Source organism: Pollicipes pollicipes, unplaced genomic scaffold (assembly GCF_011947565.3).
Source record: "Pollicipes pollicipes isolate AB1234 unplaced genomic scaffold, Ppol_2.1 Scaffold_2555;HRSCAF=2994_pilon_pilon_pilon, whole genome shotgun sequence".
Taxonomy (NCBI): domain Eukaryota; kingdom Metazoa; phylum Arthropoda; class Thecostraca; order Pollicipedomorpha; family Pollicipedidae; genus Pollicipes; species Pollicipes pollicipes.
In genome coordinates, this window is record NW_023596136.1 from 16,314,540 (window position 1) to 16,422,199 (window position 107,660).

Here is a 107,660-nt window from a genome sequence, read left to right on the forward strand (position 1 = left end):
TCCTATTGCAAGAGCCTGGGACGGCGGGTCACGTCACAGAGTTGTGAGCGTGGTAGTCGACAGTTCGTCTCTCGCATCACGCTCTGTGCCGTGAGCGTGGTAGTCGACAGTTCGTCTCTCGCATCACGCTCTGTGCCGTGACTGTGGTAGTCGACAGTTCGTCTCTCGCATCACGCTCTGTGCCGTGACTGTGGCAGACGATAGTGCGTCTCTCGCATCACGCTCTGTGCCGTGAGCGTGGTAGTCGACAGTTCGTCTCTCGCATCACGCTCTGTGCCGTGACTGTGGCAGACGACAGTTTGTCTCTCGCATCACGCCCTGTGCCGTGAGCGTGGTAGACGACAGTTCGTCTCTAGCATGACGCTGGGTGCTTTGAGCGTAGCAGACGCCAGTTCGTCTCTCGCATCACGCTCTGTGCCGTGAGTGTGGCAGACGACAGTGCGTCTCTCGCATCACGCTCTGTGCTGTGACTGTGGCAGACGACAGTTCGTCTCTCGTATCACGCTCTGTGTCGTGGGCGTGGTAGTCGACGGTTCGTCTCGCGCATCACGCTCTGTGCCGTGACTGTGGCAGACGACAGTTTGTCCCGCGCATCACGCCCTGTGCCGTGAGCGTGGTAGACGACAGTTCGTATCCCGCATGACGCTGGGTGCTTTGAGCGTAGCAGACGCCAGTTCGTCTTTCACATCACGCTCTGTGCCGTGAGTGTGGCAGACGACAGTGCGTCTCTCGCATCACGCTCTGTGCTGTGACTGTGGCAGACGCCAGTTCGTCTCTCGCATCACGCTCTGTGCCGTGAGCGTGGCAGACAGTGCATCTCTCGCACCTCGCTCTGTGCCGTAAGCGTGGCAGACGACAGTGCGTCTCGCGCATCACGCTCTGTGCCTTGAGCGTGGCAGACGACAGTGCGTCTTGCGCATCACGCTCTGTGCCGTGAGCGTGGCGAACGACAGTCCGTCTTTCTCATCACGCTGTGTCGGTCTGGTGCGTTAGATGTGCAGCTTTGCGGATCAGCTGTCATCTTGTGAATACCACGCTTTTGTGACAGCACTCCGTTGTTCTCTGGATAAGAAGCGCCTTCTCCCAAGTCTTTGCAGTCTTTCGTTACATGTAGGCGTGGTAAGCAGGTGCGCATTGGCTCAATGAAGGGCTGAATAACTCCATAATGAAATGTGTCTAGCGATTTCTAGTAGATATTGTGAGAGGGGAACACGAGGTAGCTTTGTAAACTGCGCTAATTGCTGCCCATTTGCTTTTTTCGTGGGCTAGGTATGAGGCAGTATATACCGGGTTTTGTATCATATTTGTTCCGTGTGCGGAATTACTTGGGATCAAAACTATTTTGTGAACGGTCATGTTGGCACAGCCGTTTAGCACCAAAAGCTGATTGATGCAGATTGCTCTGCATTTGCATGATCTTTCGTCGCCTCATGGTAGTTACGGGTGGGGGACCGGAGGGATTTTGAGCAGATTCTTCCCAGTCAACGCCACGGCTGGAGATCCCTTAGGGGCGCGAGGATGGGTCCGGATCGTCGGGCCTCTCAAAACTCAAGATATGAGTGGATGTGTGGGTCCAAAGTAGGTGGGTCCGGCGGTTCAAGCGTCTATGGAGTGCTTCTTGGTTCGCGCAACGCAAATAAAATATAACTGTACTGGATAATAGACGTCAAAAGGAAACCCTTCCCCAGCATGGAGGCTCCGACAGTAACACATTACTCCCCTTGGATGCTCGGTAAGTGCCATCTGGAAAACCTGGTGCCCCTCGGGACGTTTACTGGGTCATTTGTGACTTCCAGGAGCACTGGTGATTTAGAGGCCCTTCTAGCTACGTAGGGCCCTCTGGATTTTAAAGTCCCACCAGGACATCAATGGGACCTCGTACTACCCAGCAGGCCTGGCCGCTTAGGGATGGCATTGACTGCTCGGGGCCCCTGTGTGCATAGTGCACATCGTACCGGTCATGGGTCGTTGCAGTTGTTCAGGGCCGTTCAGGCAATGAGGGCCCCTTTGGTCATTTAGGTTCCCTGGCCGTTGGCGTTTCTTTCCCTCTGATTGCCTAGGGCTGCACTTGCCGCCCAGGGCCACTCCGGTCACCAATGAGCATTTTTAATTGTTCACAGGTCGTTCAAATCACGTAAGCGCTCGCCTGGCTATTGCGCTGTCAGCGGCCCACGGGCCTCTGGCACTGGCCGGTCAGCGCTCGTCTGCTGGTCGGAGGCCAGAAACACTTGGCTGTGGCATCGCAACTGTCTGGACACTTCGGGTTTTGTTAGTTGCTCAGGGCTCTCTTAAACGCTCAGAGGCCCTCCTATCGACCAAAAGTCTTTCTAGCAGCTTGTGGGCCAATGGGCAAAGGCAGGGTGGCAAAGGGGAAACATGTTCCTTAGGTCTACAGAGGTCTAATTGGAGCCCCATTTTACGTTCGTAGGGCTCGTAGAGCCCTAGGGGTTGGCCGGAGGATGTTTTTAAGAACCCTGGCCCCCCAAGAAGCACGGACCCTGCGTGGGCGGAGCCCTCGAATGTTAGTCAAAGAGCCTCTTGCTATTGATCGCCGCTTGCCGGCACAGGAGCAGCATGCTGCCGGGTGAATTATTGGTCCTAATAGCTCAGATCAAAGGTCAAATTTTCCTGAAAACTGAACGTTTTGAACTTGACAAGCCCTTATGTATGCGGCCATGCTCAGTCGCGACATGATGGCAAAACACGCGCAAGGAATGCCCTAGAGGATATCGATATTCTGGGCGCGATTACCTAACTGCTGGAGAGGTATCTTCCGGAAACCTTAGGCGGGTCGCGTGCCAAGCTGATCGTTAATTGGAAACGCTGGATGTAATGCCAGTCTGCTGGCCTCGGACCCCAAGCGCACCCAGAAGACCCGCCTCATCGCGGACCCAGGGTCAGGTCAGCTGAGACTACAGCCGCGCCTTCTGGCCAGAGCCTTATCCATCGTGCTGAAATTCAAAGGCCGACGCACACATCGTGTGACAAATTCACAACATGATATGCACTGAGGACTGGGTGATAACAGTTTCAATCATGGGACACGAAACCACTGAGTGCCTGGTCAAACAGCGGCACCAGGCTACACATCCCAACAACCGAACCAGGGCGTGAGTGGTATTAGGTGCAACACTCTTGATCTGGCCCACGCTAGAGTCGCTGTAACCTGCGGCCAAATGTCCCACCCGTTGAAAGCCTGACCCAATGCGGCTCATCACTGGCCCTCAGCAATGGATAACTAAAATCTGAAGGTGTGAACACACGACTTTCGATCCGTCGTTCTGGACATAAAGTTAGATTATCATATAACATGGGCTGATTTACTACCCCCAGAAACCTGTAATTGGAGTTATATCCAATTGTGCTAGCAACGGATTGGTAATATCCTCGCGCCAAACGAGCCTCGCGCCTCGCGCTCTTGGGGACTCAAAATAACTTTTCCCACCCCGTTATAAATGTGTCACACACCTGCAGTGCTATCCTGAGATTGATTCGGTACAGGATGACGTCAATGAAGCTTACTGAGGCTTTATTAGTTCACCATGTGGCATAGCATTTAGTGGATGCCTTCGTAACATTCATCAGCAGAACTGCAGGCAGCAGCGAAAACAAGCACAAAAACGTAAAGATAGGCCTTCGATGACGTCACGCCTGTGCCTGGCGCCCCACCTTTCGAAACGACACCATGGCTATGTGACGTAAATATCCCAGGTCACATGCCTCAATTTTCAGTGCCTTAATTATGGTTGGGGCAACTCTTACCGACTACCAGGGCCATTTCCAGACGGATGTCTTCATCAGGTATAATGTGAGATGCAGTGGTGGCGGGGCAGGAGCCCGAACCTGTGACCAACAGGTCCATAACCGAGAGCCCTGACCTCTTTACCAGGTATTATGTGAGATGCAGTGGTGGCGGGGCAGGGGCCCGAACCCGTGACCAATAGGTCCAGAACCGAGGGCCCTGACCACCTTGCCATCACCGCATCAATCTTCCGTACCGATCTGGTAGGGTTTCCCAAGAGCTATCTAATACCGTTTCCCGCGGTGTTGTAGCGCGCTTAGTTCTTCAGATAGCATTAGCGGCCTGGTGAGGGCTAATTTGATCCCTATGGTCTGGTTTGATCAGAAGAAGGTCGCAGTCACGGCTTTTCAGTCAACCGTGGCACAGTTTGATGCCTCTGTCGTTTCCTCCGTGACTCTAGTTTGTTCTAGCAGTCTAGCAGCTTCCAAGGCCTCCCCCCAGGCTGAAGGTGAAACAGCTCCCTAAGGACGCGAGTTAAAGGTGTGTACTCTGTTCTTGCCAGATGGATTGGTGCAGTTTTCGTTAGTTACAGGAGGCGAGCACTAGAACCTTCCGTAGAGCAGCATGTTTCCCTGCGAAAAACAAGGCCTTGAGCCGAGAGGCTCCACTTTTCAGAGCGGATGATACCCGCGTCCGCAAGCAATGTTTCACGCGAGAGCTGGAGCGCGAAGTAAAAACCGCCGCTTCTCAGACAGCATCCATTTCAGCTAATGCCTTTGCAGTAGAGCACGACCGGCGAAAAGTGCGTGCCGGGTGGAAAAACGCTACATCTAGCCGCTGCATTCACGTGCAGTTCCGTTGGACAAGTGTGCTGCCTTCAGATCAAACAAGCCATAAAATACAGCAATGCGGTAATTGCGTTGGCATCGGTAGAAACCGTATCGTGCTCGTCGTGGCACGACCGTGGCTTTATCGGCGATGATTAAGAACGCCAGGCACCCATTAAGTATCCATTCAGTAGGTACCTGGTTTCTTTATGCAAGGTGTCGAATCTTTTGCTACTTGAGAAGTGTTCTCGATTAGATTGAAGTTGCAAGCACTTACGCTCGTTAAAAATGGCGCGCGTTAGTCACTTAACACGCGCTCGGGCGGGGAGTCAAATTCGCCTCCCCCCGAAGGTTTTTCCAGAATGGTTTCCGAACGGCGCGGTGTAGCCGCGCCCAATTTTGAATAGCTGTCGAAATTTGAATAGCGGATCGTGTGGCATAACAAATTTAGCTTTACCTTGTAAGGTCGCTGACCTATGGCAGGTCAAAGTCAGACTGTGGTTTCAGCGAAGCCAATTTCTAGGGAATTCTTCAATCTGATCCAACAGCGGGGTGTTAGGCGAAGACATACATATCTGAGAGGCTTTCTTAGGCAACACCACAGTTGAATGAACAAATTAAATTGGCCTAAGGTCAGGTATAAAGGTCACACCAAGGTCAAAACCAACCTGTTTTATTACTATAGGGTTTGCTGTATGGGATAGTTTCTAGTACTCATTTCAAATATATTGATAGCCGGAACCCCATTATGCATCTTCCATGGACTTCTTAGAGGTCAGAATAGGTCATTGACCTAAAATGACCTAGGTCAACATTTTGTTTTGGGAACATACTGTCTAGCGTAATCTTTGTCGCTTACTCAAACGTAAAACTCCAAGCAATCTTGTATGATTTTGGTCACCTTGACCTTCAAAAGGTCAAACAAGGTCACTGATCTTAAATGAGAATCTGACCTTTTGCTTAGAAACGGCTATGTACGTTCCTGGGGGCACTTTGGACACCAACCTGGAACTTGACCTTGCTTAACCTATTTTGACCCGAAGATCATGAGCCAATAATTTGAAACTTTGACCTAAGTGAGCTCATGTATACGTCAACACACCCTGTAAATTTGGTGTCTCTAACTCTCTTAGTTCCCGAGATCTTAGCGGGAAAATTGTTCTCCCCTCCCGAGCCAGGGATATCTAGCCGGCCACCCGGGCGCATGTTAATGGTCACTGAGGTATGACATCACTCAATCATCTAACATCCTTCAGAAAAACCACAAAAATTATATAGCACCTTAAGAAATGGTGCTGCGTTCCCCAAAGCTGTCTTATTTGTTCTCCAAGAAACATATGCATATAGACAAATGAATAGCCAATCTTGTGACTGAAGAAAGTGAATAAGATGTGCATTCTGTAGTCAGAAAATTACAGCGGGTCAAAATCAGGTCATGGCTGTCACCGGACGCAATTGCAAGCTGATGCGACAATGACGAGGATTGTATTACAGGCAACAAGACAGTTGGTGTCGGGATTGCAACCAATTTCAATGGTGGGCCGTGTCGTATATTGCCACACGTAAAACTTTCGCCTCCAAGCTCCGCCATCAACCTGCAACTTCACAATCGCTTGGCAGGGATGGCATGGTGGTAGTTAGGGTCGTGTTGAATAAGAACTGTCATGGAGTTGCAGAAATCTCTTCGTGGTGGCTGCACAGATGTTCTCGTAAAGTAGTCAGGAATAACAACGAAATAACCAGTATATGTGAGCTTAGCATGGTGTGCATATTTATACCAAGGGAAGGTATCAGGCAGGTATACAGAGTTTCTCAGGTGGGCCAAACGGCTAATTTTCTCCGAATTTTCCTACAAATTTGAACACAATTCATGTTTCATTGCCCGGTGCCTAGTGAAAACTCAGATGCTGGGTACATTTCCGAAAGCTCCGATGGTCTGGATAGCTTTGTTGGTAAGAGCACTCGCCTGTGGCATGGTGACATGACGAACCCACCGGTGGCCAGGTGGGTTCGAGTCAGTTAGGGCGCTCGCCATTTGCCCTTCACTGGAATGACCTGCGAAAGGGGGAAGTGATCGCGGTGAAGAAAAGGTGACGTCAAAGGCAAGACATGCCGGAGGATCGGATGGGCGGGGGGATGGCGGAGGGGCTCACACAAGCGCAATTCACGGATTGAATTCCCATTGGCTGGTCCAGTGCAGCCTGGCTAGTCCAGATTCAATCCGCCCGCCAATTCCCGTTTTCCTCGATTTTTTAATCCAACCCGTTCCGGTCCGCATTACCAGAAAAATGCATGAAATGAATCCATGACAATGTACTTCCATCTGAAGTACATAAAAACAATTACAGCACATTTGGTTCATCTGTGTATCTAGAATTTAAGAAACTTGCTGATTTCCATTGGAGAAGTGTGCACTAAGGTGCCATAAGCCAGTGGATGCTACGATGCTCAACGCAGCTTGTCTGTCAGGAATGCAGTGCTGCGTGGAAATCAGAACAAACGGGGTTCGTCATAGCATTTATCACATCACAGTTATTTTGGCCAATAATTCACAATAAGCACAACATCAAAGGGGCTAAAATCCCTTCTGGATTAGATAATCCGGAGGCATAAACGCATGAACTAACACTGCCCAACTCCAGGTTAGGTGCAACATACCTACACATGCTACTACACAGTTTCAGCGTCACCCAGTTCACAAGTGCAGGACTGACGCTCATCCAGTACACCTCCTGATTTTTTTTTCTCACCAGATTACCGGCTGAGTTAGCACTAAGATGCACGTGTGCAACCGTCCACTGCCTGCGGTACGTGATCTTTTATTCAGGGGAATGAAACAGTCGCGTCATTTTTGAATCCTATTCCTAAAATGGCAGATGCCAACAAATCGTTCTAGTAATTCCGAATGAGCAAAATCCAAGTCGATGCGTTCATGCGTTTTGTTCCCTAGAGCACTCTTCCGCTCAAAAGTATACCAAACGCGATGTGACCTGATTTCTTATCTGATGCCTGCTTCAACATCCTCACATGTGTAACGTTCTCTTAAAGTCAGCATCGGGGATGAGGGGCTTAGGCACTCCGAAAGCATACCAAGGGACACCCCTGGAGGAGCATCTTCGTTTGTGTTGACCTTTTTCCTCGTAGTTTGACCTCATTTTGATCCGAGCTATTTCGCGCTATGAATAAGTAAGTGCTGGTAGGGATTCTGGCGTACAGTAAATTGGTCAGTGACCTGCATGTTGTGGACATTCTCCTTGAGCCACGTTTAAGGTGTCTTAACGATAACAAATTCATAGCCGTAAATTCGCTTTCGTAGCAATATCAGTGCTACAATTCGCTGTAGTTCACCAGTGCGTGTATTCTAGATTCATTATTCCCGGCTGCTCAGCAGAAATACCCTCCCGTTGCACCATCATTCTTCGTACCTCTGCAAGAAAATAGTCACAGGGGAACACCGAGTTACCGTAGAATAACGTTTATTTGGGAATTATTACCTGAACAGCACGTTTGTTTGCAAATGGTTTCCATCCTGTCACATAAGACGCACCAGACGAACTTTTTGTTCTCCATGCAAGCTCTGCTCAGTATTGGCTAGTCGCCGTGCTACTTAATGCATCATTCAGGATATTACTTTATCTCGAGGCATATAAAACATGAATCCAACCTCTCTTCGATTATCAGTGATAGGGCATCTACAAGATAACACGGATTGCTACGAATTACAGGATAGCATGTGTTTTCCTAAAGCGAACGCAGGGACGTCTTCATATCCGTTGGGGTGTGCGAAAAACATTTTGATGACGTCAAACGCCAAAACAATGCGAAAACGTCGGGTACTTTGTTGAACTGAGGCTATTCTGTATTGAAGTAAGACCTCGAATGAACATCAAGGCGTTCTCCCAGGGGGAAAGCCCGAGTTCCCGCACACGCATCAAGGCTGCTGCGGCACCAAAACAGGAACAACTAGGGCTGTTTAAAACTACGGGTAACAAAGACCGAGACAAATACTCCACCTTTCAAAGAACATACCACCGAGCCTCCGGCTGGTCGGGCAACGTAACAACGTCCAGAAACTTAATGCCGCGAAACACTTGCTCACTGGGACGTACGGTCGCGGACCCACGCCGAGCGACCCTGCCGTCGGGTTCGCACGGCTCAGAGGCGAAACACAGCCCAGTCTGGGCGACAGGTCACAGCGGAGCAGAGGCAGGACGCCAGCGTGAGGGGCAGAGGGGCCAAGAGGGAGGGAAGGGGTCACGTCCCCTGGCTCGGGGCGCGACCCGATCCGCTGGCGGCCGTGACACCGGGTCAGGTGACGGTCAGAGCAGGCCTGGCGCGGCCGCCCGCGACGCGGCTGGTGGCTGCAGTGGGGCTGCTATCGAGGCGAGGCGAGCGCGGGCGGCGGCGAGCTGGCGGCGCAGGCCGTCAGCCGAGGCGGTCACAGCCGGCGGCTCGCCAGCTGACGGGCACGCCGGGCCGGTCGGCTCAGCGGGGTCTCCAGCTGGCCGGCCGGCCGGCCCCGGACAGCTCATAGGCGTACATAGTCAGCAGCTGGGCCCGCGAGCAGCATCAGTCCAGGAAGCCAGTCTTCACCAACTTGTCGAGGAAAAACTTGACGTCGCCAAGCTCGGAGTCCTTGATGCCGAGCGACTTCAGCATGCCCATGTCGCCGTTCTCAACGGCCATGAACACGGATCGTAGGTGCTCCACATCGTTAAACATCAAGTCCAGAGCCTTTCCGAAGTCTTCAATGGTCTGAGACTCTGAAATAGGAGGAACGTCTCAGCGACAAATAAAAACAGAACGGCGCTGTACAAGGGGTGACAACTAAAGTGATGAGCCTACACAACAGCCCCATATGTAAGACGAGAAGACGAGCAAGAACGTGCCCTGCCTGTTCTGGGCTCTTACAGAACCATGAGAGTATATCGGCCACTTTGGGGCAAAAATACATTACCGCTTGACCTGCATACAAAGTGGGACATTTCAGTCTGAAAATGCCGGTCGCTAACATAATACGCTCGTAGAACTGACTGGCAAAAATCTCACGGCTCTGAACCCGCTCTTGCTTTGTACACCAATCCGCCCCGACTTAAACCTCCGAACGTCGTTCAAATAAGTGTCTGCTGCGTGTGCGCTGGCCTGGCGAGTGCGGTGCAGTCCGCCACCGAGCCAGCGTGGACGGCCGGCCATCTGCCGCCTGCGCTAGCCTGGCGAGCGCGGTGCAGTCCGCCACGGAGCCGGCGTGGACGGCCGGCCATCTACCGCCTGCGCTAGCCTGGTGAGCGCGGTGCAGTCCGCCACCGAGCCAGCGTGGACGGCCGGCCATCTGCCGCCGCACATTCACGTCACGCTCATCACTCTCACATCCTCTATGTGCGCCCGCTCTCAGCCCAGCTCATCCCCATGATTGGCCGATGGGCCGCCGCCGCGTCCTGCGACCCGGGCGGCGCAATCGGCTCACGTGCGCCACTCGGCAGGTTGCGCGGCGACGCCAATCCCGGCGTCCATGCTGAACGGCACTCGATCCGGCGGCGGTCGCGGGAGGGGGGGGGGGGGGGGCGACCAACTGCCGGGGAGCGGACCGACTGTCAGGAGAGCGGACCGACTGTCAGGGGGAGCAGACCGACTGTTGGGGAGCTGACCGGCTGCCGAGGGGAGCACAACGGCTGTCGGGGAGCAGAGCGGCTGTGGAAGGAAGCGAAGCCGCTGCCCACTCATCGGGCCGGGGCGCAGTGTCGGTGCTCCGTGCTGCTGACGTCACAGACGATCACGAAAGTCGGCCAAGATGTGGGCCAGGCACACCGGGGTATTGTCAGCGGTGCTTGTTAAGGGCCCCATGTACTGGAGGGTCCTAGCGCGAGTGATGTATTAAAATTCTAAGAAGCTGGTCGTTGCTCTCAAATGGCAATGACTGTGTCCATACCATGCGCCAGGGCATAAGTACATCTGTGCCAACTGGTGAAACCCGGACGACCAATCCTCACAATAATGCCTGGCTTACGCGCATTTTGATCCCTCTTCCGCACTGATCTTCCACCGGCATGTGCGACATCGTCACGTTTCTATTGGGTCGGGTTAAGTTGGTAAAGTTTGACTCGTTCCTCTGAAGCCGGTTGGTGTAATGAAGTAATTTTTCCACACGAAAACGTGAAAACCGTGATAAGTGCCTATATTTGGTAGATTTGCTGGTGCTTTGCATTGTGCGGCAGGTTTCATTTAATGTGTCCTGCCACATGTGTATCTGATAGAGTTTTTCACCGATACAGGAAACATTTTGCCAGCCGTGAAATTGCCCTGTAGTGGTGAAAATCACTGCATGGGTCCGTTACTTTTTAGCCAGCCATTTGAAGTTTAGAGTTATCGATGGTTTCATGAAATTCCATTTGTCTTTATCCGAGCTTTGCATGCAGTTGTGGTGCTCAGGGCTCTGTTTTACTTGTTAGTGAAACCAAAATTGCCGATTTCTGCTCTATAGGTCGGCATCCATGTCAGAACACAAACTGGCGGCAAACATCCACGGGTTTGTTCCCAGCTTTACAACTTTCTGGTCACGAAAGGCGCCTTATTCCTGGCACGCCTCAACGAAGTCATCGTATAACCGTGCTCGTGGCAACAAACAAATATTAGCCTGCCTCACTGCGATCGATCCAATCGCTCAGCAGCATAGCCGTAATTGCCACGAGTCTCTATGGGCAACAGGCTTGTTGGATGGCGCATTGTCGTTGGGTATTGAGTTAGTGGATTCGATAATGAATTATCGTGTCTGTCATTACAGCCTGGTGCTACAAAAGAAAGTGGTGTTACGGGATTCGGTGACAAGAAGACTACCTGTGTGTTTAGGACAAGGCTTCTTCATATGTGTAAGCTCTATTCGTTCAAACATCTGATTTGGACGTCAAACCTCGCGTCCTGGCCCAAGAGCACCTGTAAAGTTACTGCGGGCCTGAAACCTGCCAGACGTTATGACCTCAGTCAGCCGACAGTCGTTGGGCGCTACCTGGTCCGCGCGGTGGTCGGTTGTCCGGGACAGAGTGGCACCATCGAGCCTCTTCAAAACTTTACGGGATTAGAAGCTGCCCTTCAGCTGGCGCTTACGCCATCTGACGTTAGCAGCAGCGGCGGTCGGCCGCCAAGACGCGCCGCCCCGGGGACACTCCTGCCGGGTATAGGCTGGCGGCGGCTGTCACGCCTGCCTGGGACGCCATGCCACGGCTCAGTTCGCTGAGACGGTCTTCGACGCTTCAATTCGCCGTCATTTCCCGACGGATGGGCCAGGTGTCGCCTCGCCGGCCTCTCGCCGTTTCCCCCGGGACGCCACCGCGACACCACGTCCGCGACCTCCGCCAGGCGCCGAGTGAAGTATTCGACCAGAGGCAGAGTTGACGGAGTGAGCTCTCCCATACGCGACAGGGTGGCCTGTGGTATCCAAGACCAAACGAGCTGTTTCATCTGTACCGGTGACCTGCCTCAGCAGCGACACCTGGGGCAAAGTGATCCGTTTCACTAGATGCGGAGTGAGCTATGTCGACCAAGGCAGAGCGAGCTGTTTCATCCGAGACAGAGACGTTGTTCTTTCGAGACAGGGGCACTGCTCAGTTGTGCATTAGAGACAATTATTTGTCTCATCCGAGATGGAAGCAGCCGTCTCACCCTAGGCAGGATGAGTTGATTCATCCGGGACAGAGTGAGCTAGCTGTCTTGCTCAAGACACAGTGAGCTCTTCAACCCGGGACAGAATAAGCTGCCTCACGCGAGTCACGTGAGCGTGAGCCGTCTCACCCGAGACAGAGAAAGCTGCAGCCCTTAAGACAAAGGCTTATCTCACGCTTTCAGATCGCTTATGATATGCTTCATGAAGACTCAAAGGAGCAAGCTACATCTTTTGGACGCATACGGTCAGATACCTGTGTACGCTGACATCACGCGGTACGAAGCCTAATGTGGGTTTCGTCTCTTCATTTTGGCTAAACATAGCTCAGAGCTTCCGTGGACGCAAGGTAGGCATGGTCATTACTCGTCAACCTGGCTTTTTAAGCTTGCAATCAAACAACATTGCCAATGAGTCGGCCATACGTAATCTGGTTGCAGTTGGTCCTTAGGCGTAAGAGTATGTAAATATACATTGAACGCTTTACTTACTTAGCCGTCCCGCCAGAGACGGTGCGAAACCTCATAACCAGCACAGTGCGCCGCTCCACCTGACATGAACAGACTCGCGTGTTACAATGTGTCCGCTCGACTGACTAAATGCTCTCTCTCTCTCTCTCTCTCTCTCTCTCTCTCTCTCCTCTCTTCTCTCTCTCTTCTCTTCTCTCTCTCTCTCTCTCTCTCTCTCTGCTCTCTCTCTTCTCTTCATCTCTCTCTCTCTCTCTCTCTCTCTCTCTCTCTCTCTCTCTCTCTCTCTCTCTCTCTCTCTCTCTCCTCTCTCCTCTCTCTCTCTATCTTCTCTCTCTCTCTCCTCTCTCTCTCTCTCTCTCCTCTCTCTCTCTCTCTCTCTCTCTCTTCTCTCTCTCTCTCTCTCTCTCTCTCTCTCTCCTCTTCTCTCTTCTCTCTCTCTCTCTCTCTCTCTCTCTCTCTTCCTCTCTCTCTCTCTCCTCTCTCTCTCTTCTCTCTCTCTCTCTCTCCTCTCTCTCTCTCTCTCTCTCCTCTCTCTCTCTCTCTCTCTCTCTCTCTCTCTCTCTCTCTCTCTCTCTCTCTCTCTCTCTCTCTCTCTCTCTCTCTCTCTCTCTCTCTCTCTCTCTCTCTCTCTCTCTCTCTCTCTCTCTCTCTCTCTCTCTCTCTCTCTCTCTCTCCCCTCCGTCTCTCTCCCCTCTTTCCCCCTCTCTCTTTCTCGCGTCAGTTAAACGTGCTGAATTAAAGTCGCCATCACAAGCCGTGTTTTCAGTGAAACCCAATGCAGGCATTTGGGCACTTCTGTTAGTTATGACTGACATGAGACCAGACATCGCATAACATTAAAACAGCGTCGTCATTGAGAACACGATATGTTTTTCACACACGTAAGTTAAAGAGCCACCTTGCGACGAAGTAAAGCACTTCAAGTTGATCAGCGCGTTCGCTATATTGGGAATTCTGACACGGCTAGGTCGCAGCGACTCTCACGTCGTCAAGCCGTTCTATGATACAGTTTGCCTTGGGAAGTATGCTAATCGAAAAGCAAAGTTGTGCGGTCTAGAGCAGTCTTTTGCGCTTCAAAGCATACCAACAGTTGTAAGTGAGCTTTTTCATCATATTTCAGGCTTGCCTCAACATCTTTGAATCTGGAGCATTCCATTCAATGTTCACACAACGCTTTGGCAAGCTATTTCTGTTGGCGTTGCGAACTGTTCGTCGGCCCTTTCTAAGGATCTCAGGATGTCTGGCACACACCCCTGCGCACTGCAAAATGTTCTACAAGTACAGGCTTCGAATTCACGACTTCCGATGAGTAGACCAAGATGTTGCCCCATACAATATGTAGAACGAATGGCTAGCTGTGCCTCAGGTTTGTCTCTGGTATCTTTGTGCAATTGTCTTACTGCGGGTGACCCATTGGGCTGATATCTGCGCCAGCCTGATGATATGGTTTGCATCATGTGCTACGTGCACAGCTTCCTTCACCTTTTGCATTTCACCACTAGGCTTCCAGCGGAGGATTCCAAGGGCAGCCCAACGTCACCACGACCAACCCCGAACCTCGGCCGAATCGCGCGGAATCGATGGGAAATAAGGTGGCTGCGAATTCGGGTAAGCGTGTGAGTGGGCCGCCAGGTTAGCCGGCGTGGCTTAGTCAGAATGTACCTGCGTTCGGAATATACCTCGGTTGTTTGCACGATTTGCACATTGCACGACAGAGAACCGAAGCGAAAGACAGTGGTGGTTACGTATATTTTTCTTTAGATTGCTCTGCACTGATGGATCTACTAGGTTTCTGTCACATAAAACCGCTCGGGTAGTCTTTGCGTTGGACTTCTCAGTGAGATAGCACATTTCGGCTGTGTCACCGGCACTGATTTCTGTGCGATGCTGCAAAATAGCGGTTAGAATCTTAAGCTACAAGATCGGATTTGTGGACTGACGCTCGTTGCAGCCGAACACTTTGGAGCTTTTGAACACACATGACTGTGCACCAAACCTCACAAGGTTCTTATCAGTACCGAGAAGCACGTGAGCACTTGACGACGGCCGGAGAAGTAGCCGATCAAAGCGTCTGTTAACGAGAGCAGCAAGCACGATTATTACAGCCTGGGTCACTATGTCAATCGTACGCTGGCGTTTTGGTCCAAGCATTCCGCAGCCTACGGATTCTTACCTTGGAGCTCTCCGCTGATGTGGATGGTTGTCGCACTATCGACCGCTGCTGAGCTCCAGGGTTCTCACCTGACAGAGCTACTGCCACAGCCTCCACGCCCCCCAGCGGCAGGAGTGTGTCGCGTGCTTTCGAGCCGAACAATTTCTCCAGGTAGTTCGGCCCGTGACTCGCCAGCAGTGACTTGAGGAAGCTGGCCGTCTCCTCTACCGGTGGTCGCCGCGCTGCAGCAAAGGACCAGCCTGTCACCCCAAAGTCACTGTTGCACGCCACTGCAACAACGCCGATTGCTGGCGGGTGTGTCGTCACATTACGGCGGCGGCTGACAGAGAGTACAGCGGGGTGCGCGTAGTTCGTCATGCATCGGTGCCCACTGCCGCATACCAGCGCTGAAGGCGGTAGCTCGGACGTGGGTGCGCCCCGTGTTCCCACGGGCGTCGGCTTCTGCACTTTTGCAGTGCATCGCGATGCAGACCTTCCTAATACGTATATTGAGTTTCAGAGCTAGAACCTTGGAAAGTCATGACGACGTAGCAAGTACAGGGATGATCAAGGGAAATAAGTATAGAGCTGACAGAAGAGAGTAGTTTGCCAGAAATGAAAACGCCATGGCCTGAGTGAATAGCTCGTGACGCACTTTCTCAGTCCCATCACAAGACTTTGGATCAAATGAAGTTTGTATGCATCGATGTGCCAACCCGTTGTAAGTAAATGGCCTTGCACACGTTGATGGTAAGCATTCGAAGAAATGAATGAGCTGCAGCGCGACCACTGAAAGACTTATGCTTAATATGAATTCGGTTGCAACGCATGAAGAGAGGGGACGGTTAAATTATCAGAAAAGCCGATATCGGCTCACCTTTTGGTAAAGGCGGAACCAAGGTGTACATTTCAGTGGTGAAAATAGAAGACAAGTTTGCCGTTGGTATGATTAGCAGTCCCAGTACAGCTATGCGCCGTAAATGAAACATGCACTCATGCGGGGTATACGAACAGGAGTCATATGCGTATCTTGTTTTCGAACGGGGGGGGCCTTCTCTGGCGCCAACGTGCTTGAAGGGGGAGTTCACCTTTGAGGCATGTTTCAAAAAAACATTCTCTAGTAAAACCTCATGACCAGTTTATCTAACAAAAGCACTGCGTGGCGTCCATGCAGTACCGTCAATACACAAAAATGATATCAATTTCAGTTATTTTCGAATTATCAAATTAGTCCCGATTACCCAATCAGCGCTTTGTATCAAAACCAGTTTCCCTGCTTTCGCGACCACTGTCGTCATGACAACCCCCGTGGCACATCCACCGGTGCGAACAAAAGAATGTTTGTGATTGACCCAGCGGGCGGCAAGGGCCTGTTACCTAGAAGCGCATCGTTTAACATTGGAACCAGTGCATAACTCTGGACCATGTGATGCTTCCATTCCAAAAGCCAAAGCGCGATTCGAAAAGAACCAGGGGAAAATAGCTTCATTTTGTCTTAACATTAGTTCAAGCTTTCGAAGCATTTATAACACTAATACTTTGACGAATTGGTGCGTTGCAAACATCCAAGAGCACAAACATTGGAAAGCAAGACAAATGAAAGGTGTCAATCTCAGGGTGGTAAGCAGGGAGTCCAATAAGATTTTTCTCGCAGGAGCGGCTACTTGAAATCAAATTTTCAGCTATACAGAACGTTTTCGAGAAGGCTGGTGCTTCTGATCAAATCGTGCGCGTCTCATCTAGCAATAAGGGGAATGTGCAAAAAGGTGGCATGCTCCCTTCAAGGAGGTCGCAGCAGTCAGCATGGAAGTCATGCAGTAAAACTTATGACGACATGGCCAGCGACCCCGTGCCGCAGTCAAGAAGGTGGGGTCACGGGATGGACGCCCTCGCTACAAAAATCAGGATGTATACATAATTTCTATGAATAAATATGAACTATCATGTATCAGCGTTGTCCAGGACAAAATTAGCCTTGAAATGTAATGTAAAAAAATGTAGCCTTTCTTGCAAAAAAGTGAAATATTCCCCAAGCATCTGCATCAACAAAGATATCCCCCACGCTTCCAGGCATGGTGCTGAATGGCAGGCGTCACCAAGCACATTGTCGTAGGTGTTCCTTAACCTCGGACGTGGCTTGTGAGAAATATGGAATATGGATACAATGGATAATATGGATACAAAAAATAGATAGATTACTTCATTAATAAACAAATCTTAATTAATCAATGAAATCCCGAATTTTGAAAGAACCAGAACCTGCACTGAAGCACTTTAAGCTGAGGGAATACAACGGTCATGAGTTTGGGGGAGGCCGGGAAAAGGAGCAAGTCCCAATACTATCCGACGGCACACAGGGATTCTCGGCCGATACCGGCGCACTAAGCTGGTTGCCCAGTGGCAGTATTTTAGTTATGCTTGCTCTCTTCCCCTCCTGTTTGCAAAACCCTTCACACATCCTTGTCTGGACCCTATTAAGATATTTTTACTTATCCCGTTTTTTGCGATGAGTAATGTGTAGACGATGGCCGAACGGGTGTGGCGAGCAACTCACCCGGCCCTCTGATCAAAACGGGTGCGGCGAGCAACTCACCCGGCCCTCTGATCAAAACGGGTGTGGCGAGCAACTCACCTGGCCCTCTGATCAAAACGGGTGTGGCGAGCAACTCACCCGGCCCTCTGATCAAAACGAAAATGCATCTTCTGTGTAGGACGTTGTCGAGCAAATGCACATACAAACTCTCGAACTCTGCAAACCGTCAGATTCATCGCCGATCCTACGGTGACGTCCGTTCCGACTGGCCTTAATTTAGCCGGGTTGCTGGGGACAAAGACGTGGTGCAGTACCTGAGCCGGGTTGCTGATGGAAGAGACGTGGAAGTACCTTAGCCCGGCTCCTGATGGGAGAGACGTGGAGCAGTACCTGAGCCGGGCTCCTGATGGAAGAGACGTGGAGCAGTACCTGAGCCGAGCTGGGGATAGAGAAAGGTGGAGCAGTACCCGAGCCGGGCAGCTGATGGAGGGGGCGTGGAGCGGTACCTGAGCCTGGCTCCTGATGGAAGAGACGTGGAGCAGTACTTGAGCTGGGCTTCTGACGGGAGAGACGTGTAGCAGCACCTGAGCCGGGCTGATGAAAGAGACGTGGAGCAGGACTCGAGCCTAGCTCCTGATGAAAATGGCGTGGAGCAGGACCTGGGCCGGGCTTTTCAAGGAAGGGGCGTGGAGCATAACCTGAGCCGGGCTGCTGACGGTGCGAGGCCGGTATCGGTTGGCGCGGTCGGCACGGGGCACGGACCTCGTCAGCCAGCGCCATGAGGGCAAGGCTGTGAAGAGCGTCGCTGCACGCAGAGCCAGCAGCGATCTCATCCAGACCGGAGCACCCATGCGCTTCACCGATCGCAGGCTCTGCCACCGTGTCAGGCTCAGTCCTCTTCCCGTCAGCACGGCTTCTTGTGCCGTACTGTCGAGAGCGTGCCGCTGCTTTGACTTCCACTTGGAGAGCCCCGCCCGTGCACTACATACCGCCGCGTGGGCTGGTCGTGAGTGTCCCTGGCCACACAAGGTGATCGTTTTCGGCGGATCGAGCCGGCGGCCGATGGCGACGAGCGAGACAGCCGCGAATCGGCCCGTCTCTGGAGTAACTTCACAGCTCTGTCCAGATCTCCTGACCTCCGGGGCCCAGGTGACCGCTGTGAGCGTAGTCCCAGCTCCTGACAATGGACTCGGTGTTCGTTGATGTCTGTCGTGGGACGTGCTCGGACCTCGCGGAGTGGCAGATGGGTTGCCGCCATCGCTTCTGCACGAGCATGCTGGCGTTGGGGACCGTTGGTTTGGGGATTCCCAACAACCGAAAATTACTTATGCACCCGTGCTCGCCATCGCTCGCGCCACCCATGAAAACCTTGTGGTGGGTGAGACGGTGTCTGAGTGGAGGCGTGGAGCAGGACCTGACCGCGTTCCGTAACGTATGTGTGAAAAACGTCACAGGCCGCCGAGCACATGCCACTTTAATGTGATTGCGAGCGTAGTTTGTTCAGTGCATTTGCGAGGAACATTATTCACATATATAAGTCAGCAGTAATAGCCTTATCCCTCGAAGAAAAACCAGGATAATGGAGATATAGGCACTATATCTTCATTCTCCTGATCCCGGCATCAAGCCGGCCCTGGTCCTGCTTGATGCCTGGACTTTGGGAAACACATGGTTGACTAGGGCTGGGTTGTATAGGAACCCGGCCCAGGTCCCGCTCCACGTCTCCCCCATCAGCAGCCTGGTTCAGGTACTGCTCCACGTCTCTCCTGTCCGCAGCCCGGCTCAGGTACTGCTCCACGTCTCTTCCATCCGGAGCCCGGCCCAGGTACTGCTCCACGTCTGTCCCATCAGGAGCCCGGCCCAGGTACTGCTCCACGTCTATTTCATCCGGAGCCCGGTCCAGGTCCCGCTCCACGTCTCTTCCATCCGGAGCCCGGCCCAGGTCCTGCTCCACGTCTCTTCCATCCGGAGCCCGGCCCAGGTCCTGCTCCACGTCTATTTCATCCGGAGCCCGGTCCAGGTCCCGCTCCACGTCTCTTCCACCAGCAGCCCGGCTCAGGTACTGTTCCACGTCTCTTCCTTCCGGGGCCCGGCTCAGGTACTGCTCTACGTCTCTTCCATCTGGAGCCCGGGCCAGGTCCTGCTCCACGTCTCTCCCATCAGCAGCCCGGGCCAGGTCCTGCTCCACGTCTCCTTCATCAGCAGCCCGGCTCAGGTACTATATCTCCATTCTTCTGGTTTTCTTCGAGGAATAAGGCTAATACTTGTATACGAGGAATAAGTCCGTCCTGGCGGCTTAGTTGGTTAGAGCGCTTGCCTTCCGATCCACCCACCCGTGGCGGGGTGGGTTTGAGTCGCTTTAGGGCGCTCGCTATTTGCCCTTGACAGGTATGGCCTGCGGCCGGTGGCAGCGGTCGCGTTAAAGGTCAGTTGACGTCAGAGGGCAGGACGGACCGTGCCGAGCATTGCGGCACGTTAAGCTTTCGCCACCAAATTCTGCCGTTGACATGGGATTGCGCGATCGGATGGTAGGGGTCAGGGCTCACACAACAAGCACTGCTTAGCGTGAGCTCTGATCCCGGAAATCCATCCATTCAAAATGTTCGGATCAAATCTTGAAAAAAAATACTCCTGTCTTGTGCATGATTGGGAGCGTTTTTCAGCTCCGTGTTTATGCGATGATTGACATTTATCAGTTTTTCTATTCTCCGATATATTTGCAACTACGACTGTAGTGATGCCATGAAACATACTTCCAGAACTAACCAGTGCAAGAGTCGTATGCTCATTGGCGACTGTAAAATGTAGTTTGAGCTGTGTCGTGCCTGATCGGTTCGGGATTAAATGACACTCGAACTGTAAGAACGGTAATCAAGCGTGTGTTTTCAGCGTCCAAACAGCTGTTCGACTGTTTGGCTCAGTCGGCTTAACGCTATATGAAGCCCCAGCGGAATGGCTACTGAGCTCACCGGGAAGCCATTGCCCTAGATCCCGCGCTCGCTCATCCCGCCGAGCAGATTCGTCAAAAAGGTGCGGTCAGGATTGTTTGATGCCAGGATTGGGAACAAGGTGAGGAGCAACGGCCAATCCGTTGACCGACATCAACCCTGGTTTCACGAGCTGCACCGGTCTCATCGATTGGTGACAAGAGTTGAAAGGTGACACAAGGCGACAAGAGACTGTGACAAGAGTTGCCACCATGCGTCACTGGGCGTGACATAGCTGTAGACTGCAGGCGACGCGCTGCTTCCGCACCCATTGTAAAGAGGTCGTAGTGCGAAGAGTGCAGCTTGTCACGCATGCGACTTCTGTAAAGGTGGGGCGGGGTGGGAACATGCGCGTCTTCGAGCCTAAGCAGGATTTCGTTTCATAATGATTTGATGTCATTCTCAGGCGCACGCAATGTTATCTTTTGTCCTTATTAATGTTACTGACGTTGTGTTGCCCGAATCTTTTTGATGTCACCTTTAGCCTAGGTGTGAGAGGCCTTCTGAACTGTAAATGCTTTTAAACTGGACGACTGCTTCATTTTCAATACGTTCGCCCTCAGGAAAGAGTCGGTTGGAGTTTATGTGGGCACACCACGACTGCTAGGCCGGCCTGCGGAGACCACCTAGTCGTTCATTTAGTTTACGCAAGGTTGGCTCAAAACTAGCTCAGCTGCTTTTCTAGCAGACCTTGTCTACCCATTTAGGTAGATCGCCAGCCGGCTTTTTTACACCTGGCTTCGTTTTAGGAAGACTGAGACATGTACCAGTGAGTAGGCTTTTGATTCGCATTTGTTACAGGGGCAGAGCAAACCGATGCTGAGGCGCGTGGCTCTCCCCCAGCCACTTTCAACCGTTTATTCACGTTAGCCTGCTGGAATTCGTTTCAGCGCCGATAGGACGAATATGCTGGCCTCAGCAAACGGAAAACTGTATTTGTTATTTCGTTTACCACTCCGCTCTGAAGATATGGAAATGCGAGTAGGTATCTTAAAATCTGTGCTGAAAGTGTGGAGACGCAGTCTGATTATTCATGATTAGGCCACACAAGTTATCTCCGGTCACACAGCATACAAAAAGCCTGAAAGTGATCTTTGAAAAATTGGAACAGATCTTTATGCTTAAGACTTTGACTTTAAAATAGGATACGCCATCATCCAAATTTATGCTAAGGATTTCATTAAAGCATTGTGGAAATTTGCAGTGACGAAACACGCAATAATATCATCTTTTTTGAGCGGCAGTTTTTTCACGACCCAGGCACGTGTTGCTCTACGGCCATTTGATCTTGCTGCAACAACTGCCTGGGGCATTCATCCATCACTGTGCCGACGGCCAAGCGGTGCTAAAGCGGAACCGCACCCGCCTTTATGTCCAAACCTCGCCACAGGGTGGTTAAATAAGAGTGGCAGTAAAAGCATGTGGCCCGGTTCCACACATCACCGGTACAGCTCGGCCGGGACCCTTTTGTCGGAGCCGGGGTGGCAACCACTGCTATTTTGATTTAATAAAGCTACATTGGCCTGCATCAGTATGCTAGCTGCACAGGTACGATACCCTTCTGAAATATTTCTATCAATTCAGAGTGAAGTTGGCAATGAAGTCCAGCTGGTAAGATTGCACTTCTGCTGCCCTGAGTACCAGTGACGTCACGGGACCGTTCATAGGTCGATTGTTTCCGGTAGCACATCGCGTCACGCATCTCTCAAATACCCCATCTGCTATTCATTTCCATAAGGAAGCAGCCGTCGTTACTGGACCGCTGTAATCTATTCAGAAATGTATCTACACAGTGGATCACAGGAACACCGGCTGGGCGTGAGCGTTTCCACCCGAGGACGGCGTAACCGCGGACCAAGCTTGCGTTTGGTGATCGAGAGTTCGGACTGCTTTCTTGAAAGACCTTTGCCCTGAACATTCACCGTGTGCCGCGAGTAATGTACATCGCATAAGGGGCGGAAGGGGTAAGGCACTTGTTAGCGCAGGAAAATAGAAGGGCCAGTTGATACTGATGATGCTCATTGTTATGGTATTACCAGCCATACAAGCTTCCTAACAAAGCGCGTTTTGTTTTCGTTTTCGTTTCGCAGCCTCCCTTGTGCTGGACGCGTGGCCTCCCGCGTGTTGGTCACGCGGAAGCCCGATTGAGCGGCACACTACCACTGTGTTATGATTTAGAATATGAGCGTCACTTCATATACTTTCGTGTGAGCCTGAGACTCCCCAGTGCCGATTTGACGTCCTCCCCCTTCCGATGCTCCACTGAGCCCCCTCATTGCATGTGAGCAGAGAATATTGGACTGAAGAAAAACACAATATATCTTAACCATTGGTACACTAGGTACCAATGTACATCAATCTTAACATATTGATCACTCTGTGTAACATAGTTTTCTCTATGTGTGTTACGCCTTCTTGACATGTTAGGCCAGTCCGCAAGTGTCTGGCAAGCTTTTCTTACGATAACGTCTAACGTGGGATCTGACGGCAATATGCGGTGGAGCCTTCTCAAGTAGAGGGTGCACGTTGACCCATGTTTCCCTTAACAGTGGCAAGTGTATCTGTCGCCTAATCGTGATTCGTGGTGTTCAGCTTCCAATGCAATGACAAAACACGATTGGCGACCGCAGCACTCAGTGCCACAGCATAGGTAGTAATTTGTAGCATGAATCATGAGTGTCATATCCATAAAGTCAGAGCCAGCAGCAGATCCAGGGAGGGACAATGGCACGAATCCATGCCCCGAAGAGTCTCATGGGTTGCCTTTGGAGAATCCATGCCCTGAATAGGTCCATACCCAGCTGAACAGAAGTAGCGTATTCACCCGAATTGAAATAAATATTGGGCGTCTTTGTATCCCAAGGCGTCAAAGAACAGTCGCAAGCAAGGCGTACCCACGAGCGTACAAACATAATTAACCGCTAATTGAGATGGTAGTGATTGGGGTGATTTAAGGCTCATTACTCTGGCCAGAAGCTGCGGGTCAATCCGATTGCTAAGGAGCCTTCCACGTTGCCCTTGATCTATTTGCATTTTCTCCTGATGGTCCGACCCTGCTGTCGGGACCATATGTGCTAGCACGCTGAGGCACTCTTGTCCAGGGGTCAAAAAGTGTCTACTCGCCCACGAGCTTGGGAGACTCGTATGAGCGCGTGCCCATTCTGAAAATTAAATGAAACGCTTCAACCTTTTAAAGTTCTAACATATGCTTTCACGAAATGTTGATTGCGTTGAAATTGCACACATAACAGCACTGAAAGAGGAAAATATGTGTCACCGTCCTAGAACTCTCAGCACTGCGGTGCGAGGAGAGTTTGTTGACACTTTGTAGGCACATTCCACGGTCCCCTAATCTAATTAAGGGTTCTTTTAGTTCAGTTTTCGGTACGCTCGCCTTTCTTATTGTGCTTTGTCCCGAGCATAAAAAGTGGCCGCTTGCTGAAGACGTAAACACATCATAGCGCCCCTATATCAGGTCATGTAACCGCCAGACTGAGTTATCACTTCAGCTTGGCTTATTGCCAGAGTCAAACAAGCAGTCAGGTTAATAAAAAGGCTGAAACTATAATTTCAATGAAAAAATAGGGTGTATCGTCGTTATGGTAATTAAAAACTAATGGCGTCCTTATCATCTTTGCGCATATCTTTGTTCTAGTCAGAGTGGCGTGGTTTATCTTTAACTGCACCATTACGGCACTGAACGTTGTCAGTCATCTAGGCTGTATTCGCAGCGTACCAAGAATGTTATATTATATGTGACATCACGTAGAAGTTTGCCGGACGTATCCGCAGCGCAACTCGTTTCCTGTTTACATCTCCGTAGCTGTCGCGACAAAAAAAACACGCAAAAAAGCATGCAAAACACCATGTTTTCGTTTGCGGGTATTATGAGTACTCCTTATAATGGAAACTGCAAGTTATGCTCCTTGTCACGCCTAACACATCTTTTTATCGCTCGTAGTCTGCCCTGGACACACCAATTAACTTCTCTATGTTTTAATATGTTACGCCATCTCTATCTACTTCCGATCGGGTCGGCGAAAAAAAATTCGCGTGTCCGGCAAAGATTCCACGTGACGTCGGGTTGAATTTTCGTCGTCCGGGTCGCTGCGGAGACCAAACGGCGCAAAATCTTAGAAATATGACGTCATGATTTACGTCGACGGCATGGATTCTTTGCTGTCCAAATCGCTGCGAATATACCCTGGGTTTGTGTGCCGGTATGTGCTTCCCAGAGGGCTAGTGCAGAGCAGTTAAGTATTGGTAAATTTGAATATAGCATTGTGAGGGTGTACTTCGCCAGAGGTTAGTTGTCTACTTCATATCGAGGCGCATTGGTATGTGAACACGAGGAGTGCGAGTTAAATGGCAGGGATCAAAATCTTAAAAGCGTTACGAAGGCTTAGCATGTCGGTCTGCTTGTTCGGCGGAGAAAAAATACGGTTTTGCCGTTGGAGGCCAGTTCAAGTATTCTCAGATCAGGCAAATCAATTTTGCATAGATGTATGCCTAACAATACGTGTGGTGTGTGTGTGGCTGTGAACGGGGTATGCAGCTGAATATGTATAATGCTGAACATCTGTTCTTTCGTTATGTGAAGATGTTCACTTCGCCGCAATGCACGCCTGATAGAATGTCAACATTGGGCTTCAGTTTGGGACAGCATCATTGTGAAATTCTTGCATTTTATGTTTGAAAAAGGCACTGAAAATAAGACGGATTTAACAATAAGTTGCTGGGAAAGCACCTGAGCAAAATTTCATATCGGGATTAATGCAGGCAACTCTTCAGGATAAACACGGTATACGAAGACAAAGTTTTCGAAGGTAAGTAAAATTTCCAATTTTAAAGTACACCCGTCTGACAGGCAGTGCCACAAATGAAGCAAGAGAGCGCTGCTTCTGTGAGGCAAGATCCAGGCTAGGTGGTACACCCCATTGACATCTTCGCCAATTGCCATGCTTTGTCAGTTTGGAAAAGTTGATACCAGAAACCTAGAGCTGTTTCAAATAACTGTGACTTTCAGCATGTGCCTGATATGCTCAAATGTGAGTGTTTCAAATGTCTTGAAAGTGAAATGAAGGTGCCAATTTCACGAGTACTTTTGTGTCCAAGCTATGGGAAATTTTGCGGATGTGCTGTTACGGCATTATCTGCTAAAATGCCGGGACACTCTTGATCGATTAAGCCCTGCAGGGATTCTTCCCACCCGCTCGAAACACTCTATAAGCTTTCGCCGGGGCCTGATATGTTAACCTTCCAAGGTGCTGTCGGTTCCTCAGAGGTCCTTAACATTGGTATCGGGTTCTTTCCATTTACTCGAACGGCCCGGCGCTGTTGCTGGGGGCCATAAGCCAGCGTATTAAGGCCTTAGATGCTCAGGGGCCCCCTGCATTGATCTCTAGGAGTATTTCCTCTTGATCTTAATTGCAGAGGACCCTTCACTCTCATAGGAGCCCGCTCTGTTAACCTGTTCGAGCACTCTTGATCGCACAGGAGGCCCAGAATAATAGTCTTGGGCACTTTATATTTGCTCAGGGGAGCCTTAGCTGTTTCCGGGGGTCCTATACGTCCATCTGCCAAGGCAATCTCAATCACTCAAGGCCATTAATTCATGTACAATGGTTTTGGGCTGTTCCCGTTTGCTTAAATGGCACTGCGTTCTGCCTGGGGCCTTATATGTTAATCTGCCGGAGTACTCTCGATCCATATTGGTTTTGGCCCATCACATTGGTCTTGGGTCCTTCTCATCTGGTCGGAGAACCCTACGCTTTTGACGAGAGGCTCTTTGTTGGCTTGCCGCGGCATCCTCGGTCGCTTGATCGCTCAGTTGCCGCCGCAAACAATGTTTAAATTCCCATTTTATCGGAGCCTACGCCGCCTAATTGGCCTAAGCCATTGACGGGGGTCAAAATATTAATCGGCCGGGGCGCTCTTCATGGCTCTGGGGCCCTCCACATTGGCTGTAAGCTCTTCGATTAGTTCAGAAGGATCTTGCTCTGTTGCCGAGAGCCCTACATGTACTTGTGAGCACCAGGGCGCTTCGCCTGCTCACGTGTACAGGCCTGGCTAAATTACTTCATGTACATAAATCCGAGTTGTACAAGATGACGATTTTCCTTGGCACCTTAGCCTGAGAGCAGCATTCGTATATGCACTGAATATAATTTTACGCGCCGTCGACGTCCTATTTGTAATTTCGTCGGTTATTGCATTTATGACACTTAGCACGCTTGTGCATTTTGTTCGTAACAAATTTTGAATGGTGGTATATTGCATACACTTCCACAACAGACAAAGCAAAAGCTCTGCATTAGTTTGCCATCAGTTATTAGCTGATCACATCGACTAGACGGCTACCCGCTGGAAACCGGCTAGCCATCAATAACGTTGGAATTAAATGTCGTGCTTGATTTTGATAGTAATTAGCAGCCACATTTAGTCCATCTTGCCACATAGTTTCCGGAATACTTAGCCCTCAAAATGACAGGATCTACCATGATCCGGAGAAAATGAGCGCTCTTCATGTATGTACATACGTGACACGCTCGGTCTTCTAGGGCTGGACACAAAAGGATAGGCTAGATAGATGTAAAAAATAACATGCCTAGAATCTCAAAATTTAATGGTCGGAGCATGACGATTTTTGGGGAACCAAACTCCAGGGTAGCTGCAGTGCTGCGTGCTCCTCCCCCCCCCCCCTCTGAAGGGAATCCTGGACTGCAACTGGCCATGGCTGTCGTATGAAACAACACGGGCATCACCAACCAAAGAAAATGGAGTTTGTCACATAAAAGGACGTCGTAACATTGTAAATGAGAGAGAGAGAGAGAGAGAGAGAGAGAGAGAGAGAGAGAGAGAGAGAGAGAGAAGAGAGAGAGAGAGAGAGAGAGAGAGAGAGAGAGAGAGAGAGAGAGAGAGAGAGAGAGAGAGAGAGAGAGGAGAGAGAGAGAGAGAGAGAGAGAGAGAGAGAGAGAGAGAGAGAGAGAGAGAGAGAGAGAGAGAGAGAGAGAGAGAGAGAGAGAGAGAGAGAGAGAGAGAGAGAGCGAGAGAGAGAGAGAGAGAGAGAGAGAGAGAGAGAGAGAGAGAGAGAGAGAGAGAGAGGAGAGAGAGCGAGAGAGAGGGAGAGAAGAGAGAGAGAGAGAAGAGAGAGAAGAGAGAGAGAGAGAGAGAGAGAAGAGAGAGAGAGAGAGAAAGAGAGAGAGAGAGAGAGAGAGAGAGAGAGAGAGGAAGAGAGAGAGAGAGAGAGAGAGAGAGGATAGAGAGAGGAGCGAGAGAGAGAGAAGAGAGAGAGAGAGAGAGAGAGAGAGAGAGAAGAGAGAGAGAGAGAGAGAGAGAGAGAGAGAGAGGAGAAGAGAGAGAGAGAGAGAGAGAGAGAGAGAGAGAGAAGAGAGAGAGAGAGAGAGAGAGAAGAAGAGAGAGAAGAGAGAGAGGAGAGAGAAGAGAGAGAGAGAGAGAGAGAGAGAGAGAGAGAGAGAGAGAGAGATAGAGAGAGAGAGAGAGAGAGAGAGACTACTCACCGGCGGTGCACAGTCGGTTGTCCTCGTCATAGTTGTCGGGACAATCAGGCGCGCCGTCACACAGATACGCTATAGAAATGCACACCTCGCCTCCCGGGCAAAGGAATGGCTCCGTAGGACGGCACCGGCGACCTGCAACAACCGCACGGCCTCAGTCAGAGGCCAGCGACCGCGACGCAGCTGCCACAGCGGCCCGCAGCAGCTGCAGTGAACGGACGGCAGCAGTAAATGACATGGCAACAAACAATAAGCCTAGAACGAGGAAAGAAAAGGCAATGCTTTTAAGACGTAACGTACCGACAGCACCAACTCGCACAATGCTTTTCGCGTCTATGTCACATACTCATGTATGCGTGGCTGCTGAAGCGATGCGCGTAGATTTAGTGGCGGCGCGCCGGCCTCGGCCACTGAATGGTTAGACGTCACTGTGGACTGGGGTCTGACAAAAACTTAATCATACTTCCCTGACGAGAATGCTCCGCCAAGACCGCCTGAATGGATGCTAATGTCTTTCATTTGACTCCTCTTCTTCAGGTCTCTAGTTGAACCACCAGGTTCCGATGATAACTGGTGAATATCTGAATCGCAAACAATTCATTGAACTACCAGGATCCGATAACAAGAGAATATCTGAATCGCAAACAAGAACGAAGTGATTACGTTCTTCTGTAGCAAAACACAGAATGCCTCAGCTCACCCAGTGACCGTGGATGACAAATACAATTCCCTGAAGCAACGCGACTCACCGCGGACTAATGTCTACACTTCAGCCCGGTTTGGTTTGCTTCGGGTATGCAACCACCACGGCGAATCGCAGCAATTGCCTCTAGATCTCTTTGACAGTTATCAAGCCATTTTTCTAATTATGACACCATCAGCGCCACGGAATCCGGCTCAACTGTTGCTATCAGCGAACAATAAGGGAATTGTTGGTGGTAACGCATTTCGAACTAAGTTCTGGCCGTCCTGGGACTTAACGTAAGTAATGACAATTGCTGAGTACTAAATATAACATGCATTGTTGCTCTGGAGCTTCCCGTAAGTCAGGAATATTGTCGGATCTCAAATATTAGCCACATAACGAAGTGTCGTGTCACGTATTCAGCTGCGCATCGGGGTCCGTGAACCATGCCACCTGCCTTTTTTTCCACCGTGCACCCTTTGCATTAAGACTTTAATAGTTTCGCCGCTGATTGGAAGGGCGAGGCATTGACGGCGGTACCTTAAAGCATGACATACACATTGGCAGGAAATAGACGCTCGACTCCGGCAGCTGTCAGCAGACCTGCTGGAATATTTCGCAGCGACCGCTGGGCTTTCACGACAGCTCATTCACTTCGTGCATCACATTTGCTAACGAAGGACAAACACGGTGTACGTCATAGGATTTGTCTGTATGTGATTTGCAGTGACACCTTGCTCTCTACATGCGATAGGTCGCACTTCGGCGGCATTTCCTCCCTGTGTGCCGGCACCTATACAACGCCCGTGTATACAGCGCTAGTAATCTAATGAAGACGAGGGCGTGTGGACTAATTAGCTTAACGTCGCCTGAGGCTGAGAAAGGACGTGTTATGTCTGTAGACTGAGCAGTAGCGTCGTTTGCTTCTACATGTGGACGTGTCACGAGCGTGGGCTTAACAGAAGCACAGTCTACTGCTGTCCGTGGACGTGGAACTCCTGTAAACCGAGCGGTAGCATCGCGTGCCGCCGAATGAGGACGCAATACGCCCGTGGACTAAACAGAAATGTCGTCTGCTGCCGCTTGTCCACCTCCCACACATGTGAACCGAACAGCGGTACCGCCTGCTGGCGCGTGTGCACTTGCCACGTTCGCGGACCGAGCGGCATCGGCCGCAGAGTGCCGGCGCCTGTTGGGCTGCGAAGCGGACGCCGCCGCAGCGCTGGGTCGCCCAGGTGAAATCAATAGGCCCCAGTTGAGGGGATGGGCTGGACAAGTACTCCGTGGCTCCAGCCGGTGTTTCCGGGGCCGGCTCGTCGCCTTTGTCCAGGCGAGCGGTGGAAGCGGCGCGGTGTGCCCGTCACGAGGGGAGGGCAGGGAGGGCGACGACGGTGGAGACCCGCTAATGGAGGGAGCCCCGAGCAGAGCTGCACACGGAACGTCCGCGACACACTAACACACTGGGCAGCCGGGCGTCACTCGTTCCTCTGCCCACCAAGCCCTAAGGCACGTGGGCAAAGAGCGAATCCTGGGCTAAGGAAGCGCAGACAACGTCTCTGAACTGTTGGCACACAGTGGCTTGAGCACAGTACTATAAGTTTCTCCTTTAACCACGCAGCATCCTGTAGGCATCTAATAGCCCTTTTCGCGCTAGCTCTAGTTCAAAATTGTACAATGCTCCTGCCCAATAGACAGGAACATCATTCGGTGTTAAATATGACACGCGAAAACTGGTATGAATGTGTGTAAAGTTCATCGTTTGTTACCCCGTCTGAAAAACTGTAAATTTGGCTGGGGAAGTGGGTACTGTCATTATGTAACTACTCCCTACTCTGCTGCCACACATTTTGTCCCATAGGACCAAGACATAAACTACCTCAAAGGTGGAATGGCAACTAAGTACTTGATGAGGAAACAAAATACTTTCGGAAGAAAACATACTGGCTTTTTGATAAGCCTATGGTAGCGTTATGCGTATTACTGCCATTCATTCCAGTCCTCCCCCACTCTGATATTCTCGCGCATTCTCGCATATCAAATAAGATCACCGTCTGGTCCCCTCTAATAATGCTAGAGTGCAAAGCGCTATTATGTTTCGTCAAACTAGTCATCGAACTAGCACGAAATTCGAACCAGACCCTTCAATGCAGCCAGTCCTGCAAAGACGTACAAACCCTGTGGTGGTACGACGGCGTTCACCTGTTTGTACACCCTGCCATTTATAACCTGGAGTTTTACCCGACCAGTTTGTTTGTTTCAAATTGATACGATTTTTCACCAGCGTGCTGTTTTGTTAGAGGGAGTGACCCACATTTGTATGGGGTTTTAAGTTAATAAAGTCATCCTGAATATCATTCGGTGCAATTCACAGCTCTGCCTTCTTTAGACCTAGGCCGCTCTAGTTTCCGAGGTGCACGCAATTATGTGATAACTATTTCGGGTAAATCATTTTAAGGTCACCCAAGCATCCATCACGCCATAATGACGTCATTGAAATCCTGTCATTCCATTGGCAATTAGGCGCTCAAGGCCAATACAAAAATATAATTGACAGTTTGTCGTTGATATCTGACGTTCGTGAGCAGAATTTCCAAATATAACGGCGTTCATTTAGCTCTTAATCAATGATGTGCATGATACGATGACGCAATCAACTAATGACGTATTGAAGAACATACTTAGCAAACGGAGAAATTGTGTCGTATTTAGAGCAACCATTTTCACTCACAATCATACCAATAAATAGTTACTCACCACCATACTCACAAATAGTTACCAATATAAATAAGTAAGCTTAGTTCATGGTATCTGATGTTTGCTTTAATATCTTCAAATGCGGAACATTCTCTTTAAGTTGAGGACGTGCAGCACAAGAGATATTCTTCACTCGGGAATCCGTATACCCGTCCTCACAGAAAAGAAGGGACTTTCAATAAGACTACGCTGGAGAACAGACTGGGGCACTGAGCGCGGAACAGAACAGAACGACTGAGTAACAGAGCATACACAAATCACCCTCGGTCTTTCAGAGATCAGGCCTGCGGTTTCATGGAAGGATTGAGGTGAGTTATAAGTATCACGGATGGAAAAAAATGTTGGGCTATCATCCTCGCCTGGTGTGTCAGTATGTACACGACGTTTCGGCCAGTTTCCTCTCCGGCCGTCGTCGGGTAATGTGGGGTCCTGAATATGGCTGGATGATGTTTTGGCTTCGAGCCATATGTGCATTACATGTCCGATTCCCTTCATGAAGTTGCTGGTATTCATATCAGTGCCTCATAATTGCGAGATTAGTCCTGTACCAGCTGAGCTACCCGGAAGGAACAATCTTTCAGCTAGAATTTGATGTCATTTATGTAGTTTTATTTTATGTGTTTATATTTATGTCTTCTACGACATTTTAGTTGGCCTAACTGGTAGTAGAATTGTGCTGTGACTGGAAGCTCAGGTAGCGACCCGTTGCTGTTGCGTTCCGTTACACCGATGTCCCGAACCTGCTGGTGATTCCCTCGAATTGTCCATCTAGGGACGGTAGGCTGTTGTTTTCACGTTCCATAGTGAAATGGATAGATGGTCGCAGGTTGATGTGGTCGAGGGATTTCTTCGCATTTTCCTTGTGTTGGCCAGTAGATAAAGGTGTCGTTGACGTAGCGCAGGCATACTGAGGGTTTCAGTGGTAGACTTTCCATCGCAATGTCTCCGAAATGTCCCATGGAAATATTAGCTATCACCGATGACAGAGATGGTTGTTCTTGGTAGCAAAGGTGAAAAAATTATCCAGGTACGACAATGACTCCCTGTTCTCTCTCGATTTGTTTTGCAGTCTCTGCTAGGGGCTAGAACGACCAGGTGGTTTATTCGCGCGTTTGAGGTCGCGAAGTTGAGTCTTTTACTTAATATGTCTTCCTCACGTGGTTATAACTGTTTATCACTCAGATTTGCGATCACCTTCATTGGTTGTGGCATGGGGTTGGTAATTATGTTGCCATTGTTGAGCTTTTCTATCTTCTGGGTGTAGGGCTTCTTCACACTTGAAATTTTGACTGTGTAAGCTTTTTTTACCTTCAATGTGCGGTTGATATATTTTTCCGCTGTTACTAGTGATCTCATTTGTGACTTGATCTTTGCGACTGTTGACGTGTCCAGAGTTATCTTGTTCGAACGATATAAGCCTTTGCGCTCCCTTAGCAAAGCGCGACTCGTTCCCCTTTCTATCAGTCAGGCCAGCTTGGTCTGAATAGGGCCTTTCGCTTGCAGTCCTATTGTAATGATGTTCATTCTGTTCGGTCCCAATGAGGTCCATTCTCCTAATCTTTCCGAATAATATTAGCTTCTAACCAGTGTTTAAGCGCGGGTTGCGTCATTTTCCAAGACGAAACTCTAGTGACCCATCCGGTCACCAGCCTTCAGTTATCGGCACCGGTGACCCACCCGGCCACCAGCTTTCAGTTATCAACACTGGTGACCCGTCCTGTTACCGCCTCCACTTACCGACACTCTGATGACCCGTCCGGCCACCAGCCTTCCGTTATGAACACTCCGGTGACGTGTCCGGTCACCAGCCTTCCGTTATGAACACTCTGATGACCCGTCCGGTTACCAGCCTTCCGTTATGAACACTCCGGTGACGCGTCCGGTCACCAGCCTTTAGTTATGGGCGTAGCTGTCGATAAGGTCGCGCAAGTTTAGCACCTGGTGTATACATGGGTTCAAACTGGCAGTGGACACGGAACAACTGCCAATGACTGTCGTCCAGATGTACCGGGTCACGCCCCTTGCGCGTCTTGAACCGGCATCGATAAATTATAAACGAGACCTATTTTCGGTGATCATGTCAGATCGTTTAGCTAATCATTTTCTGTCAGCAAACCCCATTATAGCCTTTTCAATACCTTTGTAAAGCCACATCGTCTTGAAATAGGAAGTGATTTTGACGCGGCCAAATTATTTTGGAATCATCCCACTTTTTTGACACCGGGACCCAAAATACGGTGACCGAAATTCGGGTAGGAGTCATGTTTCGGTGGTAGCTTAGGCCAACCTTGTTGACCCGACCCCCCACCCATTTCAAAAGGTGTCATCCCTGCTGGGGAGAGTCCAGTGCCTCCAAACATAACTGCACGTGGAGTAGCCGCGCTACGCCGTCACAAGTTGGAGTGGTCGTTCAGCGACTGAAGTTGCTGGACGTCGCTTGAATCAGGCAGACTTTATTTGCATAAATCGGGAGGACGGCATTCACTTCAGACCTACATGGAAGGTTGTTCAGATCTGCATCTTGAATTATGAACACATAAATGCATTTCGTTCAGCATCGCTGCCTTTCAGAATTCAGCACTTAGGCATTACCATATCAATGGCCTCAAGCGGTTATATCGGAGAAGTGTCATAAAATGCGTGCCAGAAACGACTCAGCCTTCATTGCTAACTATAGCGTAAGGTCTAAAGTAAATAGCAACACTAGAGCAAAAACGTACCATGGCTAGAACAAACACGACGTAAGTCACATATACTTCAATGAAAGGTATGTAAGGATCACATCTGATGTAAAACTAAAACCATCGCAATTTTTTTACGTTTCCTGTGGAGAGGCCCACATCGGATATCGGATCGAATCGAATCATATGTGATGCCTTATCTCCCGGGATGTTGTGCAGGGAGGTGGGGTGACGCGATTGGCGTTGTGGATAATTAACTTTCTAGGTTGATGACCATCTTTCCACGTACCATTACATGCTTGTTTGCTATACAGGACCAAACATTATGTCAACTCGTCCGTATTCCGCCGGCCGTCCGTTCGTCCCTCGTCCGTTCGCCCGTCCGTGTCCGTTCGACAGGTCGTCCGTCCATCCGCCCGTCCGTGTCTGTCCGTCCATCGGTCGTCCATCCGCCCGTCCGTGTACGTCCAGCCGGCCATCTGTCCATCCGCCCGTCCGTGTCTGTACGTCCGTCGGTCGTTCGTTCGCCCGTCCGTGTACGTCCAGCCGGCCATTCGTCCATCCGCACGTCCGTGCCCGTCCGTCCGTCGTCCGTTCGCCCGTCTTTGTCCGTCTGGCCGGCAGTCCGTTCATTCGTCTATCCGTGTCGGTCCGGCCGCTCGACCTTCCGTCCGTCTGTCCATGTCCGGCCGGCCGCGTCCGCCCGGCCGGCCGTCCGCCTGTCCGCCTACCTGCTGACAGTCGGAAGTATTGATTTCGCCGTGGCCCCGCTGGGACACAGCGGTGCCAGCACGCCAGGTTCCGCGATGACGTTCTCCAGTAATGCTTTGAAAGCCCATGGGAGTGCCAGTTCAAACTATCAGCGCCGGTACGTAATGGCCAGGAGGGCCAAGGCTGTCAAAGCTTTGTTCGCCAGAACGCGCACAGCCTGGGTTAAAGAGAACACGTACGACCTGGGTGCATTGTGAAAAGGACTTCTTTTCTGTCTTGAAATCGAATGAGCGTTTGTGCATGCATACGGAGAAATGCCATGCAAAAATCACATTGGCAAGAATGTGTCGCATGACAATAAGTCATTCTGCACTCCAAAATGCAACACAACCGTGCTTTAATTCAGATTTGAATGCAAAGTGTTATTTTGTATCGTGGGTGTCATAGTAGCTGGAAGATTTTAACTGCTCGCGAAGACAATCGCTGTTTTTCGCATAGCTGGCGCAACTGCCTGTCAGCAGCAAAACTGTTCATGCAATCTGTCGCTACATGGTCCTCTCGCAACATTTCACTGCGACACCTTCTATCGTGTGCGTCTTGCCCAGTGCCCGTAAATTGTCGGGTTTTATGGCGGCCGGAATACCCAATGCTCTTTCTTCGAGTCATTGTCTCGGGCTGTTTCAAGCCTGAGGCTCCTGCCCAGCTTGTCTCTCCTTCGTACTCTGTTTTTAAATTGCTGCCCTTTCTCATGCGTGCCAGTCGCTCACCTTTCAGCGTCAGTGCTCACATGGTTGTCACCATACACAGCCCATCATCGCGTGCATGCTTGCCAGCGGGGCATAAGCGGGGCCAGCCGTGACTGACCCTGCTTCCGGGACGGAGGGCCACAAGATAAGCTTTGGCATATGACACCCCCTTATTCGCTGGGCACGCAGTTCATCAGGATAAAGCTATCGCTCACCTTGCAGAAAAGGTATGCTTACCGTACCATAACGTGCACTTGGGCTTGAAGTTGCGTCGCCCTTGAGTGAGCGGCAGTTCGCGAAACGCAAATATGTAATCAATGACCATGTCGGTCATCAAGTTTTACCAAGTTTGGCAGGGCTGTATATGTGCTGGTGTATCGCATCCAAATTTTTTCTGAATTTTCTATTCAATTCTGCTTGCGATGCTTGATGGGCTATCGATGTTTCACATACCCGAGCACAAAATAGCGCATTGAACACTAAAAACAGTGACAACGTCATGTGAGCCGCCTGCCGTCAGGATTGTCGAGTGTCATCAGCCATTGTCCCCTGTTTACAACGACATAACAATGGCGAGAAATTTAATAATCTTTCTATTTGTTTTGAAAACTTTACGGACTGTCACTTCCCGGTTCATTGAACACCCAATCAGAAGACCTCGACTCGAATCCCAACAGCTGCAAGGAGAGCGCCCGGACTATGACGCGAAGGTGGCTGAAAGTCAGACATCATCCATCCATCCGTCGAGGCCTTCTCAGAATTCCATAACACTTGACGACGGCCGGAGAGTTAACTGGCTGAAACGTTACGTGCACGCTAACACACCTCATGGGGACAATGGTCCGAATAATGATTCAATCCGCGAACACGTTCTATGCCCCAAAACGTCGTACAATGCCAAGGTTGGGATTAACCAAACCATTAACTGCAATAGGCATCGACCTTTTACTGACACTGTTCATACAACTTGACACGCATCGGCCGCGTCAAAATGAAAGGCTTCTTGAAGAGCGTGTCCCACCTTTGGGGCATACGTAAAAAAAACGTACGCTGGTGAAACGTCAGGCTTAGTTGCATCTAACAATAGCATTGCCAAGTGACACAACGGCAACGTTAAGACATCATGGGATTTCAATCTCAGATATTATCAAGTCGGAGTTACGCTGTCAACACTCGGTGATAGCACTACACCTCTTCCCCGCAACCACGACCGCCGCCACCGTGACAACCGCCATGGCATATCCGCTGGTGCAAATAAGAGAACGTCCGTGACTGGCCCAGCGGGCGGCAGGGGCGTGTTTCTAAAAAGTGCATTGGTTGAAGTATGAACGAGTGCGTCACTGGAATATGTGATGCTCCCATTCCTAAAGCCCCAGTGCGCCTCGGAAGAGTTTACGTGAGAAACGCCAAAGCAGAAAAGTAAAAGCCGAAATATAACGTTGCGTTGAATTCCTAGGGTAAAAGCTTCAAGTTTGCATGTCTTTTTGCCTGATAAACATAGTGTTTCAAGCTTTCGCAGCATTTCGTACACAAACATTTTCATAAATTAGTGTGCTGCAAATATCAAAGAGCAAACACGTGGAAAACGCAACGTCGATGAAATGTTTTACTTTCCCAGTGGTGAACATGGAATCAAATCAAGCTTCTCCCGCAGCTACTTCAAACAGAAATCCTGAGGCACTCAGAAGGATTTCGAGAAAACTGGTATTGCTGATCAGATTGCGCGTTTGTACGGTAACAATGCGTCAAAAATACAGAAAGGTTGGATACTCCCTTTAAAGGAAATGGTCCATGTTTCAAGTCATTCAGGCAATCATCCGACATGGTGAAACAAGCCCACTTATATTTATTCGTTTACTTTTGATTGGAAAAGACTACAGTAGACAACTGCCCTGGACAGGCATGACCTGCGGTCGGTGGCAGCGGCTGCGCATGTGCCAGGTGACGTCAGAGGGCAGGACGGACCGTACCGAGCATTGCGGCACGTTAAACTTTCGCCACCAAATTATACCGTTGCCCAGGAGTTCACACAACAGTCAATGCTTAGCGTGAGCTCTGATCCCAGAAATCCATCCATTTAAAAGGTCCGGACAAGTTTTTTTTCAAATTTAGGACACAGTGTCCCTGGTGCCAGGCCCCAAGCGCTGAATGAGCTTCCATATGTGTATAACCGCAATCCCCATTATTTTAGTTAAATTGCGTTTAACTGATTAAGCCTCACTGTGAAAGTGAGATATATTTTTAGTCTCGTTGTTTTATCGAGATCTGTCCCGCAGGACAAGCTACTTCAAATAGAAATTCTGAGCTATTTAGAAGGATTTTGAAGAGAAAAACTGGTATTACTGATCCAATCGTGCGCGTCTGACTTAACAATAAGTTTAGAGTATAAAAAGGTGGCATACTCCCTTTAAACAGAGTAGTAATTGTGCCGTGAAAGTAGCATATGAAAGTTGTGCTTGTGTGGAAAAGTTCGCCTTGCGGTGGGCATGGAGTTAAATGAACGGGCAATGATTGAAAAAGATGATACTGCTTTAGGCAGGCGTCAGGGAGGGGGCTGAACATACTTCCACCCTCCTTAGATAGCCACGGAGAGGTCGGCTATTCTCAATGGGGAGGGACGGGCTAGCCACCCACCTAGCAGATAAGCTCCCAGCCGGCGCGCCGAATTTGTGAAAATTATGAGCCTGCAGCGTCGTGATTTATGGTCTCGGCGGCGCCAGTCGAGTTGCTGAGCGACTTAATATACATATATGCCGGATGAATTTTTCATCTGCTGGAAAGTAAAGTTTGAGGCCAGGACAGCACCGCAGTGCAGCAGTAGAAGGCGAAAACCACAACAGCAGAGCGATGGGAGCTTCAGAAAACAACATTCGCCACAAACCCGAAGAAGAATTGTCAGAAGGTAACTGACGGTGAGGTGGGCGTTCGTGGACGTCCTTTATTCAGGATTTCGTTCTCGTGTGGTGATGGCTGCTTGTCACTCAGCTTTACCTCGCCTTGAGTGAGCGCAGCATGGGCTTGAAGATTGTGTAGCTGTTCTTGAGTAGGAACGCACTTAGAGTATTGTGTACAGGCTTGGTCCTCATATTCCCAAAAAGATAAAGATGGACTGGAAAGTGTGCAGGGAAAAGCAACTAGGATGATAAATGGGATTGGTGACAGAACATAAGGATGGGATTAGGATCTGGGATTTGTATTCACTGAGATATCGTAGACTTAGAGGAGGCCTGATAGAGGTATACAAGATTATGAAAGTACAAGACAAGGTAGATCTACATGGAGCACTGGAAATTAGTCGAGACATAGAGGAAACCAGCTTGATTTAACAAAGATACGAAAAAATTATGAAAAGGCAGATGTCATTTAGTCAAAGAGTAGTGAGCCATTTGAACTGGTTGACAAACGATGTTGTAGGAAGTTTCTCTTTAGCAACATTCAAAACCCGGTTGAACAACTTCTATCAGTTTGAAGATCTCATTTCGGCTAAACTCATGCAGGTCGGGTGGCAAGATTAGTTTCGAGATTGTGTACGGAACCTGAGGCTGGCCAACCTCTATGGGCCACTTTGGCTCTTTGTTAACCAGATGTCTTTATGTCTTTATGTTTGGAGTTCCTCTAGCTTTTCCAGCATGTGACCCTCCGGGTCGGAAGCAGGATCAGTCATTTTTTTTCCTACATCTTTGCAGCTACGCGCCAAACATTATTGATTGAGGTAGCAAGTCATGCATTACTACATGTGGAGATGAGTGATAGAAAAACACGAATTACATGGTAAACATTGATTGCGTCCAAACAATTGTTAACTTCATAAGGTCTTTAGCTATTTCAACACGCGCCCGGGTGGCCGGTTAAATACCACATGCTCAGGTAAGGGTTAATTTCGCCTCCTAAGATCTTAAAAACCAATAGAGATAGAGGCTAAAAACCATAAGGGTGGGTTAACCTATGCATGAAATCGCATGTGTCAGAATTTGAGATTCATAGGTTATGAGCTTCGGGTCAAATAAGCCCGAACAGGGTTAAACTTCAGATTGGGTAATTAAGTGCCCCGAGACATTATGACCGCATCATCAGGCAAAATTTCGCTGGTGTTCATTGTACGTAAGTTGTTCAGTGCATAAGCGAGGAAAATCATTGTCATAGATAAGACAGTAATATTAGCCTTTTTCCTCGGAGAAAAACCAGGAGAATGGAGATGCAGTTGGGTGGATATTTCGCTAATTTGCCTTTATGGAAACAACAGCAGAAGATCCCAAATAGTTCACGCACTTCTGCTATTGTTTCGATAAAGGCATGTTGCCGAAATATCAAGCCAACTTGATCTCCATGCTCCTGGTTTTCTCCGGCGTATAATGGCAATACTACTGTCTTATCGGTGTTCATTTTAGATTATTAGCATTGTTTGACCTGTAGAAGATCATGGTGACTGAAACCCTGCGTGATTCTTTTGATCTTTTGATTTTAAGGAGCGTCGGGGATTACGCTAGGCGATATGATCCCAAAAACAAATGTTGCTCTGGGCGACTTTAGCTCAGAGACCTACTCTGACCTTGAGGAAGTCCATGGAATATATCTGTTGCGGCCATGTCATCAATAAATTCGAAATAAGCATCATAAACTATCTCGTAAGGCCAACTATCCAGGAAAAACTAATGCCGGTTCGGACCTTGGTCTGATTTTTATACCTGGGCCAAGGTCCATGAAACTTGTAATCTTTTAGTTGTTTAGTTGTCTACGAAACTATATCAGGGATGTACGGTTTCGTCTAATACTCTGTTGTTGCATCAGATTGAACGATCGCCTAAAAACCGTTTTCGCTGACAACCACGGTCTGACTTCAATATGCCATAGATCAGTGATCTTGCAACATACATATTATCATATCACACCGCAAGATTCGCTGTTCACTTGCCTACAGCCACGTTAAGTTTGTATGGGCTTCGCAGCGCCTGTTCAAAAATTATTCTGTGAAAGCTATGACAACCCGAGTGCGTATAAAATCTAGCGCAAAGCATGTTAAAAATTGTAACACATGTTACATGGGGCTACCAACGTCAACATACTAATGCATGTGACGAATAATATTGCAAATTGTATACGCAAACACCTACATGATTGTTTGGTTTATCACAAGCGCTTAGAAGTACAATACGGATGGATGTAATGGACCCTTGAGCGTGAGGATATTACATGACCAATGTCATTAGTGGGTCAGGCAATAAAACCTTTTCGACGATTGCGCGGGGGTTTCATTTTAAGCATCAAATTAATAGCTTCCTTCCTGACCGCTCCACGTGTTAAGTAGCATGGATAACGGCACTAAATATCCTCAAAGTTCCGAATCCTTCATCCACGTGCACCTTGAGCGCCATGGGTGCATGTGTACAGCTTTTGTGTGGTCAATTCCTTACACTTATAAAAATGTTCGCGAAATTTGCACAGCGTTGGGTGCCGGCTGTGGGGGAAATAGCTCCATACGCGAGCGCCCGCTTGGACTGATGCCGGCAACCAGTCTGTGGGTCCTAAGGTCACTGCTGCGCCGGCGGCACGCCAGTCACCGGAGGCGGTGATCGATTTCCGATGTAACCCGCGCCCGTCGAGTGGCCATGTCATGGTCTGTTGTCCGTTGCCCGTTGCCGGGTTCGTTGTCCGGGCTCAAAGTCATACGGACGAACGGTTGCTCTGCTGGGGAGACAGGCAACTGGTTTCCCTCATTGCTCATCGTCCACTGACGTAGTCTTTTCGGGAAGTCATAGGGAAAGCCTTTGTCATGCATTGTGAAATGAAAGCTTTATCGATCGCCTATGTTTTCGCATCATTTAAGGAAACGCCAAAAACGTTGTGTCGTCAACAATGGAATGGGTGGTTGGAAATAGGATTTCCTTGCAGGCGGGGACGACATAACATGCGTCCCGATTGCATTGCCAGAGCCTCATTGGTTTGCCTTCATTAGCCGTCGATAATAGGCAGTGAGTTAAAATCACTTTTGAGCTAGGGTGGGGGAGTGAAGAATTTCACCCCAGAAGGACCTTGCAGGAGTGACAACTCAATTCACAACAGCTGGAACTCATGGGTCAGTGAGAGATGCCCGGGCTAACAAAAAAACACATCTTAATTGACTTGCAAGTAATCTCATAAACGTAAACAAATAGTTTTATCTTATCATGGCCTTGATCTTTACACTGACATGCAATACATAAAAAATAATAATCTCGTATTGGGGGATCATTGTCATGCAGCTTAAGAGTATTCCTGTTTTCGAAGAGATGCATATACGCAGTACACTCGTTTGCCAATCTGCAAACCATGGCAACAATGGGCAAAATCTTATTGGGGCAGGCATGAGAGACCACTTCAACAAGTTGGGTTACATGAAAGCGAATATGGGACAAAATGTTTTAATTGAATACCTCGGAGTATCATCCTCTGCCTAATGAGCAAAACTGCTAGGACATTTCAAGGAAGATGGTCAAATCCGGTCATGAATTATGTTTTGAAGTGGGTAAGGTTAGTAGCTAGGTGTCCCAAATGGGAAAAGTACTGTATGCTTGAGGGCAGGTTTATTTCTGCTTCTCCAAAGACTAATTCAGCCTCTTTCGCACGGTTTGGTGGCAGATGGGCCGTTTAGCTCACCAGCAAAATATAATTATGAGTCCAATCAACCAAACTTTAAAAGCAAAATGTGAAATACGTAAGATGGACTCTGCTCCAAAAATATGCGAAAACAGTCTTTAGGAGCAGAATTTCGTCAGCAAACACTTCTGTATTAGCTGCACCAGTTCTGTCCCAAAGCTATGTACGGCAGCGTAATTTAACTTGGTCTGGAGTCGAAACTGGACTGGCCTAGATTTAGCATTATTTAACCATGCTGAGACAAAAACGGCGAAATAACGGTTAAACACGATAAGGTTATTGGTAAACATGCTTTGTTCGCTTTAGATTTTCTCCTTCAGTCGCTATAATTGTTCACTCCTGGGTGTTTATGAAACGTGTTTGAGCGGCTGGTGAACTATTCCAATATATTTATGAAATACTTACGAGGCTGTAGCTGGTAAATTTTGCAAATAAATCGGTTAAGATTTTAGGTCATAAATGGTACCATTAAAAAATCATAAAAAGAAAGGAAAAATGCAGTTATTTCAGCTTCATATTAGACGAAAAAGCAAATGTAGAAAAATAAATACAAAGGCTTGTGGTTTTTCAGTCCAAATTTCTTATCAACTCATTTAAATAACAAATATATAAAAAGAAGCAGCCAGATGGTAATATTTGGCTCTTGGTTTTCATTAAGAAGGTATTTCTTGGATTTTCACTCTTACATTTCGTAAGTGGTGCAATTTAGTAGCTAAATCTCTGAAAAATTGACATGGAGTTGCGTTGTGTGACCAACGAAGTGTGCTATATTTTGTCAACGAGCAAGGCTGATGAATGCGAGCGGCTGGAGCCGCTGGGGCGCCCGGGCTTATAGGCACACAGTGCCCTTATGGGTACACAGTGCCCTTGATCTGTGCGTGCATAGGCAGACGTCCAGGGCTCAGCCGCAAGGCGCGGCTCGTATGCAACTTGTTATTCACCTTTTTGTGTAAATCTAGGTAAGATATCTTCCTACTCTTTTTACTGCTATGATCATCCTTCCATCATGCTGAACCATCGTTGGTGCTATTAACTAATATTATAAAACATTTCACTATGATTCGCCTTCATTTACCTCAAAACCATAAGCAGGTAGGTTGCGGAGGTTCATGTTTGGATGCTGAATGGTGACTCAAACATAATCATTCGCACATTGTTCAAATGTAGGTGAGGCAGGATCTAGCCATAGGTGTCCAAGCTCTGTAGAGCCTTGTTTACGATTGGTGGTTTCAAGTGAGCTAGCACTTCGGTGACATCAAAGTAACAATTGAGAGGAAAACATGGGTTTGGTATGTGTGGTTGGATATTTTCAGGTGGGAGTTAAACATTCACAGAAAATAGGGGAAACAGGAAGAGGAGCGAAAATAACAGGAAAAGGAGCGAAAATTCTGTCTCATAGGATGTTGCTTTACACCCTAAGTCGTCAACTCTAGGACAGCGATATTAACACGCGCTCGGGTTGGGGTCAATTTGCGCCCCCCCCCCCCCCCCCGAAGGTGTTCCGTGATGGTTCCTGAACGGCGCGGCGTAGTCGCGCTAACTTTTGCATAGCCGTGGACAGAGGACTAGTGGAAACATTTAGGCAACGCTTGGTTTAAAATATTTAGGTATACCTTGTAAGGCCGCTGACCTACGGCAGTTCAAAACCAGGCCACGGACTCAGCGAAGTTTATTTCTAGGGAATCGCTCAATCTAATGCAACACCGGAGGTTAGACGGAGCCATACATCTCTGAGATACTTTCTTAGACAACACAACGATTGAATGATCAAACTCAATTGACCTAGAGTCATATACGAAGGTCAGACCAAGGTTAAAGCCAATCTTTTGTATCACTCTTGAGCTTGCTGTATGAAGCAGGCTTGGCGCTCATTTCAAATTTGTTTACGACAGGAACCATTGAATAAATCTTTCATGGACTTCTTAAAGATTGGAATAGGTCACTGACCTAAAATGACCCAAGTCAACACTTCGTCTTTAAGACCATACTGCCTAGTGTAATCTTTGATGGTTCTTCAAATGTAAAACTCTTGCATGATTCTTATATGATTTTAGCACCATAACCTTTATAAGGTCGAATAAGGTCACTGACCTTAAATGAGCATGTGACCTTTTCATTAGAACAGGTATTTAGGTTCTTGGAGCACTTTTCAGCAGAACTCGGAGTTTGACATTGTTTGATCTTATTTGACCCAAAGGCCAGAACCTAGGAACCTAAAAATTTGACTCAAGTGACTTCACGTGCAAGCCAACACATCCTGTGAATTCAGTGTCTCTAGCTCTCTTTGTTCCTGAGATCTCAGCAGGGTCTCATACAAATTGACCCTCGCCCGGGCGAAGGGCCACCTGGCCACCCGGGCTCGTGTTAATCGTGCATCAGCAGGACCATCCGTCATGGACGGACGCCATTCCTGTTCCCGATGCGCACCGAAAGGTCACATTTTGCGTGCGTATACAGCATTCTCAACGCTGCATCCTGCAGCGTTGAGACGAATGTCGGACGAATGTTAACAGCACCATGGGCAACGGTGAGCGCCAACGGTCGTTGTGAACTGCTCGTCATTCGGCGTACTTAAGGCCTAAAATCGGCATGCTCCCGCTATGAAAATGCAATGAAATCGAGCTAATCAACGAGGTAGTATAGCTCGCTTGGGTATCTATCTAGCCAGGCCTGCTCAGCCAGCTTCGTTTGCTCTGTTCCTTTGTCACATGTGAATAATAAAGCATACGTCACATTTTTCCACCGAAGGGCATACCATATATGCGTCAGCACCATGGGTTATGGCCGTCTTGTATCCTTAACATCCTGTCGCACATAAATTGCACCCTGACAACAGGAACTGTGGTCTCATAGTCACTCAACCAATGGATATTACGGCGTCTGGTGTTAAACGGAACGCTACGATTTGCCGGCGTAATTACTGCCTCTCACCATAGCACAATGCTTACCGAGGACGCGTATTGACAGCACTAGCAGACAGCAAGATCGCTATGCGGGGCTAATGCTACCTGCGCGTAAACGTTGCTTTGCGTGAGGTCATTTCAGGCTGGTGCCGTATGGAAGCCACTCATTTGCTTTTCATTCGGTACAACCCATAGCGCCACACTACCTGCCACGGGAGCGCGGCTCGACATAGCGCCACACTACCTGCCACGGGAGCGCGGCTCGACATAGCGCCACACTACCTGCCACGGGAGCGCGGCTCGACATAGCGCCACACTACCTGCCACGGAAGCGCGGCTCGACATAGCGCCGCACTACCTGCCACGGAAGCGCGGCTCGACATAGCGCCACACTACCTGCCACGGGAGCGCGGCTCGACATGGCGGTCGATACACAGCGCCACAGCATGCTCACCGCGGCGTGTGTGAGCCACCCGCCGCACGGCACGCACCAACAACCTGCTCATCGCAGCGTGTGGGAGCCACCCGCTGTACGGTGCCCACCAGCAACCTGTTCACCGCGGCGCTGCTCGCGGCGTTAAAGCTAGCTGTGTTGCTGCGATCAGACGTGTGCCTGGATCTCATGGAGAGATCCAGGATTCCATGAGGTTCCATTTGTATGGGATCCTGGGATATTTTGGGCGCCGCAGGCGTATGTCTGGTTGCAGTGGTCCCGGAAATGAAGCAGCACATGGGGGAGACGATGCACCGCCTTGAAAAACCGATCGGTTACCACTGACGCGTGTTTGGTATTAACAAAGAAATTACGAAATCAACTCAACTCAAGCTACTCAGTCTTGCACGTGAACGGAAACTGCATGACTGGAGTAATCAGTTGATGTGGTCTATCATCCATTCTTTCCTCGACAATGAACACACCACAATCGGTGTCAAAACGATCCGCTAATTCCCCTGCCACGTTCTGCGAACATCTAATCTACATTTCACGTGGAAGGTTGCAGTTCTCCGCAGTTATCAAAAGTCACCTACCCTATTTTGTGGCTGACCCCGACTGGCGCGTGGGACTGTGCTACACCGGAAGTCGTTCGGGCCGGCGCGGTGGACTTGCATGTCAGGCCAGCCGCTGTTGGCTGGAGCAGTGCCGGCGGTGTCCCCGCACGCAAGGTTCGTGATTGACGAGCAACCAATGGGGCCGCTGCTGTCGCACAAACCACCGGCTCCGAGCCACCAACTGACTGCAGGGCTGGCAGGTACGGCTTATTCCTACAGCCGTGTCCAACAAGCGCGCGATGGAAAGGTCAGTTCTGGAGCAGCCCGTGACCACGAGCCAACGTCCAGGTCAGTGCGGACGGTACCGCCGCTGTCCGGGCGGGACACAGCTCCCGCGGAAAATGTCAGCGTCCAGGTCAGTGCGGACGGTACCGCCGCTGTCCGGGCGGGACACAGCTCCCGCGGAAAATGCCAACGCGGATGGCGCATTGGGAACACACCTCACGTGAGGCCGCGCCGAGTGGATCGAGTTCAGACGGAGCGGCCATTTGTAATCGCACCACGCTGGATTCTAATCAGCAACACGAGGCGGTGCTGAAACACCACAGCTGCAAACGCGGCAGGAGCGGAGAGCAAAGCCACGAGTCTTTTGAAGATTGCTCGAAAGATTGCGTTCCTAAATCACTGGCAGTAAATGGGTGCCTTTGGCACAGGCCTATATCACGTACGTCGAACAGTTATAAGTATTAAGTTTTACGCTTTGCACCTTTTTTAGTGTTACCCAAACATGTCATGAACCAGAGACGTCAATGGATGGGGATTTGCGGGCAAGGTAATTTGTGAATTTGGTCGTCACTTTACAAGTGATCGGGCATCTTGAAATCTACTTTTGATTATCCTGTTGTTAAATTAGCTGACAACTGGAAGAACACGAATACAGCGGTGTTAAATGAGAAAAAAAAAACATTAGCAGTCGTTCAATGATTTCATTGTCTGATCGTCTGCGTCTGCGATCACGAATACAGCGGTGTTAAATGAGAAAAAAAAACATTAGCAGTCGTTCAATGATTTCATTGTCCGATCGTCTGCGTTCAGTCTTCATATATTTTCTTAATAGAACGCATATGGAATGCGTATGTAAAATCCGTCCATCGGCGGGATTGACTACTCAACGACTGCTACATGATGTCGCGCGATAAGGTATCTAAGGATGCAATAATGTATTGGCACCCACAGCATGACCGGCCACGGTCTGCACTTATGACTATAAGCTGGAGCAGTGCCGGCGGCACAAGCGCACATAGTGGAGGTGGACGGTCTTGGGAATTAATGCCCTCATGTGACACCAGCGCTAAGCGATTTGAAAGTGGCGAATCGCTGAAACCTTATTGCCTAACAGAGTGGCAATTGGCAACGTCGATGTACGTACTCGACGCGTTCCTTTCCTTGTGTACATCCGCTTCAGACTAACCTTAATACCTAAATGCAGCTGTGTGATACATGAAAGCCATCAAGCACACTTTTCAAATATTGAAACCAGCTTTGCAAGCAGTTGAGATGTGAATTAAAACCAGCTGAAACGTATAATTTACGAGCTGTCTCTTCTAAAATACAGCAACACCGGGAAGAAAGCAGATTCGCTTATGTTATGCTATCATCATCAACTATGCCACGGTACGCGACCCTTACAGATCGAGTGGACCGAGCCGGACGTGCTTGTAGAGCCAGGATAGGCTGTTTTACGTGCTGGATCGGAAGACGATCTGAATAAGGCGTGATCAGCGGTACTGATACCATGAAGGAGTGCCAAAGACGATGTTCGAAATCTCAACAGAGAAGAGGTTATTATTTATTTCTGCGGAGTAAAGTGAGTTGTTTTCCAATGACTAGAGTTCGGCTAGAGTTTACGGCGAGTGAATGGGACCCGAATACTGAAGCTTCATAACTAGTTTTGCATGGTGTTCATTCCAACACTCTGAAATGGTCTGTTAGTTCCCTAGGTCGTGCTGTGTTTCGTCATGCTGTCATTTTAATTTGAGGGATATAACACCCTGGCACGGTATGATTGTTAGAAGTGATCATGATGGGGTCACGACGCAGCTCATGAAATTTACGAACAATACGATCCAGCTAATGGCCCAAAGTATCATCTTTCCTAGCGAGCTGACTCAGCTCGCGGTTAAAACCAAAACGATTGGTTCGTGAACCGACTCACGAATCAGCTAGAGTCAAACACAAGTCTCGCAAGCACGGTGGATGTGAGGTTTATTAAAAAGCATATGCTCATGGTATCCACAAACAAGGCAAGAAATGGTCAAAATATTTCGATTAGCAGCTTCTTCTTGTAGCTATACGGTATATATGTTAATTATGTTCAACGAATTTTATCCGAAGTACGATTGCTTGAAAGCATAAATTAAAGTATGCATATATAGTGACACAATAGCCTGATGGCGGCATGCCTCGAACTTCTTAAGATCACCCAGATGGCGCTCAACGCAAGGTCATTGAGGTCGACTGGCGTAAGGCCATTGACCGAACGTTGGAAACGACCCGATACCAGAGCTAGTTGAATGAATGATATGCTGACATATTTTGGATTACCTGCAACTCATCGTATTAGTTATCCAGTAATCTAAACTAACATCGTGATATTTTTGTGGTTGAAACAGCAGCACCTGACGATCAAGGCTGCCATCAAGACGAGAAGTATGATAGTTGGGAAAATGTGTGGCGTGGAAGTCACCAGTTACTCGCTAGCTAAATGCAGAGGCTCAGCAATGACAAGTCTGCGGTCATCTTTGCGTTGTTTTTGCACCAGTTTGTGCTACACCCTGGTGGATTCCCCAAATACGACGCACACTTTGATTTTCAGCTCCAAAATGAAGCAAAAATTGGTTCACTAAGCCGTAAAAATACCGAGCGAAGATGTATGCATCACCTGGTGCCAAGGATGTGCCAGGGTCATGTTTACAACATCGTGTACCTATTCGACTTTTTGGAATTTTTGCCTACAGGCTGTAGTGGCCCATGCCCTATGCCTGGTACTTTATCAAATAATCACACTGATTACAATACATTGCATGCAATAATGTTCCAAACCGGTTAACCGCATGCATTTTCACATAACACGTTATAGATAACGTCACACTTTGACTGAACAAGCACCCCTAAAACTTCTAGGAGTCGCGATGCTTTTGAGTATCATGATGTTCTCGGGGCTCTGGCATTCCTGATACACCTTTGATCTGGCTTGTGGTCATGGAGCCCATACTTGCTCTCAGAACTCGAAAAAATTGCATAGCACAGCATATTTCCCCTCCTTGCCAGCATGACCTTGTTAAACATACTTACTGGGAGGGAGGGTCCTCACCAGTGACCACGAATGCCCGCCCACTAAACAGAAAAATCCACTCACACCCGAGGTGAAAACTATTTTATCTTATCATCTCTTATCCCAGCACGCCTATGGCCGCCAGGAGCATGCGTCTGTAGGGATAAAATAAAAAAGCGGAAGGAAAAGCGTACAGAGGCGTTCCTGACATGCTAGGCAGGTATCAAACTACGCCACCCGGAATCAAACATAGATCATAACAAATTTTGCGGCGAGCATTTCACCAATAAGTGCTTGTCCTGCAGGTCACGTTCTGCCAGATTCTACTTTGATTCAATTTCATGGGCTCCCACGATTGCCACCAAGATAAAACAGACCGCGAAAAATCCGGCAAATCCGGCCGGAGGACTCACATAAAAGAAAGGAACCAAATCGCTGACATGCTCAAGAGAATATACTGCCAAGGTCCAAGATCGTTTTTTCGTGCTCTGGAAATGCCAAAAAAAAATGCACAACACTTGACGTGGCCAAGCGACTTATAGGATGCAAACACCTTTGGAACACATAGATCTTGGACATTACCAACAAAATCTACCAACATCCAGATTACCCTTTTCGTTGCCGTTGACTCGCCCCTCACATCACAGAAGCACATTTACCAAATGCTGGGTTAGCCTTTTTGCATTAGCTTATGCGTGGCATTTCGCATCGGTACTCTTCGACCTGAGAGAACACATGTGTCCACGGGCCAAAGTGTTTTGTTAATTCATGCGCTGACAGCCATTCGGGCAAAAACCACGACTAGACTTTGAAGAGACTGTTGCTGCCTGCACCAGCTGTTGCGTGAGCTTTGCGACTGCTCAGAGTAGCGTTTGGTGATAACTGGCCTTTGTGGTAAAATGGTGCATTTCTGAGAAAAACAAACTAGATGTTGGCAAGGAAGGTGGTCGTCGATGGCAACTCCTTTCTACAGCTAGACTGAGCTGACTCTTTGGTGCTCTTCTCATAGTCTTGTTCTTCGATGTCACCAGATGATTTTACACCTAAAGTATGGTGTAAAATGGCTCTAAATTTCTATCCATGTTCTGTCATTAAGTAAACGTAAGTAAACGGCATACCGCACTTCGACCGGAATACTTTTTCAAGACCTTGGTCGCTGTTGACATAAATTGCAACAGCCACCTCAATGCTGGAATACTATTCTGTTGCCCCATATGATAAGCTAAATGTTCATTTCTCACTTAATTTTTAATGTGATTGACCTGTGGGTTGGCGATATTAAACCGGCTTTCATGACCCGTACGTTCCATCCTTTTGTGCCTCCGCTATATCAACCATGGCTCGTCAATTCGTGCATTTTTGATATGATCCATTTGGGTATAGTTTGATTTTAGGATGTAACAGCCGGAAAGGACAGTTTTAGAATTGCCGAACCGTTGGTCACGACATAAGTGACCTAAATGCCTCGCGCGTGTTTGTCTGCAGTAAACTGACTACGCTGCGTGGAGTGGTTAGCTTTGTGTTGCACCAGGGCTGGATTAAGGCGTTGTTCCTTTTGGTGCCGTCAGACAAAATATAAATTTTGACCTTGGTTGATACTTGAGTCACAAAATACAAACTCCATAAAAATATTTAACGCGGTTCAGCACCAAGAGATTGACTATGTTAAACTTTGTTAACCCTTGGATAACGACGCTCATGATGTGCACGCTCTTTCCTTGTTTGTCTACGGTAGATCAACTGCACTACGTCAAATAGTGTCCTTTTGCAATCATGGCACGGAAGGACTGCTTTAGCGCGCAGCATTTTCTCTTCAACTGGCCAGCATTCCATTATCTCTGTTTATGGAAGATACTCTATTCACTAATGGTTTGCTCTTGAACTAGGTCTTGCTCGCCAGACAGGTCCCAAGGCAGGCGCCGCTTCCGCATGGCTGCCGTCCCAGTTGTGCCCATGGCCGGTACGTGCCCGCGTGTTGCGGAACAGTGGACGTACCTTCGGACCGTTTGCTGGCGATGCCCGGGACGTGGCCATAGCCGTAGAAGCGCGATATGTCGATGGCGGCGGCCGTCTGACAGAGGGCCAGCCAGAGCAGGCAGAGGAGCCTGCGGCGCGCCATCGGGCCGGACCTCGATGGACGGGCGCGGCGGTGCACACTGCCGGCACCGGTACCGGCACCGGCACCGGCACCGGCGGTCGCGCTCCCACGCCCGGCTCGACCCGCCAATCAGCGGCCGACGTCGCCGCCGCCGCCAATCGACGCCGCCCGCCGCCGGGGTGTGTCCCGTCATTCTTTGTGGCTGGTGGCGGCGCGCCGGCCCACGTACCCACTGCCATCTGCTGGCCACCCTCACTTAGGGTTGCGCCGTTGGTCTGGCTAATTGCCTGACACATGGATAAAGTGCCGGGCATGTACATCGACTTACATTGGTGGAACGTGCGGATCTGTGAAGGGAGTGGTTCACGAATCGAACGGCCGTTAGGAAAGGACAAAACGTTTACACAAAGTATGATCAGCTAAGTCTTGCTAATTGCTGTGGTGAACAAAATGTTGGAAGCATCACAACTTTTGGTCAATCAGTGCATTGCGCCCCATCAACAGCTGGCGACTTTTCCCAGTCAGCGTCAGTTTACCTAAAAATGTTACGCATGAGGTAAATACTGTGGTTACGTGGAGTGCGCTGCTGGCCATACTCTGGTCGCGACCAGGACATGATCTACTTTGACAGAGCCGTCTCGGCATCTCACGTCTACGCTGCAGCCGGTGTACCAAAACTGACCGGTGCTGAGATGTGGGATGACGAGCTGTGGTCAACGTATCCACCACGGCACGTTCCACAAATGACACTTATCTGGACATATGCTGTTAAGTCAAAATTGTTGAGATCTTAAAACGCAAACTGATTTAATTTTCTCGCAAGTTTCTGCGGCATAATTCAGCTCTGGCTACTGGTTCTTGTTTGACCCCTCGACTTGCCCAAACCTGGTATTTTAATTCTTGTTCGTTGTGGAACCAAAAACTGGTGCCAGGAGAGAGATCAAGGGAACCAGGGCGTGTCTGCTGTCAAGTTCGAGCAGACAACAGATGAGTAAGTTTGTGACTTCCTTTCCTTCTTGGCTGCGACCTTCCCGTACAAGTCCCCGTTCCGTCAGGATTGTTCTTTTAACTTGCACGGGCATTGTCTTTGAAGTGTAAAGCATAACAACTGAGCAAACTGTCATAATCCCTGATTTAATCCGCTGTACGCGAAACATGCGTTTTTTTAATGATTTAGTCCCAAGCTCTCTGAATGGATGAATGTCTGGGATCAGAGCTCAGGTTAAGCAGTGATTGTTTTGTGGGCCCGGATCAGAGGTGCTGATTGGAAAAAATCCCAAAGTCTAGACTGGAGATTAGAGGAACAGGGGCAGAAATCTTTGGAACTTTTTGGACCGCCGATATTATTGTCTTGTTGCAAATCGGTATGCATCGCAACTCATTGCAGATACACCTAACCTACCGACGATCATTTTCTTCCTTTGCACTCGATTCGAATGAGGAAATGCAGCAACGTGAGTGTGGACCGAGGTTGTCGGTTGCGGGTGGCAGTTATTTGGTGCAAACATTGTGAATTTTTGGACAGCCGAATTTTGTGTTCGCTTTTTGAACCAACAGATGGTCCATCCTTGGACTTTGGATTCAACTTCGGACAAAAATTTCCAGAAAATAATATCTCTGGCCCGCACGCCTACCATCCGATCATACACGTACGGGACAATGGCTGAAGTTCGTCGACGAGAGTTGAAGAAAGGCGTACCGCAATGGTCGTAGCGGTCTGCCTTGCCCTCTGACATCATCTGGTCTTAAGAGCAGCCGCGCCATAATTTTGCCACTTCTAGAAAGCTGTGAGAGCACAATCATTGGCTGTAGGGCTCAATCATTAACGTCGTGATCGTTCTGGAGTGGTTTATTTCACGAAATTGTCCCGCGAGTGCAGGCAGATGAAGGCAAATGCATGACATGTGCCCAGTTCCTATAAACAGGGCTGGTGCTAGTTCTAAGGCATGTGATCAGGGGGATTTGTCTCTATTCTGCTGAGGGACAATAGTCCGAACAATTACTCACTACGTGGAACTGATAGCTCGTCTCGATCCTTCGATAAAACGCCTGTGATTGGGTTGGGATCCTAACCTTTCCCGTTGCAAATCCTGATAGCTCCGCCCCCCCCCCCCCCCCCTCCCCCGTCTCAAGTCCTGGCTGCTCCCTGACGTGAATGGATGTCAAGATGCGTCCGATTTCTGCATTCTGATCTTTTCTTTGCAGTTCGTATTGCAAGCTGGTCGCAATGGCACGCGGTCGGCGGTGGGCTTGTAAATAGCCAGACGCACGATTGATGCCCATGACGAGTGTGTTGAATACAAGACATTGCACGCAGAGCGGCATGAATATTAAGCTCCGACAAAATGCGTAGGCTCGTGCTTGAATGTCATGAACAACACCCCACCGTCTGAGGCGGAATGCACATGGAACACATTAAAACGGCGAGCTTCGGCGCCAAGGCTTCGCATACCTTCCCGGGCTTTCATTGTGGACCTTTTGAAAAGTAAAGCTTGGATAGTGTCAGATCGCCAATTAGACATTCCTCTATCTCTGCATTGTCTACTTTGCCCGAAGTGTCGATAAATCGCAAATTTATAAAGGTACGTGACACTGTAGGGTGCTTCATTAGAAATCATGGAATGAGCGAGCTGGTTATTGTTTGAGGCAGGGAGAGTCTTAGGGAGAGTCCGTCTGAGTTCTCTCAGAGGTCTGAGGTCTCTCAGGGAGAGTCCGTCTGAGAGTCTTAGGGTCCCCGACGTCAAATGAAAAATGGCGTCAATGGCTCACTTCAACGAAGAGAGCCGTGTTACGGCATCGTGCATCCGGAACTTCCACGTATGTGCGAAATGGACTCGTCAAAGCGATTGTGACGTCTGAGGTTGAGCTGAACAACCAATGAGCGAGCTCTCATAGCTTCCTAACACCGGAGAAAATAATGACGCCGGCCGCAGGTCTTACCTGTCAAGACCAAATACCGAGCACCTAAAGCAGCTCGACCGCACACCACCGCCGACAAGCGGGTAGGCAGGTAGCCGCTCAAACCATCATCTGGCCGACGATGTAACGGTCTGTAAGTTCATGGTGAAGATCTACGCGTTTTTTCAGTTTTGAAAGCTCATTGACTTCGTAGGCCTGGTTGTATAGTGCATCCTGTGATGCTGCTCATCGTGATGTGTCGCACTTGGCGCATGCCAACATGCCCCTTTGGCTAAACATGGGGAACACAAAGTTTGTAAACTGCTAAAAATGGCCAAATGGTGGCGACAACCGGGCCTCTATCTTGGCAACTAAACCTCACAGTGAAACGCAGTCAGCCCATTAAGACTCGGCAAACGATGGGTTATCCTATTGGCGAAAGCGGGGCCAACGCATGCGGCGCGCTCGCGCAAAAAAGTCACGGATGCTGGCCTGGCCTGGATGAGGTTTTGAAGTATTGAAAAACATGCCAAAATGATCGATGAAATGGCTCTGAGAACTTGGCCGCACTGCGACTTTCATTCTTTCGCTAGATGTTTCCCACTATTTTCCGCTGGTTTTCTCTTTGCTTCCTTTACCTTGTAACACTTTGCTCCACATATCTGAACGAGCTCCACCTCATCCATTTGTTGCCCGTCTTCAACCTTAAAGCTTCTTATCCCTGTTGGCGCAGAAGCTGCGGGTGCCAACCCCAGGGAGGCGCCCAGGGGCGGCGCCACCAGGGGGCAGGCGGGCGGACGACTCCTTCTCGAATGCTGAGAGAATCCATTGAAATTTAGGAGGTCCATTCATGCCAACAGAGGGCTGTAGATGACAGTGACAGCACAGTCCACAGAATCAAAAGAAAGGCTTAAGCATACAGGAAACAAATAATAGCTGCCCGTAGGTGGCCGAAGTAGTCATATACAGGCCCCATTGGTCGATAAGCCGCACTGATCAGATTCAAGGGAGGCCCATGCATAGGAGGTCCCATGACAAAGATAGGCCAAGCTGTATACTAATGTAAAGAAGCAGAGAAGACCGACGAGTTCTTATAGTTATAGAATTGGACGTCAGCGAGACTGAACTAGGACATCGAAACCATAGGGCGGCTTGCATGGAAATGTGCGTAAAAGTTCTAACCCACGGATATGTTGCCACGCACATACGCATGCTAAATCCACCGCTGCATTGCATGTGCAAAATGCGTAGACGGTTGTATGCGTTGTGCCAAGGGTTTGCGTTGTGCCAAGGTTATGCGTTTCCTTTTCAGTAAAAGGGGTGGGGGCTTCAGCCCCTCCCCCATCTTGGGCCCCAGCCTCCAACTCTGAGAGGAAATTGGACTAATTCTAGGGAGAAACCAGTTTGTTGACGCATTTTGGGAAAAGTTTCATCGTTTTTCACTCCGCAGCCCAAACGCCCTAGGAATAATGTGCATCGCAATAATCATTTGCGAGTACGCCGTTTGTTAGCCGCATGATTTCTGACTAATTTTCTATCTACTATCGTGGTGAGGATTGATGATCTTGTTCCACCTATCACAAATTTATGGTGCCGCCCCTGGCCCTGGGCGCCCATTTCTCTAGCAGAAACCGCAACGTATCTTGGTCGTGTCTCCAAGAGCAATGAGGTCTCCTGTGTCCGTCAGGGGCCTACGGTGCATCACAGGTAGCCATGTGTTGGTGAGAGGCCCTGAATCGGCCAGGGGCACATTTGCTGAACAGGGACAGGATCGGCACCTTTAATGTCAGAGGGCCTCTTGCACTGGAAGGGCTCGTCTGGCGAGACAATGAAATATGAGAATTGGGATGCAATGGTTCACTATGAAACCATGGAGGGACTCTGTTTCCGCCAAATGCCCGTGTTAGTCAGTACCGAACATTACCAGTTTTAGTAATATATATATATATATATATATATATATATATATATATATATATATACATCGCTCGAGCTCGAGCTTGAGCTTGGTGTATCGGCCGTGCTCGAACATACAATCCCCTCGATAAAACGGCGAGCTGGAAGTGCACTGGCCAGCCCGGCCACGCATTACTATATAGGTATCTCGCGATTTCATGCATCTGTCGGCATCTATGAGACGAGGTGCCACATCTTGGGCATATCGCACCGCCACACGACGGACGTAGCCTATGTCACACACTGGCAGCTGCCCGGCTTCAGACGGTTTGGGGCCGTCAGAAACGGACCGGTTTCGTCGACCTTGGCCTGGCCACGTTCGCGTGACGTCACGTGTTTGCTCCGCAGTCCGCCAGGGCCAGATACCGCGCGCTGTGCGGCGGCGAGCGAGAGCAGCTCGTGTACGTACCACGATGACGGTGCCCGTGTTTTCGGCGCTGTACAGGCGCATTATCGGCTTCTGTGACCCCCGCGTGCCGACCCGACTTCGACCCCTGTGGGAGCACCCTTGCGGTAAGCGCCCGTATTCCGCAGCACCTGTGGCGAGCGTGTGGGATACGCGCTCTAATGGTTCCCCAGCGCCTCAGTGATGGTGTAAGTTTCATAGAAGTATTTCAGGGCATCTAGTTCATGTCGTTACAGTGTTGCTGAGATCTTGGGTATGTTGTTGGGTGCCGTGATGGGTGTCGTGTTGTTGGGTGTCGTGGTGGTTCCGCTGGGTGTCGTGGCAGTGATGCTGGGTTTCGCAACAGCGTCGCTGAGTGTCGTGGCGCTGTTGCTGGTTGGGATGTGACGGTTCCGATGGCTGTCGTGGGAATGTTGCTGGGTGTCTTGGCAGTTGTCGCTGGGCGTCGTGGCGGTTCCGCTGGGTGCTGTGGCAGTGTTGCTGGGTTTGGTGGAAGTGTTGCTCGGTTTGGTGGAAGTGTTGCTAGGTGTCGTGGCAGAGTGGTGGGTGTTGTGGCACCGTGGCTGGGTGTCATGGCAGTGCTGCTGGGTGTCGTGGCACCGTTGGTGGGTGTCGTGGCAGTGTTGCTGGGTGTCGTGGCGGTGCTGCGGGGTGTCGTGGCAACGTGGCTTGGTGTGGTGGCAGTGTTGTTGGGTGTGGCGGCAGTGTTGCTCGGTGGTGTCACTGCGGCGTGGCTGGGTGTCGTGGTGGTGTTGCTGGGTGTCGTGGCAGTGTGGCTGGGTGTCGTGACAGTTCTACTGGGCGTCGGCACCGCGTGCATTATGCAGCCAGTTTTTTTGTGCCGTCCCGCCACATCTGACCTAGATCTTGCAACAGAACCGAGTACGGACTCGATACCAACAGCAGAGACGTGCACGCGCGCTTGGTGCCGCCTCGCGCTACCCAAGTACGCTCTGTCAGTGCGACTGGTCAAGCGCGCCGTACTCGGATTTTGCTTCATTGATGATATATCCCGAACCATGATCAGATCATTATCAAATGCGGAACAGCTGTCAGCTTCAGGCTCAGCTGTAAACCGAGTTTGACTTTTCGCAACTTGGCCTAAGAGTTTGAAGACTGGCTTAAGAAATCAACTTCGAACTACTGAGACGATTGATCTGAAATCGGGTGGCCGGATAAAATGTCGAATGGATCAAAGTGGAATAAAATAGGGCGAACAAAAAATTGAACGACGAAGTGTCCGCAGGGATAAAAGTTGTAACAGAACAAAAGTCGAAAGGGATAAACCATAAACCTGGAAAAAGCAAAGTCTGGGAGTTATAAAATTTGACAGGCACAGCAGTTCAGATGAAAAAAGCCAACCGACAAAAAGAGAACTGGGATAGAAGTCACATTGGAAATAAGTCAACTGGCAAGAAGGGGACAGGGACAGGGGTCAAGATGCAAAGACTCAAAATCTGAAAACTGCATAAAGATTAAGGCCCACAGGAACGGTATTGATGTGGAGTGGTAGGATGGTATTCAGAAAGGTCTGAGGGAATCAAGTCAAGAGACGGTCCGCCAATGGGCAATCTTGCCTCGATTACATTAACATAATTGTGCAGTTAGAGACGTCAGCATGTTAAAAAGATATCTTTGACACGCCTTTCCTAATTTTCTGGTCGATAGATCCAAAGATTATGATCGAATTGCCAAAACGCTCAAGGGAAATTTATTCCAAGAACAGGAAAAGCAAACAAAATGAACAGAGGTGCACCGGAAAGCAGGTTGAACAAACATGGGTCCGATTTCGGTCACGTGAGCAGACCCGTAGTGTCCCACATGGCTAACAATTAACGGCCGTGCGGCGCACTAAATCTCCCAACTTCACGGGGAAAAATAGTTTTTTTAAGATACTTAAGATTTGAAAGCGAAGTACCGGTCGCGTTAGAAATGTAAGGGTAACGCAAGATGGCCTGCAACTTTTGTCTCTGTCTGAATATGGTTAAAGTATCTTCTCTTGGAAAGGAGTTTCGCGCCTTTTTATAACTTAACCCGTGCAGCGGCCAAAATGCATTGAACGCGACGGCTTAAAGCCCCTGTTATATTCAGTTGTTCTATTTAGTCTTGTATTTTGAATAGCCGGCAGTTACTTTTAAAACTGTAATACCTACAACTGGGACCTTGATAAATTCGTTCGATCTGTGAAAAATGGAAGCAATCCTGTCAAGAAGTTTTCCAGACCTTTTCATTAGCGAAAAGATGCTCAGCGTTTTTCCTTTCGGTGCCATTTGACGGAGTTTAATTTTCGCGTGGCGTTTCTTTTATTTTCGTACCGTCAATGGACTTTACAAAAGCCAACGCCGAGTGTTTATCGATCTGCTGTCTCACCTCAACTCTGTTCAAAGCTTGTGGAAAGCAAAATGATATCGTATATTCTACATTTTTCAATTTTTGCTCTAACGAATGCTGCATTTAACGTCTACACTAATCCTGTGCCATGTAAACCATAGAACGTAACAGGAACATGGTTGAGCATCATAAAAGTTTTTAAAGCAGCATTTAGCTGGGTTTTATTTTCGCGATTCACTGCTTTTTTGTACATTTGGCGCTGGACCATAAAACATGAGCGTGCTGTTATCGGTCGCCTCACTCAGTGTGTCCACGCTCTTGGGCATTTCAAACGCAAAAAAAATACCTGATGCTACTCTATTTTTACGAAAACAAGTTATTTAATTACACTCACACGATGACAGTAATAAGCGCAAACAGTGATCAATGCTAAATAGGCATCAATAACCATGCTGCCCTCGTTCCGCGCAAAGATGTCACACCTTTTTAAACCGTGTTGTCAATGCTAAAACTTTTTTCCAACGTGCCGTGAAACATTTCAAAGCGCTATTCACTTCCCAAGTAGAAAGTTCCGCCTGACGTGCTGACGCACCAGGCGCTCCGAACCATAACAGTACTGGTCAGCATTGCGACGCAGGTCAATGTTGTTTTCTCTACTAACTGCGGACTAAAATGGTGACACGGTCTTCCCGTGTTCACGAATTGCTCGCTCATGCAGAGGAAATGTATGTGCATGTATGGTGTGAAATCCATGTCGAAATATACGCTCAAAAAATCCTTCCGGCATGCGTCACACAAGCTGTCAATAGCAGCTGGATCAAATTATCTATCACTGTACATTTTTCTGAGCCCCCCTATCAACTGCATGACTTTGTAGTTGATGCAGGTGATTTTTTGTTTGATCTTTGACCTGGCATAACGGGCTTCATTATTGCCCCAGCAACATAATACGAACTGCGCATACCGATCGCGAGACTTCGTTAGGATCAGTCCATTATTGTTTTCTGCGGGCATATGTCGTTCTTAGTTTGGAAACCTCGACTGGGTACCACCGCGCATCTGGAGGGTTTTGCATGTGAAGATCAGCAAATTTCATAGCAAAGGCGTCATTCAACGCGGCAGCGCGAGCCAAGCCATCCGACACGAGAGTCCGCGCAAAGTTGTACAAGACTGGTGATATGCAGGGCTTCCCGTGACACGTTTGAAAACGACAAGTACCGCATGGGCATGGGCTTGAGGTCGTCACTTAGTTTATGTAAACATTGAGAGTGTTTGGATTTAGACACGGATCTAAGACCACGCGACCTGTTCGCAAACTTTAGCCGTGGTCGTCGGCCCGGGGTTTCTCCGCAGTTGTCGGAAAGCTGCTTCTTTCAGCCGGAGAGCAGCTCGCACCGCACCGTCGAACCAGGATGGCAGTGGGCGCCGGAGCATCACCCTGGGGAAGGGGTCGGCGGTGGCCGACCCACACAGCGTGTGGAAGGTGTCCACTGCTTGGTGAATTCGGACTTTATCCAGTAGTCCTCATGGGATCCGACAGAGACTCCGACTCAGACCCTCAGAGTCAGCGCTCTTATCCATGGGCGCAGTTTACCGATTGACCTCAGGCAGACTGTTAACGTTCAAAGCCCGTGTGGACCCCAGCCTTACCAGCTGTCCCTTCTTGCAGAGGATATGGATAAACCAGACATGGAAATGCAAAGCTCAAGCATGACAGCGTGTGTCCATGTGAATAAGACGGCTACATAGGGCAGCCTATCCCCTAGAGTCAGTCCTAGATAAAATCAAAATACCAGCCCATCTGCAGCCCATGGTAACGTGGGCTCAGTTTGCTCATACAAGTCCATGTGAAGCTTTTCCTTACTAGCTGTCCCTTCTTGTGAAATAACTTGCACAGAACATGACAGAACCCGACGTGGAAGCATGAAGCATTAACAATATGTGTCTTTGTGACCAAGATAGTGGCATGTGGGCAGCACATCTAGGTCACATATAAAGCCCAGATACCATACCCAACTACAGCCCATGTTGATGTTAGCCTAGCTTGCCCATGTAAGGCTCACATGATTCCCAGCCTAGTGACCGCTCTCTTGTTGTGGATTAATGGTCCTTAATATGACAAACCTAACAATGTAACACGGCACTCCGACGTTTCTAAGATACGCGAAAACGCTGTAACATGAGCAGCGCATATTGAATCACGCTGGAGCCCAGATAACAGCCCGCTTTAAGTCCATGCCCACAGATGTTCAGCTGCCCTGCGTGCAGTCCATGTGGGCCCCATTTGGGCTTGCTGGATGAGATGCAAATTAATGCGCATATGATTTGGTGAAGGACAGGGATGTACTCAGTGTTCCTAACCTCCTTGAACGCACACCTTGCCCAGCTCGAATTCATATTGAAGTGAATCTAACTTGCCCACGCGCAGCCCACACTAATGAGATCCAGGCCAGCTGACCTTCGCAGTTGTACATTGCGTGGTAAAGCCTAACCAGGAAAATGCTTTGTCTATGACATGCTTAAACCCAACCAGAACACGGCACCAAAAGTATTCCGCACATAGTCAAGATAGTAGCATATGGTCAGCCCCCCCCCCCCCCCCCCTGAGCCCCAGATGGGCTTAGGCACCAGCCAGCCTGTATCCCATGTTGGCATGTGGCCAGCTTGCCCACAGGCAGCCCGTTTGGATCCGAGTTGTGCTGCTTTCCCTGGTTGCAGGCTAGTTCGAACACGATAAGAAAAATATCCGACTGTTGAGGGCAAAGCACAAAAATTAATGCCCAAGTGTAGAAGATGCCGGCGTATGTGCAGCCCATATGGGTCCCAGATTAAGCCCAAAGACTAGCTCACCTGCAGCCCGTGTGGACATGAGCCCAACTTGCCCACATGCATCGCATATGAACCTTAACCCGTGCTGCTCTCCCTTGTCATATATGCACTCGTACATGATAGGAAAAAATCCAACGTGGGAACACAAAGTAGCAAGCCTAATGTACCAGTGCCAAATATGGTAGCGTGTGGGTAGCGTATCTGGGTCCCAGATGGAGCCCTAATACCAGTCCACCTGCATCCTACATTGACATGAGCCCAGTTTGCCCATGCTCAGACCATATGGATCCTAGTCCAGCCAGCTGTCCCATGTTGTGAAATAATTGCACGCGAATGGTAAAACCGCAAGTCAAGAAAAACAGTTAGTACACACATCATTATTTAAATGGCAACTTAGCTGCGCATGTAACGTAAGGCCAGCCCTTCTCGGTCTCAGATTAAGCCAATACATCAGCACACCTGCAGCACATGTTGACATGAGCCCAGCTTGGCCACACATGGCCCATATGGGTACTACCAAAGCAGTCAGTCCATCGCTGTGAATTATTTTTATTTGACGTTGTAAATTCCGATGGTGCAGTAAAAGGCACGAACATTTGTGATGCATGCCACAATACCGCATGATGTGGGTGTCCCATTTGAGACTCAGAAAATAGCCCACCTGTAACCCATGCTCACGTGAACCCAGTGGCCCTATGTTTAGCCCATGTGGGTCCTATTTGGGGATGTTGGCTAGGTATGGTACGCACCGTCTGCTATTTGTTACAGTTGCGTTTAACGCCAGTCGCGGAAATGCGTGGTCATACCCCTTTTACAGTTAAGTTGCCCCTCATCCATACAAACGGATCAACACTAAACTGTTACTAAAAATATGGCATTGCCTCCCCGCGCCGTCGCACGCAGGGATATCATAGCCACGGGTTTGCTGCAAAAGGCTAGCCCACCAGCCACTGAAGTAGCTGGTAAAATGAGTAGCTTAGTGACGCTGCAATGAACAAAAAAATTGCCATAAAACCCTTACAGAAACCCGAATATCGGCATGATATTCAACACCCTGCATCGTTACTACCTATTAACTGACAAAGTAGAGCCGAGGCACACACGCCTGACAGCGGCAGTGAAAAGGTGCCGTCACTGCGTCGTCTGTTTGCCTACGTTGTCAGGCCATGTCGTCATCTGGGCGCGTGGGGTCCAACTGTGAGCGGCATCGATCTTGCTCACCGAGAGCAGACAGCTCCCGGGAATAACGCCGACGCCGCCCTCCCTTGGGGGATGACTGCGCATTCGCGCGTGATTCGGACAAATTGGCCCGCGCTGTCTCTTTGTCGGACCATGGCAGCGGCGGGGCACCGCGGCCCACACGGCGCGTATTTCCAATTCAGTGTTAGATACCAATAAAGGTAACGGGAACCAACCAGTGTGCCGGTGCTTTGTGACGTCGCTTGTCGAGTCATACCGAGGTATCGGTTGCCCGTTTAGAGATGATGCACAAAAGATGGCGTTTGTTTAGGTGCACAAGCCCGTCGTTAGAGCGCTGCTGTGCTCCGTAATCCCCTCGCAAAATATTATGTCTACGACATGGCAGTTGTCATGTTGGGAGTAACCGTCAGGCTGTTTGGTGGGGAGCTTTTAACGCCCTTCGTTTTTTGTCACTTTGGAGGAAACAAAACCGGCAGTCTGAAAATGCCGGGCCTAAAACAGTTGACACCTTGTGCCGAAGTATCTTGTATCGAACTGACAGGTCAACATGACACCGCAGATTCGACCTAATGTATATAAATTTAGCTTCCCAGTTTGTTATCGGTTCTTACAAGCTTCTTTATCAGTGTAACTGCCTTGCGAGCTCTGAAATATATACCTTAAACACGATAAGGGCTGAATTCAAAGACCGGATCATCCTAGGTACATCCTACAATCACGGAACACCTACTGGCCAGTCGCTGTTTCTGTCGCAAACTCATGTCAAATAAATCAACTGAAGTCTCGGGTGTCCCGGGTCACGTCAACTGAAGCTTCAGATGTTCTGGGTCACGTCAACTGAAGCCTCGGGTGTCCCGGGTCACGTCAGCTGAAGCCATAGATCTCCTGGGTCACGTCAAATCGTCACGATGCAAACGAACGCTGAAAACGGGTCCTGCTTGCATAGCCTGTCCCATGTGCGTGCATTTTGACTTGCTTCTGCAATGTGCTGATCAGCTGTACGATAGGTGCATGATTATGTGCACGGCAGGCTTTAAGAACTCAACTTTTTCTGCACGTCATCCTTGGCTGCTTAAAGACAATCACAACTTTGTCACGAGAGATGTGAGCACTGTGTACGTCACACTATCACCATATTACAAACATTGGCTCACAGCACGTTCGCCGTGCGTTGTAACAGCGCCAATCTGCTGTCTTAAAATCTGCTGTCCCATCCCATCTAAAGAACAAACGTGGCGATGAGCCTCATGGCTGGTTTCTAGCACCGGGTCAGGTATAATTTCGATAGCATTCGGCTGCCCTTGGAAGCGTAGGCATGTGTCTAACTACATTCAATCGGTTCATCTTGGCAGCGTAAGCATGTGTCTGGCTACGCACATTTGGATTGGCCTTGAGAGCGCAGCCATGTGCTTGACTCCACACGTTTGGCTGGCGTTGGGAACGTAGGCACGTGCATGAGCACACACATGATGCAATGCATCGTTGACTGAGGTGAAGCCTGCTTGGTTTGCACAGATATTATGTGGTATGCATGTAGCAGTTCTGACGGGTGTTTGGAGCACAATATGTCAACTGTCACAGCACAATATGAACTGTCAACGCTAGGTGGTGCGTTTAGCTCTAGAGACATCACCATCTAGTCATGACCGCCCAATTTTACTGCAGGTCCCTCCCAGTACCGGGTTCTGAAACCGCCCATGCGCATGCCACTGGGTTCTGGAACCGCCCCTGCGCATGCCATGTCCCTTAAATTTGCACGCAATTCATAGAAAAAAAGAATTCAGAAAAACAGCTAGAAAAATTAAACGCACTACTCCTAAGCAATTCGGAGACACTAGCGAAAACCCAAGCGGCCGTATCAGCCCCTCCCCCTTCCCCCGTAAGGAATAAGGTTAAGTAAACAGATGCATAGCTCATCATTTGCTCGCTGTATTTGCACTTTATCATCTTTCCTGAAGGTGGCCTCTAGATGTAATCTCACTTATCTTTGTGTCTCGGGTAGGTGAAACTTCAAAGTTCGTAACTTTTGCTCAGTTTTGTTAATCAATTGGGCCATATTTCGATTTGATTTGCCCAAAATCGCCCAACTGCCTCTGGAAAGCTGCAGTCGCACACATGATGCAACGAAATCTTAACTTCTTCGTTGGTAATCGTTGCCCATAAAATATTTGGACCAGCATAGTAGGTTACTGTGTTAATTGCAGCATCAGGGTGCAACTATTCTCTAATCACATTTCATTCCATGCCACGGTTATAAGCCAATGACTTCACGATATTGCCAAAAAATAACGGCAAAGGCACACGCATACCATTTTGAATAGCACTGGAAGTCATCTAACTGCTCGCTTTGATCACAGAACAGATACTCTGGAGAAGAGCAGTTGGAAATAACAGAGTCAGACCCGGCTCGGGCCCAAGATTCTCGGAATCATTATCGTAATCAGAATCTTGTGCAGAGAAAGTAAAAGTGCTTGGACTTGGACTCAAAACACAGGCTAGTGTAACGTGTAGGCAATATGATTCTGTAACCGCCACCGTGCCTCTGCAGCTCCGATGCACCGGACGAACTCTACGAGGCAGTGGTAGTGGTCAGTGGTCCCCCTGGTGCGCATGGGCCCGGTCGGCCGCTGGCACACGTAATGCCTATCATACAACCGGCCTCATCCGGCCAAGCGCATCGCTAATTGGAGTGTTCCGAGCTTCACGACATTGGGGACAATTATCCAGCGCTCGGCTCGTCTGAACAAAACAAACATTTCGGATGCCGGGCACACTGATTTGAGGTTAATAGAGTAATGAACTCACAGAAGTCAGCGTGTGTCGGGATAACCACCTCACAGACCACGAATGAATTCTTAATCCACCTATTAGACCCGCCTGTACGCGCTAATCGCATAAGCAATGTGAAAACAGTAGCGGGATGATTAAAGTCTTTAATCTTGTCACGCGCGAAAATGTCTTTTGCTAGCCTGACGGCGTGCGCGCTTCCAAATGAGCCGAAACGGCCGCTCGCTAAACCGCGGCGAAGCCTGCGAGAGGTGCGTCCATCGACATGGAGTCCGTTCAGAGGGCGGACACGGGCGAGCCCCAGCCAATTCACGCGGAGCCTGTTGAAAGTGCGCTCTCGGCTGGACCCCAGCCAACCCGCACTAACAACCTCTGCGTGACGCAATTGTAATTGTGCGGTTGCTTACTGCATCCAACGGATCGGTGTCCAACAGGTTTGGCAACGTTACTCATTCTGGTATTAATGTTGTATAGAACTGAGCGGCGACGCACAGTTGGCGGTAGCCACGTAGGAGCAAAGCCAAGCCTGCGTTGATCGGCAGCAGTGCTGTACTCCCGAAGCACGCGGTGTGCACCAGGGGTGTCGTAACCGAGTCACTTACCTCGCGCCCTCCCCCGCCGCTCCTCCCCCTCCTCGCGCCGATCCCACCTGTGTGACAGCCTCCTGGGAGGCCGAGGCAATTTTTTAAATGTGACTGAGGCATACCGTCGGCAGCGGGAGGCGCCCCAGCAGTCGCCTGGGCGGACGCCCTGCGGCCGCTGGTATCGCTCGCTGCTTACAGGCGCCAGCTGTTGTCGGCAGAAGAGCCGGTCATGCACCGACCGGGTCGCAGCCTTATAGTGGCTGCCTCCTCACTCACCTCACGCACTGCGATCCGACGGCCGAGTCGCCTGGTGGGAGTGTTTGTGGGAGTATTTTTATTAATCATTGGTGGGAGTATTTTGTTTCAAGAGCCCTCAGTACTGGTAATGTATCTCGCCATACAACCAAGAAGTGTTCTGTCGTCAGTTGCACATGCTGCACATGATTAACTGATTCATCACTCTGTTTTTTCCAAACACCTAGAAGGTGTGCACGTCACCGCCGTGTATTAAGCTAAGAATGAACGTGAACAAATTTTATCCTCCAATTTTCCTGTTCTTAAAAGACGAAGAAAATTTGTTCAATGGTGACTGGCTCAATTTAGTACACTTACTAGCTTTCTATGCACATAAGCATCACGTGAATGACCTCAGCACGCATATGATCCACGCCATTCCACGGAGGGCGTCTCACTCGGCGCTCGTGAATGACCTCAGCACACACATGATCCACGCCATTCCACGGAGGGCGTCTCACTCGGCGCTGTCGGATGATTGACAACGAACGCCGATGCATGTCAGGTCGCATCCATCATGGCCGCTGGCTGCAGCGCCGTTGAAAGTACTTGTCATGACGTTTCCCTGGAAAGCCAGGGTGATGCAGCGCGGCATCTAAATGATCCCTTAATCGAGCGATCGGAGAAGGTACGGTCAGTCGTCGGGCAATAGCATCGCTGTTGCCACACGATCCTGCACAGGGATCTCTGGTTAAACCGATCCTCTTCCCTGTGTCAACGGCCTGTGCAAATTCCTCCATCTTCACCACCTACTATCATGCGCCGTTGTGTCCATATCCTGGAGTGTACCACATCTGATGTCATGAGGTTATTCAACTTCGAAGCCTGCATGGAGGAACCCCCTAAATTGTAAAACTCGATAGACACACGGACTGAGACATGTGTGTCTCCACAATTGCTCGCTGTTGCAGCACATTTCAAGAGTAGTCAAAATCACATCCCTCTTCAGTTCGACGTTATAGTCGTAAATGCCCAAATATCGTTTCCCTAATATTCCGTACCTTGTTTTGACACAATTTTCTTTTCGAACGTCCTTTGCCTTCAGTTACACTTCTGCTTCAGCGTTTCAGCATGGAAGACACAGTTTAATGCTGGCAGCCATCCAATGGTAGTTTCGTAACGCTGTGCCGCCACCTGTCTCTCCACTGCAGCGTCCGGCGCTCTTTCGCATCGTGTTTTGCTCAACATCCGACTTCACCTTCTTCGTGAATCAGTTCTCATATGTTGTTGGATTTCATGAAAGATACATCGTTTTTTTAGCGAGCGCTCTCTTGGTTTCAAAGAGTCATCGCGCCAAGCCTGGAAACATCCAAATCCACGACCATAATGGGCATATTGGTGCCGATAGCAGACATGGGTCTATGTCTGGCCGGTTTAAAATCGCTGGCACACTGGCCACCGGTGACCATTTGGGACACGAACTCAGGTGTATCGGTTCATTTCAGTATTGAAACTGACTCGGACTCAAACTCGGACTCAGGTCTGGATCAACGTAAATCAGACCAGAACTCAAGAGCCCTGCAAGGCAGGTGCAATAGCTCGGTCTCAAAATGAGATAGATCGGGACACAACACTGTCTTATTACGCCACGCCACATGCACGCCAGTATTTTCCTTAACTAACACGTGGTCAGGTCGAGGGTTAATTCTACCCCTGAAGATTTGTCCAAAATAACTTTCGAACTGCACGGCGCAGCAGCACTAAACTTGGTATATGTTTGGTAGGTAAAATGACAGCTGATCTTGTGGTGTATAAGTCAGATGTACTTGTAAGGTGGCTGACCTATGGCAGGTCGAAGCCATTGATGTCAGCACAGGCCATTCCTGGGGAATCGTTCAGTATGATGCAACAGCAGAGTTTTAGACGAAGTAATACAACTTTGAGATCTTCTTTTTGGCAATCAGGCTTCTTACTTCTGACTAAAACTAATTTTATCGACCTTGGACGTGTATAAGTTAGGGTAAGTCAGAGGTAAGGTTCAAAACCTTATCGCGTTATTACTGAAAAACTGTTTATGAAGTAGTTTTGATTCTCATTTGGAATTGCTGGATCACAAAGAGGTCAGACGTTTTCTTATTTTGACTCCAAGAGGGCCAGGGCGAAGGGAAGGTCACCGACCTAAAATATCCTCGATGGACTCGGGTTTCAGGGACATGGAGCCTATGGTAGTATTGAGCGCTGATTGTAACTTAAAATATCGTCACGATGCCGAATGGTTTTGTTAATTTTCATTTTTTGAAGGCTTCCTTAGTTCACCGACCTAATTTGAACACGAGACAAATTTTGCTTATCAGTGATAGGTAGATTGACGTTGGCTGCGTAACGAGATTTTTAACGAGGGAGGTCACTTCGGACAAGCACTTTAGACAGGGGGGGGGTACTCGAAATTGAGCATTTTTACCCTATTTTACCCAAGAACCAACGCTCACAATTTGATAAGTTGAGTTCAGAGATACGAATATTTGCGGTCACTTCGGACAGGCACTTCGGACAGGGGGAGAGGGGGGAGGGGGGTCTCGAGGCTGAGCATTTGGTTTACCTTATTTGACACAAAATTCAAAGCTCACCATTTGATGAGTTCGCACAAAGACCTATCTATCCTATAGGTGTTGTGTCTGTAGCTTTCTTAGTTTTTGAGCTATCAGCGAGTCAAAATGTCCCCTCCACCCGCGCGTGGAGCATTTAAACAGCCACCTGGGCACTTGCAGTTGAATGCCACTTCGCGCAGACGTGATGTGGCGATAGCGAACAGGATGTATACCTTGCATATCAGGTTAAGGTGCTGGTCTGGTATGTTTTGTTTCGATCTTAATTACGAAGCTCATCCTCACATAATGTAAGATGTTTAACCAGTACACACTTGGATGACGAAAGACTCCGACTTGGTGGTAAAGTTCGGCGGCAAACTACTGTAAATTTTTACGCAACGGTTAATGCCAACGATGTTTTGCACTGAAAAATATTGGTGACGACCACGACAACATATAACTCTAATGGACCGGTCAAGCTTCACTACCACACCGTCAAACAGAGGGGCTGGCCATCAATCACTCCACCCCTCTGACCTGGCTGCTGCCGAGGGCACGCGACTGTTTCGCAAGGCAGCTTCGTACTGCGGTACAGTCTAATGCTCCAGGATGGTCCTCTGAGAATGAGGCGCGATGGAGTGCGAGCAACCTCCGGAAATGTCCCCAGTTTTGCATTTCACACTGAAGTATACCAAAGCGTGATATCCGAAGGACGCAGGAAAAACAAATATAAGCCGTCAGTATTGCGGGGCTTGGGCGTAAATGACTAAGTTGACGCGCGCTTAAAATCCAGTGACCAACTAACTAGAGGGGTGATGTGATGTTGTGTGTGTGATGGATCTGAGACTTGAATCGTGCTTTGGGTAATGTGACCACACGTCGAGTATAATCGATGGATGTATGCGATGACAAATATTTGTTTATAATTTGCAAAACAAAGTGCAGAGGAGCACTTTTCTGTTCCTCTGAAAAATAAAAAACAGAGGAACATTTTTATGCAGAGGCGGCTCCAGGATTGTGAGTAAGGGAGCCACATCATCTGGAGCAGGAAGACCTTAAATGGCGTGAAACGCCCTTTATCATTCACTTCTGTGCTGTAAATAGCAAATAAAAACAACTGTGCATCAGAGGTTAATCTAGGAAAAACGGAAGGGGTGGTTGCATTATGCGGTGAGCGTAGTAAGCACCTGCGAGCCGTCCGCTGACGGCGGCGGTCATTAGCCGGGCTCCAACCACGCCGTCCAGCTACCACCTCTCAGTACAACTGGATGCGCTTATGACGCATTTCCATAAGTGCTATGCCTACACATCATAGAGCACATTTATATTTAGAACACATTTATATTTACAGCGTAAAACTGCATTGTGGCCTAGAGTTATATGCACAGCTCATGTACCTTCCCTTTGTACCTGCCCAACAGCACCACAGCATCCTGGGTACCAGAATCCGCCTAATTATGGCTTACACCCGATTTAATAATAACAAAGCAAAACTCCATCTATACTTGCCCCATACGCTTGCTGAAAATCCCCTGTTGACAGGCTGCACTATCATTATGTTTTGACCCCCTGGATGCGCCTAAGAATTTTCGATGCTCATTGAAGTATCATCATAACATGTCAATCTCAGAAAATTATGATACATTACTCTGAGTTGATTGTGTGGGAATCGTTTGCAAAACGAGACAACTACGCCGGATCAAACATTTTGGGTTGTCATCTTGCTGAACAGCTCAGAGAAACATGTTCAGTTTTTGTTGTTTTTTTTTGTTTATTTGGTAAGGCAGATCTGGCCAGGAGAAATATACTGCATTTTTTGTTTTGGAACCGACAGGACAACTGGTAAAGCAAAGCAATTCGTAAGATCTTAGGGGGAGAATCCGCCCCCGTCCCAAGTAGGGTTAACTGGGAGCCTTTCTGGAAAAGGAATACGGAGCCCGGTCTGACTTGTACTGCAAATGAACAGCAGAGATCTTCTAGGTTTGGTATTTATGCGCTATAACCTCATATGGCCATCAATTGTGTCATACTTGATACCACACTAGTTTCGCATGACTGATAATAACCTGAACGAGGCACCTTGACCTGCCAGAAGTTCTAAACAATGACTGTTGTGAGATAATAACTTGAACGAGGCACCTTGACCTGCCAGAAGTTCTAAACAATGGCTGTTGTCAAAATCTGTCGAATAAGTCGTTTGACGAGCACGTGAGTGTGTTATGTTTTCCAGCCCTGAGACTTGCTTTTGTGTAACGTACTGTCATCTTTTTTTATTGAACTAGATGGTTCAACACATGCAGTTCAGTGGTATTTGTTGTGTAAAGCCGCTATGTTTGTTTCCAGTCTCCTGCTGGAATCCGTTTTTACATCCCTCGTTGCCATCGCTATGGTTGTTGTGTAATGAAGCTCTTTTGTTTGACTGATGGACCTACATCCAAGAAACTATATCATGGAGTATGACTAGACACGTAGTAAGACTACTGGGTACTGCTGATTACTGATTGGTGTCCATATCATACGTGATGCGATCTGAGAGGTGCGCCTTGGCTTCACCTGACCGGTGGTGGGTACATTCCACATGATGTTGCCTGCGACCACTATACATGTTATCTTACATTGATGTGTTCCCTCTTAGGACCGAAGACGGTCTTCTTCTGGTCACCTTTACAGAAATGGGTAAGAAGCATTCGCATAGCATCGTCTTGGAATTTTCTACCTTGTTGAGATCACCAAAACGTGCATTTTTTTTTGCTCCTGTGAGTTTCGCGTCTGGAAACATTGTTGCACTCACTTATGCAAGTGCGCTGACAACAGCGAACTATGATGCTCTCTAGTGGTAACTGGCAAGCATATTTTGCAAGCTGTTTTTACTTAATGGGTCTTCAAGCCCAGTGCACATCAGCATTTCTTATCCAGTGCGTTCAAGCCCAAATGCCCATAATATGTCTCTTCTGTCCCCATGACCGAGCTGACGTATTTATGCCATCCGGTTCGGCAAGCAAGAGTTATTTGGTTTGTCTGGCACCGTCTTCAGGCCTGCAAGGCACCCCCGCTATGCCTTCCCTTTGCTACCACCAATTCCGTCGGATTCATCACCAAATATGATATCTTCATGGGCCTTGTGTAACGTGGTCCCAGACGAGGTTTATCGGCGGCACTACCGCTTTTCCTACCATCCCATTGGAATGAAACACGACAGGTATACTTTTTTGAGAGCTGCAAACCGAACTCTGATTGCCGATTACGATGAGCCCGGCGCCGAAAGAATCATCGGTGCTTTTATTGCTCCAATCTGCTAGCTTTGTTTGTTTTTTTTTTTGTCCGGATGAACCAAACTCTGATGGCTTACCGGGTTAAGGTTTTCCTGTTCACTGTGGGTGCACGGCTCAGTCTGAGTGGCGCAGTCCGCAGTGTGTCGTGTCCGTAGACGGGAGTGCATGTGTTCGAACCCGGACCGACCAAGGACCTTTCTACCAGCTCTCCACGGAATAAGATAAGTGTTTTGTTAGCAAATAATGATGCATCTTATTGTAATGTAGCGTTCTTTCCAGTGTTATTGTTTGGAAAAGTATTGGACATGATAAATCCTTGAACTTCGAGATATATCACTATGGTCTTCTGCGCCCTGCTACAGGCTGTTGATGGCTTCGTGAAAATCATTAGTCATTTTGTAGCGAAGATCTGTTGCAAATTGAAATAGGTGTAAAAAATAATGCAATCTCTCTCTCTCTCTCACTCTCTCTCTCTCTCTCTCTCTCTCTCTCTCTCTCTCTCTCTCTCTCTCTCTCTCTCTCTCTCTCTCTCTCTCTCTCTCTCTCTCTCTCTCTCTCTCTCTCTCTCTCTCTCTCTCTCTCTCTCTCTCTCTCTCTCTCTCTCTCTCTCTCTCTCTCTCTCTCTCTCTCTCTCTCTCTCTCTTCCTCTCTCTCTCTCTCTCTCTCTCTCTCTCTCTCTCTCTCTCTCTCTATCTCTCTCTCTCTCTCTCTCTCTCTCTCTCTCTTTCTCTCTCTCTCTCTCTCTCTCTCTCTTCTCTCTCTCTCTCTCTCTCTCTCTCTCTCTCTCTCTCTCTCTCTCTCTCTCTCTCTCTCTCTCTCTCTCTCTCTCTCTCTCTCTCTCTCTCTCTCTCTCTCTCTCTCTCTCTCTATCTCTCTCTCTCTCTCTCTCTCTCTCTCTCTCTCTCTCTCTCTCTCTCTCTCTCTCTCTCTCTCTCTCGCTTCCTCTTGCTCTCTGTTGCTGTCTCTTGCTGTCAGTTTGCTATTCAGCACTGCGCGACGCCGTCTGGCCTGCCTAGCGCTGCCGTCATATCTGCCTCGCCAGGCCCGCCGGACTCCCTTCCGAGGACGGCAGCGTCGGGTGCCAGTGGGCTGGTCTGTCGCGCTCACCAGGCCTGAATGACACCCATCTCTGTGGCCGACAGTGCCTGGTGTTAGCAGGCCTGTCCGACACGCTTACACGACCTCCTGAGAAGATGAGCATCAGCCAGGCCGGCTCACTCGCCTGCACCGGCTACATTTGGGCCAGGTACGCCTCTTTGAGCAGACTTCCTCTGCACCAGGTGCGCTTCTGCAGGCATACCTGGTTCTGTCTCACACAGACTGTGCGAGGCGAATCGCTATCGTGTTCGTTTATTGATTATATTTGTGCCCATCCTTTTTTCATTCATGCACCCGTTTTTTTTCCTACTCTCATGGGCCGGCATAACTCTCACACTCAATATATGTCGAAGTGTCCGAAAACTTAAATAAGCAACTAATCAGGTGCTTGGTGTGAGACGTACGTAGGCGCCACCAGAAGACGGCCCGGGTGGACCGTCTTCTGATGACAGCTGTCGGTGGAAAGGATGGGCTGACATATATTCATATCCACCCTGAATTCTCAAGACGCCCTCTGAATTTATGATAGTTCTAGTCATAGTCAGTCGAAGGGCCCGGTCAGGAAGTCTGGCCATGACCAACAACGATTTCCAGTACCATCAAGGAGAGGTCAGTGGTTGATAGCCAGGATGCGTCAGCAAGTCGGTGTGATGACCGAGACGGGGCTACAGCCTAGGGCCTCGGCCCGGTGCAGCTCAGCCATAGCGATAAGTTGGACGGTTCCAAGCCCCTGTTTCAACAGAAGAACGTCCCATTTTCTTCAAAGAAAAATGTTCAGTAAGGAACAAGAGGATGTCAAAATAATGCAAGCACTGTCACGACCAGGAGAAGACCCACCACCACCAGCATGTGGCGCTGGCCAATCCTATGTAGCACGTATGTTAGATGGCTGAGGCCCGTGGTCGTGGTGCAGCAGAAAGCTCTCATAAGGATGGGTAAGGTCTCGATGCGTAAAGCAGGACGGACTTCTCTGCACTAAGAGAGGTCGGCTTTCAAGACCAGGCGAGGGCTTCTGTCCGGACTGACAGAAGAGGCTTGCCGTTGTCGAAGCAGGACACAGCACCAATGACGGCAGTCACTCAGCAACACAGCAACGATGACGGCGTCACGCAGTCGCTTCATGAGCGCTGATGTTGTGCTGGAGTCTTAGGATCCGAGAAGTGTTTGGTTATTTTTCAACAATTGTGTCAACAAAGGCAATCCGTCACTTCTTGACGACGCGGGCTGTCCCACCTGTATCTTCAAGAAGTGACGAATTGCTTTTATATAGAAGAAAACATAGATTGTCTCTTTATTATCGCTGTTCATGGAAAATATACGCATGCGTAGTAAGCATGGCACTGGCGCAGCAGCTAGCGGCATAACCCAGACCGGTGTTTCCCAAAACAATATTCCCCAACCAAGCAATGAAACTTGATTAACACAAGCCAGTGTTTCCCGAACGTTTTATGCTCATTTCCATGGGGGCGGGATCAAATTATGGTTGTCTAATCCGAACCAAACAACAAAACTCGGTTAACAGAATTCAAGCGTGCTGTTGCCTCCTATTGTGGATTGGCGGCTGGTAATCTCATGGAAATATTCGACATAACCATTTTAATCGAGCAGCGCGAAAACATCTCATCATTGAAAAAAATTGTTGTTGACTGCGCCTGAGCTGTCCACGTTGGTGATATTCCGCCCTTGTTTTCACCACTATATTCAATATTTTATTCAGTACACGTAGCACAGGGTATTGCGTGGAGCGGCACCACCGTCTAGTCACCTCCCACCTGTTGTCACTGGTATCACAGTTATCTTTATCTTCTCAGACATGACTTGGCTACATCGCTATTTCCCATGAGGCCTTCGTAATCTCCTCGGTCCCCTAAGTTCCCGGATGATCAAAACTGTAACGCATTGTGAGGCTGCTTTAGCCTCTGGAGGCCCCTCTACGGTGATGGTCAATCCCGAATACTGGCCTGCCATTGCCCACCCCTGAAAAAGCTCGTGGTGCCGCTGCATGCGTACCTGAAAGGGGTAAAAGGCTATATCCTTCGCAGATGTGTCATCGCTGTGCTGTGTTATGGGTGGTAGATTGTTACGTAGAAGGACTCTTAAAGGGCCATTGCCCTACGAGGACCGCCTACCCAGTGAAAACCTTTTACAACAGTGTCTTGCCGCCCGCCGGTAAGATTGGCGCGCACGCCGGGTGATGGAACGTTTAACAAGTTTGATAATGTGTCTTTTGCTTGGTTTCTCATCGCAGTTATAAGAACCTCTTCCTATGGAAACTAATCTTCATTTCGAACTTACCTGCTCCTGTGCACCCCTCGGCGGGCGCACCGTTCCATCCGAATGTGGTGACGTCCGGAAGGGAGCGCGTGCCATTCCACCCGAATTTGGCGGTGTCCGGAAAAAAGCGTGTGGCATTCCATCCGAATGTGGCGCTGTTCGAAGGGAAGCGCATGCCATTCCACCCGAATGTGGCGATGTTGGGAGGGAAGCGCATGCCATTCCATCCGACTGCAGTGATTTCCGTGGGGAGGAAAACACATGCTTTTCCATCCGACTGCGGCGATGTCCGGAGGAAAGCACATGCTTTTCCATCCGACTGTGGCCATGTCCGAAGGGAATTTTATGCCCTTCCATCCGACTATGGTGATGTCAGGAGGGAAGTTCATGCCTTTCCACCCGACTGTGTCAATGTCCGGAGGAAGGCGCGTGTCTTTCCATCCGATTGTCGCGATGTCCGGAAGAAGGCGCGTGCCTTTTGCCCCGGTCGCCAAAATCGGCGGACAATTGGCAACGGGCTGTCCCGGTGAAAGGTGAGATTCACTCTATTGTTTACGGGCAGTGTGTTTGGCATGCACCATTGCCAAAAAAAGTACATAAATGCACTGCATCGCACTCAGTGGTGCGTCTGAATATATTTTTAAGTTTCATTCTGCAGGGGAGCCTGAGAAGCCTCTGTTGGTTCTCCGGCCTGACGGCTCATTGATTCTGAGTGCATTGCTGGAATGTTATTAAGAATGTAATGAAATGCAAAATGTGACGATAGAATGTAATTTTTTATCGTGACTGTTCACGATCTAAGTCGACTTTCTTTAGGCCGGGCAGGTGGCATTTTGCAGAAAAGCGAAAAAGAAGCGCTAATTCCCCGAAACAAATGCTCTTCAAAGATGCCTTTTTAGACTCATCTTCATACTTATATCACTCTGCAATGGACTGCTGTCATTTTTGTGGCTTTGTAAGGGCAGGTCATCCAAGGTCAAGCTAGGCCTAACTTCGAGCTTTGCGAATGGAATTGACTGTTTGAAAGTCCTACCATTTGAAACTTAATGGTACCTTTCTTTCAGGTTTGGGTGAGCCTTTTAACCCTGTTTTTCTTTATTTAGTTCTTGACATAGCCGCACGTGCCAGTTAAGCAATCTCCCTCACCTTTCTGACCTGATATGTCCCATCACGGGTCACACGTGTCGATGTCCACCAGCGTTTATCTGGTAAAGTTTCTAAGGAGCTGTTTAGCGTCGTCTTCCGCGTCATTGTCATTGGTGACGTAGTCTGCGTCTCACCCTGGCAGGAAGGGCGGGCACCGCGGGGAATCGAACCTCGCACCTCTGGCTGCCGTCTTCGGCGTCGGCGCAGCATGTTTTGTCATGGAACTTACAGGGGAGGGCTCCATAATGTGCTAATCTGGTTCATTTGACGTGGTGTGGCCCATTAAAGGTCGCTTTCATCACTGTCCGGACGTACCTATCGTATTCAGCCTGTCGATAGCTGTCCAATGCTGTTGACCTCCTCGTAGGGCGAAGGTGAAAAGCTGCCGTAGGGAGAGGGCTAATGCAATTGTTCACCACTGCTAAGCGTGTGACCTACGTGTCGTTTGTGCCCCGTATTTTCCCATCTAATTGTGCCAAGACAGCATTTCCAAATGTGTTGCATGGAAAAGTGGGGTTGGTGGGCAAGCACGCATGTTGAATCCCCAAATGACCAAATCAAACCCTTTTTAGGCGGCTTCAAGCTGTTCTTACGCTGGAAAAGGCAAGTTATCACGTAGCTTCTGCCCCCAAATATTGTTTTACACTTCACGCACTTTTGCATGCCTCTACAAGCACATGAGGTGAGTGAATCAAAGCATCTGCAATGGAGGATGACTTGCTTCCTGGTGTGAAGATGAATTCGTTGGCAGTTGTAAATGTGATTATAAATGATATCGAAGCATTGTCACGAATGCAAAGTTTTTGGCACTTGGTCTGCGTTCACTCGCAATATAAATAAATTTTGTTGGATCCGTGGCTTGTTCATATCACGGTAATATATATCGAGAAGAACACGGCTCAGTGCAAGAAACTGCGGTATAAAACTGGAAATACACTAGATGTGCAGCGTGAGCTAACATTTTAGTTTGTACTAAATGTTTGGCAGCTGGCAACTGAAGATGGCATGGTGCAAGTGCTGCAATATTGAATGTCCTTAAAACTTAGCGTTCAAGGAGTTGTGCCGCACATAGCACTGACGGCATATATTGGCAGACAGCAAACAATTTCACGCATCTCACACAGAACTGGCAGAAAAATTATAAAACTTGGAACACACAACCTCTCGATCATGGATCCGGGCGATTAACGGTACGGTACCGAATGAGCTACTCAGACCATTGGACATGCTGCGAAGCCGGACAATTCACGGCGCTCCGAGCACGAAAACTTGGACCCGGCACGCCCCGTGAGAGTCTGGCTTCTGCAGACAACAGGGCAATAGATCGGCTCAAGACAATTCAAAAACCTTTCGTTTGGCGCCAGCCTTATTGAAATTGGCTTGATTTATTTCAGTTCACAGCTTTGTGATAGGCAGGCCCTTGACACGTCAGCCCTATGGGCTAACAGGAGAATTACACCGAAAAGCGGTTGTGTTACCAACCTACTTCACAGGAGGCTGGTCAGTACCGACATGGTACCATTCCCGATAGTGGGAGCAGAAAGTGAGCTTAGACTGGAAGCAGAAAGTGAATTTAAATTGGAATGTGTATGAAAAACAGACGGTAGGCATGGAAGATGCGGTGGGGTGAGTGGTCCTGCTGGGTGGTGCGTGCTCAAAGACTTGGATGTTTGCTGCTTGGCTTGCTGCACTTGGGAACGTAATATAAGCTGGTGTGATACAGTGGGGATCGAGCCACGGTATCACGCGTATCTAAATCACGGTATCTGCCGTCACAAACGCCATGGATTGGCTGCTGTGCTGGTGATCTCCCTTGACAGCTGGGTGAGCAGCGGCCCTCGGTGGGACGCAACGGTGCCGCCGCTGCGGTGTACGGTCAACAGGGGCGGAGCAGCGTCACACGGCGCTGGAGTGAAGAAATAACCAAAGTTCATTTTGAAATCAATCGTCTCCGTCCGCGCGTCACTACAATGCTGATGTAAATCTTTTGCAAGAAACCAGGGGTGATAATCCCGCCTACCTTCACTCCTCATATGTTTTTATACCCATGACAGGCCACATTGCTCTCAGACGTTCGGGTTTGTGTGCTGCGTGTAGCGTAGAATACGTGACTCGCCACCGTGCCTCCACCCGTCAGGTACTCGCTGGTCATCATACCGAAAAACTGGAGCCTGTTCGCCGTTAACTTCTTTGTCGGTCTATCGGGCACCTTTCAGCTGGCCAAGGTGATAAGGTAAGCTTAGTAGTGAGATAAGCAAGATGATGGGTAAGGCAGGGATACCGGGAGAACTGAGAAGACGAGGAGGGGGGGGGGGGGGGGGGCGGCCTCCGTTAAGAAGGGAGAGCCGTGTTTGCCCGCTCCTCCCCTCATCTTTTCCTCAGAGCATCCGTCGTGGTTGCTTCCAGGGCGCGTCTTTGCATGTTTTTTCAGCGTGGTCCTGAGATGCAGTCCTGATGGCGCTCATTGCGATGGCGTATCAAACCTTTCAAGTGAGTTAGAAGTGGGAGAGAAAGCGAGTTTTTCTTAAGAGCGGAACATGACATTCGTTATTAACACATTGTGGCTGCTTTGTATGGTTGCTTCTGGAATTTGACTAGCCTCGTCTTTCGTGAGCTCCATAACCCCAATGCACCAATGCTGACTGCTGCGAATTGCCTGTTTGTGGGTCAGATCGATCTCAGTTCGCTAAAACCGAGACAGACAGCCGGTGATATGGACATGGACCCATGACGGACATAGACATGGACCGAGTACGTCCAGTTCGTAGTCCCTACGTGCTGCTCCCAAGGCTTGTCAAAAGCCGTCAGATGACTTGTCGCATTTAGCGGCCATTCGTCCCTGCGGGCCTGTTGTTCCAATTAACTGTACATCAGGATTAATTGGCAGCGCGCCAGTGATGCAACGCGCCGGTGATGTTGGATTTAAGGGATCACCGATCGCAGAACCCACGCGTTGCCGACCGCGGCTACACATTTACTCACTATCAGTTTGATCACCATTTCATGTTTTGGGCCCTACGTTCTCAATTTGGCCTCCATTGGTTCAGGCTGCAGATCAATGTCGGTGAAGCCGAGGAGATCTGCAAGTTTTTTTCTTAGCAGTTCCTACTATTGTCCGAGCCGATTCATGCTTAATCAGAGCACAAAACACATTGACTTATGTCAGTTACATTGACATACGCGCACTTAAGCTCACATATGCGCAATGCATACGAAATAGGCCAAAATAATATCACCATATTTGGGATGGCAAGCCTTTGCCGGGCAATAGCAGGAAGTAGGCCACCTTTGTTGTACTTTTCACTTACTGTTGAATCAGATGCGTCTGTTTGGATCGGTCATGCCAGTTTCCTCGAAATCCTTCTAAATAGCTGATGATTTCGATTTTAAACGGCCGCTCCTGCAGGAGAAATCCCATTGAACGACTTGCTCATCACTCTGAAAGTAGTGCATTTCACTTGCCTTGCTTTTTCGACGTGTGTAGTCTGTGATGTTTGCGACACAAAAGCTTCAAAATGGGTGTGTAATAAATGCTACGAAAGCTTGAAACACCTTGTTTAGAACAAAACGAATATGATCATGTATAATGTGATATAATCTGCTAATTTTCTTATCTTCTCTATTCTTCTCTTATCATAAACATGGTGTAATTTTCCGGCCAGCATTGACGGGATCTAGGAGGCCTTCAGTCAGGCGCACGCGTCAGGATCTTGATGACCACTGAGCGGAGCCCAACGACATCCGCCCGCTGATGCCATGCGCGCGATACGGCCACACTCTACTCCATCGGGTGAGCTGGGCGTAAACCTCCATATCTCCTTTACATCCGCTGTCGTGCCCCCTCCTCCTGCGAACGCCATCGGTAAAAACGCTGTGATGCATGTAGAAATGTCTTTTGCAACTCCGAACACGCCAATACTTTGAGCAAAAGCCAAGCACGCTGCTTCACCCTCATGCACCCTTGCCAAATGGCACACGCTGCGGGGCGCCGGTAGTGCAGTGGATAACGCGTCTGCGGTAACCACTGCGTGTCTCGGGAACTAGAGGTACGGGGTTCGATTCCCCGCGGTGCCCGCCCTTCCTGCCAGGGTGAGAGACAGGCGACGCCAGAAAGCCTCAGCAGCTGGGTGTGTCGTTACGTCCCAAGGACAGACACGACACCCGCTGTGACAGTCATGCAGGCGAGGTTTAAATATATTTGCAATAATGAGCGAAATAAGCAAAAGAGAGTATGGGAAAACCCACTCCCCTTCGATAGGGAATCCGGGAAAACCCACCATATAAAAGCTCGTAGCTCCCACTCGGGTGTCATGAAAAACACTCACTCGGGAGTACAAATAACGACACCCTGCCCGACTCCCGCTGTTTTAGAAGTTATATAGGCTTCATTCACCTCAAGGGATCACACTCGCTTTGAAACCTCTCGTGAAAGGCGAGCGACGCGTGCAACGCTATTTCTGAAATTACCTCGTAAATTGCCTATTTTGAACCCAACATGCGTTTTGCAGAAGGTACCCATGCAGATAAGGCTGGGCCAAGGGCATGTGTTCTGTGGTCATATGATTGTTGTGCATGTAACTTAGTACTTGTTTCCTCATATGCAACACCAAGACTACACCAAAATACATACAAACTTGCATATCTTACGAAAAATAACAACAATTCACCTGACTTCAGGTCAATGACCTCGCGTTTTCCGAAGGGTCTGAAATATACCAACTGTAGGTACCACCATGTTCTATTACTATACCAATTTTGAGTAATGACAAATGACCTACGAAAACGTCACGTGTGGCCAATTTTTTTAGTGTTTACCCATGTGCGGTCAAATTTTTTACCTCTAACCTGACCCAGGTCACTGATTTTGGAAGACTTGAACTTCAAATTTGCGCAGGGGATGTTAAATTGATAAGTGAACAGATATTGAAAATTTCGTGTCGCTACAAGCGTCGGTTTTTGAGCCGTGCTAGGAAAACCGTAGGGGAGAGTCAACTTCCCCCAGCCGGGCGCGGGTTAAAAGCGAGTAGTCATTTAGTGGTTTTGTGATTGCCATTCGCAGTATGCTGGGCATACGTAGAGGAACTCCAAGAAATCAGAAAACATGGCTGAGCACACTGTATCTCCCCTGGCTTTGCTCCCAGTTTCCTCAAGGCCACAGAAGATAAGGAGGAGCTGGTACCACGTCAGGCTAAAAAAGCCGCGGAATAAATTGTTGCGGGCTATTTATGCCTTTAGTTCTTTTATCGCTATGCAGTGTTATCCTCATTTGGTAGCTGGTTATCTGAACCCACTTAACCCTCGGCGTGCTTTTGTGGAACGTGGTGCTGGTTAACACGAAAAGATCGACTCTGGCTTCTAATGGACAAGTAATTTAAATTGACTTCAATAAAGCTCGGTTCCACCAGGTTTAGCTTGATTGGTGAATTCATATTCCAAATCAGGACGGATACAACTCAGAGTTCTGAGTGTGCATGCAATAGTCACATTGCGCTATTGAGAAGATTGAAGCCTGCGTCCCCGCGACCGCCCGGCCACCTCCAGGCACGCTCGGCAGCAACGGCGGCGTCAGCAGCACTCACCGGTATGTCCGGTTTAAACAGTCGTGCTTTATTCTCGGCAGGTACCAGATGTCGTTGAAGAACGCTCCGGCGGCAGCCCCGGCGGCCAACTGATTGTACGTCCCGACCGGACCCGCTGGCGGTCCGCTGCCAGTGCGGCAGCCTCGGTCGGGTCCAGCCACCCGCTGGCGCCCCGACCGGACCCACTGGCGGCCCGCTGCCAGTGCGGCAGCCTCGGTCGGGTCCAGCCACCCGCTGGCGTCCCGACCGGACCCACTGGACGGTCCGCTGCCAGTGCGGCAGCCTCGGTCGGGTCCAGCCACCCGCTGGCGCCCCGACCGGACCCACTAGCGGCCCGCTGCCAGTGCGGCAGACTCGGTCGGGTCCAGCCACCCGCTGGCGCCCCGACCGGGCCCGCTGACGCCCGCTATCAGAGCGGCAGCCTCTGTTGGGTCAGCCGGCGTCCCGAGCGGCCCGCGAAGCCCGGCCGCCCCGTTCTCGACCGTATAGCCAAACCGGGCGTGTGTCCTACAAACGGCTGCTGACAAATAGGTGTCTGGATTGAAGTTCCCTTAACACAATTTTTCATTTGGGCATGGCATGTTTTTTCGTAGTACTATGTCGCAATGTCCTGACAACGACCAAACCCACCTACAGTCCGGTTAGCTACATGGAATGACAGCCAGCAAAATAACACCGAATAGTGCAGATCGATTAAACTCGTTTCGTTAAGTGAGCATGTGTGTCGTGCGAACACTCCTGTGCACCAATGTGCATGCGTATAATGTGGTTGTTCCAAGCGGTCTATTGATCGCAATAGCTGGAACTGGGTGCATAGCGTGCATGTAATAAAGATGTCGGGCTTCTACCAGCGCAGCCGATTAGGTCGTAAATGTAGGCGCAATAAACTGCTGGACGCATGAAAGCTATCATGTGCTTTAAACCACGAACAGGAGAGCAATTAGCTACAGTGAACAGTGGAAGGAGTTCGGAGCTTCAGTGCAGACATAGTTACTCGTGGAACATTCCACAACTGGACCAATACACAGATTGTGGATCCGTCCGCCAGCTGGATTGGGCTGGGTCAAATGCTTTCACCAAAACATTGGAAGTGGAAATTATCATTAGACAGTCTCTGAATTGCTTAATAACGACATCAACTACAAATTCCTTTACACCAATAAAGTACAGTACATTTTATTTCAGGCAGTGCACAAACAAGCTAAAGTCAATAGCTCAGTCATATATTCCACAAAACAAAGTTCTTGATGAACATATCACATTGACAACTTGATATGACTGAGAGATACCCGTGCATGTTGTTATGGAAAGCCAGAGCTCTCACTTCTTCCAAGATAACTAGATTGCGCAGTAATCTTATACCTATTGTATGATAGTGCAGCTACCATTCGTCCGATTTTGTCCGCAATCTCATTTAACCGCAGTGGGTGGCACTGCATTTCAGAGTTGAAATACCGGATACAGGAACATATTTTGTTGGCAGAATCCACTGCCACGGAGTTTTGCAGTACAAGCTCCTGTCTAAGAAGAATAACACGCGCTCAGTTGGCCGGTTGAATACCCTTCGCTCGGGTGGGGGAGGTGGGTCAATTTGACCCCTCTGTGGTCTTAGGAACTAAGAGAGCTAGAGATACCAAATTCACGGGTGTGTTGACCTGTACGTGAACTCATTTAGGTCAATATTCGAGGTTCCTAGGTCATGACCTTTTGGGCAAAATAATGTCAAGCAAGGTCAAATTCCAGGCTGGTCTCCAAAGGGTCCACAAAACCTAGACAACTGTTTAAATCAAAAAGGTCACAAGCACATCAAACATCAGTGACCTTGTTTGACGTTTGAAGGTCCTTGTGACCAAAATCATACAAGACCACTTGTATAAAGAGTTTTGTACAGAGTATAAAAAAGAGTTTTACATTTGTATAAGCGGCAAAGATTACGCTAGGCAGTATGTTCCTAAAAAATAAATGTTGACTCGGGTCATTCTAGGTCAGTGACCTATTCTGACCTTTAAGAAGTCTATGGAGGGTGTATAATGCGGTTCTGGTTATCAATAAATTCGAAATGAAGACCAGGGACTACCCCATACAGCAAGCGCTAGAGTAATAAAACAGGTTAGCTTTGACCTTGGTATGACCTTCATATCTGACCCCAGGTCAATATGACTTGTTTATTCAATGGTTGTTTTACCTGTAAAAGTATCTCAGAGCTGTGTGACTTCGTCTAACACCCCGTTGTTGGATCAGATTGAAAGATTCCCTTGAAATTGCCTTCGCTGAAACCATGGCCTGACTTTGACCTGTCATAGGTCAGCGACCTTACAAGGTACATCTAAATTTTTAATGTCACACGATTTGCTATTCAATGGTCTACAGCTGGACAAAACTTGATGCGGCTACGACGCGTTGTTCGGAGCCAGTCTGGAGAAATCTTCGGGGAGGTCAATTTGATCCCCACCCGAGCGCGTGTCAAGAAAGATCAGTCCTATAGCAGCACTGCAGTTTCTGTTAAACCTTATCGGTGCACCGAAGTTGTGAGTTTGGCACCAGCCTGAAACTAAGTATGTTGTTCCAACTGATCCACCTGTAGGGCCCCTGCCAGAACAAGTATTGTTGCATTCTTAAATATTTTGTTTTACCCACACTCCTCCCCCAGTTGATGTATCTCAAAGAATGAGCATGTCGTCCGCTACAACCATGAACCAAACACAGCTTTTTTACCCAGCAGTTAGCTGCTTGATTTGATTTAGGTGCCTCTTGCATCCAGCAAAGTGCTTGGGCATTAGGCAGGTACTAGACACTCATTGATTAGTGTATTACCTATTCTACTCCCACCTGCATAAGCAATGCACAAATTCCACGCCAACAGCGCATTTGCATACTTATGATCGTCTTGTAATGATTTATAATGCTCAAAACACTTAACACATGAAGTCAAGCAATTAATATGATGTCACCCAATATCGTCCATTCATACCACAACCGAATATTTCCTCAGCATTCAAGTAGCTTGTGCGATCCCGGAGCCCTGAACAAGTGCCAAGTATGTGGGTCGGATGTCGAGGGGCAAGCAGTCATGACAGATGTCGGAGGACGGACGATATTTACCCAGCTTTTGCACCACGTTTTATGAATATGGGAGGGGTCTACAGATGTTTCTGTCCCTGAGGCACTCACACCGCGCGAGAAACGCTATATGCTTCAACCAAAAACGCTGCGTCATCTGATGAAGTGTTGCTGGTACCTTGCTGAGCGTGTCGAAAGCGTAACAATGGATGCAAAGTGGCGTATTGTTTATTGCCGATGTACATAGCAAGTTCCGTATTTTCGCCAGCATCAGCAATAACGAGAGAGCTGATGGCGTTTGGCACTTCAGCAATCGGGTTCACAAACGACGCAACTGCTTCATTCTCCTGGATGAAAGTAACGTAAGCACCTACCAGTGTACGGCCGCGCGCGTGGACCATAGTTTTGACGCAGTCGATAATCTAGCAGGAAATAATGATCGCCGAGTAGGTTGTCTTATCAGTGAGTATGCGCGTCGTTCTATGCTTGTAAAGTGTTTGCCACCCAAAGCCGTCGAGAGGCAAGTGTACGCGTGTTCCTCCCTACCTGGATTCTGAAAATGTCGGATAATATACTCGTACCTCTATGCTTGTAACACTAGAACAAATTTTGACCTCTTCGATGACCAATCATTTTTCATTAATTGCATTATGACAAGTTATATGATGAACCATGTTTATTTAGATCTGCATGCAATAATGCATCGCCAAAAGGCTGGAAGCCGTCAAAGAATCTTGGAACATACTGGTTTGCAGCAACTTTTTGCACATTTTTCCCACAAAAAACTCCGGTGAACCAATATCTCATTACCAAATAAAATGCTCTTAATGTGGGGGCAGGTTGGCAAAAAACCCTTTGATATCTTGTTCTCGCTAAGTCGGACCGGACCTGATCGGATTGTGCAATCTGGGAAGAGCGGATTGGCGGACAAACTGGATCTGGACCAGTCGGACTCGACTGGACGAGATCCTGAAAATTCAATCTACGAAGTGCTCTTGTTACGCGTTGTTCCGACAAGCCCATCGTCCAACGCTGGTGGCGCTGGCCTGTGCTTTGTTAACGAGTAGCGCAGTCCCCACCATGTTCTCATGGAGAACAGAGAGAGAGAGAGAGAGAGCGAGAGCGAGAGCGAGAGCGAGAGCGAGAGCGAGAGATATACCATATTATCCGGACGGCCCGATGTGGCTGATTTCCAAGAGGCCGGCGGTCCGAAAGTTCGGCTAATAGCACACGTTTCGTTTGAATCGAAATCGAAACGAATTGGTTCGTTGAAAGAATCGTACAATGCGAAAGGAATGTGGTGAAATACTTCCTTGTCACTCCTAGCCAGCAAGTTTTACAACGTTGAGGAAAGACCCTGGAAGGTACGATTTTTTTCAAGAATGTGGCCACTTGTATTCCTTGACTGTTCAAAAAGCATGTTGCATGCATAAACGTGAACTTAATGTGCCCGCAATTGACGTCCCTAATCGATTTAGAATTGTTTAGCCGGTTTATCTGGATCAGATGTAAAAATGATAGCAATACCGCGCCTTGCTTCGTTCAACGTACCTTTGTTATCAGAAAGTATACTACAACATGCCCGTTAGTTGTGTTAGCAATAATGTATGTTAACGTCATGAATTTAGCATGCGAGTTGTTGGTAATGTACTGATCTTCATGAACTACTTATTTTTGACATGCGCCCATTCAATGTTAGAAGCGTAGCTACACATCCAAAAGCATACAGAGTCAAACCTGTGATTATATGAGCCCCTAGTTTGTCTGCGCCTTCTGTCGGCTACGACCAAGCGTCGCCTAATGAATGCGTCTTGGATGGCTGTCATCAGCTGTGCACTTGTCCAGAGCGCGCGACCAGTCTGTGCGCCCAAGCGAGCGGACATGGTGACGACCGCACACGGCCAGTCTGTGCACCCGAGCGAGCGGACATGGCAACGACCGCACACGGCCAGTCTGTGCACCCGAGCGAGCGGACATGGTGACGACCGCACACGGCCAGTCTGTGCACCCGAGCGAGCGGACATGGCAACGACCGCACACGGCCAGTCTGTGCACCCGAGCGAGCGGACATGGCAACGACCGCACACGGCCAGTATGTGCACCCGAGCGAGCGGACATGGCAACGACCGCACACGGCCAGTCTGTGCACCCGAGCGAGCGGACATGGCAACGACCGCACACGGCCAGTCTGTGCACCCGAGCGAGCGGACATGGCATCGACCGCACACGGCCAGTCTGTGCACCAGAGCGAGCGGACATTGCATCGACCCGGCACCAGCTCCCAGCAGTGCTCGCCCCTCCAGGTGTCAACACAACCAGGGCGGCGAACTCAGAGAGTGCTGAGGGCGTGATGGTCGAAGGTGGAGAGGACAGGTTACTGCGGTTTCACAGCCATAACACTGCAGACGAGCTCAACTGAAGTATGTGGCAACTGACTCTCGTTACCCATGCAGCCAACAGATAGCAGGGAACCGGATTTTGCATGGCTTTGATCTTTGACCTTCAAAAGTTTATTTTTGCAAAGATTACGAAAGACGACAAGGAGCTCTATAATAGCCATTTTTGTTTTGGATTTCTTTAGCAAGCGAATCAATGTCATGGTGCCGTGTTTACTGCAACCTTTATCTTTGCCTTCAAAAGTTAGCTTGTGCAGGTGTGGCGAAAGTAGCCGTTACGAGTATCACTATGATGTCAATTTAATAGGATTTTTGTACACGAATAACTGGCAGTGTACTGCGCTTTGCGTAACCTTAAAACTTTCACCCAAGTAAATTTCTACACAGGGGATGAAAGACGACATGGCGAGGCACTGTGATGCTCATTTTCAGGATTTCTTCACGATAGGAGTATCTGTTGGTGTACCGTGCATTTGTGGCCTGCACCTTTGGCCTTGAAAGTTTTATTTTCCAGGTGTGATGAAGTAAACATCACGGAAATCAAGTGACGATCGTGGTATCCACTTTTTGGGTGTGATGGTGCTATGACACCCATTTTGATGGATTTCTGGAGCAAACAAATAAGTGCCATGTTCCCGCGTTTTACGTGACTTTTACCTTTGATCTCGAGTGTTTTTTTAGATGTCGCGAATTTAAGCACCACGAGCAGCAGAAAGATACCCATTTTTTGGATTTCTGTGATAAATAAAGAAAGACTAAGGTACCCCGGTTTTGAAATTGTATTGACCCTCACAGGTCAAATAAGGGAACCAAGAGAAAGGAGATTGCAGTTTCTTGAATAACTCAGTGAGGTTGCCCTGGGCTAATTCTGATGACAATCTGACCTCGACGCTGAATACCAATACGAATGCGACGTTAACTTGACGGACATCCGTGATGTGGGGTATACACGCAACCATACTGACAGGTTGTAGTGCGTGGTGTGAAGATGATTTCACCTGCTCGGATAAGTTTAGAAAAGTTTTCAAGAACGTATATCCATCGCGTGCACAATTGACCTTTATGAGATAACCGGCTGGCGGTGCTTGAACTGTGAATAAATCAATCGTGTTTCATTCATTCAAGTCGAATCGTGGACGCTGGTTGGACCCAGAATTTACACGAATGGACGAAAATCGCGCCAACGTTTGCGCATAAATGAAGTGAAATGACTGAGGGAGCTGCAGAAGGCGCGCCCTGCTTCCATACTTGCGCTGCACAAGTGTAAGGGTTGTGTCCAACCTCCACTGTCCAAACGAACTGTTGCAGGAGCAGCACTTACGCAAATATGCTCCTCGCTCGCACGACACTCTGTTTGAGAAAATTGGGTAAATAACAGTGGCATGTGACCCTTTTGAGGCTAACTCTGAAAGCCGAAAAACGTCCTGGTGTTGGTGAAAGGCGCTGGAAGCGGCCTCTGGGTATTTGGAACGAATGAGCCCTCGGACTACAACGGGGTCGCAGAGATCCTGCTGTCGTATTTCTGGAATAAGCTCCGAAAAATTTTGTGGACGGTGCTGAAAATGTGGATGGCTGAGCTTATAATATGTCAAACACATGTGAAAACCTTAGGCCCCTGACCTCGACAGTCAATGATTTATGGACACTTGGGTCCATGCTGATGACATTTTACTGTACATCGACAAATGACGCCAATTTCTTGCGGGAAATGCACCCCACAGGTTTCGACGTCTATTTTCCTATTTAAGTGTGTCTGAAACGCTCTAAGGTATGTTAAAAAGTTAGCGTTTAGTGCATTACTATCGTCCTTTAATTTTCACGGCCAGGTTATCTAAGGTCAAGCCAGTTCAAACTTTCGTCTCACTGAAGCCTTGGCTTCACCCGTTATATTCAATACTATGTGGTTATTTTCAACATTTCATTCAATGTCAGTATGTTTGGATCTTAATGACACACATCTTACAGCTCTTGTAGACCTTTCGAATGATGACCCCTGATTCATGTGATTTGCGTAGTTTTCCACAAAGCCGAGCTGACCAATGCTGCAATGACCGTCATCCTTTTGCGTAGTTCTCCACAAAGCCGAGCTGACCAATGCTGCAATGACCGTCATCCTTTTGCGTAGTTCTCCACAAAGCCGAGCTGACCAATGCTGCAATAACAGTCATCCTTTTGCGTAGTTCTCCACAAAGCCGAGCTGACCAATGCTGCAATAACCGTCATCCTTTTGCGTAATTCTCCACAAAGCCGAACTGACCAATGCTGCAATAACCGTCATCCTTTTGGCCCAACACTACATGCCACAGGACTTACGTGTCGGAGTTAGGTGGTGTCCTTTTGCCCCTAGTCCTTTGCGAGGTATTAAATCATGTTGCTTGGACTGTCCTAGCATGCTTAGTTTTTGAGACAGCAGAATGGGCTCATAATATGTTGAATATGATAACTGATCTGATCCAACCTATCAAAAGGTTACATTCACCATTGTTAAGTTAAACATGCCAGATGCAGGTTGACATGGAATTTCCATTGCCGAACTGTGGGTCTAACTTGTCAAGTTTTTTATCTCGGGGGTCTGTGAGACCCTGTGGTTTGTGAGGTTGCGTGCATACATCCACATGTATCTTAGCAGTCTGTCCGTTCCAGAGCTTGGCACATAAGGGTGTGTCGTCAGCGAGAAAACCCCGTCAGACAAGGAAATTCTTTGGCGCAGGAGTCCAAAAGTACACGGCATAGCAAAAGCTCTTCCCAAAAACTTAAATTCGTGAGGCGCGAGTCGATCGAAATATCGCCTTAAACTGACTCCCGGCGTTGTGGTCACCCCATGCTGGGCGGCGCCCGCCACCACAGGTAACACCAAGCCGTGGGCGGCAAGCGACACAAAATACCTTTACGTATAGAAACGATGCTACCGAGCTCTCGTCATGCTGTCGTACAATGTCTCGGTCTAAGGTCTAGTATGCGAATCAGACATTGCCCGATTGATTGTCATTTGGCGGAAACTGTATGTGCTGTTGAGTATGAACTCGTACGAGTATGCTGGTTAGCATTGCTTTAGGTTTTCATTTCTCTAAGACAATTCACATGATACAAACACAACTATGTATAGCATATGACTCAGAATACATTGTCTGGTGTGCGACTTAATGCATACAGCAAGTTCTGCTGCCCGTACCATGGACATAGAGAGGGAGGGGGAGGTAGGGTGACCCCATGCACATACTGCTCGTTGCCGAGCCTGTGTATTCGATGCACCGGTCCAAACAGCAATTGCTCACAGACTGGAAACCCAAAACGCGTGTTGGCAGAGATCGCACGGTAGCAGAAATACCTTCGCAGCTGGGCTCCACATTTTGCCGAAGCTCCAGCTCTAGCCGAAGACGTCCTCGGCATTGCTGCGTTGCATCGCACTCCTAGTGTGAGCCAGATAGGGCAAGATGGTCAGCGGTGCCTGCACTTTGTTCCGCAGCTCGCAGTCGGTGATGCCTCGAAGTTTACCGCTGAGATGGCGAAGACCCTGGGCTGAAGGAAACGCTCGGTTTGCTACTCACGTGCGGCGCGACGATCGGGACCGCCTGTTCAGTGACCGTGCGGTTCTCCTCCCACACCAGCAGTCCAGTTCAGCAGCAGCTGTTCCGGACGGACCTAGTACTCGTTACGCTGGAGGACTGGCTGCACCGTGGCCTGTGTGCTGCGGCAGGTCGCGGAGCAGAGCGATGCTCCGGAACAAGTTGCGTATGCCAAATTTGCAGCCGCTTTTTTGCCGGATGGCGAAATATACCGACACATAGTGACCGACCACGCACTGGACGAGGTCCTTGAGAGCGCTGCTGGAGGTCTCGGTAAAGATGTGAACTAGGAGTAGACGAGCAGCCAGTGTCAACGGAAATGAAATCTGAAAACGGAAGCGAATATATTAGAACAATTCGCTGCGAGCTTATCATTAGATCATACAACAATTATCGCGCCTCTCTATTGTATGTAATTATGCCCGGATATCCAGAGCCCTTAAATGTGACGGAATACATATAAACAAATATGCTAGTAAGCATGAACCAGCTATCAAATGATGCGACATACTACGGCACCAGGTACGACAATAAGCAAATGCTCAACAGTGAGCACATTAAACATCAATTGATACTTGAACTTTAAACACTCATTGCTATAAATTTGAAGATTATGCGTGTTCATGTTTATCTGACATGGTTCGATGGTCCGATTCGCCGCTGGGCTGCCTCGTTTCGGACGGGGCCGTTTTGAACGCCGGAGGCCACAAGGTACAGCAGCTGCTGGTTGGTGCTCAGCTGAATCAGGTCGAATCTAAATTAGATCGACCGGCAGGTTTGGCACGTGCCCCAACCTAGGCCTGAATGCCACAACTTCCTTCTCCCAGGCCTCTCCGGCACAGGTCTTGCCGATAGGTCCAGAAAAATTTTGATCCTGTGGTCGTGCCGTCCAAGCTCGGCAGCAGATGGTGGAGGCTCAGTTCGTTGCCGTGCAGCTGACAGATAAACCAGTGCACGGGTGACCCGGTGGCCAGCTCAAACAGCTGGAACACGTCGTCTATCGTTTCGGTGCTGACGGCCGTGTCATCGCAGCCGAGCACATTGATGTGACTGTCGCACTGTGAGCTCACAGAGTGCAGCTCCCTGAACAAGTGCAGGGCGCGGCCGAACTCGGACGTAAAATGAGTTACGCAGCACCTGCCTGGCCCAGTGATGACAACCACGTGTTTTTCGACGGCATTCGTCTTGCTCCGTGTTGCTCATGTAGCTGTTGCCTTCGCGTCCGTCGGAGTAGAGGAGTAGAGGATGGTCAAATCTGACTCGTGGATTGCTTCAAAATTGTAACGAGCCGTCTCCTTTTTCGTTCTGTCTCTTGCGCAGCAGATCTTCTTACGATCTACGATATTTGATTTTAGGTAGCCAGTCCGTCTCTGCTGTCTTGTTGAAAGGCGTTGATAATAGCAGCAGCGGCCCGGTTCGAGCCACCGTAGCTGTCAACCGCCAGAGTGGTGTAAGTCAGATCGTTTACGCTATAATCTACATTGGCAGTGATCTCAACCGGAACGAACAATCGGTGTCGTCGCCACCTTCCACCATGTACGGAACCGTGTAAGAATCTCGGCTGACTCGCCAGCGCTAAGACCACTTGGTCCCGGAGCAGGCTCGGGGTCAGCACTAGCAGCCAGCGCTGGCTCAGCAGGCGGCGTCGGCTCAGCAGTCGGCGGGCAAGGCGACTCAGTTTCAGCAGCAGTCACCGCCTCACTGGCGGCCGAGCCACGACGCCCCTGGAGTTGCCTGGCCATCCCCCGCATCTCGCGATGCCCCCTAGCCACAACCGTATCCCCGTCATATGACCCCAGGGTAAGCTTCCGGTGCCTGCACTGGTCCTTCATGGCAACCTTCTCCTGATACACTGTGCGGGTAACTGGGCATGGAAAGCTGTACTGAGGCTTGCACTTCGGCATTGCACAGGCTGGCATTTCGCGACATCAAGAAGCTTGTTGAATTTTGCGGTGGCGGCGTTGCTGTGTCTCTTTCTTTCTTTGATCTATTGCTGATAGTTCTGTTGGGATTATATCAACCCCTCTTGATCAATTTTGTCACGTATTTTAGATCATGAACAGGGATCGCTTCGTTGGTCCACAGTACCCCGATTTCTACCGTCGCGGTCTTGAAGATGGTGTTAGTGAGATTCCTCTTCGATTCGCTCAGCCACCTGATGTAGCCCAATGCTTTCTCGATGTCGGCAGTTGGTGGTGGGACAGTAGAGCCGGGTGGCCTATCACAAAAGTCTGGTGCCCGACTGCGTAGCCTTCGGCATGCTTATGCAAGTAATTGTTCGATAGACATGTTTCAGTACCAGCAAAACTAAAGTGGTAAACCCATATCTCCCATGCAAAAAGCACATAAGTTGTAAATCAACACCATATAGATGCTCTAGCATTAACGAACTTGGATCTAGCTCGGTTTGCTGGAGCATGTTCATAAGTGCACAGCACTGAGTTTTACCAAAAATTAATGTTCTTTACTAAAAGTCAGCTTAAAAGATGTTCGGCAATATTTTTCTGGTGCTCTTTATGATATCTATTTCATACTTAATCCACCAAGTACCAGCAGTGTGGAAAGTGGCAGTTTTGAGGCTTGTTGGAGGATGATCCCAGTGCGTAAAACAGGTATCGGTATCAAACACGCTTTCTTGGGCGCTGATACGCTTTTAACAGGCGCTAGTATCAAATACGCTTTCTTGGCCTGTCAAAGAAAAACCACTTCCGCCTCACGAATATCAGCATTGGTGCGGTGCGACAGACCTCAAAGTTTATCATCAATCCTTGTGCCAAGGAAAAACTTTGTCTTAGCTGCTTCCGAGAGATTCACCCCCTCGATGACAGAACCTATTGCACATGCAACGCATCAGCTTTGCTGTTTAATGTGTATTGCTGAAAAGAGTTATTTATTAATTGTTTGTGTAACAAAATCTCCTTTTAGGCATCAAAAGATCCACTTTGCGACTCTTCGCTGGCCGCCACCCATAAACCATACATTGCCCCCGCCAGACTCACAGGCCCAGTGACGTCACGCCCGGTCCAGTGGCGCGCGTTGCGCCAGCCGCCCAGGTGGGTTAGATGCCATCTGTCGCCCGTCCGCCGGAACCTAGAACAATGCATACCATCCGCAATGCCGTTTAATACTTTCTTTAAAAAGTCATCCTCAGCCTGATAGCTCCGCCCATCGCGCGATGTTGCATACGCTTGTTATTAGTTAATTTGCTACTAACGACGTTTAAGTCATTTCACGGCAAATCGACCAGGAATTGGTATCATTTGAACACGGTGCCACCCCCCTTCCTCAAATTTGCTGAAGGTCTTACGGCCAAAGCCCAATTCTGCGAGTTTTGCAGTCGTGTGGTGTAACGATAAGAAACATAAAGCGGATGAAAATACACGATAACGTCAGCCGCCCAGGTACGCGTTGCGTCAGCATAGACCTTTCGAATGCTGATCCCCTGATTCATGTGATTTGCGTAGTTGCCATCTGTTCCCCGTCTCCCGGAACCTAGAACAATGCATGTCATTCGTAATGACATTTGACACCTTCTAGATCAGTAGCAAATCGAATTTGAACATTGGGGAATCACCCACGGGAAACCCCATGAACCGACCGGCTGGGATCGTGTAACAGGGCACAATCGGCTCACTCTGTCGGGAGCTGCGACTGTGACCTTGAGACTAGTCGAAACTTTGGGCAACGTATAAGCGAAGAGTCATATCGAATTGTATTCAACTTGATGACATTTTGATCCTCATCCATCCCTAGCTCTGAAGATAGAGAGCCAAATTTTATTCAATGACATGGTGCGCATGTATATCATCAGTTCCAAATGTGGCACTTACAACGAGGCCTTACTGATTACACATAAATGTCAGTTAGTCTGACCACAGTCAAAACCGGAAATTTCACATCTTTGGTTGTTTGTCCTGCACCATAAGGTTTGTGCAACTAAGCCGTTACAATCAATGTTTCGCGCTGCTTTCATATCTCATGGGATTAATTTGAATGCTCGAGCAGTTATACTCAATGATATAATTGAAACTGAGACGCGTTTCCACAGGATTCTTGACTGTATCTGCGCGTTCCCTTCAGCGTTAGTGCGCTTTTTGAACATGTACGTTAAGCATTGTTCCGTTTGGCGGATTTCATCAGCCATCATATGGATGAAAATTACGCCTACGAATGGAAGTGAAACGGGAAGGTTAAACTAGGTGAAGAACAAAACAAGCCACAGGATTATTCGTAGAAATATGCTGTACGCGCTTTTGCATGACAGATAAGCCACGATTGATATGCACAAATTTTAATCTCCACATTGTGCTCTAGAGAATTTTATAACTGCACCAACAAGTTACCTGTTTGCTAACCAGCAATGTGATCGGTGCAGTTGCGAAGCATATCCCCTAACGTCAGGATTTTCTCCTGTTCTGGGCAATGCAGGCAGCCACATTCTGTCAAGGATTTAGTGGCGCTCTCCTCTTCGGCACAGGAGCCTTTCCCATGAAACGTCGCAAGGAAATGCAGTGCACATACCGGACCCAAACCCTCAATATGGTGACGCCTGTTAAGGAAGTTATGTTTCTTTTGCATTGGGTCAGGTAGTAACAAGTAAAACAACGAACTTGATTTATACTTAGGTGGAAGCTTTTGAGCACAGTTTACACCTTTGCCTGGTGACTGCATACTACGACTGCTGAATGGGTGTGGCTTTCACTGATGATGCAGATAATTTTGCTGACGATGTCATTGGCCGTTTTGAAGCATGTCACGAACGAATATATATTGAAAAGTTGCTACTCGCTTAAGTGTTTTCAAATGTTAGCCTTGCCCTGCTTGTTGTGCGATAAAATCATAACTTTCGGAAAAGCCAGTGGCCATTAGACAAGCGCTTTGTTACACATTTCCTGACAGCATCCAGCTTCCTTCACCCCTTTTCGAGCCTTCGCCCTTTTCTTGAGCTCCTCGCCGAGCCAACACAAAGCTGCGGTGCTTGCGTGCGTGCGTGCGTGCGTGCTTGCATGCGTGCGTGGTGGGAAGCGAACCACTTAGGGGAGGGACTACACTTAGGGGAGCAGCAGGGTCACAAAAAGTGGAATACCCAGGCCCGTTCTGACATCAGTTTTGCACTTGTTCCACCGTTGGTTTCATGTTGAAATTTCGTACAAAGTAGGATATGATTTTTATGCCATTAAGACCGCCGCGTGTCATAAACGGCTTAGACCAAAAAATGACGGAAATGAAGAAACTTGGCAAATTGATCCCGTAAATCAAGGAAGATCGTTTCACATAAGTACAGCATACCACCTGAAGATTTTACATCGTGAGGTAAGGCGGCTTGAGCGCGGTTGTCATTTGCCAGTGGTCAGTTGTCTCAGAATGGCCAAGGCTAAAGGTAGAAAGACGGCCGGCAGTCTCGCAATAGGCACGCGGCTATTGATCGCCGACCGTCATGCTTGCCTGATATGCCAATTACTTACTGCGAATGAGACCACAGATGGCGTGGTCTACGACCATCCTGTGCCGTCACTGATCGACGACCAATACGCGGAGCCAATCAGAACTTCAGCGGAATACTCGTAATGAGAAATGTGCCGTCTGTGCTGCGATTGGTCGCGCGGCCGCGGCAGCAGCGCAGGGCGGCTGGCCGCCTGGCGACCTCCTCGGTCGCGGCTGGTCTCCTCGTGCCCGTGCCCTGGCATCCCAGCGGTGTCCACCGTCAGCCATCGGTGCTAGCTCCAGGCCATTGCAGACCGGAATGGACGGGGGGAGGGGCGGAGGCTGATAACCGCGCCGCCGCTCCGCCGGCCCGGTAGACAAGCGTAAATATTGGCGAGAGAGCAAAACTTTCCATCTAGATAACGAGAAGCATCCCTGAAGTAGCTGCATTGCAGACCCGTCACCCACTTCTCACTGTTTGGAACATCTTTTTTAGCTCGGGAACTGTCTCTACCATGCTAGTTTTGCTATTTTGTAAAGACCACGCCCAACTGGCAGCTGTTTATTCACCAAATATCAGTCACTCTTATAAGCGCAAGTCAGCGGGTATAGCTCCGGGAAGGTCACCACCTTGGCATGGCTGTCAAAGTTCACTGCATGCTCCCCCACACACATGACCTGGGGCCACCCGCACCCTTGCACATATTCCCCCACACACATGACCTGGGGCCACCCGCACCCTTGCACATATCATGTGTTAGAAATTGTCACACAATATGCAAAATCACGTGAAGGAAACTGCGAAACAATCAACAACTTACTTCCGCCTGTTTTCGGAGAACCCAGCAAAAACTGAGTTGGGCATGGAAGGTGTACGAAATCCGCGCCACCCTGCGTATAGTGAAGCCTGCTCATAGCATAGGCAGAATATCCAGGAAAGACGCAATCTCCGCGACGCGGGGCGTTGTGGGGATTCGGGATAAGGCGGTGAATGAAGAAAGACGGGCGGATAAAGATGACATATTAGAGTCTTAGGTATGTGACCAGGTATGAGATGCCGTCGACGCCGCAGCCGTTTGGGGCCGGCAGTTGGGAAATAACCCGGGGCTGGAACGGTAACCTAACTGACCGGCCGGGCCGGACCCAACCCCGGACTGCGCGCCTGGAATGCAGTCGGCCTGGAGCCGGAGCTTGATATGTTGCAGTGACAGCAAGTATCGAATCGACGATTGCGTTATGTGGACGACTCCCTCATTCAAGCCGACGGGGAAGCTCAGTGAGTGTGTCAGGTGGTTGGAAAAGTTTATTTCTTATTTTCGACGACTTGGCACTTTTACATCTGTCGCAGGATCGGTCTACAGGGCACCTCCTTTCACTTGCCGCATCATCGTTTCCACAAGTTCTATCGTAAGGGCAACGAGACGGCGCCTGCCCCCCTGTGGTGGCTCCGCCTCTCGGCTCGGCCTGGCCGGTTTACCTGCTGTGCTGGCATACCGGACCAGACGCTGCGAGAGCAGCTAGCAAGCCTCATCTCCAATGAGCGCCTGCAGTCCTGGCTGCTCGGTAAGCGACAGCCGCGACGAGCGCCTGCAGTCCTGGCTGCTCGGTAAGCGGCAGCCGCGACGAGCGCCTGCCGTCCTGGTGGCTCGGTAAGTGGCAGCCGCGACGAGCGCTTGCCGTCCCGGCTGCTCGGTAAGCGACAGCCGCGACGAGCGCCTGCTGTCCCGGTGGCTCGGTAAGCGGCAGCCGCGACGAGCGCCTGCCGTCCCGGCCGCTCGGTAAGCGGCAGCCGCGACGAGCGCCTGCCGTCCCGGTGGCTCGGAAAGCGGCAGCCGCGACGAGCGCCTGCCGTCCCGGCTGCTCGGTAGGCGGCAGCCGCGACGAGCGCCTGCCGTCCCGGCTGCTCGGTAAGCGGCAGTCGCGACGAGCGCCTGTAGTGCCGGCTGCTCGGTAAGCGGCAGCCGCGACGAACGTCGGTCGTTCCGGCTGCTGATTGCAACGTCTCACGAATCGGCGCCAAGGGGACTTACCAAGTAGCACTATCTTCCGGCAGACGGGCAGGTCATTCAGAGCAATTGGCTGTCCACCGCCTCGCTGGTAACGAGCGACCGGAGGTGGTCACCCAGCCGCCGTCCACCGCCTCGCTGGTAACAAGCGGCCGGAGGCGGTCAACCAGCCGCCGTCCACCACCTCGCTGGTAACGAGCGACCGGAGGTGGTCAACCAGCCGCCGTCCACCACCTCGCTGGTAACGAGCGACCGGAGGTGGTCAGCCAGCCGCCGTCCTCCGCCTCGCTGGTAACAAGCGACCGAAGGCGGCCAACCAGCCGCATCCCCGGGAAAAACGCTAGGTGCCATGCTTCCGCTGCCTTTGAGATAACCCTTTGTCCGACATGTGCCATTTGCGCGCGAGTCTTTTCGTGTCGAATGATCGGCGACACGTGCAGCTTGTAAGGCTGGTCATTACGGTATGCGCCAAGTGCAGTGCGATGTGGTCCACGTGACAGGCACCACATAACCAGCATTGGTGATATCGTCAGCTGATGCTGGTGGTCACCTCGCATCCACCTCGCACCACCTCGCATCATGGATGCGAGATAGCAACATCCACCGGCGAATCAACGGGCGGGGCAAGGCCGAGGAGGGGCTGTACTCACTGTTTCGGTGCACTGGCCGTCGGTGGGGGCCCGTCAAAACGGATGTGCAGCTCCACGTCCGTCCTGTGGCCATGGAGGACCTAGAGACTTGTCTGTTGGCGTTCAGAGCACGCTCCGCCAGCTGAGGTCGATTAAACCATCGCTGCTGAGCTAATATACGTAGCGGCTGGAGACGCCCAGCGGGCAGGTATTGTCCGCGTACGGCCAGGTATTTCTTCCGGTGCTGGCCGCGTGCAGTCAGACATTTGTTCAGGTGGTGGGAGGGATGGGGGGGGGGGGGGTGTTCAAGTGTTGCCCGCGTGCGGTCGGATATTTGTTCAGGTGCTGCCTGCGTGCGGTCGGGTGTTTGTTCAAGTGCAGCTCCCGTGCGGTCAGGTACTTGTTCAAATACTGCTCGCGTGCGGTCAGATATTTGTTCAGGTGGGGGGAGGGAGGGGGGTTGTTCAGGTGCTGCCCGCGTGCGGTCGGCTATTTGTTCAAGTGCTGCTCCCGTGCGGTCAGGTATTTGTTCAGGCACTGCCCGAGTGCGGTCAGGCATTTGTTCAGGTGCTGTCTGCGTGCGGTCAGATGTTTGTTCACGTGCGGCATCAGCAACAGATGTGCCATTTGTCGTAGGTTATCTGTGAAAGGTTTTGGTACGCGTCTTTTTGGCCGCCACTGGCTGGATGCTATCAAGTCATGTGCCGTGTTATAGCTCACCCACAGATAGAGCTGAATCTCGTCGAGTTCTCCGAAGGTGTTTCATAACAGCACGGCTGCGACCAGGGATCTAGAATCGCTTTTGAACTAGGGTGGGAGCAAAAAATTACATCGCAAAAAACCGTGCGGGAGTGAAAAAATCAATCCACAAAGGATCGAGTTAATGAGCTCGTGACTGATGCCTTCAGCAAACAAAGACATCTATTTCAAGTTGGCATGGACGTAACATCAGGAACCTGACAACACTATTTCGTTTTTCGTTTTTTTAGCATCTTAAGCCATGAAAGTGAAACAGGACACATTAACACGCGCTCCGGTGGAGGGTGGGGATGTAAATTGACCCCATACCCCGAGGGCTTTTCCCGAATGGTTTCTGGACGGCGCGGCGTAGTTGCGCCAAATTTTGCATAGCTATAGAAGATTGCATAGCAAATCGTTTGACATTTAATTTTAGACATACCTTGTAAGGTCGCCGACCTATGACAGGTCAAAGTCAGCCCATGGTTTCAACGAAGGCAATGTCTAGGGAATCGTTCCATCTGATACAACAACGGAGTGTTTGGCGAAGACATACATCTCTGAGATGCTTTCTTAGTCACCACAAATATTGAATGAGCAAATTACGTTGACCTAACGTCAGGTATGATGGTCAGACCAAAGTCAAAACCAACTTGATTTATTACTCTAGGGCTTGTTGTATGGAATAGTTTATGATACTCATTTCGAATTTATTGACAGCAGGAACCGCATTATGCATCTTCAATTGACTTCTCAGAGGTCAGAACAGGCAATTGACCTAAGATGACCAGTGTCGAACGTTTTGTTTCAGGAACATACTGCCTAACGCAATCTTTGCCGTTTATTCAAATGCAAAACGGAGAGCAGTCTTCTATCATTTTGGTCGCCATGACCTTCAAAGGATCAAACGTCAATGACCTCGAATGGCCTTGTGACCTTTTGCTTAGAGGCTTTGCCTAGGTTCTGGGGGCGCTTTGGAGACCAACCTGGAATTGCACATTTTTTGACCTTATTCGACCTGAAGGTCATGACCTAGGAAGCTGAAACCCTAACCTGAGTGAGTTCACGTATAGGTCAAGACATTCCGCAAATTTGGTGTATCTAGCTTTCTTAGTTCCCAAGATCTCAGGGGAGGGGGTCAAATTGACCCCCCCCCCCCCCCCCACCTCACCCGAGCGAAGGGTATCTAGCCGACCAACCAGGCGCGTGTTAAAATATGGTAATTTCATGACAGTATTATGAGCATAACAAATTATTAACACCAATAATTTGATGCTGCACTTTCAATTTCCTTCCACAGCACTTTTAAAACAAAACAAAGCAAAGGAATTCAATAACAAAATAACAACAGAAAATGCAACAAGCATAAAACACTCAAACAAAAAACCTTGGACTCCTACACATCAGCCCATCACCAAGCCAAACATAACAGACATACTTCTGGCTTCTGTGAAGATGGGATCAGGGAAAACAAACATTTTGTCACTGTTTATTACAAAATACCAATGTTTATTTCCATGAAAGTAGCCTATGCCTAACCTACAGAGGCCTTACATCATCTCATCCTGTATAACCTGTTTGTATCACAGCAGCAGTTGTGAGTTACTGATTCTTGCACAATTCCTATTGCCACTTGCCATGCACTTGACCAACTTAACTTAACTTAGAGTAGCCCATATGATGAACATCATCTCAACTCACCTATCTGTTGACAGCAGCTTCTGTGATAAAAACATGACATTTAAAGCCCGTTTTTTGGCTGGTTTCAGCTTGCATTTTTATTCAGTTCATTTGTATATGCTTGTTGATATCAGACAAAGTTGACAACACACAAATCAAAACACTTTAAATCACTTTGAACAACTTATTTTGATTGTCATGGTTAACCCATGTCAAGGACAATAATGGGCATGCTCCCAAAACAATCTCTATTCTCCGAAAATAACATAACTTTTACTTGACCTTGCCAGTATTGCTGCTTCCCTTTTCACCTGCAGCAAATGCATTCATTTGGGCTTGTTTATTCATATTTAATGACAAAGTTTGAGATGTTGGCTTCACATTTTAAATGGGGTGGTCTGACTATTTGTTACATATCAATATTTAACTCATGTTATAATTGCTATGCAGCTTAGAGTATCCCTGTGTTAAAAATATAGTGCATATATACAGTACAGTTACATGCCGGTCAGTAAACCATGACAACTATAGAAAACATCTGGTTAAAGCGACCATAAGGGACTACGTTAAGAAATTTGGGCAAATGACCAAGAATATTTAACAAAATAAGCTTGTGGCATCATGATTTGCCTCATGGCAAAACTCGATGCATTAAAACAGAAAATGGCTAACTCTGGTCACCTCGCTCATGTCTGTTGTCCTTGCTACCTACCTTACCTTGCTTGCGTCAAGTGCTGAAAGCAGGTAAGGCAGGCAATTACTTGGTCCACAGGAAACTTACTGACTTCTTCCTGCTCCCACCAAAACAAAACTTCAGCACCTTTTGCATGGTCTGCTGGCAGACAGTCATCTGACTCACCCCCCAAATATAAATTTCAATTGTGCCCACCAAACTTCGAGATTGAAATGCGAAACAAGTAGAAGGTGTGCACGATAAACATCTCCAGAGGGCATAATTTCGCCATCAGACACTTCTGTATTAGGTGCGTCAGGTCTGTCCCGAGGCTCTATATGGCAGCTTTGCCTTGCCTTAATAGCTTTGCCAGGTAGCCTGGTGCGTCAGGCACTCGAAAAGCTTGGATTTATCATTATTGAGTACCGCCATGAACCAAGAAAACGGTTAACCGAAAGTTTAAGGGAGCAAACATGGCGGTAAAAATAAGTTCCGTGCTTCATATTGTCTCCTTCATTCCCTGTGAATTGTTCACGCTTGGGTGCATATCAAACATGCTTGGGCGGCTGGCAAATTGATCCAATTTATGTATGAAATGCGTACAAGTTTGCGGTTCGAGTATCTTGCAGAGAAATTGGTCAAAATTTTAAGCGGCAGGTGGTACTTCTAAAGACAATCGAAAAGGAAGAAAGAGTAAAGTGCTATCACACTGGTATGATGCCAAGAAAAACAAAAGTAGCTAAATAAATATAAAGACTGATACTTTTCTCGCAAAATATTGTAATTAGCTGATTTGACTAAAAATATGTTAATTTGAGTGCTCAAATGGTGATATTCATCTTGTAAGTGTAAATTAGAAGACATTTCTTGAACTTTTCACCCATGCATTTCAGAGTAGTGCAATTTAGTGGTAAGTTTCCTCGAGAAAAAAAAATACGCGAAGTAAAAATCTCTACCAGGCCTTGCTGGTGTTTTCACCAGGCTCTGCTTTCGCGGCGTGGTGGTGAGACGAAAAAAATAGGGGATGCGTGAAAACCTTGCATTTGGCGCACAGCTGCAGATTGTGATGCATTTTGTAAACAAACCGAACTTAATGCGTGCAAGTGGCTGGGGTCGCTGGGATTCTTGGGATTGGAGGTACCTGGCGCCCTTGCTCTGTGCATACATAGACGTGATTCAGATGTAGGTGAGGCAGGACATAGCCATAGGTGTCCAGGTTCTGCGGAGCCTCGTTTATGCTTGGTGGTTTCAAGTGAGCTCGGTTTTGGATAACATCTGAAAACCTCAGAAAGGGAAAGAGGGGTTGGCATGTGCGATTAGATAGTGTCAGGCAGGAGTGAAAAATTCACATAAAATATGGGGAAAAGGAGTGAAAAATTGCTCCCCATAGGGTGTTGCTTTACACTCAAAGTCGGCAATTCTAGGACACTGGCTGCGACCGTAGCTGCCCAACTTACGCCGATGGATGCTTTTGTTGGACGGTGAATAATGTGGCCTTTGCGCGCGAGTACCTCCAGAGCCCATTAGCACAGAATGTGTCCTTTGTTCAATAATAGTAAGAAACCCCTAGCTCTTCGCTCGCACTCGGGGTGACAAGGAATAACGTCGCTCACAAACGAGCTGAGAGACACTGGCAGTAGTCGTGGGCGTGAACAGTATGTGTTTTTCTTGAATGGTAGGCATTTTGATCGACACAGATCACAAGCCGTTACTCTGACCTACTGGTGAGCAAAAGCGGATTTCGTTCACGCTCTGCTTTCAGTCAGTGTTTTGACTCATCGGAGTTTGGAACGTTTTCTCTGGCAAATAGCATTTGCTACATTACCTCACCCTGCTCGCTCCCAAATAAAAAAATTCGGCGGAAAGTCACGTATAGACATTTGCAAAACAGTCACAATTCTCGAGACAGGGATTCAGTGACGACCAAAGCGTTTCGAGTTTCGCTCCATGAATGTGCTGCCGTCCACAGTACTACGCTACTGCACTGCTATACTCAATTATTGTACTACGAAATGCATTTGAAGCGGAGCTAATGTCCGATCGTCAGTTACGGACTCCATTCGGTGTACCGCGGCCAAGCCTGGGTCAAACATCCCCAGCGGAGCTGACGTCCTATCGTCAGTTACGGACTCCGCCCGGTGTACCGCAGCCAAGCCTGGGTCAAACATCCCCAGCGGAGCTAATGTCCGATCGTCAGTTACGAACTCCGCTCGATGTGCCACGGCCAGGCCTGGGTCAGACGTCCCCAGCGGAACTAATGTCCGATCGTCAGTTACGGACTCCACTCGGAGACCAACTTGGAATTTGACATCGTTTGACCCTATTTGACCTGAAGGTCATGACCTAAGAGCCTCAAACTTTTTTCCTAAGTGAATTCACGTACAGGCCAATATATATATATATATATATATATATATATATATATATATATATATATATATATATATGATATATATATATATGTGTGTGTGTGTGTGGTGTGGTGTGTGTGTGTGTGTTGTGTGTGTGTGTGTGTGTGTGTGTTGTGTGTGTGTGTGTGTGTGTGTGTGTGTGTGTGGTGTGTGGTGTGTGTGTGGTGTGTGTGTGTGTGTGTGTGTGTGTGTGTGTGTGTGTGTGTGTGTGTGTGTGTGTGTGTGTGTGTGTGTGTGTGTGTGTGTGTGTGTGTGTGTGTGTGGTGTTGTGTTGTGTGTGGTGTGTGTGTGTGTGTTGTGTGTGGTGTGTGTGTGTGTGTGTGTGTGTGTGTGTGTGTGGGTGTGTGTGTGGTGTGTGTGTGTGTGTGTGTGTGTGTGTGTGTGTGTGTGGGTGTGTGGTGTGTGTGTGTGTGTGTGTGTGTGTGGTGTGTGTGTTGTGTGTGTGTGTGTGTGTGTGTGTGTGTGTGTGTGTGTGTGTGTGTGGTGTGTGTGTGTGTGTGTGTGTGTGTGTGTGTGTGTGTGTGTGTGTGTGTGTGTGTGTGTGTGTGTGTGTGTGTGTGTGTGTGTGTGTGTGTGTGTGTGTGTGTGTGTGTGTGTGTGTGTGTGTGTGTATCAAAACAGTGCGCATCGTAAGCAAGCAGCTATGCGTCTAATGAAAATTTGTCCATGCACGGTTCCAGCTCTCCATAAAGATTCGTGCTATTGCCGAAATTGTGGGCCGATGATATTCGAACAGCGTGCAACGTGCGTCATTTCTTTCGCCAAGCTTGTACCAAAAGCTGTACGCATCGTAAATACAAATGGCGAAAAAATGAGTTCGTCATTCCCGACGCAGTATTCCATAGCGTTTTATCTAGTCATACAATTTCTGATCGATCGAAATGTACGTTTTCCGGCAGATATACATAAATAGCTGTGCGCACGGCAAATACAGAGCGACGTTGCAACTAGCAAAGTCGTCCTTGTAGGCCTAATTTTACGCGAAGACTCGTGCTGGTTACGAATTTAAAGGATACCTGCCATCGGTATCTGGACACATGACTTAATAATGGGTAGTTTGCGTCGTGTTTATCACACACCTACATTCCTCACTTCTTCCCTTAAAATCACATCATGTTCATGGTCCACATTGACGCATCTAAGCGCACGGCGCTTAGTTACATGCACGTGACATGACTCCTCTCCGCGCTAGTCCTAATGGCAACCCCTTACATGTAATGCGTCCTGGCCGGCGCATGACCCCGACCTTTGACCCCTTGGCGTGTAATTCCCATCCGGCTCGTGGCATGCCCACTCAGTCTGGTTAGTACCTTTTAAGCTGGCAATCTCCCCGGCAGCGTTTTCGCACCCTGATGGTCTCTGACAAATGCAGCGCAAGGGGTGAGAGAGGGGAGAGGTAAGGAGACATGTCTCAAGGGGAAGGGAAACGGAGAGTAGAGTACAGTGTCTCGGCTATTCGTCACAGCTCTCCACTCATATGTTGATGGCTGCGGTGGTCGAGTGGAGAGCACCTCTGTCCACTGAGAGCCCTCCAAGTCCGAGCGCTGCTCTCCTCGAGACGTGCTCCCGAGTGCTCGTCCTCCTCTGAATGTGACGGACCTCCCCCCCCCCCCCCGGTTTTGTCCCACATGCTCCTTCCGCAGGTTCCGGTCATCAGCTAAGCTCGCTGTCATTCGTGCTCTGCTCATGTCCGCTTTGCATGGTCTCTTTCCGATTGGCCGGGCCCGATCTCGGGCTCGGGCTCGGACTCCGAACTGCAGACTCCGACATGGCTCCGACTCTGAACTTGCCCGCGACGGGTAGTTGCATCAGCGGGGTCGGCTCCGGTCTGCCACTCGGCTCAACACGGGTCCTTCTTGGTCGTCTACTGGCAGACCGTTGACCCCGGTGCGGCAGCCACTCGACTGGCTCCGCCGGATGTCCTGCTCTCCGGCTGCCCCTGCTCCGGACATGCTTTTAACACTAGTGGCGTGGGGCCCAGCTTATATCGGGCCACGTCCTTTGTTTCGACCAGGGCAGAGCAGGCCAGGAGCAGCCGTCCTAGTGGCGTGCGGCCCAGCTTATATCGGGCCACGTCCTTTGTTTCGACCAGGGCAGAGCAGGCCAGGAGCAGCCGTCCTAATAACGTGGGGCCCAGCTTATATCGGGCCACGTCCTGCGTTTCGGCCGGGTGGAACAGGCCAGAATCAGCCGTCCTAGTAACGTGGGGCCCAGCTTTTATCGAGCCACGCCCTGCGTTTCGGCCGGACGGAGCAGGCCAGAAGCAGCCGTCCTGGTGACGTGCGACCTTCCGCCCTAGGCCGCCCTCGTGCACTACGGCCGCTCCTGTGCCGGACAGGCTGCCGGTCCAGTGCGGACACGCGGCTTCTACTGTAGCGGACGGCCGCTCCTGTCGAACACGCAACGACGTCTGTGCCAGACACCTGACCACTCCCGTGCCTGACATTCGACAGTCCCAGTGTTCAAAATAGCGACGCTCCA

The 107,660-nt window shown here is 49.1% G+C and overlaps 2 protein-coding genes across 3 annotated transcripts; one reads left to right on the plus strand and one right to left on the minus strand.

The window, feature by feature from the left end:
* Positions 1-9,023: 9,023 nt before the first annotated feature.
* On the minus strand, positions 9,024-51,470 carry LOC119105845 (prohormone-4). Its single transcript, XM_037229402.1, has 4 exons — positions 51,312-51,470; positions 27,883-28,014; positions 14,932-15,084; positions 9,024-9,332 (listed from the first exon to the last, which is right to left on the minus strand). The coding sequence occupies exons 1-4, from the start codon at positions 51,433-51,435 to the stop codon at positions 9,139-9,141; spliced, it is 603 nt and encodes a 200-aa protein (XP_037085297.1). The 5' UTR covers positions 51,436-51,470; the 3' UTR covers positions 9,024-9,138.
* A 5,159-nt stretch (positions 51,471-56,629) lies between these two features.
* LOC119098026 (mitochondrial pyruvate carrier 2) lies at positions 56,630-83,500 on the plus strand. Of its 2 annotated transcripts, XR_005094222.1 has the most exons (6): positions 56,630-56,781; positions 71,863-71,903; positions 73,642-73,745; positions 79,155-79,250; positions 80,680-80,807; positions 82,638-82,717. XR_005094222.1 is itself a non-coding variant. In XM_037220959.1 (5 exons), the coding sequence occupies exons 1-5, from the start codon at positions 56,682-56,684 to the stop codon at positions 82,687-82,689; spliced, it is 393 nt and encodes a 130-aa protein (XP_037076854.1). In that variant the 5' UTR covers positions 56,630-56,681; the 3' UTR covers positions 82,690-83,500. The 2 variants fall into 2 exon arrangements, 1 of the variants encoding a protein (XP_037076854.1); XM_037220959.1 differs by lacking the exon at positions 80,680-80,807 and having other exon boundaries at positions 82,638-83,500.
* Positions 83,501-107,660: the final 24,160 nt, after the last annotated feature.

Excerpts from the sequence above, each read along its gene's own strand:
- LOC119098026 (XM_037220959.1), top strand. The coding sequence starts at position 56,682 with ATGACGGTGCCCGTGTTTTCGGCGCTGTACAGGCGCATTATCGGCTTC. Across the intron at positions 73,746-79,154 it reads ACCGGCTACATTTGGGCCAG|GTACTCGCTGGTCATCATAC; the intron begins GTACGCCTCTTT and ends TCCACCCGTCAG. Across the intron at positions 79,251-82,637 it reads CAGCTGGCCAAGGTGATAAG|GTACCAGATGTCGTTGAAGA; the intron begins GTAAGCTTAGTA and ends TATTCTCGGCAG.
- LOC119105845 (XM_037229402.1), bottom strand. The coding sequence starts at position 51,435 with ATGGCGCGCCGCAGGCTCCTCTGCCTGCTCTGGCTGGCCCTCTGTCAG. Across the intron at positions 28,015-51,311 it reads CGCCAGCAAACGGTCCGAAG|GTCGCCGGTGCCGTCCTACG; the intron begins GTACGTCCACTG and ends CGGTTGTTGCAG. Across the intron at positions 9,333-14,931 it reads TGTGGCAGTAGCTCTGTCAG|AGTCTCAGACCATTGAAGAC; the intron begins GTGAGAACCCTG and ends CTCCTATTTCAG.